Raw genomic sequence first — 144,179 nt, forward strand, 5'->3', positions numbered from 1 at the left:
CATCCTGAACGCATATTGGAAGAAGTTGATATAAATGAAGTAACAATTATAGAAAATGAGGACGAAGAATCAACTGATGAAGCTCAAATAAGTGAGGACGAAGAATTCTCGGACGAGGAACAATACGTCGATGAGGATTAAAAAGTTAGTTTTTTAAAGCACTCTCATTTTATAGCTAGTTTCTTATATGTTTCAATCTAAATGTGTATTATATTATGCAGATGGCAGGCAAGGGTCAAGGTAACAATGACCCTACTAGTTCTCGGGGTCGAGAAAAGGGTAGGAAGGGAAAGAGGAGAGTAGAAAATAATACTCCCTCTTGTTCACCCTTTTCAGAGATGCCTATGTCTTATCCTCCACTACACGGCTATACTGAGCTGCCACAGCATCACGAGCCGTACACCTTCATTCAGACACCCAGTCTTCCATCACAGGGCCACAGGACTATACGTCCGACATACAGTCCAGCTGACTCACAGCCATCTGCATCACATCCATATGGATCACATCCCTACATATCACAGCCACATGGATCACAACCACTCGGGTCACAGCCACTCGGGTCACATCCACTCGGGTCACAGCCATCGGTATCATATCCACTTGGGTGCGAGGCATTAGCTCTGACCCATCTATTGCAGGCCTTCGCCTGCGAGGCATTAGCTCTGACCCGCCTACAACGTCTTCACATGCCTCTGATACACATGCTTCGGATGGTGATGACGAAGTAGTGCATTATGATCGATATGGCAGGATCATCATAGTCCCTGAGGGTGATGGGTAAGTGTTATTCATTATTTTTGCGTCTATTGATTTGTAACATTTTTACTAAAATATTAATGTGTTTTTATTGTTAAATTGCAGGTTCAGGCCGGGTAATAAGACTACGAGGATAATCACCAATGCCATCAGAAAGCTTTATGATGGCCCTTATGCGACTTGGACTGATTGCCCATTCTCACTGAAGGAGCAAATTTTCAATCAATTTAAGGTATAAATGTTCTTTTAAACAGTTTAATAATTTATATTTATGATGTTTCCATCTAATATTTAACTTTTGAAATACAGAGCAAGTGTGTATGGGAAGACCGCTATAGCGCGGAAGTGGCTACAAATTTTCATCATAAAGCTCGCAAGAGATTGGCGGATGCTTTCTCGGATGCTAGAAAGAAGAACAAGAGGCCTGGCTGGTTACTTGAGAATTTGTGGAATGATTTGCAAAGGCAATGGCTTACCGCAGAGTTCTTAGAGAGGAGCGAAAAAGGAAAGAAAGCTCGCGCATCCGAGAAGGGAGGCTCCTTGCACACTGGAGGTGCGATCAGCCTAGGGACAATAAAAAGAAGATTGGTACATAATTGCTTAAATTATTTTACTTTTCTAAGTATATCTATTCTGTTTATTAACTAAATTAATTTGTTTTCAGAAAAAGAAGTATGGGCGTCCAATGAGTCATGATGAGCTATTCAAGGAGACACATATTGTGAAGAAGAAGAAAGAGGGGGATCAAGATAGGTGGGTCGAGGACCGGGCCTCGACTGCATATGTAAGCTTTCAATTTTATTTAAGTATTATAATTTACTTTTATAAAAAACTTGAAATACTGATTTAATTTAAAATAATATAGGGTCGCTACCAAAGTAACGTGGAGGAATTCATCCGTAGTCATCCAGCTGGTGAATCGGGTGAGCCAACCCAACCTTCGGACGAGGATGCTGAAAGAATATGGTTGGAGTCTGTTGGCGGTCCAAAATGGGGGAAGGTATACGGGCTTCCTACTAAAAACTTCCATCGCTATAAGTGTGGAATGCGAGGAATAGGGACTTCCTCGCAAGGCGATCAACTTAATAGGGAGAGCCTCTCCGCTATGCGGGAGACAGTGACAAAGCTCACATCAGAGCTAGAAGCGTCCAAGGAAAGAGAAAGTCTTAGAGATGCTCAATTCCTTGGCATGCAAGCTCAGATCAGAACTCTCCTATCTAGTGGAGCTTTTCCGTTGCCCCGATCTCGTGAGTCATCTCCAGAGGGTCGACCTCCACGTGATCGTTCCTCCCGTCCTGCTCGTGATCGTTCCTCCTGTCCTTCCCGTGATCGTGCTTCCCGTCCTCCATAAGACCGTTCTCTATATCGTCTTGTAAATGAAAGTTCATCAGACGGTGATGATGATCTTGTAGAAAACACCCCTTGACTTTTATATACTTTGAACTAGACAAATAGAACCAGTTTTGAACTAGTTGTAATTAGTTTTAACTTGATTTTGGATTTTTATGTTCAATTGAACTTTAATTTGTTAGTTTTAAAGTATTTATTGAATGATTTGGTTGTTGTTGTTATGCTGCTGCTGTTGTTGTTGTTGTTGTTGTTATTGTTGTTGTGTTTTTGTTGTTGTTGTTGTTGTTGTTGTTGTTGTGTTGTTGTATTGGTATGCTGGCAGGTGGTGTAGCTGCCAAAATAGGCATTTTATGCCAAAATTAAACCCAGAAAAACCGACCAAAGTTGATCGATTTTTAATAAAAAAAATAAATTATTCCAAAATACCGACCAAGTTTGGTCGGTTAATGAACATTGAATTCCCAGAGTTCAACACTACCGTCCAACTTTGGTCGGTATTTTGCTTGCATTGTTGAGATTACCGACCATAGTTGGTCGGTAATGTTTAATTTTAATTATTTTTAAAAAATATATATTTTCAATTACCGACCAAAGTTGGTCGATTTTTTTTAATTTTAATAATTAATAAAAAATATAATTTAGTTAAACCGACCAACTTTGATCGGTAAAATTAAATTAATAAAATATGTTTCCGACCAAAGTTGGTCGGTAAGTAATTAAACTTGTCAGATGGTCGTTTTAATATACCGACCAAAGTTGGTCGGTAAACCATTCCGACCATCAAAATACCGTCCACACCGTAATGATCGCGTTTTGGTCGGTAATTTGCCATAACCGACCAACGTTGGTCGGTTTTTTTGGTCGGTTTTTAGCGAATTTCTAGTAGTGGTAGAAGGCGTCTAACATGCTTGCTCGGCTGGGTTCACTCGGTCAAGCGCCGATCGCGCTCCCCGAGTTCGGGGCGTGACATTTATTTAGGATAAAAAAAGAGAATATATGTATAGAAGGGGTTAAAGGGGTGGGGTGGGGTAGGTAGAGCTGGGAGGTGACTGGAGGGAATGAGAAATAGGGTGGGGAAGGTGGAAAAAGAATTTTGGAAAATATTTTCCTTATCTTGATAGGAAAAACATTGGAGGAAAATGAGTTCATGAAGAAAAATATTTTTCAAAATATTTAAAATAACCAAACATGAAAAAATTATAAAATATTTTTCGAAAAATGTTTTCTTCTTACCAAACACACCCGAAATGGTATTAAATTAGGATAACATGCTTGTTAACAACTTGAAATTTGGATGGTTTTTAATAAAAAAGAATGTTACATGGTTGGTAGTATGTCATTTTCACTCTTAGGAAATTAGAATTAACAAATTTGCCCCTAATGCAAACATATGATTAATGAAAAGAATAAAACGTTTAAGTAACCAATTACTATACGTTGCCATTTTGTGATTTTGACCTTAATCTTTTTTCCTTTTCTATTCAAGTTTTAACCTTAATTCTTAGCCAACAAAGAGAGAAAAAAGTGAAGAAAGAATATTTTAATGTTATAAGCATCAAGCAATCACTTCTAAAAGAAAGAATTCATAGGTAAAAGCAAGCGTGTTAGGTTCTTTTTTTAGGTTTTATTAACAAAAATATATTGTAATGTATTTTTTTTTTAAAGTAGTTGTTTAACGACGTTTATTGAATGGAAAATCTAAATAAATTAAAATTAGAATAAGGAATATAGAGATTGTCTAGATATTCCCATACAATTAGTTTTTTTTTTTTGTGCGGAAACTTAATAATTATTCCATCAATCTGAAAAAACTTTTCTCCTCTTCATTTTGACATCTAATTGAGCAATACTTTACCCTTGTCTTTTCCTTACTCCAGTCTCCATATTGTAATTAACTTTGTATATAGACTTTCAGAAGAAAAGTTAACTACAATTGTATTTTGTTAATTAGTGTTTTTGCCCCACGTTGATCTTGTTTGAAATATCTTTAGTCTTGTCGTCCATGATGCGACTTGTAAAAGCACGGATTATTAGACTAATGCACAATTACGATTAGCTAATTATTCCCTTATTTAATTTGTTATGTTTTCTCCATTATTTTTCTTTTTCCTCGAAAGTGAGAATTTGCCAAGTTCTTTTTACAAAATTGGAAAATTTTCAACAATAACATATCCAGAGCTGTCAAGACCCCAATTTTCCTTCGTAGAATGTCGTGATTGCACCTAATCTCTACGGCTAGATAAGCCTAACTTTAATAATAACTTGACAAAATAATTAACAAAATACTAAAGCAAGTATGATAAACTGATATAATCTACTGAGATAGAATCCCAAAACACACTTCCCAAAATCGATGGTACAAGTCATAAGCTCTACTGAGTTCACTAGAAATTCTTTAAGTACAATTGTTCCAAAAAAGAAATAAACAGTACAAAATAAACTTTAGAAGGTGACTCCTAGGCCTGCGAACGCGACGACAGGTATACCTTGAGTCTCCACAGCAATGCTCGATCAGCTAGCTAATAATCAACAAACTCCGAAGTACCTGTAGCTGCACAAAAATGTGTAGAAAGCGTAGCATGAGTACACCACAGCGGTACCCAGTAAATATCAAGACTAGCCTCGGTGGAGTAGTGAAGAGGGACAGTCAAGACACCTACTAGATGTAATAACTTGTACAATTATGAATATAAAACTAACAGAGAAAAATATAAAAGCTAAACATAAAAAGAATAATGTTACGATACTCGCGTTAAGAACGGAAAACAACAATTAATAATAAGGAACAAACAGATAATAATGCCATAGAGTAAGTTGAACACACTTAAAATATGGTGAAACCAAGTAAGGGATATCAAGTAACAACCCAATAAAACAACTGCTTTCACACGAGATTTATACAAGAATTTTCTCGAGGTGCCACAACTCATAATCACAACACACGGACAACTCACGTGTCAATACTATTAATACCTCATCTCTGCACGGACAACTCACGTGCTAAGGGAGTGACATTATCTCATATCCCCACGGACAACTCATGTGCCAGCAATAATAATAACTCACAACCGCATGGACAACTCACGTGCCAATAGTACAACTCTCATCAAGAAGGCAAGTAAACGAGAATACATGTAAATGATCAATAAACATCAGGGTTCATCTTTTTAAGCCGATATGAGTGAATAATTACGTGTATGCTTGTGCAAGTATTCTATCACAACTCAAGTCAACAAATAAGAGCAGAGACAACGAAATGGCATATAGGAACCACTCAATAAAACGTAAAATGCATAACTCACACAAGGTAGGCACACTACCACACAATTATCATCAATAACAATATCCCCAAGCCATCACAAGTCATCACAAATTATCCCCGATATAGCCCTCCCATCTCGCCACGTGCGCAACAGTTAAATAAATGTCCACTTTGTCTCGCCGCATGCACATAATAATATTCCTATATTGTCTCGCCATATGCGCAAACCCACATATATATAGCCCACCTTGTTATGCTATATATGCAAATATCAATGATACAGACAACTCACGTGCGAACACCCCTAGGATCCTCTCAACAATATTATGTGTGCCAAAACATATCAAGACAATATAACAACTCGTATCACATGTGCCCGTATGTCACAATATATCCTCAAAACAAATTTCAATACCATAACCAGACATAGCCATCAGCTCAACAACACTGAGTACAATCAACAACAACAATAATATAAGAGTGCGACAAGTAAATCAAAACAAGAATTATAAAACACACACAAAAAAAAGAGAAGAACGACTCACAATGAAAGACATGACAAGAAATAATGGTTTTAACAATGATAACTCAGCAATGAGAGAAACAGTGTGCCACAACGATATTAAATAAGAGTAACTCAACAATAGGAGAGATAATAATAACCTCAATTAGCGATGGTTCCAAATAAGTGCAACTCAACGATAAGGGAGTTAACATGTAATAATGATTCCAAACAAGTACAACTCAACGATAAGTAGATAACATGTAACAATAATTCCAATTAAGCACAACTCAACAATAAGAGAGATAACATGTAACAATGACTTCAAAATGAGGATAAGTCAATAATGGAAGAGATAACAATAACTTCAATTAAGGATAATCAACTACGGAAGGGATACAAGAAAATAAAAGAGGTAACAATTTTAATTAAGGCATATAAGAATATAATTGGCAATAAAGGGGTGGAACATGAACTAATCAACTTCAAATAAAATATGTAAGGGTAAATTCAGCAATGGATGATTTAACATGATAAGACAACTTTATTTTTTTTTATGTACATGAGAACCTAAGAGTCTAAGTCTGTCAAATTTTCACATATAAGTCGTGTACACACTCGTTACCTCGTGTACACATCTTTCACGTAGTTCAAATAGTGCAAACAAATCGATTCATACGGGGTAACTCCCCCTCCCCTCCCCTCCCCAAACGTTAGGCAAGATACTTTCCTCAAAAGCCCTCAATCAACACTCTAAAATAGCTTTTCCTTTACAATTCATCTCCACTCGGCTCAAATCTAATCAAAATCGACTCAATAACATCAAATAATGCAAGATAAATCAATTCCAATAATTAAAGCTATGATCTTTACACAAATGCTCAAAAGTCAACCTGGTACCCGTCCGGTCTAAACCTGGGTCTAATGGTAGATTTCGATTACCCATGACCCCACGAGTTCATATATGTGATTGCTTTCAAAATTCGAGTCCAAATCGACTCTCAAAACTCAAATTCTTATTTTTTTAAAAACATGATAAAGTTTTACAAATTTTCACTTTGATTCACATGATTTTGGTGTTAAAATCCATGATATATCGATAGAATATGATTAGAAATAGATTAGAATCACTTACCCAAGATATGAAAATAAGGCCAAAAATCTTGTCCCTCAGCTTTTTGTCCAGCGCAAGTGCCATAATTGCGACCTAAATGTGTGCCCCGCAAATACGAGAAATCTATCACAAATGCGAAGAAACTCACATCCCTGCTATCATCGCAAATGCGACGACTTGTTTGCAAATGCGAACATGGGCACATCGCAAATGCGACCTGTCTGATCGCAAATGCGAAACAACTTACTAGCCCCTACCATCGCAAATACAAACTCTGTGTTCGCAAATACGAACCTAGAAGACTACAACCTACGTCGCAATTGCGATCCAAAACTCACAAATGCGAGACCTGGGGTATCAGATCAAACCAGCAATTTCCAAGGTCTTTCAAACATTCCGAAACGCGTCCGAAATTCACCCGAGCTCTTGGGGCTCCAAACCAAACACCAACACACGTCTAAAAATATAACACGGACTCGTCGCGTGATCAAACAATCAAAATAACATCAGAAATCATGAATCGGATCTCAAAACACATGAATTCAATATGAAACTCAAGAACTTCTAAAAACACAAACGCGTGTCCGATTCATATCAAATCAACTTGGAATGACGCCAAACTTTGCGGACAAGTTCCAAATGACAAAACAGACTTATTTCAAGTCCCAAAATAGAAATCTAAACACGATAGTTATGAAGTCAACTTATGGTCAAACTTATAAAAATTCAAAGCCTTAAAATTGCCAAAGGCCAACGCGTCAAAGTAAAGTCAGGTTCAGCAACTTTCGGCCAAACAACAAAAATCAACCTATGGACCTCCGAAATCGATTCTGGGCATACGTCCAAGTCCAAAACAGCGATACGAATTTATTGGAGCCATCAAAATACCGTTACGGGGTCGTTTCCACAAAAGTTAAACCTCGGTCAACATTTGCAACTTAAGCTTCTAAAGCGAGAATTACTCATCGGAATTCATTGTGAATCATCCGAAAATAAAATCTGACCATCTACACAAGTCATACCCCACAATATGAAGTCATTCAAGACCCCGAACCACTGAATGAATCGCTAAAGCTCAAAATGATCGGTCAGGTCGTTACAAGTACATTCCTACAAGGGGTCTCGAGAAGATAGTATGTAGGCAAACGAAACAATATTTCCTAACGAAAAATATTCGTTTCAAAATATTTGACACCATTCAATTTCCATGCAAGTTTAACAACTTAGAAGAATTAAAATTCTTCAAGCGACTCAAATTTTGAATACTGATGTTTCCTTTTTTTTTTTTGCAAACTACTTCAAAATTGTTATTGCAATGATTTCCTACACTATTATTAATATATGTCAAATTAATATTCTAATATAGAATTAAACACTATCATTAAAATAGAATTAATGAAGACAATTATCATAAATACTAGTATATAAAATATTGAAATTTTATAAAAAAACAGATACAAAATGATATTAATTAAAAAAAATTGATTTGAACCCTGAATACGTATCACATTTGATAGGAAGTGTGTACCCCAAACTAAAACTTCTCGACATGAATCAAGAACAGTGTTTTAAAAGGCGTGGGCGTAAGGCGAGACGTTTTACATATGTCTCGGCGAAGCGTAAGCTCCGAGACACGGGATGTAAGCCCCATAGGTACTTAACTTTTAATATTTTATAATATATATATATATATATATATATATATATATATATATATATATATATATATATATATACACACACACACACACACACACTCCATCCCCACAAAAATCTAGTCAAAACAATCTATTATACGCTACTTAGAAGCACAATAACTTGAGTCGAAAAGAATAAAGTTTTTTACATGGGGGAACAAAAAGGATGACTAACCTATAATTTTAACTTTGAACTTGGTGCTATGAATGAGAATAAAGTTCTCTTTGTATTTGTAAAAATAAAATTGAATATTCGTTGCTTTTTGGGAGATATTAACAGACTAGCGGACAAAATAAAGAATTCAGAAAGACCCTTAATTAGGGTTTCAATCAATAAAAAAGGTCGTGACTTTTAAATTTAATGCATTTTAGTTCCTTTTTAAAACTTTTGAGTAATTACCAAGATGAATTTTGAGAATTTGGGTATTATATGATGTACCTATTCAACAAATTTTGTTTTAATTTGAAATAGTCTCTAGGGGTTACGCCTCACTAAAACAATGCGCCTCGACGCCTGTGCGTAAGCCATGAACGCCCGGGCATACTCCCAGAATTGTTGGGCGTACGTCTCTTTAGACTTTCGGCCCATACCATCACCTCTGAACGTTTTTCGTGCATCTCGCCCCGGGATTCGTCCCGAAAATGCCTTTTAAAATACTGATCAAGAATAATCGAGCTCCGAAGCGAGTAATGCAAAGAAGAAAAGAAAGAAAAAAAAAAGACGTTAGAAGTGGCAGAAACCAAGTGTAAATTTTGCCGGCGGAAAAAATAAAAGTAAATAATTATGGTTGGTTATAATGATATAAAAATTTTAAAAAAATGGGCCACAGTGATTCAGTGAAGGCCTACTTCATTGATTACAAGCATGTGAGAGGCTGTAACTCAAGTACAGTTCAGGACATGCACCATGCTCTGCCCAGAAACTCAGATTCCTATTTTATTATTTAATTATTATTGTATTTACATGAATTTTTAATTCATTTTTCATTTCCCTAATTTTATTGCTCACTTAAATTAATATCCACCGACGCGTTGTAGACTATTTAAATAAAAGGCAACCATTATTTGTAACAATACTGAGACCAAACACAAATTGAATTTCTCCGTGCCTTCCTTAATTTAATCATTAGGTTTGTCGTCTGTCTATAACTGGTCTCGACTAAGAATTAGCCTTAATATAATTGAAGCAATTTGAACAATAAAAAGCTACTATAATTTTCTCAACTTTATACCTTAAATAATCAAATCGTATACAAACTTATATAGAGTAATGGAGTGAGGAATTCATATAAAGAAATTCAAAAAACAGTAGAATGTCGCACGTAAGAATTGAACTTGTGATTTAAAGTAAATTTTGAACCGGCTTCCCTTATATCAAGGGAATTCAGCAGTTTATATTTAATAAAAAATTTATATTTTGCTCCATTTGTAAAGTTTAGTTTTTACGAAAGGGATTCAATTAAACTTTCTTACGTGAACTTAGCTCCGCCGCTCTGTATATACACACATAGAAAGGTAGCAAAAATAGAAAAAAATAACCTACTGAATTTATAAGGAGATGTTAAATTGTAGAACTATTACCCCAATTCTATAAGCTTAAAAGGTTAAGGGAAATGCCTTTCTGCATTATGAATCTAAACAACTAAACATATACTCCTTTTGGATTGGGAAATGTTTTATATATTTTGATTACAATGGTAGGTGTCAATGCACCAAGTCAACAGTCGTGATCTTTTCGTATTTTATGGCAAGTGCAATGATGTTTCATTTTAAACCTTTTTAACGATGTCCGCACTAATTTTATATTGGCGGATTATTTATTTCTTCAACGACACTATTACACACTCTGATATATTGAAGCAAAATAATTGCTCTAAGTCTCGCCACATTAACATATGAGGAATTTTGAAACTAGAAGAGAATCAAAGACTTTAGAAATGAACAATTAAGGTATAGTTCCTTTTTAAATCGCCTAAGGATCAATCTTTAAACACGCTAATTAATTTTTAATTATTCATTACTTTTTTTTTCCACAATTTTTTTTATTCATTACTCCGTCTTGAAGTTTGATGTAATGCTGTATATTGTGTCTTTAATATGCTTTATAAACATTCCCATGGTCCATCAGATAAGAAAGTTGGTCTAGATTACATGTAAAGCAATGGGAATTTCTATCTAGGGAATAAGTTTTAACATTTATCACTAGCAAGTAATGTACAACAACAACTTACTGTTGTTGAGGAGGGTGAAATTCCACGAGTGAGGTATGAGAACGGTAAAATGTACACATATCTTAATTACCCCTACCTTGTGAGAGGTAGAGATAATATTTCTGATGAACCTTCGGCTTTAGAAAAGCATTTTTAAAAACCAATTTGGAAAAAACACGAATAAAAATTATGCTGAAAATAATGTAGAAAGGAAAAAAAAGTACTGCTAGTAAAAATAAGAACTAACAAGTAATGTACAAGAACCAAAACTGTGTCACAAGCACAAGAATGCCCTTGTTTGGTACGCATAATATTTACGTAAAGTGAAAAGGAATATAGCAATTGTTCGTAATATTAACTTTGCCAAAATAAGGTACAGCAGGCTAAAAAATTTGCTTAAATTTTCAGCAAGACCTTGAAGAAGCTTATTGTAATATACCTAAGGCAATTAATTAAATATCATAACCACAAAAAATAATTGCTACTTAGCTCTATCTTTCAAGCGTTAGCTTGCTGAATATTAAATAAATAATGGATTAAAATATCTTGAGAGTCTCATTAATTTCATAATTCTCTTGCCAAATATTATTATTTATTGCGTAAAAGTGAAACACAAATAAAACACTTGTGGAGTTTTTGTAATATAAACCAAACAAGTTATTTAGCTTAACAAATTATAAATTAAACTGAGTTTATATATATCACGTCTTAATGATGGTAAACAAAAAGTAGCAAAAGAATATTTTCCATGTACCAAAAAAAAGGATATTTTCCATCTAGTTGCTTAAACAAGTCCGAGAAGCCACTTGCATGAAAGTCAAAGGCTTCTTTGGTACCGCAATAATGAAAATTTAGAATTTACCAATATTGTAATTTATTTGAATCTATTTATACTGAAAAATAACAGTGATTTAAATGAGACATAGCAATACTGCTAGCGCTACCACAAGCGAAAATTAGTAAGTTTAACTTTTACGATTAGGTGCAAAAAAATATTCTAACAATTAACTACATGCAAATGACTAAATTAAACTGTAAACATGAGTCGCTATCTATAAAATATATTACTAAGTAATATGTTATATCAGTTAAATTACACAAACGATAAATTTACCGTGGAATTATACTCTAGCTACTTTTAAATCCCGGAAATGTCTTTGATTCATTTGCTTAGAGCTAAACTACCTGATTAATATACTCAGGGACGGATTTATAACCCCAATCATGGGGCATGTGAACCCATAGTCTTATCGTTAAATTATGTATTTTATATACATATTTTTTTTAATTAGTCTAATATTATCTGTTGACACCCATGTTTCAAAAGGATTGAATGGTACACTTGGTATATTACTTACCCTGAGAAACATCGATTGATTCCCACTTAATACTCTTTTTTCTACTTTTTAGTGGTGCACTCATGTTCAAAAATCCCAGATCCGACTCTAATATAGCACACATATTTTGATTTTTGAAGTTCTAGAAATATCTTCCTTTACTGTATTATATACGGACTTTGAAACTTCTTAACTAAACATTATAGTAATTAATTACTACCAACTCAGAAATCACACGCAACATGGTGGTAAATGGAGGACTCTAGTGGCACTAATGCAGTCAAAATTAGGTAAATTAAATCAAATGACATTTTAAGAAACCCAATCACCATTCTATATGGTGGATATTTGTCAAATAAAATGTTCAGGATATTCAATCGGCTATGTACAAATCTCACAAAATGAATAATCAAGATTGTTGTTTGAAAAAAATATTTATTCACTCGGTATATTTAAAATCAATCAGTGTCACGAACTACAAATTAACTACTAATTAATTATATTCCCTCTATCTCAATTAACTTTTGGAACATGTCGTTCAAAATAAGTTATAGATATTTGAATGACCGTAAATTATTTCGTCAAGAGTAAAATAAGGAGTTCAAATTTAAATTATTTTTAAATATAAAAATATATTATTAACTATAGTAATTAGTGTATACTATGATTTTGTGTAATTTTTCTTTTCTTAGGATTAGAGAGGAGACCAATGAGCAACAGTAAAAGTAAAAGTAAAAGTAAAAGTCCCAGTAAGACTCATCCCCAGACAAACACACAGACGTTAAAACAAGGTTTTTGCCACTGTATTATTTGAGAATCTATCTGCCCGAACAAATATCTGAGTGTTGCCCGTTGTCGGGTTTTGTTTAGACTCGGTCACCTGCCCGCTCGTTTCACCCCACGCACCCTCTCCTTTTCGGGCAGCTCCAAACTTCAACACACACACCTCTCTCTTTCTTCTTCCTCATAAATATGTAAACTCTCACACTTCCCCATTCTTGCCACCACTCACCACCACTTCCTCCGCCCTCCACGGTGGTGCAAAAGAGTAGCCATAAAGTTGCTCTCTTTTTTGCAAAAATGGGTCAGGGGTTGAGTTGTGGATCAGGTGATGAACATGGCTTATTTACTGCTGTTCAGTGTGGTGATGTGGAGACATTAAAAGCTGTTTTAGAGAAAAACCCATCTCTAATTCATCATTCTACAGTGTATGATCGCCAGTCAGCTTTGCATATTGCTGCTGCTAATGGTCAGATCGAGGTGGGGTTCTTGAAAAAGTTTTGATTTTTATGTTTCTTTTGTAACTTTGGTATATTCAGAGGAATCTGATTAATGGGTTTTGATTTATTTTTCAGGTTGTTACTATGCTGTTAAACCAATCTGTCAACCCGGATTTGTTAAATCGCTATAAGCAGGTGCAACTTTTGCATATTTATACTCTTTTCATTTGTTTTGTTGATTAGCCAATTTGTGGCAAATGGGTGTTAATTGAAAGTCTAATGATGTTTTCTTCTTTTTTTTTCAAGAGCTGTTCTTTACCATTTTAATGTTTTTTGGTTTATTTAGACTCCATTGATGCTAGCAGCAATGCACGGGAAGATCTCTTGTGTGCAAAAGCTTATTGAAGCAGGAGCTAATGTATGTTTTACTAGTCTTTTATTATTCCCTTATATTTCAAATTTATCATTGGATGATGGCCTATGTGTTATGTTTTAAAACTGATGTGGTCAATTTGGGAAAAAATTGTCAGATTTTGAAGTTTGATTCGCTAAATGGAAGAACATGTTTGCACTATGCTGCTTACTATGGTCACTCTGAGTGCCTTAAAGCAATTCTTTCCGCGGCTCGCACGTCTCATGTTGCAGCATCTTGGTAAGTTTCTTAGGTGATTCACTAATTGATTCTTCTATTTTCAATCTCTTATATGAGCTTATATGGAGCGACATGGACATTAAGGATTCATATAGCCGATCCCAACATGCTTGGGATTGTGGTTTAGTTGTTGTTTTTATATTGAATCGCTTTTGTAGATGTTAATGGTTGTTTGAATCGACTAAATTGAATTCTGCAGGGGATATGCCCGGTTTGTGAATGTTAGAGATGGGAAAGGAGCAACACCTTTGCACTTAGCAGCTCGTCAAAGACGGCCTGAATGTGTTCACATTTTACTGGACAATGGCGCTTTGGTTTGCGCTTCAACTGGTGGATATGGGTAATTTTTTCATCAAGAAATTCTTTTCTGTTGTTTTCCGTTCATGTTCTCTGAATTAACTTAGATTTGATGTGATTTTATAATTAAGAAGTTATGCTAACCCCTTTTTTCTTTTTCCTTATGTCTATTTTTTTTTTTACCTTTACAGATTTCCAGGTAGCACTCCACTTCATTTGGCTGCAAGAGGTGGTTCTCTTGATTGCATCCGCGAATTATTGGCGTGGGGAGCAGATCGACTACACAGAGATGCCTCGGGGTATGTCTTCTTTTATCTCTTTTAATCTTTTCCATATTTATGGCTTATGAATTATAGAGTCATGAATGTTAATGCTTGTAAAATTACCCTGTAGTTAGTTTAAGTTCTTCAACTGGTCATTATGTTGCAGGAGAATACCGTACACGGTTGCTCTAAGGTACCACCACGGTGCATGTGCGGCTTTATTGAATCCTTCATCAGCAGAGCCTCTCGTGTGGCCATCGCCGTTGAAGTTCATCAGTCAGCTCAATGAAGAGGCGAAAGCTCTCCTCGAACATGCCTTAATGGAAGCAAATAAGGAGAGGGAAAAGAATATCCTAAAGGGGACAGATTACTCGCCACCATCCCCTACTCAATCTGATGCAGGGATGGATGATAACATCTCTGAGGTAATACACCACCTACTTTTACCCAATAACATATAACATATTATTGAAATATATGTTACTATACTAATAAATAGTAACGTATTTGAAAATTAAACGATGTCAGCGTGGAAATGATGTGAGGTATAAGATATTTTAGTTCCAAAGATATTTAAGGTTAAAGAGTATAATATCGATTCCAAAAAGCTATCAAGACTGTTTTTTTAACATTGATGATCGAGATATTCCTATGTATAGTTCTCTTGTTATATACAATTTCAATTTGACCATTTGTCAGCGGGTTTCACTTTGGATTATCTAATGCAGGTCAGTGATACAGAAGTATGTTGTATATGTTTCGATCAATTATGCACAATTGAAGTCCAGGACTGTGGGCACCAAATGTGTGCACATTGCGTACTTGCCTTATGCTGCCACAACAAGCCAAATCCGACCACGACTAGCCCTCCGGAACCAGTGTGCCCCTTCTGCAGAAGCAACATTGTACAATTACATGTTATCAAGGTTACAAAGGACGACGGCATAGACCGTGATATCTCCTCAAAGCTTCGAAAGTCTAGGAGATCACGAAACTTCAGCGAGGGCAGTAGTAGTTTTAAGGGCTTATCAGCAGTAAGTTCTTTTGGCATAATGACTGGCCGTGGCTCGGGTAGGATCGCTGCTGAAAACGAATGGATCGATAAGCCATTAAGCGTTGATTGATAGTACAAATTTGGTATCAAAGTTACAAACTTGGCAATTAAGATCAGTCCAGGTTGGGATCTTGCTTCTCAAATGGTATATATAGATAGATCTTTCTCTTCCCTCTGCATTGTAGATTTGGGAAATAAGCAAAGTTAAAATGGTTTGCAGGTTTGGCTAGATGAGTACTATATTATTTGTGTGGGTCACAAAAAAATGAGTATTGCTGTAAATTTCTGTTTACCATAAACCGTGGTCCGGTTTCCCGGATCCCGTGCATAGCGGGACCTTAGTACATCCGCTTTTTTTTCTTGAAAAAGGGTGGTAGTTCTTAGGGGCTAGTAGTAGTCACTTTGGATAGGTAAAATTCTTTGCAGTTACCCCCCCCCCCCCCCTTTTTTTTTTTTACTGGTTCCTTTATTTGGTGAAAACACAACATTATTCCATTGTCTCCCACATTGGTGAAGATTGCAGTATGATGAAAGCATTGGGAAAGAGTCAAAACTCAAAGCAAGTGATGAGAAAAGTAGACCCCACCTTACCCTATCTTTTTCTTTAATTTAAAGCAGCCTCTAGGTGTGAAATGAACTACAGTATTGTTTATGAGAAAAAAAGGGTGTGAAATGAACTATAATTTGTATCAATCATTTTTTATTTTCAGCAGATATTAATGAATATTGTATAATAGCTGGTACAAGTTGCAAGGACATTTATTTTTTGTTGCTGGTCAAATTGATCATGTGAATCCATTGCCTTTTGGTTCAAAATTCAAATAATTTCTGCACTAACATAGAATAAACTTTGAAATTTCAAGTAAGTTGGGGTCTGTTGTGTAAATCTTCACCAGTCTATGTTGATTCGTGTAAGTTTGTTTTAGTCCAATATTCGGTACTAGATATTTTTAATTTTTTTTACTAACATATAAATCTCTATAAACTAAAATATTTTCCAGTAAATATTGGACCTAAAGTAAACATACTAATATGACGGAACTTTAATTTCAATAATTGATATCAGTTATAGATCTTTTTCCTTTCATTATGCACTATTTTTCTCTATCGAGAGATTGTAGATTTTTCAAGATAATTTCCTTTCATGTGAATTTAGGTCTATCTCTTCTTTTTTAACACCTTAACTCGCTATGGTTTCACATACGACCTTTCATTTATTTGTTATGTGTTTATTTATGTCTTTTATTGAATGAAGTTATTTTTAATCTTGACTGATCGCACATTTATCGCAGCATCAGGATTTTTAAGTCACTTATCTTTTGAATATGTTGGACTTTAGAGGCTCAACTCACACTCCCATACATTATTTTTAATCTTCAAACTGTTCTATTGAGCTTGCCTTTCACTTTAGTAATTATCCTTCTACCACACAACACTTGGAGTATCACCTTTTCATTTCATCCATCCTATTATTAACATAAATGGAGAAATAATTCCACTTGTGATGCAAATTTATTCCCACCACATCAATAAGATTATTATCTTATCAAAATATAATTAGACATAATTGAGATAAGGCTAGCTAATATGGAGCCCACAAACTATGATTTACTGTGATGAGGCCATGTGGAGTTGATAATATCAATATTGGGTGGGGTTTGTGGGGAATTAATTGTAAGTATGTGGGGCTAGGTGGAGATGTTACAATGTTTGGTAAAGAAAGGGCACCTAACAAGAAGAAGAAAGAGGGTCCCAAATTTTAGTTAAGCTTCTTGTTGTTGTGTATTTGGAGGAATTGGTTGATTCTTGAAAATAAAATAAAATCACCAACTGTATTTTTTGATTTTTGGGACTTGACTTTTTGCATACTTTCATATGAACGTCCATAAGAATATAAACTGTTATATGACCAAATTGCACATATATTTTGTCAAGGGTGGTTTTATAAGGCCAATTTAAAAAGTCTTATTGCTCTTCTTTTCTTTTTCTCTTTCAAAGGAGCGGAGCTGTTGACTTTGTTACTTTGGTCTGCCGCAGCCAGCACCTGAATTGCTTCGGTGGGAGGGAAGGGAAAACAATTAGGGCAGTTCGATGCACAAAATATCATGCATTTACACAGAGTTTGGCGAAGGGCCGTACGTCAAGGGTATGAATTAGACAACCTACCTTACAACAACAGCATACACAGTGTAGTCTCACAAGTGGGGTCTGGGGAGGGTAGAGTATACATAGACCTTACTCCTACCTTTAAGAATGCAGAGAGACTGTTTCCGATAGACCCTCGGCTCAGGAAAGATAAAGGGAAGCGGCAATAACAAGCAAACCAATCTGACAACCGAAAAAAAAAAACTCACACTAGGTAATGCAAGCATTAATGACAGCTTCCACGGCTCGAATTCGTGATCTATAGGTCAGACGCAGACAACTTTAAATTGCTCCGAGGATCGAAAAGGAAAAACAATTCGCATAACTAATTTGCTAGCAGTTGCAGTAGGTTCACAACTAGTATAGAACTAGTCAATTTAAAATGAATTTTCAAAATATTAAATGGGTTACATTGTGACATGCTTTTCTAGGCATGGGCTAACATGTTCAAATAAGTCGAAATAGATATTAAAGATTCCATAATTGCCAATCAATTTGAATTGGGGCGTCATAAGTAATAATTTTAATTATAGTCTCTGCATAACTTGTTCATGAATCAATAAAACTTTATTATATTAACATAAGCTAATTCGTCTACAAATTAAGGCGGTCTAGAAAGGGCATTTTTTCACTTTTAGCCCGTGCCAAAAATTATTTATATTTGGTAGCCGAAAAAGTATATAAAATTTGCATATTTTTCGTATATATAAATACAAAAAAATATACAAAAATATATATATATTCGGCTATTATTTTGAGAGCGGCTATACAGTGTTGTTGACCCTCAAAATCGGATAACAATTAAATTTGTAAGTGGTTTTAAGGATACGCGGATTAATTTGATACAAAACGATAAATTTGATTAAAACGAACAAATAGAAATACAGTAAATTCAAACCACACGGGGAAGATGTCTCCGGCCTTAATGAACTATTTGCCCTCGATCCGGGCTCACAATGGTCAATATTGATGAATGAAAGAAAAGCATAGAATAACAGTGAAAATAATAGTATATTGCTTTGGAATGCGTGTTACAACGTGCTTAATGAATTATCAAACCCCCCTTTATATAGTAGGGGAATCCTACTCTATGTATAACTCTATAAAAGTTAAAAAATCTTCTGTTTAATTGATTGCCGGTTCTACATCGATATGTGCCGAGATCCACGTCGTGATATCCGGCCGGTCACGGATATTACGGCCTCCTGTTAGCCGTGCTTGATTGTCCAGCGACGCTCTCCGAAGTCTTTTAGGTTTTAGGTCGATCTCAAATCATGACCCCGATATTATCGAGGGTCGATGGTCGGCCTCCCGTACTCTGACTCGAAGATATCCTTGCTTCGATTCCGATCTTTCGCAATCATATTTCGAGCTCGTTTTACCTTATTGAAGACTAGAGTGTATCATGAGCCCGACTTTTACCCGTACACAAGTGTCATTTTCCCCTAGAAATACGTTTCAAAGGCATAGCCCAATGTCCAAAAATGTTACAATATGAACTACAAATTACAAGTTTGAATTCCATAGTGTCATGATCATTGTTGTTAATCGATGTAAAGAAGAATTAGCCCAAGTGCTTAAAAGTGGAACTTTTGAACCTAGGTCGGAAAAAAAAAAAGAGAATTTTGTCGGTCAAAAGTGAAAAACGGGAAAATAAAAGAACTGCAGAAAGTTATTCTTGTGTTTAGCTTTTAAAGTTTTGTAATTTAACCAAGAATGAACTTGAAATATTAGAGGCAATAGTCAAAATGTTGTAATGTAAAACAAGCATATACGACAATAACGAATCATACGTCTAATTTTCCGTGGCGGCCTTTTAGGTTTTCCAATTTTAAACTGATGCGCGTGTCATGTTGTAATGAACAAAATTAATAAATAAATGAGTAAAGATATTTTGTGAAGTTCCAATCCCATTAAAACGGTTGAAAATTCACATGAAATTAATTAATTAAAAAGACGTATGATGTACGACAAGAAATGACCAAGAAAAATAAACGTTACATTCATGACCTAATTAATTACAAAATTTAGGTAAACACATGAATTGTAATATCACTCTTAAGTGTCTCCTTAGTCACATACAAATACAATTCTAGTCACTAACCAATTTTAAGAGACAAAGGAGAAATTGTTAAAAAAAGAAGAGGAGCCCTTAGTTTGAAATGTCCAAGTTGACGATATAACTTCGTTCTCAAAATAGCCATGAATTTCAAATGACAACATCACTTTAAATCATGAAAAGGTGGTTCTTACTATAATTTTATTTTATTTTTGTTTGGCTAGTGTATATTTTGTCCACTTGATAACCCATTACCTTTAATTTATTAACAAATTTTCCATTAAAAAGAAGGAACAATTTGCCCTAGTTGCTACTACTAGATTACTTAGAGAAACAAAAGGGACAATTGGATATTGACATTTTATGAAAACGGGGTGGTCTCACATTAGATGTGTCTATAGGTGTAAAAGAGAAATGTACAATAATAAATGACCTATACATTCTGTTTTAATGTTTCTGAAAGGGCAATTTCATATCAGTATTATGTTTTCCATATATGACTTTTCTTTGCATTATTGCTATAATAATATAGTGAGTAATAATATATATATTTTTTCAGATAGAGAATCTTAGCACAAATTAAGGCTAAGAATATCGACTTATACACGCCAATTTTAATTTACTATGATAGATAATTTTAAAATGTTAGACTTTATATTAACAATAATATGATCATTGTCTCAAAATACTTAGACAAAGATTGTTGCATTATCTTATCCCTTTATTGTAGCCTGACTAATGATGCAATCTCTTGTTAATTGTATATATTTAAAAAAGTGATGTCCAGGTTTACTTGCGCGCACTCTCGTTCGCACTTGCTAGGCAGTAAAACTCCCAGCATACAATGATAACTTAATGAGTTCTATTACTTTGCAATATTGAAGAACTCTGATTAATTCCTATCATTCTCAAATTTGAAAATCATTTCTCTATTTTTGAAAGAAAATACTGCAACTTCATACAATTGATCATTTAATCTGACTTATCTATACATCAATAAGACACTTCTATGAGTAACCATTTTTTAATTTTTTGCGGGGTGTTATATGCTAGCGATTGTATGCTCAGGAACATTTTCTGAGCTGAGTGTCTATCGGAAATAATCTCTCAACCTTCACAAGGTAGGTTTAAAATCTGCATACACACTACCCTCCCCATATCCCGCCAGTGAGATTACACGAGTTTTTGTTGTTGTTGTTGAAGGAACATTTTCTAAGAATACAAGATCAGCCCCATACCAGTAGTTATTTGTGTTTATTAAACCAATAATTACCAAATGAAGATTGTTGTGAAATTTGTAAACAGCAATTTACAACACATTTTCCAGCTTAAGTAGAAACTAAAGAGAGAGAAAAAAAATTATATTCTTGACTTGATGTTTTTAAATGTAACTAGTAGCTTTATCAAGAGGTAAAGAAGAGAGTCAGGAAAATGGACAAGTCTTTTCATAAGGAGAATGAATAACAAAATCCATAGAAATTAGGATCTTGAGCACAAGAAATGAGCAATATAAAATGAACAGATGTATGTAGCAAAGAGAATTAAGCTAATTGCTATTAGTATGTTGGTCTGATCAATCAGCCACACATTGTTTTCTTTTAATCATTTGGTATTTGAAGCACATTGTGTCTGACTAATCTGGATATGCGCGGAGTAGGGATCAAGAGAAGTCTCTCGAGATCAATCTGAAGTGCTACTAACTCTTTTTGACGATCAAGTAAATCACAAAAAAACTCATATCATCCTGCACTCGACAAATACGTTGCTTTAGTCTCAAATCAATGGGAACAAATTAGAATCAAGATTCAGGGGATACAGAGAGTTGTATTATGACACGAACCTAAGATATCATCCACACATGCATGGAAACAAAAGTGGAGCACCTTGGCCATGAACATCATGCTCTAATTCTCTATTAGCCCTCTGTCTATTTTCAACATCAGAACCTGACCATGGACTCAACTGAGGTGGAGCAATTTGTCCATTAGCAAACAATGAATTCTGATCTCTATTAGGCAATGCCATAGCAAATTCATCAGGTCCATATATCAAAGGACTATGGTTATGACTTCTTCTATTTCCATTAGCAGTAGCTCTTCTTTCTACTGCAAGAAAATGACCAAGTGATGGAACATTACTACTGTCATTGTTCCTTATCATCATTACACTCTCAGCATCTGTGCTGTTTCTTGGACATAAAGAGAAACACCATGTTGTTTTTGACCTGTAGTTTTTTTGGACATCTGTGATTACACCATTTGTTCTTGACCTTGTTGATCTTCTTGAGAGATTATTAACTATACTGGAGACACCAATTAGACTTCCAAGTGTGGTGCTCCTATCATGGAAAAATGACCCTGTAGACTGCAAATTCCAAACACATTTTAATAGCATAGTTTAGTTACCAAGTAGCCAGAAATTGGAGATTAACTATTTCCTACTCATAAATATTGTATAATGATTATTTTCAATCAAGTTTGCTTAAGATTTTGACAACAATGGCTCTGGAGCTAGCAGGTTCTGAATAAGTGGCAGAGGCACCTTTAGTAAGGGGTGTCATCTGATACTGCATCGTAAAAGGTTTTACTTATATGTGTGCGTAAATAATATTTTTTTTTCTAAGAAACAATACATATATATAATCGGCGGAAACCACCTAAAATAATATAAGATAAATGATCAATTTGGTTCAAGTAGTAAAGTCTTAAAACCATCAGAGTCTCACACTCAATCTCGTTTACAAGCTTAATTGTGACTATAAAGTATAAACCGACACTGCTTGCAGGGGCGAAGCTATGTATGGTCAAGGTTGATCAACTGAACACCCTTCGCCGAAAAATCATACTATGTATAGTGTAAAATATTAACTTGTTATTAAGTAAAAAAAATAGACTTTGAACACTATTGCATAGCCTACTAGCAAAGGGTGTTCAAAGTTTGAAAACTCTTATTGAATTTTCTGGCTTCGCCGCTGACTGCTCGCTTAATATCTTGCGTATGCCACTGTTTTGGATAAAATTAAAAGATTGTTATAGGGTTATTTAACTAATTAGTCTAGACATAAACTTGGTCTAATGAGTACCAAGATACATATAACTTTAAATTTTCATGTAGTACTGCTGCAACATTAGGGTAGTTTTAGATTCAAATAAGTACAAGTAGAACAATCAAATTGAACTACTGAAGAACCAAGGACAAGAAGAAAATTAAAGTTGAAATATGTTACACAGAACTGATAATTGAGGTTCATAAAAAGCATCCCAAGGATTTCATGTCAATGTACTAAAGGGACACCAGTAACAGCTTTAATAATGTTATGGTCCCAACTTACATTGAACACAGAGTGACATGACATAACTCACAAATATACTTCACAAGATGCATGAAACTATTAATGAAGGTTGAAAATATCCCAGTGCATCATATGATTTGGACAAAAAAACCAAGGACATTTCAATAAATAACAAGTAATCTATGTGTCTCTTTCCTATCTTGTTCAATCTACTTTTGATTCTTATTCTTTTTGATATACGTAAACTTCAACTACTCCAATTTATTATGATCTTGATTGTTTGTATTTACATTCTTTTCACATTTTCACCTGTCCTTTCTTCATTATACCTAACAAACAACACCATATAATACTCATAAATCCACAGGAATGTCACAAAGGTTAAGCAAGACACATGCTGCAGCTTCATTTGACTAGTTAAATTTTTCACTGCAATTGGTAAATGAATTTCACTTATATATCGTGATAATGAAATGAATTTTATATAATCAGTGTACTTTAACTGGTTATATATAACTTATTTGTGTCATTTTTTAAATAATCAAATTAGGCTAACTATAGACAATTATCCTGTAAGGTTATTGTATAAAAAATATTTACACTATCAGCGTACATAAGTTAAACCTTCGGCAAATTGGGATATATTGCCAGTCCGATGCACAAGGCATCCCGCATTCACAAAGGCCCGTGGAAGGGCCGTACCTCAAGGGAGTGATGTAAACAGTCTACCCTAATACAAGCACTAGTGGTTGTTTACACCTCTCGAACGTGTGACCTATAGATCACACCGAGGCAACTTTATCGTTACTCTAAGGCTTCCATTCGTGTGGGAAAGAATGAAAATAAAAGAAAAGAAAAGTAGTGCATGAATAGTATGTTAAGTTAGAAGTATACACTGACCTCAGTGTCCAAATCTGAAGAAGAATCTGTGGAGGAAGTAAGAGACTGACTAAGTGAAGTGTTGAATGAAGCTGAACCAGCAGAAAAATCTCTGCTCCTACCCAAACCTATTCTCATATTCAGTGGTTGCAATCCCAATGGCCACCCTTCTTCCTGCTCCATCAAATCAATCAACAATTCAAAATGAAAAAGAAAATAAGAATAAGTACAATAAAGAAAACTAGCTAAAATAGTAGTGGGGTTTAATTTCCATCTATCAATTCAAGAATCTGACCAAGAACCAAAGGACAATTTTACAATGTAATGAATGGACTAGTCTCACTTCAAATTATAAGGAAAAAACACAACCCCTCTTCACAAAATAGAAACCCCATGTGGTAAATTGCAAAAACAACAACAATAAACCCACTGGAATCCTACAAGTTTAGCTTGTGGAGGTTAGTATCTACGCAGAACTTAAGGCAGAACTTAAGATAGAGAGATTGTTTGTGACAGACCATTAAACAATAGAAACGAGCAATATCAACTAACAATTGTAAAATAGTGACAATGGGACAAAACAAATACCTGTTGAGCCATGGCCAAAATAACACTGTTATATTTGATAAAGATTTGAGTTTTTACTACTCCTCTTGAGGTTAAAAAAAAAAAAAGAAACCAATGAGGGTCACCTTAAAACCATTGGATTAACCTGAAATAACAGACAAAAGAAAGAATGAAAGAAGCTGTCATTTCAAACAAATAGCTGTTTCATTACACAAACAGAAACTGCAGTAAAGAAGAAGAAGAAGGACAAACTCACAAACATGGTAAGTGGTAACTTCATATACACATAGGAAACACACTTAACATAAAGTGTAAGAACATTGTTTCCTATTTCTAGCTAGAATAAGAACAAGTAGAATGGAGTCAAAAGAATAGCTAATGAACAGAGTAAAAGTTGGTTTCTTTAAATTTTTTATTTTTCTTGGTTTGCTTTTTTATTTTGTTGATGGAGAATAAGAAACATAGAATAATTGTAATATGTCGATAAAGGTGAAAAAGCAAACAAACAAAAAGACCGGAAACTGCTGCAGAGGTTGTCCTTTTTAGAATTGGAGCTAGCAACTATGACATTTGCCTTTCCTCAAAGTAGCTAAAGCTTTCATTAACTTACACTGTCATTGTCAGATGACCCCATTTTATTTTATTTTCTTTTCGTTAGCTGAACCCTTGAATTAACAATTCATATAGAGAGAGATGCTTTGCTTTGTATTATCCTTTCTCCATTTAATTTATACTACGTGTAAAAAAAAATTTTTATCTTCAATGTATTTTAACATCTTATAATATGTTATATGCTTTATTTTTTAGTAGATGTTGAGCTATGATTTGAAATTTAAGGATTCGCGATTCTAGTTCTTTTAATTTACTAGGTTCAAATTTTTTTTTTTTTACATATTCCATGAATTTCACAAAACAAATACATAGTCTGCACAAAAACTATTCGGTTCGGCCGAACCCGTAAGCGGAGGACTAGCTCCGCCCTTGTTTTTTAGGTTTTTCGTAAAACTTGGTATGATAGTTGTTACATATAGTTATTGTTTAATGACCTTAGAGGTCGTTTGGTACGTGGGATAAGAGATAATAATCTCATGATTAAATGCAGAATTATTTTATCCTGCGTTTGGTTGAATTTTTGAATTCTGAAACTAATTAATCCCACAATTGGGTATTATTCTATCCCATGGTGGGAAAGTAATCCCCGGATAAATGGTAAAATTACAAAGATGTCCATCTTCAAGGTTCTTTCCCAAAATCTTTTAAACAATTCAATGTTAAAATTAAAAATAAAAGCTTATCCCAACTCATCTAGTATACATCAATCTTTTTGTTGTTACTACTTGTTGTCGTTACTTCTTATTTTATTTTATTTTTAGCAATTTATCGGAAAAACCTTTCTAGCCTTCTAGGGTAGGGGTAAGGTTGCGTACATCTTACCCTACTCAGACCCCACTTGTGGGAATTCAATGGGGTTATTGTTGTTGTTTGTTGTTGTTGTTGTATCTAGTATATACTACACATATATTTATATTAACATTGTATATCTCATTTTTAGTCCAATGAACCAAACATCTTCTAATACAAAAATATTGACTAAATAATTCCGTCATTATTTAATTCTCGTATTATAATCTCGGGATAGCTTGTAATCCTGACAAACGACCCCTTAGTATATAGAAGTGATTTTTTTTTTAAATTATGTCTTTTCATGCTTAGGCTTCGGCCATGACCCCTCCTTGTATCACTGTGTTTGACAATTTATTCTTATGTCACTTCATTTCTTCTTACTCTATGTTCTTTTCCATTGTCAAGTTTTAATTATTGTACAGCTTATTTTCTTAAGTTAATACACTATTAGGCTAAGCATTTGCAGTTGGCACACCCAATGAATTGAAAATAAATAGAGAAACAAAGAAAAGGTAAAGGGCTTTTTTCACTTTTAGCCCGCGCCATAAACTATTTACATTGTGTAGCCGAAAAAATATATAAAATTTGTATAAGTTTTGTATATAACCTGCAGAATGTATACATATACAAAAAATATACATTTTTCGACTATTATTTTGAGAGCTACTATACAATTTTATTTTTCCAAAAATAAATGTGTAGGGCAATCTTCTTAATAGCTTAAGATGGTACCATGGGATCCATTGATGGTGATTATAGAGAATCCAATAAAGGGTAAGAAATGATTTCAATTTTTTTTGCTTAGGTGTATACCAATTGCAACAGGGGAAGAACCAAAAAAAGTCTTCAACTTTCATAAGGGCCTTTGGTCCTTTTTGGGCCCATTTCATTTGAGGGCCCACATTATACGGTCCTTACTTTAACTGTTCCCCCAACTTAAACAAATAGACAAGAAGGTTTCGACATTGAAAATGGGGTCCGTTGGCCCATTGCTCCATCACCCTGATTGGTCAAAGTAATTGATTACCTCAAAAAGTAAGAGTTAAACGGGTAAATAGTCACTTTTTGAGTTGGCTATTAGAGTTTGGTGTCTGTATAGCAATGTAGCCACTTAAAAATAGGAAATCTTATATAAATGTGCTAAATAAGTTCCAACTTACCAACCTCTAACCATTAATCATATACCTATCAAAACTAGTCAAATACATCTAAAATTGAAAATTCAAATAAATAAGTTTCTTTCTCTCCAAGAATTACATGCAAGGATCTCCTTCCATATTTTTAAGCGTGATTAGCAACATTAGATGCAAGACGGAAAAAAATATCATGAATAAGGTAGCAAATAAGGTGATGAAATACAATATATATAGATATTGTATCCAAAAATCTAAGCAAAAAAGAACCTTTTCAATGGGTTTGGTTAAAATTCATTGAAAACATATAGATGAGTCAATATACAAAATTTGAGAAAGATTGGAGGTGATTTGAACTGATTTGGTATCAAAATTCGTAGTGAAATTCAAGTTAAAAAAAATTCTTCTGCGACACATATATCAAACATGTACCTCGCATGTATCTCTCACACAGGTATACATGAATATAAATGTGATACACGTTTGATACAAATATGATACATATGTGATACACAAATGATACACAGTGAGATACACATATTATTTTTTCATGTTCATCTTCTACTTCGAATTTTCAATTCAAAACTCCAACAAATAATCTCAAAACTGGGATTCAAGCTCCTTAAGATGTACCCAATCTATTCTAATAATATCCACTCAAAAGAAAGCACAATTTTGATATTTTTTTGGCTACAAATAGCTAATTGGCTAATATTGGTAATAGTTGGCTAATATTTTATGAATTGATCAATTTTTATAATGAGCTACTTAAATGGGTAAAAATAGTACGGGCTAGCCAGTTTTCGGACTGGTAATTAAAAAATAACCAATGTTTGCAAAGTCATTGAAAAATAGCCACCATTTTGTTGCAACACGGAAAGTTCTAGCCTAATAGACTAGATATTGATGCACCTGTATATGAAATTCCAGCATATTATGCTCGAACTCCAGCACACGAAAAGTTTCAGCATAATATACTGAAGATTGGAGCATCTATGTATGAACTTCCAGCATATTATACTAGACCAGTATATTATGCTGGAACTCCAGTATATTATGCTGGAAATTCACATGTAAAAAATTCGAACTCCAGTATATTATGGTGGAATATTTTTTGGATTTTGAATAGTATTTTCGTTCAGATTTATCTTTACATGAAAAGTGACTAAATTTCGATTACTTTTGAAACTGTGGCTATTTTTCAACAATCACTTGTAAATCTGGCTATTTTTGAATTTCACCCCTTAAATGGACATAGCCGGTAGTTTTCCTTAAAAATACTCCTATCTGAAATACGAAAGAACTCCAGCAATCGGTGTAGATTTCAAACATTCTACGGGTAAAACTCTAGCATAATATACTAGTGTTCCAAAAACTCTCAACATGTAAAATCCCAAATATACAGTATTAGACTTTAGAGCTTTTAAAGGTAAACTTTCAGCACATTATACTGGAGTTCGAACCTTCATAAGTTCAAACCCCAACAACAATTAATGGAGTTCAAACCTTTATAGGTTCATAGCCCATCAACAATTACTGGGATTTGAATCTTTTTCACATTGTTTTATTTTTAATTCCTTGACACAATCATGGAGTTCTAACTATCACAAGCAGAAATTACAGAATATTATCGTCGAGTCCAAAAGAGGTACCATAGGTGAAACAATCCTTTTAGGTTCAACCAAGAGCAGTGATTACTAGGCTTTGAATCCTTTTTATATTGTTTCATCCATGAAGGTTTGAACACAGTTATTTTGAACTACATGTATTATTACTGGATTTTACAATATAGTAAAGACTCAAAAACTAGGAAACATTCTTGGGACTTAAAACATTTTGTGTTTTTTTTAGAACGAAAACATAAATTTAATCAAACTCATAGCTACTTTGCCATTAAAATTTAAAATATAGTTTAACGCTAATAAATAGCCCAAAAAGTGATCAAACCCAGCTAATTTTTCCAAAAAGTAATTAGACCATTTCCAAGTATTCTCATGTTTTGTTTCTTTTTTTTCTTTCAAAAAAACGAGAGAAATAGTAACTTCCTTCTCAAAGTTAAATGGGAAGAATAATAAATTATCTCTTATATATATATAAGTTCAAGAATAACTGTCACACCCCGAACTTGGGCATGGACATAACACGGCACTCGGTGCCTGACTACATACGACCGAGCGAACCAACTGCTGACTGAATCAAAATATAGTATCATAACATATTGAATGCGGAAGATAAGCTAACACATGCTGACATACTGAAAGTCTGAATGATATAAATCAAAGTGCAGAAATACTAATACAATTCAGAAACATATTTGTAGCCAACATAGCTTGACATGAAAAGCCTGCGACTCTGTCTAATTGTTACTCTAGTCTATGAAGCCTCTAATGAAGTACTAAAAATACTGACTGTCTGAAAATACTGAAGACTGTAAGGTAATGATAATGCCCCGAAAGAACTGGGGATCACCAAATAGCTGGTACGAGAATCCTAACGCTCTGAATAGTCAACCTGTAAATCATTACCTGCATCGTGAGATACAAGTCCCAAGAAAAACGGGACGTCAATATATTTGAATTGCACTGGTATGTAAAGAAACTAAAAGATAGAACTGTAAATGCTGAAACTGGAACTGAGCTGATAATAGAGAACAGATAACTAACTGAAATGATAACTATTGAAACTGAAACTGCATTGATAACTCATAACTTAAATGATAATTGATAACTCATAACTGAACAAAGAAAGTAAGGATATGAATACTCCATCTTCTGAATGATGAACAACATGTTTATCTGAATAAATAAATTGCGGTCTCAGGCCCAATATATATGTGCACAAACTGCGTCCTCAGGCCCAAGTATACGTATACATAACTGCGGCCCCATACCCAAAAATGCATAAAGCATTAACTGCGGCCTCAGGCCCAAATATGCATAACACATAAATTGTGGCCTCAGGCCCAAACATGCATAAAGCATATACTGCAGCCTCGAGCCCAAATATAGGTGTTCAACATCCAGGGATTTAAAACAGGAACTCATAATCGTACTGTAATACATGATACTGAAATACTGAACCATATTGAGTTACATGATACTTGAATGCTGAATAGAACTGAACTGAGACATATATTCATGAACTGATTATTATAATTTATGCTTCAACTATTTATGACATGCTAGTAATCTAGACTGAGACTCATGGGAATTAAACACAAGTCTATATTGATTACGCGCGGAGCTCACAACATTCGGAATGAAAGTCATGAACGAATTATGAAGCTAGAGAATAGAAGTTCTGCAACTATTCAGGGAACTAGGCTTAACGATATTTCTGAGGCAATTAATAACGTCGTAAAAGAAACGTAGTATAGGAAGAATCATTAACATTCCCAAATATAGAGAGTTAGCCTCACATACTTTAACTTCTTGCTTTTGAGCGTAATACCACATACGCCAACCCTTTCAACTTTAGTCTACATCAATACAAGTCAAAGAGATTCCATATTAGCAATAATCCTCATGTTTTAGCCACTTAGGCCTTTTATCAAATATTTGGTAGGCATAAAGCTTAATAATCCTCATTAATGGTGTTTCTACACCCAACAACCCATTCTCTTGCTCCTAGATAAATTCTAAAATCTCAAATTGTTATAATCAATATCATTGTTCATCACCTATAAGATAAACAACACCCTTAATCAATAATCAACAACAAATAACCCAAATCCATATCCGTTCATGTTTTCTATCAAACCCATCAATTCATATCTCATGAACTTATAGTCTATAATCATTTAGCCAATGTTATAATCAATTAGAGGGTAAAGGTATTACCTTTTTGACGTTCAATCCTCTTGAATACAAGTTCTACGGTTTCTTCTCTCAACAATGATGTCTCAATCCAATATCTAATGATTTGAAGGGTTTATAGATGTTAATAATGTATTGAAGAATTGAAGTTAATTTAGAATCACTATTAGAACTCACCTTGGATGGTGGAGGGACCTTGGGGGAGTTAGGTTCGTGAGAGCTTCCCTTTCTAAAGCATGTTTTTGTGTTTTGGGGGTGTGGGGGATGAAGTGGGGCTTTAAAAAAGACCCCCCGGGCGCGCTCTAGCGCAACTAACGCGCAGAAAGGCAGTAGCATTGCCACAAGTGCACGGACGTGCACGGGACCATCCGGGCACGCACCTGGCATGCATACTGCATATTGCTCAGTACAACACACATAACATTTTGCACAGAGATCCGTTCGGGCTCCACAATATATCATTGGAAAGTTATTGCAAAGGGATACAAGTTTCATGTTCGGAGTTTTCTCAAATTCCTTACACATTTTTCACTACATCCTGTTGCAAGACTGGCCTTTTGTAAATTAGTCGATTTTATCGAGTCTTATACACCTCACTCTCCATCTTTATTCTAAAATAACTATTTTCACTTATACTCATGCCGATAGAACTTCACATGTACAAAATATAACATTACTACTCACTTAACACATTCATACCTAAGTCGAATTTACGGGATGTTACAATACCAATATCATTTAGTTAAATTCCCCCCCTACACTCTTACTAACAATGGTAAAAGAGTTGGGGATTATTTTTAGCTCGTGACAGAAACTATTTATATTTCGTATTCGCAAAAGTATATAAAATTTGTATATAGCATAATCAATGTATATATATACAAAATATATCCAAAAATATATATTTTCGGCTATTGTTCTAAGAACGGCTATACAATGACATTTTTCCAAAAGGATTTAAGCTTGATCCACTATTAACATAATTAATGTTTAAAGAATTATATCACTATAAACTGATTACAAGCAAATTTTTATGATAGAAATAATAGAAAACTGATAAGAATGTAAGTAATCTGTTGTAACGAATTAATCTATATTAATCGTATATAAAAAATATTTATACTATCAACTTAAATTCATGTTAAAATTTAAACCACTAATAATTGAAGAAACAAGGGCTTTGCTAAAAATATTTTAAATATCTATCCAGAAATTTCATAAATATCCATAATTAGAGTAGTACTATTTTGGCACCATTTACGAAAAATATTATTTTTCATAACCCTACCCCTAAAAGTACCGGATAAAATTCACAAATAGCCAAGTTTCATCCCCCTGTAATTGAAAAATATTCGATATCGTAAAGTTTTACGTGTAGTTTCAAACTCTATGACAGTGATTTATCCCTTTTTTAGGAATTTACATAGAATACTATATTTTTAACACTTATTTAAATTTCCTACAACTACTATCACAAAATTACATACAATACAATTTGTTTTAAAATTTATAACTTTTCATATCCTTAATATATTTCTCTTGAGATTCTCTCACCTATACTATATCCTAATATATCTCTATTAAGATTCTCTCTCACCTAATAGTACATATCATACCAGTTTTTCCCCAATTTCGTCATTAGTGTATCGTATACTATATAGTTCTTATATCAACTATATGTTATATAATCAATATTTGCATACTGTGTATATGATACATTATATACTAGATATACTATTCGTAATATATATATCTCGTATAGTATATAATGTATAATTGTGTATTTTTATATTTATATAATATAAATTGTACAAATACGAATGTGTATCCTGATAGAATGATAATTATTGTATATTGTAACAATATACAATATATTATATACACATCTAAAATAAATTAACCTTTTTTTATACTACTTATGACATTACGAAGTATACTTTTTGTATTAAATGCGTTGTCTGAAAAAGTTTGATGGCTATCTAGATTTAGAATACACAAGTATTTTTTTTCTCTACGCAAAAATGGTGTAATTACTCGACGGGCACCTACTGAATAAGGAGATTGTAAATATTAGCTAAAAGGAAAAATTAATTATATATATAAACTATATATCGAATGACAACCTAAACTTGGTTTCTGATGGAAAAACAATGAAAATGAATTAGAATGCTAGCCAATTGTGTTCAAGTTTTTTTAGGTCAGTAATTATTTTGTTTTGATATGCATTTAATTATGTTATCAGCAATATAAGGAATCTCCTTATTTTTAGCCTTTTATTCGCAGCAGTAATCTTGATTTTAGTATTGTAGATAATAAAATATTAGCAGATCAAGATAAATCCTAAATTCAAGACGACTCTTGAAATATTAGGAGTCTATTAGGGTTACTTGGTGGCTACTCCACTCAAACCCTAATTCATGGCTATAAATAAGGCTACATATGTCGTTCAAAGAGGATCTCAGAAATTTCATAAACTCCCGAAATATGCACAATAAAATCAAATATACAATCTCCGAAATTCCATTAAAATCTTGAAATATTCATTAAGAGATCAAAGGCATGTCAAATATGTCTTGCTTAAAGCTCTAGCAACATTCAAGATCCAAATGGAGTGTTGCTACATGCTTCTTGATCATCAAATACATCAAGGAGATGCATATCATCATACGTTTGAGAAATACGCCCTTAAGGCCCTCGAATTACGGATAACAAATGGGAGGGAAGAATCAAGGGATAAATAAAGTTGTAACCCACAATGTTTATCAAAAAAATCCTTTTTTTCTTTATAGTTATTTGTAATTGCAATTTTCTTTTCCTACGAAAATTCGTTGCAAACAAATTGGCACGGACAGTGGGACCAGTTCTGCCCTTCATCTTTTCTTCCTGCAAATCAAAAACTACAAGTTTCAAGATTATCTGATGTGATGGTCAGGTACTTCAAGTCTTGTCTTCAAGTTTCAGAAAGTCTACACCTCGACAAACCTTGAAGTAGGGGCATTTGTAGACACTGAAATTTTAGCAGATCAAGATAAATCCTAATTTCAAGACGACTCTTGAAATATTATGAGTCTATTGGAGTTACTTGGTGGCTACTCCACTCAGACCCTAATTCATGCCTATAAATAAGGCGACATATGTCCTTCAAAGAGGATCTCACAAATTCCATAAACTCCCAAAATATGCACAATGAGATCAAATATACACTCTCCGAAATTTCATTAAAATCTTGGAATATTCATTAAGAGATCAAATGCATGTCAAATATGTCTTGCTTAAATTTCTAGCAACATTCAAGATCCAAATGGAGTGTTGCTACATGCTTCTTGATCATCAAATGCATCAAGGTGATGCATATCATCATACGTTCGAGAAATACACCGTTAAGGCCCTCGAATTACGAATAATAAATGGGAGGGAAGAATCAAGGGATAAATAGAGTTGTAACCCGCAATGTTTATCAATAAAATTCTTTTTTTTCTTTATAGTTGTTTGTAATTGCAGTTTTCTTTTCCAACGAAAATTTGTTGTAAATAAATTGTCACGCCCAGTGGGACCAGTTCTGCCCTTCATCTCTTCTTCCTGCAAATCGAAAACTACAAGTTTCAAGATTATATGTTGTGATAGTCAGGTACTTCAAAGTCTTGTCTTCAAGTTTCAGAAAGCCTACACCTCGACAAACCTTGAAGTAGGGGCATTTGTAGACACTGAAATTTTAGCAGATCAAGATAAATCCTAAATTCAAGACGACTCTTGAAATATTAGGAGTTTATTAGGGTTATTTGGTGGCTACTCCACTCAAACCTTAATTTATGCCTATAAATAAGGCTACATATGTCATTCAAAGATGATCTCAGAAATTATATAAACTCCCGAAATATGCACAATGAGATCAAATATACAATCTTCGAAATTCCATTAAAATCTTGGAATATTCATTAAGAGATCAAAGGCATGTCAAATATGTCTTGCTTAAAGTTCTAGCAACATTCAAGATACAAATGGAGTGTTGCTACATGCTTCTTGATCATCAAATACATCAAGGAGATGCATATTATCATACGTTCGAGAAATACGCCGTTAAGGCCCTCAAATTACGGATAATAAATGGGAGGGAAGAATCAAGGGATAAATAGAGTTGTAACCCGCAATGTTTATCAATAAAATCCTTTTTTTTCTTTATAGTTGTTTGTAATTGCAGTTTTATTTTCCTACGAAAATTCGTTGCAAACAAGTATAACTAGAATAACATGTAAAACTTGAAGTTGCACAATTTGTAATATCTAAAGTAGTAGTAGTTTATATAATTAACTTTTATAGATCTTGTATTTATGAAAGTTTCCCTTTATTTTTCAATAATAGGGGCTGAAAAGTGGCTAGCCCACATTACTAATAAAAAGTGGCTAGTCCGCGTTACTAATGAAAAGTGGCTAGCCCACATTTGTCATTTTGTACATTGGATTCATGGACCGGTACCACTTGAAATTTCAAGAGTGATATATAAAGTTGGGCTAGAAATTGACTCAACAAGAAAAAAGCAAAGACCTAATATTGGGTTAGACCAAACAGCACGATCCGAAATGTTAATCAAACCCTTTCCACTTCTGTTGCAAAGGTGGGCAAAAATCAGTTAAATGAAAAAAATGAAGATTTTTTTTTCAGTTGTAAAATAATAAAAGAGCTCTAACATGAGAAAATAAGGATGTATGTTGTGGAAATTTAAATGATTTATTGAAAAACAAAAGAAAAACAAACAAAAATTCACCAAAAGCAGCAAGAAAATCAAAGTCTTTTGACTTTTTCTAAGTTCAATAAAATATACAATATTATTTTTCCAACTTAATAATTGTGTTTTCTTTATTAGTTTTTTATGGATATTTTCGAATCTAACGTGTAAATTTTATAAATATACCGCTTTGAAAAGGAAAAAAAAAAGAGAAAACAAAACTTCCTGTTTTTGTGCTTCTACAATAGTCCATTTAATGAAAGCGTGAAAATAGTATGGACTAGCCAGTTTTTGGACTAATAATTGAAAAATAGTTATAATTTATAAAGTCATTGAAAAATAGCCACTATTTTGCTGCAACACGGAAAGTTCCAGCATAATATACTGGAGATTGGAGCACCTGTATATGAATTTCCAGCGTATCATGCTGGACCAGTATATTATGCTGGAAATTTACATGTAAAAAATTCGAACTCCAGTATATTATGCTGAAAATTCACATGTAAAAAATTTGAACTCCAGTATATTATGCTGAAATATTTTTTGGAATTTGAACAGTGTTTTCGTTCATATTTATCTTTACATGAACAGTGGCTAAATTTCGATTACTTTTGAAATTGTGACTATTTTTCAATTATCAATTGTAAATCTGGCTATTTTTTAATTTCACCCAATGACAACTTTTGGATAGAAATGACACCAAATAGCCACTCTAAATTGCTGATATCTAAGAATTAGTCAATAATAACAACATACTCAGTGTGGTCTTACAAGTGGGGTCTGAGGAGGGTAGAGTGTACGCAGACCTTATCCCTGCCTTTAAGACGGCAGAGAGACTGTTTCCGGTAGACCATCGGCTCAAGACAAGGAGAGGGGAAGGGTAATAACAAGCAAACCGATCTAACAATCATTGACGGATCCAGGATTCCGAACAAGGGGGTTCAATATTATAAAGAAGTGAACAGTAAAAATTTCATCAAATGGGTTCATCGAAATTTGTTGAATCCAAATGTAATATTGTCAAATGGATGCATAAAAAAATTAAATCTAAATAGAAACTAAACTATCGTCGAAACTCATGCTAACGATATGTTGAAATGCACACGTACTAGCGATTTATGTTTTATTCTATTTTATTTGGATAGTAACATATTTGAGATTCTCGAAACAGCAGAAAGAAGACAATTAGTCTGTGCCCAGCAAGGGCACAAGCTTGTCGAGGGTAACAGATGCTTGCCATTTGGGCATTTATTACAAGTTTAGTCAAAATCTTATTACTTATCATTTAATTAATTTGGACGTGTTTACTCCATACTTATCATTATTTATAAACATTCTTTAATATTAATTACCTATCCGTTTCGCTTTACAATACTACCATGGCCGGCTGCAACTTATGGATTTTCATGTCAAAGCTTCCAACAAAAAGATACTACAGTTCATCGCATTAAGTTTTCGCTAAGCGTAACATCTGGTAAACAGTCAAATCACATTGAATCTCATATATACGCAGCCTTATTTTATATTTTTATAAAAAGTTGTTTTTGCCGCTTAAACATGTGATGTTCATACGACAACATCATTTTACTATTGCGTCAAAGCTCCCTTCCGTCAAAGCTTTCAACACATCCAATCAAAAACAATATATTCGTATTAAACAAAATTATCATTTAGGATCTTTTTCTTTCTTTTGTTCTTCAAGTAGTTTTTTCCATAAGCTTGGTCAATCATAATTGATTTTACATTAAAAATCAGTCATGGAGTTGGTAGCCGCATATTACGTACGTGCCTCAAGAAAGCGAAAAAAAAAATACAATACTAATAAATTAATTTCTTAACAATTACTTATTCAAGTAATTATGGTTACATATACGTGATTAATGATGACACAAGGACAAAAAAACTACTTGGTTAGTGTTTAATAATTAAGATATATATCAAAAGATAAATTTTAATAAAAGAATGAGGACTGGCAAATAAGCTGCAACGTATCATAATAAGACCGTTTGGAGTTTGGACTATCGCTTATTAGACTCTCACTAATAGCCTATTTGGTCAAGCTCGAGAAATCAAACTTATTTTGAGAAGTATTTTTTTTAAAAGTATTTTTGAAAAAAGTACTTTTGGAGAAAAGCAATTTGTGTTTGGTTAATCACTCTGAAAAGCACTTTTAAGCAATAATTTGTGTTTGGCCAAACTTTTTAGAAGTGTTTTAAATATCAAATTACGAATAAGGACATGAATAAATTTACTTAATAGTTAATATTATAAGTAAATAAATAATCTTAAAAATTTGTTATTACATGCAATAATTAAATCTTTTCATTTATTTAAGTAAAATATGAACAAAAAAAATTAAAAGTACTTAATTCTTTTAGTATAAGTTAAATATATTAAAAATCATTCAACAAATATAAAAGCATTCACCCCTAAAGTCACTATATATTAGAAAGTTATCCTAAAAATAATAAAAAAAATATTTATACATTAATATCCTAAGTATTAAGTTTAACGGTTATTTTGGTATATCCTATATTTTTTTAAGGCTATTTTTGGTAAGAAGAAAAGTCAAAACTGTTTCTGCTTCTGCTTTTGGGAAGAAGCTATTTTCTTCTGCTTCTTAGAAACTGTTTCTGTTTCTTCCCAAAAGTACTTTTTCCCCAAAAAAGTTTTGCCAAACACCTCAAGTTAGGAAAAAAAAAAGTGATTTTGAGAAACCTAATTTATAAGAGAGAGTTGGAGACTTTACCGGGAGTTGGTTGTACACTTATTTTTGAAGTTTTCTCTAGAACATGATCCATATTGAAACCTAATTTAGTTTCTTAATTTAAGCGCAAAAGAATTATATAGATTAAGAGATAGTGTAGAAGTCTTACATTATTTGTGTATTTTAACTTATTGTGTCAAGTAATCACCTTGCATTTTCTAGTTTGCAATAATCGACTGCGGAGATTTTTACAATTAATTGGGTAAGTCTCTAGTATAGTTCCGTTGTCACGGTTAGTCGGTTATGCTATTTATTGGAGTAATCAATTAATCTCCTTGATGGTTAGATTGTAAGGAAGAGAGAACGATTATACTTTTTGAGTTAAAACGTTAGGAATCTTAAATCCCAAGAAAGCATCTAAAATAGTAGAGAAGTTCAGACATAGATTTAACGAAAAAATTAGCTCATTTTCAGGTTACTAAAGCTACTTAATATAAATGATTATATGTAATTATGTGTTAAGTTATCTTATCGGAGTAATATTTTTTATATTATTAATATGTAATAGTTAAACTCGAAGTTTAATTGGTGAAGTATATTTTCCATTTTCTTTTGCATGTGAAGACTTGCAAAGGAACTATTAGTACTAGTACATTTTAAAGTCACATGGCGTGGGTTATTGCAATAGTACTTTGCACCAAAATAAGAGGTTGTCTCATGTGATAAAAAGTGAAAAGAGTCTGAAAAGTTAATGATGAGTGCATGGGAAGTGAGGCCAACCATAAAACAACACTTAAAAACTTCCCTTTTTCCAATTAAACTATACTCTAAGATCTAAATTAAAAGCAATAAGTATTATTGTAACCTTGAAGTTAGGGAAAAAATATACTCCCTCCGATCCATAATAATTGATTATTTTATCTTTTTATTTTGGTCCAAAATAAGTGTCCATTTACTTAATCAAGAAGAAAAAAATTTTATTTTTCTAAAATTTGCCCTTATTTACATATTCAAATGTGTCAAGATAACAACTAATTAAGGTTAATTTAGTGAATATAACTTTTTTTCTCTAAAAATTTGTATTCTTTTTAATGGATATGCTAAAAGTAAAATGATCACGTAATGTGGACGAGTACAGTAGTATTTGGTTAAATTTCTGGCATAGAGAATATACTCTTTCACGGTTTTCTTTACTTCTATTGGCATTTGATGAAAACTATGCAGTAAAGGCATATTTGCGTCTTGGTGAAGTCAATGCTGTCTTTTGTGTTCCTCCATATCTTGGTAAAAGTCATATGCCAAAAATATATCTTTCATTTTTCTATTTTGTGAAACATTAAAAAAAAGAAGTAGGAAAAAAAGCAAATAAGATGCACCCTAATCAACCCTAAATACCCTTTCCGTTTCATTTTATGTTACAATATTTGATTGGATACAGAGTTTAGCAAAAACAAAATTTTAAAATTTAGGGTATTAAACATGGTGTGATATTTCTATACATTGCTATAGATATATGTGATTAACATTAAATCAAATTAGAGAATTTAAAGTTGGATTGTTTTCATATATAAAAATATGCAGAGAAGTATTTCGTATCCTATATTGTCTTCTTTAGCATGCACAATTGTAGAGATTTGTACAGTGCAAATTCAAAATATAGAATCAGCGGTTCACAATATAAAGTGATCTCATTATATGAATATATTTTAATTTTCTTACATAGCATACATAATTCGCGTTAAAGATTGAGTTCAGTTGAATTCATAGAACTCGCGTCCTAGATCTGCATCAGCTTGTGCAGATCCAGTTTTAGGGTTGCAAAGATTGACCATTCATGAACATATTAATGAAAAAATGAAAGTGAAAAGGAATATATTACTAGATTGGATGATAGAAATGAAGTAAATGGAATATACATGAGTAACAACATAACATCAATTGTTGTCAACACGGTTAATATATATGGAATCAAATTAAACAAAGTTACAGAAACCTGAGAATTTCCTTTTTCTTAATTAGTAGGGTTGAGTACACAGTAAAGATCTATCATATGTAAGAAACTAAAATAAAAACTTATAAAATGGAACTTTCTCTCCTAACTTTCTTGATTTTGTTACCAAGATCTGCTAATAAAGCTGGAGGAAACATTGATTTTACTTCATCATAAACATCAAGAAACACTCTTTGTTTTCTCTTTGTAATTTGAATTGACTTTGGCTTCTTTGGAGCTGGTGGACAAATCATATGTTTAGTATTACATTTTGGTGATGTTGGAATTTTCACTTCATCTTCTTTAACTTTCAAACAAGAATCCTTAACATCTTCCAATTCTTCTACTTCTTCTTTCTTGTCAACTTCTTGTTGTGTATGTTCTTGTCTTTGATCTTCTTGATTTTGAGTCACTTTTGTGTCTTCTAAATGTGAATTTTGACACCCATTTTGAAAATCTAAAATGGGTCTTGACAAGAAATTGCAATCGGTACTCGAGTTCGAGAGAAACATAAGGGAAGATGAATTGAATTGTGAGCACATGAATATGTTTTTGAGTGTAAAGTACAAGTCAATGAGGCAATTGAGGGGGAGAGGAATAAAGATATGGAAACAGAAAATAGATGACAAGAAGAAGTAAACTCAAAAAGATATTGAGTGATACTAGAGAGAGACTTTGATAGTGATGTCTAACTTAGAGAAATATAGCACCTTAGAAGAATGCAGGTACATATAGATATATAATATGAAAAGGGAGAAGGTGGAGAGGGAAGCAAAAGAGAATATAATGATGGGATTTAATCTGTATAAGCTAAGAATAACAATAACTAAGCTTTCATGCCAAACAAGCTGGGATCGGGACCGATAATATAAACAAGCTTACACAAGCAAAGTTATAACAGATAATCTATCTTATTTTTTAGATTATAATTAATTCTACATATTCTGAATGCTTATCTGTAATTATTTTTAAAAATAATTATAGCATAATTATGTTAATAGTGTGAAGTGGATACTTGGATAAACAGTAAAGTTATCTTCGTATGACCTGTAGGTTATAGGTTCGAATTGTGAAAACATCCCCTAATACTTGCTTTAGGGTAGACTGTTTACATCACACTCTTTAGGGTGCGATCCTCCGGATGTGGGAACACAAAATATTTTAAGACAGTGTTAAAATATTTAAAATGGAGCAATACTAGTGAATTCTTTTTACTGGACTTTGTTGGAATTTAGCTTTTCCAACATTTTGGATGTGTGTGACCACCAAAAGGATGCGGTGGAACGAATGAGACTGTTCTTTCCTTAACTATCAGTCTCGAGTTCGAGTCTTGGGTATGGAAAAATCTTTGGTAGGCCCCCGAATAGGATCCTACTCGGTGCGAATTCGGATATAATCACGCTCCAATACGGGTACCGGACACCGGTGGAAAACTAAAAAACCAAAAAAAAAAACATTTTTGATGTGTGTGTGTGATAGGGAAATGCTAGAAGTTGTTCCTTGCATAATAGTCCTACTTCGGCGAAGGATCCAATGCAAATTTGCATCTTCATCTCTCTCTATCTTTATCTTTTTCTTTTCATTTTTAATTGCAATACAACTAAGTTCTTTTTTTTAATATTATAGGGACGGATTAGTCAGACATTAAGTAACTAATAAAATCTCAATTGCATCGCTTTTGTGATTTTTACGAAGTTCGATGCATCTAAGCACGTGCTTGCCTCACGCTGAAGCCATCTCATGTCAACTTAATTTTTCTTGGTATTATTATTTACGCAATTATGGATTTAAGTTATATATATATTATTAAAAAAACAAATTATTAGTGAATTTAATATGTTATAATATGTTATTATTTTATTTTTCAAGTTACTATATTGATCTTGCTATCATGTAATTTATCTGTTGTTATGAGTTAACTTATAAAGGGCAGCTCAGTGCACAACGTATCTCGCGTTCACGCAGGGTCCGAAAAAGGATAACATCCTATGAGGGTGTGATGTAGGCAACTTACTCTGATGCAAACATCAATTACTGATTTCATTGCTCGAACCTGTGATCTATAGATCTGAGACAACTTTACTTTCGATTCAATGATCCCCTTCTAATTAACTTAACTTAATAATATGGAAAATTTATACGCGATTAGTGCACGGAACTTGAACCGTATTTATTCTCTTGCATTGGACAAGTACAAACATGTCTCTTATTTCCCCAACCTCTTGCAGCATGATGGAAATTAAACCAAAATTCATGGAATCTAAGAATTTTTCCAAAATTTATGGTACTTTAGGATCCATCAGAATATTGAGCCAACCTGTTCATCATCATTACTAATCCATAAAATAATGTTAATAATATTTTTAAGGTCTGATCATAGTACGTTAAAGGGATATATAGATGAATACTATTCTAACAAAGTTAGCAAATTGGATACATCATATATCCTCTTGCCTATAATCTTTTCTATTCAATTATTTTCACAAAATCTTAACATGACACCACGTTATGAAAAAGACCCCTCAAAGTAAAAGTTCAAGATTAAGGAAATAAGAAGAGATCGACCCTTTTCTTACTTCATTTTTGTGTCTAATGTTGTTAGTTTAGGGGCTGGTGAAAATTCTTTATAATCGAATTCAAGATGAAATCGCAACTGCTCAAACTAAAAATAGCAACCGATATATAATTTATGTATAATATTTGTATAATATGTATAGAACCGTATATAATGAGTGAGTAATCTATGCATACCGGCTAAAAATAGTAAATAAATTTAATCAGCTGTTTATATAAAAAAATCCAATAACTAATGTGTTCAAGTTCAACTGAAAATCACCGATTAATAAACACCCGATTTAAATTAATTCCACCCTCACCACCTTCACTTAGATCTTCTTCACAGATACCCTAAAAAACTTCCAATTTTACTGATAATAATAAAAAGATTTACTTAATAAAATATTTGATGACTATCTAACGATATTATTAGTGTTATTATATATATCCAACAGACATGCATCCATAACTGTAAACAACTTAAGATTGTCTAGTACTTTAGACTACCATTCTAAACTAATTGAATTGGATGCTCTAATGACTGATTAATCTCATCAAATCTAATTAAGTCATTAATTTTCTGCCACGCTCCTTACTCACATGGCCCGCCGCTAGCGACACACAGCATGTCTATGTCGCATTTTGTTATGTAGAATGGGCAACACTAACATTCAACCACTCTTTCTTTGTTTGCGGGTTCGGCCGAACCAAGTAGTTTTTGTTCAAATTCTGTATTTATATTAAAAAATTCAGTGAATATGTACAAAATATTAATTTAGAATTCAATAACTTAAAAGGTTTATAATCTCGCACCCATAAGGTTCAAATCCTAGCTCATCCTCTGCTCTTCCCATCACTCCTAAGAGTATTGTGATAAGATTTTTAACTTTCTGTGCAGTGACAATGTATAATTTTTCACAACTTAAGTAAGACAAAGTCAAGATTTAAACTTGATGGATTAACTGGCCTTTAAGGTTCTTAGACTAATAAAATTATTGTGCTATTAAAATTATGGGTTCAGATATTACTATTTTTGTGATTTTTCATATACATATTTATATTTCACATATAAAAAATACTAAGTTCAGTCTATCCCCATCGTCCAAAGGTTATATCCACCTCTACCATTTAGGTTAAGCTCAGTGATTTTTGACATTGAAATATAGATATATGTAGGTGAAAACTCACTAATTTTCAAAAAAATTAAATTTTGAACCCATAATTTCAAAAGTCCAATGCTTTATTTTTAAAGAAAAAGGTTATGTTGAACTCGTCAAAGATAAAGCCTGAATCCACAAAGATTACTTACATTTCAATTTTAAAACATAAAAAATGTAGTAATAATCTGCTACTATATATATATGGGTGTACAAAGAAAATCGATAAACCGCACCAAACTGATAATTCGAGTCAAACCGTGAAAAACAAATCCGATGTGGTTTAGTTTGATTTGGTTTGGTATTGGAAAATAAAACCTGATCATAATTGGTTTGGTTTGGTTTTAACTAAAAAAGTCAAACCGAAACCAAATCAACCTGATAGTACATTTATATGATTTTTAAAAATATTTTATACATATAAATATTTATTGTAATATAATTTATAAATATTTCTTAAACTTTTTTACAGTTATATCTTTTAGCGTATTATTTCAAGTTTAGACTTAACATTCTTGAATGGTAAATAAATTTTATAGCTCATAAATATAGTAACTCAAACAAAGTTCAAATCAATACTAATGCTAACAAAAGAAATTCAATTCAATACCAGGAATGACGATAGTGTTGGATAATTATTTTAGTTTTACATTGGTTTATAATGAAAATGCATTACTTAGTTTATCTTTTTCTTTAGTGCTTAGTTATGTAATTAATATTAGTACTTATTAGCTATATCTATTTTAGCATGACCTATATATTATTTTTAGATTATGTTAATTTTTATTATGGCCTATTAATTAGCAATATTTATTTATGTAATTTAATTATTTTATCTTTGTTATTGAATATTTTAGTATAATACTATGACTTATCTCATATTATTGTGTTAGTTTCTTGAAAAATAATTATATTGTTGTATTTTACTCGGACTTAAGAAATATTTGGAGTACAAATTACATATTTTATGCTATGACGACTTTACCAGAAAAAAATCCGAAAACCCGAAAATCTCGAGAAAAATCGAGATTGAAAAATCCGACTTTGTTGGTTTGGCTTGGTTTATAAATTTAAAAATCCGACACCATTAGTTTGGTTTGTTAATTGAAAAATTCGAACCAACCCCTAACCTATATACACCTATATATATATATATATATATATATATATATATATATATATATATATATATATATATATATATATATTAGATTCTGCGATTTGCATGCATAGGATACTTGTCTTGCTAGCTATATGTTATATGCACGCTTAGGATTCTTGCCTTTATGCTTAGGCTTTTGACTTTTGTGACTTGGTTTTGGGAGAATTTTCTTGAATTTTGGTTACTCAAATAGTTGTTTTCCCATGATTATTGTCATCATCTCAAGAGACGAAAAAAATAATCATGGGGTTGTATGACTTTAAGTGTTTTTTTGTGAAAAGAGAGAAGAAAGTGGAGGGACCCTAATTTATAGTTGAGGGTTAGATATTGGATTGCTTGGATTTCAACATCATGAACGTTTGAGCCATGAGAGTCTGCAAAAAAGTAAGTACGTTTGGTAGTTTATACTCGAGCATTTTTGTGCCTTTTTTGCTCTTTCCGGATTTTGCATCATTTCTTTTTTCACTTGTGTTGGGGCGAATTTATAGAGTAGTTTACTAGACACGTGAACTTTTATATTATCAAGTCACTTAAAAGATAATAATTATAAGTAATTACTCAATAAAAAGCTAAATTAGTAATTCTGAGAAATAAAATAGACAATCTGTTACAATCAGTTAAGTAACATTGTCAGTGTAAAATTTTAATTAGTGTGATAATGTAATGCAATGTGAAAGTATGGCTCTTCCTCACCCAAGGAAAAAAAAAAGGAAATGAAAAGAGGTGTTCCTCTTTTAGAAAATTGTACTACTAAGTAAAGAAACTAAGGCCACGGTCATAACCACATAATAAGGAAAATTAATTGGAATCGAAGTTCCTAATCTTTTAGAAAATGTTACAAACTAGTCTCAGAGCAAATATATTTTTTAAGAAAAAAGAGGAAGTTAAGATTAAAATAATTGAACATACACAACCATATGAAGTGTAAAAAAAAAAAGATTAAAAAGAGGATGTACGAGTACGACGCAAGCTCAAAGCTAGAAACTAAATAGTCCACCTTTGGCAAATTCTTTTTAGTTATTTAATTATGTGGAGTTGAATTTATGATAACTGAGTAATAATTAATGCGTAAAAGGTACACTAATATTTGTTTGATAACGTGGGGTATAATATATATATGATGGGGTTACATAGCAAAAAAGTGAGGAACATTTATACAAACTTACAGAGTGATATATTATAAGATGGAGACATAAATAATTGCATATGAAGGTCATGCTTAATTATATTGTTTCCTCTCTAATGATCAGTGTCCCTACCCCTCCCATCCTTAACAATCATATCACTCTCCCTATATTTCAACACCCCCTTTCCCTTTGCATTTTTTTTTTTCCGGTCGGTGTACGTTATCTGTATTGAGCCGCGATTTAATTCTGATTCGTTGGACAATCTCACATTTGGAGGATAACGTAAGGTCTCGAATACGAGACCTCTGATTAAGGATAAAGAAGTACTTACCACTCCACCACAACCTTTGTCGGTCCTTTTTTCTTTGTTGATCCTTTTCCTTGCTTTTCTAAAATGTACATTTTGAAAAGAAAAAAATTTATACCATATTTGTAGATTATTCTATTTCACATTTGGTTGGATTTTTTATTCCAATATAAGCAATCTAAAAAATAAGGCAGTTAACTAGGAGTCTAGGACTACAACATGTTTACATCATGTTAAGATTGTTTCCACTGTCAAAATTGTGTAAGTTAAATCTTTTGAAAACTAGTTAACATATATAGACCTCTTCTCAGCATTTAGATCGATATCATCGGATGTGAAGCAAGGATTTTCAGTTTATTAGTTCAGGATTCTAATCGTTTTAAGCTTGGATTTTAAATAATTAGTAATTTATATATATTCAATAATTTTTTTAAAATAAATACAGGGTTCGAACCAAAACTACTGGATTCGACTAAACCCGCTCCCAATATTCTAGTTCCGTCCCGAATATTATGCACTTAAAATATTTTAGAAGGAATGATCAAATGAGCAGCTAAAGGTCATCAGGTCACAAATATAAAAATGGATCCTGTAGCATTAATTAAAAGTTTAGCATCATCAAGTATTTTGCTTTTCCTTAAAAATACCGAATAAATAACATAGACACGGTACCAATATTTTTATGTTTTTAAATACCTAATTCCCATGGTTCTTTCTTGAATGAAGCAGATGGCTAAAAAGAAGGAAAATAGTAGAATTTTTTTCCCTAATGAAAGTCAACTACACTTTCCTATAAAGAGATACTATTTCATTCTTTGTTTTGTAGAATAGAAGTGTATTTTGAGTTATCATGTTCCATCTAAAATCAGTTAAAGCAAATTCAAATTAATTTCAATTCATAAATAATTCACGTCACTTATTATTTTTTAGTGGTGAGAAAGGAGGTAGTCCCAGGGTAAGGGTAAGACTACGTACACATTATCTTTATCAATCTCCACTTGTGAAAATTATACTGAGTATATTGTTATTGTTATTGAAAGTTTGGAGGGAGCCTAAATATTATTTAACTAGATAGATTTTTTTTTCCTTCTCTTAACCCGTAAATAAAATAGTTTTAATATATAAAGCATCATCGGATAGTCGGCATCTTTCAAATTGTGAAAACTTTATGACTTTATCTATGTTCTATCTTCGAAATAATTGCTAATTGGCCTCATTTCTGACTTGTTACTTGAGTTACTTCTCTCAGCTGGTTGAAATTGGAGGAAAATAGAACTCGCAGGAATAAAAGTAAAATATTTCTAATGGAATCTTCTTTATCTATGTTTCCATCTTTGAAATGATTGCTAATTGGCCTTATTTCTGACACATGACTTATTTACCTCTCAAGTTGGATATGTAAAATACAAAGAACAAATGTACAAACACATACTACCATTGCTAGGGTGTACATGGACAGATTTAATTCGATTTCAAAATCGAACTAAACCAATTATATCGGTTTGGATTGATTTGGTTTTGTCGAGTTTTTCGGATTTTTTTGTTATATGAATATTATTTCAATGTTACTTCGTTAAATTTTTTATAAGTAAATATATGTTTAGTAAAAATTTAAAAAAATAACATATATATGATCTATTAAAATATTCTTATGGAAGAATTTTTATGGTAACACATGATGGTTATTTTTTAGTCGTCTCAGAATAATTTTACTTTGATGTACACTTTCAAGGTTAACCGAATTTAATAATTTAACATAAAAATAAATATGAACCTATAAAATGATGTGTTCTTTTTAATTTTAAATTATCGAAATCTCATTTCAAATTCGAAAAAGATATAAGAATTTAATAGAGCTTGACATATGAATATGGAAGAACAAATAGATTGACACATTTTACTAACACTTGATAAGAAAGTGATCATACAACCCATTATTTAAAGTTAAAAAATATGGAGCACTTCATATTTAACTAAATATTACATTCCATAAGAGAATCACAAATATTTCTGTCACGACCCAAACCGATGGGCCGCGACGGGCACCCGGTACCTTACTCAACCGAGTACCAACATAACGTATCTTTCGTATCATACTATCATAGGTAAATGAGCCGGAGAGGCTGTCGTGAGATAAGTAGAATAAAACATGAGGAAATACTCAAAATAGGGTGACCCAACTTGATATACCGACTTATACATATGACGCACTGGCCTATAAGGCCATACCAGTATCCGTATACATGACATATGTCTACAAGCCTTTAAGAGTACATAAATATCATAAAGGTCGGGACAGAGCCCCGCCATACCAAACAATACATATTCAAATCATACTGACCAAATAGGCAACTTCGGAGCAAGTGCAGTTCACAAACACCTTCTGTTGAGCTGATAGCCTACTAGGAGAACTCTCAACCTGTCTATCGGGACCTGCGGACATGAAACGCAGCGTCTCCAGGCAAAAGGGACGTCAGTACAAATAAAGTACCAAGCATGTAAGGCATGGCAGTAGTATATAAAAGATATGAAAGAAACATGGAGTAAAGAACTCAACCTGAAATTCTGAATAGCTCTGTGAATCATGAAAATTTATAATGTCATGCATGTGCGTATAAATTCCATACCATGCATAGGTATATGCGTACATAACATCATCAAGCCTCTGAGGGCATCCCATCATATCATCTTAGCTACAATGGGCAAAATCATCAACGTATACCAACTGATCAGGTGGTGGTGCGTATATAAAGTCATACCCTTTTTTCATATACCATATACATATAATATACGCGTATATAACACCTTCTGGTCGTGGGTCAATGTACATGTATAAATGCATGAAATGCATAAGAAATACGTTAATAAGATTTCTCGAATATCATAAAATCAATATGCCTTTCGGATAAACTTTATCAAATATGTATTTTTCTGAGACCCATGAACAAAGGATATAATAATAATTCATATGGGGAATCAAGAATATAGACACCCCTAGTATTTTTATGAATAGAGCCATTTATAAAAGTTGCGTATTTTGCTCGTTTCGTTTGTATCATTTGGATCATGCCGAAAAGAAAGAAGGGATAGCCTTAACATACCTTAACTCCGTTCAGTCCTTAATACCTTCCAAGAAATTCTTCAAACAACTCAATTCAATCTACCACATCATAAGGAGATTCAAAATTAGTGTTGAGTAAAGGCTAAGTCTGCAACTTAAACTAGTAGCTCGTTTACGTAAATTTGGGCAGCATCTCCCCTATAACTAGGTCCTCTTCCAATACCATATATCAACAACAACAAGAACACAACAATAATAACATGTAAGCATCATTTTTCAAACTTATCTCTATCACAATATACCACAAAACAGCCCACGCACCCTAATCACTTCATACATAAAACGACAACCAAAATAGTGTCAAACAACTTAAAAAAATATAACTTAATCGGTTTTTCCGTAACTTAAATCCGATTTTTTCCAAACTTCATATTTTCTATCCAAACATCATATATAGCCATATTATGACTTTAAAATTATTTAAATAATGATTAACAAGTCTCATATTCATTACGTCACATTGGGACACACAAGGTGTAACAATCTTACCCCCTTAGAAACATTCGTCCTTGAATGTTAAACTCCCAAATCTATAAAAATTTTGGCAGAGTCTCATCTGTAACGGTACTACTACCAACTTGTCACACAGCAAACCCAACAATACAAAGCCACATAGAGCCACAATCATCAATAACATCAATGGCCTCACACGACTAATAACAGTAACTAACATAAGAATCAAGTACCATATACGTACCTAAAGGCTGTGATGTCTCAGTCTGATCCTCCTCCGGAAGTTGAAACAAGTGAGGATACCTAGTCTTCATTTCTTATTCAGCTTCTCGAGTCATCTCCTCCACATTATTGTTAATCCAAAGTACTTTAACCAAAACTACATCCTTAGTTCTTAATCTCTGAACTTGTCTATCTAGTATAACAATGGGAGCTTACTTATATGATAGTTGCTCTGTAACCTGAACATCGTCAACTGGAATTACTTTAAAGGGATCTCTAATATACCTACGGAGCATAGACACATGAAATACTAGATGTACAGACTCCAATTTGGAAGGCAAGTCTAATTCATATGCTACTTGGCCTACTCTGCGTATAATCTTATAAGGTCCAATGTACTGAGGGCTAAGCTTTCCGTTCTTACCAAATCTCATAATGCCTTTCATCGGTAATACCTTTAGGAATACCCTTTCATCTACCTGAAACTCCAAGTCTCGTCGTCGATTATCTGCATAAGACTTCTGACGACTCTGTACTGCTAATAGCCTTTCCCTTATAAGCTTAATCTTCTCAACTGCCTGTTGTACCAACTCTGGTCCTACTAACTTAGTTTCCTCAATCTTGAACCATCCTATAGGAGACCTACACTTTCGTCCGTAAAGAGCTTCGTATGGAGCCATCTGAATACTGAAATGAAAACTATTATTATATGCAAACTCAATAGGTGGAAGATGATCATCACAACTACTCCTGAAGTCCATCACACAAGACCATAGCATATCCTCTAGTGTCTGAATAGTACGTTCAGGCTGACTGTCTGTCTGGGGATGAAATATTGTACTAAGACTTACCTGAGTCCCCAATCCTTTTTGGAAGGACCTCCAGAAATTAGTTGTAAACTGAGCACCTCTATATGAGATGATAGATATATGGACACCATGAAGTCGTACTATCTCCCTAATGTAAAGCCTTGCATAATCCTCTACTGAGTAAGTAGTCCCGACAAACAGAAAATAGCTAATTTTGTAAGTCTAGCGACAATAACCCATATAGAATCGAACTTACGCTGGGTACGAGGTAAGCCTATGATGAAATCCATATTAATCACTTCCCATTTCCAAGTCGGAATATCTATAGCCTATAATAATCCACCGAATTTCTGATGCTCAATCTTAACTTGCTGACAATTTGGGCACTGAGCAACAAACTCTGTTATATCCTTCTTCATTCCGTCCCATCAGTATATTCCCCTGATATCATGATACATCTTAGTCGCTCCTGGATGAATAGAATAACGAGAATAGTGAGCTTCTCCCATAACCTGCTGGCGCAACCCTGCCACATTAGGAACACATAATCGACCTCGATATTTGAGGACTCCATCTCCTGTAATTTCAAATGGTGTATTCTCCTTTTGAGGGGATGTATCTCTGTAATGAGTTAGCACAAGATCCTCATACTGGCATTCCTTCACTTCAGTTACTAAAGAGGATGTTGCCGTGTCCTAAATAGTAACTCCGGTATCACCCGAGTTCAGTAATCGAACTCTAAGACTAGCTAGCTGATGAATCTCATGGGCTATTCCACACTTCTCTGGCTGTAAATATGACAGGCTACCCATAGATCTACGGCTGAGGGTGTCGACTACTACATTCGCCTTCCTCAGATGGTATAAAATATCAACGTCATAGTCTTTCAGTAGCTCCAACCATATCCTTTGGCGTAAATTCAATTTTTTTTGATTGAAGATATATTAAAGGCTCTTATGACCGTATAGATATCAACATGAATGCCATACAAATAGCGCGTCCATATCTTTAGTACATGAATCACCGCTAACTCTAAATCGTGGGTCGAATAATTCTTCCTGTGCTTTCTTAGTTCTCTTTAAACATAAGCAATTATTTTTCATAGTCGTTCTGCCACTTGTTGCATGAATACATGGCTTATCTCATTGCCCACAAATACTGGAATTTCCTGTAACTCATATGATCTCAAATATTATCTTTTGATTTTTTTTTTCCCGTTCATTAGCCACGATAGGTGCCATTTTCTTATGGAGTACATACAATGTTGTTGTGAGACTGTTGTTACAATACTATTTCTTCATTATGTCATTATGCTTAAGTTGAAGCCTTCTTCCCTATTCCCTCAGCTAGTCTTTCTTTGTAGTACTTAAGAGAGACCCTTTGACTTCTGTAAAGCTGCGAGCTTATTACATCGTATACCCGAAAGAATTTTTGATGTTCTTACTCACCAATAATTATCTTTAATTACTTACCTCCGCACCCTTGTGCTCGTAAGGTTGATTCTGAACTGAAATTTTTTGACTGTCTTCTCAGTGGCACCATTTTCTTTTCGTAACATTTATGCGGTACCTTTAACAACCCCAACTCCTATCTGAATATTTTTCAAGGATTACGATGTCATCATATTTGCGAGACCGAATTCCCTATGTTGGGTTTCGCTATGTTTATCTTGCACAACCTGCTGATTTGTCGGTACCCTCTTATTTAGCAATGGCTAGGCTCTTCCTGAATCAACTACTAACTATACGTTAGTCCATTGTCATATCTATATTCTGTGTAATCTCTCGTGGGTTATATCCTTTGTCTTAACTTACCCCGCACACTTGCTCCTTACGTATCCAATGTTCATTTGCACTTATTTATCAATAATATCTAGTGATGGAACCCTTACTGCCTCTCCCCGTCGTCATGCTTACATAATGTTCTGGAGTCGTATCATATCCGTAGGATCTGAATAAATGCAATCTCATTCCTTTCGCCTTTCTACCACCTTCTTCCTTTAATATTCCATAGTTACCTTAACCACATAACTCCGACTTAATACCATATCACACCATTTTCCCCCTTTAGGGGAGTACTAATATTTATTGCTATGAAGATTTACCTATAAATATTTTACCTCTTCATATTTGGCATCTTTTCACATCTTCACGGACTCTTACTTGCCTTACGGTAACCCTTCTGTAGCAGGGATAATTTAATTTCTTACACATAAAGGTGACACCTAATGTAACTGTCACACTTAGTCCTTTAGCTTAACTCTGCTCACAACTCTTATTTTAGGGAAGCGTCTTCCTGAATGACCTTTAAAGGTTATTCTTCTGTTGTCCATTCAATTATCGTCAGAATGTGACCTATAAAATTCTCACGATGTCAACTATTATCAAATCCTTCGGTCCCGAATTCATGTTAAGTTTATCGTATTCACTATCCCCTACTAATTTCTATTACTCCGGGGTCTAACTTTTCCTTCTCGTAATCATATATGAGTCACCAACTCATTTCTCGAAATGGGGACATGAATTTATGACTTATACTCTTTTATTGTCTTAAGGCTTGTAGCTTCTTGTCTTTTCCTTCACTTGACAATAGAATCTGTAGTCTTGTCATGTTTTAACTTACCGTTATCACCCATATAACACATCTTACTCATGATGCTTCATTTACTCTCTCTTCTTATTCTCCAGATAATATTTCTGTCTATTGCCTTATTATGAAAACTTCTTAAACATTCTTTCATTTTTAGCCCCCTTGATTTAACTCACTAGCTCTTCGGGTTACCTAACACTCTCTCTTTACTAGGGACGAGAGCCATACAAAGGTAAATATTTATCCTTTCTAGGATTCCAATGCCAATCTTCTCAAATTTTTGAACATTTTAGTAGTCATATCTGATTGTACTATTCTAGAGTGCACCATCTGGGTGTCTCACAAGGAGAACCATTACCACGTTTACAATATCCCTCAGAAATGCGAGCTAATGATAACAATCCATCCACAATTTTGGGTTACTCAAACCCAAGATGGATGCTAATACCCCATCCTTCTCTTAAATTATATTTGTTAGCTCCCACAGGGCATAACTGAAATGGGTGTTGTCAAGTGAATATATCTTTGTTATTGTTGAAAGTAACTCAGAATGCTTATATTTCTCTGCCTGAATTGTAAATACAGATAATCTCACTAACTGCGTACCTCGTATCCTTCTTCACCTAGCTTCTTTTACTTGTTAAAACTTGTATCTCCCTTATAATTCTCTCGTTGCTTTTTACCATAGGGGTAGATAGATATTCATGACTTAGGGCTCCTTATCAAGAGGCTCACATGTCGTAGTACACACATATCTATTGAAAGCCTTATATTTACTCATCATAAGCATGACGCAAAATCGAGTTCCTCTGACTCAACTCTTCCACAACCATATTCAATCTCTTACCAACTGTCTTTCTGGATGTAGATGTCATTGTATAACTAATAAAATAGAATTTAGGAATTTGAATTTCTTACAACTGAGCTCTACCACACGATCTAGAGTAAGAACAAAAATTGATAGTCCTTAATGCCATGCAGCCTCCTGCTTATAAGTATGGTGTACAACACACCCATTAGCAAGACTCTACTAGACACGGCTTGTAGACTCCCTAGGCTAAGACTGCTCTAATACCACTTTTGTCACGACCCAAACCGATGGACCGCGACGGGCACTCGGTAATTTACTCAACCGAGTACTAACGTAACGTATCTTTCGTATTATACTATCATAGGTAAATGAGCCGGAGAGGCTGTCGTGAGATAAGTAGAATAAAATATGAGAAAATACTCAATAGAGGGTGACCCAACTTGATATACCGACTTATACATATGACGTACTGGCCTATAAGGCCATACTAGTATCCGTATACATGACATTTGTCTACAAGTCTCTAAGAGTACATAATTATCATAAAGGTCGAGACAGAGCCCCACCATATCAAACAATACATAATCAAATCATACTGACCAAATAGGCAACTCCGCAGTAAGTGGAGTGCACAAACACCTTCTGCTGAGCTGATAGCCTACTAGGAGAACTCTCAACCTGTATATTGGGACCTGCGGACATGAAACGCAGCGTCCCCAGGCAAAAAGGACGTCAGTACAAATAAAGTACCGAGTATGTAAGGCATGACAGTAGTATATAAAAGACATAAAAGAAACATGGAGTAAAGAACTCAACCTGAAATTCTGAATAGCTCTGTGAATCATGAAAATTTATAATGTTATGCATGTGCATATAAATGTCATACCATGCATAAATACATGCGCACATAACATTATCAAGCCTCTGCGGGCATCCCATCATATCATCTTAGCCACCGTGGGCAAAATCATCAACGTATACCAGCTGATCAGGTGGTGGTGCGTATATAACGCCATAACTTTTTTCCATATCCCATATACATATAATATATGCGTATATAACGCCTTCTGGTCATGGGTCAATGTACATGTATAAATGCATGAAATGCATAAGAAATATGTTAATAAGATTTTTCGAACGTCATAAAATCAATATGCCTTTCGGACAAACTTTATCAAATGCGTATTTTTTCTGAGACCCATAAACAGAGAATATAATAATAATTCACATGGGGATTCAAGAATACAGACACCCGTAGTATTTCTATGATAGAGCCATTTATGAAAATTGCGTATTTTGCTCGTTTTGTTTGTATCAGTTGGATCATGTCAAAAAGAAATAAGGGATAGCCTTAACATACCTTAACTCCGTTGAGTCCTTAATACCTTTCAATAAATTCTTCAAATAACTCAATTCAATCTACCACATCATAAGGAGATTCAAAATCAGTGCCGAGTAAAGACTAAGTCCGCAACTTAAACTAGTAGCTCGTTTACGTAGATTTTGGCAGCATCTCCCCTCTAACTAAGCCCTCCTCCAATACCATATACCAACAAAAATAAGAATACAACAATAACAATATGTAAGCATCATTTTCCAATCTTATCTCCATCACAATATACCACAAAACAGCCCACGCACACCCTAATCACTTCATATATAAAATAACAACCAAAGTATGTCAAATAACTTAAAAAAATATAACGACGAACGACCAGCCCACCATTCCGTCATTATGTGGTATTTCTCCACACAATTTTTCCTCCAAAACTTTATTAAATAGTAGAAAAATATACAGCCCAAAGGCAACATAAAATAGCCCACAAAATAGTCCACTACAAGTCAAATAACTCGAACTCACGACTTCCGATCACCGTCCCGTGAGTTCTAACTATAAGAAAACGAATTTATCAACATCCCTTGATATTTAAACACTTAAATACAGAAAGTACACGTTTTATTAACAATGAAATACCTTCCAAAATTCAAACTACAAAGAAAAAAAGAGACGATATAGCGATACTTACGTCGTAGGGATCGTTTTAATGTTATTGCTTCTTGATTCCGTGCCAGGGATGATAATCTTATTTGAAGCTCTTGCAGAGAGCTTAAGAGTAAAGTTAGGGGTGTTATTTGGGTGTGTTCTCTGGAAAAATGGAGAAAGAGACGAGATGGGATGTAAATATCCCATTTTTTAAAAAAAGTATAAAAAAGGTGCTACTTGGCACACTATGATTGACCCTTTTTCCAACGCTTATAACTTTTTATCCGGGTGTCGTATGAATGAACGGTTAAGAGAGTTGGAAACTACATTCCAAGGCCTTCAATATGATATATAATATGTCTCAAAAAGACCTCATATAGCACACAAAATTTATTTCTCAAAAAACTTTATTACAAGGCAAATCCTTAGTCGGTTTTTTCGCAAATTAAATCCGATTTTTCCAAACTTCATATTTTCTATCCAAACATCATATATAGCCATATTATGACTTTAGAATTATTTAAATTATGATTAACAAGTCTCATATTCATTACGTTACCTTATGACGCACATGGTGTAACAATCTTCCCCCCTTAGTAGGATTTTCCGATTCATTTACCGAATACCAAATCAAACCAAACCTAATCGGGTTTTTAATCAGTTTGACTTTTTGGTTTGGTTCGGTTTGACTTTTCGGTTTGGTACGATTTTTCGATTGGGTTTGTACACCCCTAACCATAGCTATACTCAGAGGCGCGAAGTAAGAATTTGAATTTGATGGGTTCAGAATTATAATTTTTTTAAGTTACTGAATTTTAAATTAATAATTTATACATATTCAATAGATTTTTTAAGACAAATATAAAGTTTGAACAATAACTAATGAGTTCGGCTGAACCCACATCCCATATTCTGGCTCCGCGCTCAGCTATGATCCATGCCTTGTAGAAAGCTCTACACATACAATGAGAGTTCTTTTGTCAAGAAAGCGTTCAACTTTCATGAACTGATAATGTAAAAAGTTATTATACTAAGTCACTTAGAAAATACTTGTAAATACTTCGTAATAAGTGAGAATAGTAACCTGAAAAATAAAACGTATAAGTTAAAATCAATATATAAGTTAAATCGGCTGTCAAAAACTTAAACATTGCATTTAGAGTGACTAAAATGGTTTTGTAAAAATTGCACGGTGCACCCTATTTGGTCGCCCCCATTTAACCTATACCCACTTTTTAAAATTTTTTTAACTTGTACCCACTGTTTAAATAACTTCAGGCCTCTTTCTCCTCCTCCTTCTCCTCCTCCTTCTCCTCCTTCGTTAATAGTTGTACCCACTATCTTATTCATCTCGTTTCTTTCTTTCCTCTTTTATTTTCTCTTTCTTTATTTATTTCCATTAATTTTGGCTTTTTTGAAACTTAAGATCGCCGATTTTCCAAATATCTTACATGGAGCGTAGTTATATATTTCTACAGCGTGAATGTTCTATCATATTTATTTAACCTACGGGTTAAGTCAAATTACTATTTTTCTCTCAAAAATAAAACTTCAGGCCTCTTCATGTCGAAAATATTTTTCAGTCTTTAATCTTTGAAATGAACAGCATCAATCGCTGCTAATCATGATCTATTAAATTCATTGTTGTTTAGAACTTCATCTCTAAGAATGCTGAAGTTCAGCAAATATAAACAAAAATTTCAGCTCTTAGAATGCTGAAATTTAGCAAATAAAAAATAAATTTCAGTCCTGAAGTTCATCACAAACAGAACAAAGCTCCAGGTAAAACATGCTGAAATTCAGCAAATACAGAACAAAGCTTCAACTAAAACATGCTGAAGTTCAGCAAATACAGAACAAAGCTTCAGCTACTAGAATGCCGAAGTGCAATAATTACAAACAAAAACTTCAGCCAAAACATGTTGTTGTTTTATTGAACTGAAGTTTGCCATTTGCACTAGAATGCTAAAGTGCAGCAACTACAAACAAAAACTTCAGCCAAAACATAATGTTGTTTTATTGAATTGAAGTTTGCCATTTGCACTATGAACTGAAGTTTGCGTGATTGCCTTTGCAAGTCAGGCCAAATTTCATACAAAAATATCTGAAGTTTTGCTACACTTCAGGCAAAATATTCTGAAGCTCAAACTTTAGACATAAATTTTTGCTACTTCAGGCCCGTATGTTTGAAGTTACGCGAAAAGTGGGTATGCTTGCAATTTTTTTCGCAAAGCGGATATAAGTTAAAAGGTGACCCAAAAAGCGGGTATAGATGCAAAACACACCAATGGTTTTTCCTATCTGAATTTAAAGTTGATGTACTTATACCAGTTTAAGAAAACAATATTTATGCAACAATACTTCATTAAGGTCCAGATTAATATTTCATATATTATGCATCCTCTAGACCACTCCTATTTGCTTCCTACTTCCATAATTAATGATCCCATTTATTGTTTTCTTTGTATAATTTTTGTCAAATATCTCACGGATCATCATAATCTCACTTTAATAAGAAAATATCCGAAGATTTGACTAAACCAAGAATTGTTTGGGTACAGATTTTAGATTAGTAGAAGCCGTTTTGAATTTAAACTGATTTCATTTAAACAAATAAATCTTGGATAATCAATTTTATTGGAAAAAATAATATATATATATATATATATATGGTATGAAAATATCCAAACTTGACAGGCCCTAGAATCTGATCCTAGCTTCCATAATAACCTTTAAATAAACGGGTCAAGATCTGAGGCTGCTGGAGAATTGGAGGCAAAGGCAGGTGCATGATGTAAATTTAATGGGTTCAACTTTTTAAATTTTTAGTATTAAACTCATTATATTGTTAGAATTCGGGTTCAAATCTAATAAGTATTGAGATTTTAATAGATTTTTACGTATAAATCGATACTCCGTATTATAGTTATAGATTCAAATGAACTCATAGCTGAAAAGCTACATCCGCCCGTGATGGGAGGTCATGATCAAGGCACTAAGAAAATGATGGATACAACACATCTCTTCATATAAATGTACTAAGACCAGGCATAAGGCATTGTTATCATACTTATGAGGAGACAAAAATTTTTTTAAAAAAAAGAAAAAAAAAGATTTGTCTTTTTGAGATCACATGCATGAAACTAAAAGATGAATAAAAATCAGATCAGAGAAATAAGGACAATGTAACAAGTAGACTGATAGGTTTATTATTAATATTAATTGTGATGCGAATATTTTTGCAGTGGGATTCCCACAGATCTTCCCCACGTTAAGGTCAAGTGCATCTTATGATGTTTATCTCAACGTAAGATCTACTAAATTCTAAAAAACAATTTCTAGGCATCTATCTCATCATTGCCTATATAAACATACTATATAAGTACAGCTAATGAAGAATATTCCAAGTTCGTAACTATTCTACTTTTTTATACCCCTTTATTTAAGAGGAGTAATATCTTTACTAATTTATTTTTCCTTTTCTTTTAGGTTGAAAATAGTACTTTAACCTAAATTAATTAAGAGCGTGTGTCGGTTTATTCATGACTCATTGGAGCTAAGACTGATTTTGTGTACCTCGTATTTTAATGGGAAAATGACACAATATAGCCCTCTCAAAATAATAACTGAAAAAATATATATATTTTTTCGGTTACGAAATATAAATAATTTCTGGCATATGCTAAAAGTAATTTTTTTTAATTTTAAGTCTTTTCAATAGTACCATGGCACATAGGTAAACTTGGGATTATGTGTTTCTTCAGCTAATAGTAAAAAAGAAAAAAGAAAAAAAAAAAAAAATTTCAACTTTTTTAGTAAGTATGCCGTTTCAAATTAAGTCTATTCTGAATATCGAGAAATTGGGAGAAAGAGATGAATATTTCTAATTACTAATTACAGTTTAGAGTATGAAAACAAGAGAGAAAACTATGTATTATAGTCGCTCCAAAAAATAATAACCGGCAATATATATATATATATATATTATACATAAACATAATCAGTATATATTTTTTTTATATATTTGACTAACAGATATAATTAATTTGTCGATCGGCCAAATGCATAACTTGCCCAAAAAAATCAAAATTTAGAGGAGCAGGCCATGCGGTTTAAATGGGCCAAAAGAAAGGGGAAGCCCAAACAAGAAAGCAGTTAGCAGTTACTAACGACCACTGATGAATATGTGACACGTGGCAACAATGGACAAAAGCAAAAACCAAAACCAAAACCAACGAATAACTAACGGACAGCCAGGTTTTGAGATAGCAAAAATTGCGGGTTTTTTTAGCATTTAAAGAGAATACCATATGATTGTTTTTTAGCGTTGGGTTTCATTTGAATTTTTCTTGTTTTTGCATTTGGAACTCATAGCCAACCGTGGGCACCACTAACTAATTCCTCCTACGACCTCTTCCTAAAGCTCCCTGTTTTATACACAAAGGTAATTTAAATGAATTTAGAATTTAAACTTAGTAGGTACTATGCATCGATTGCCTCTGTTGTGTCAATGTTTATTTTTCTGTGCGTTCATTATAGACAAACATCGCTATTAATGTGAGTTGAAGCTGTATTTTTTGATTTCTTGGGTTATACTTCGAACTTGATTCTTGATTGTTCATAACAATCACATTATGGTGGACAATTGGATAAACTTATTAGGTCTGTTTTTTATTGGTTTCAAATGTAGGAATGTAGTTGGATTGAAGATAGATTCTTGGATCCTTATCCAATGGATTTGATAATTTATTTAGCAATACTATCAATGTTAGTGGGAAGATGAATCTTGTTCTTTGTGTGTTACTGCTTGATTTGGACTGCCAATTCCACTTGCTCTTGGTTGATTAATGGTGTTTTGGCTGTTATCTATTATCTGTTTGTTTCCGTTTGATGATCTTTCTAATTTGAGGCTGTCAATTTTGTTCACGGCAGTAGATAAAAATGGCAGACGGTGAGGATATTCAGCCACTCGTCTGTGATAATGGGACTGGAATGGTCAAGGTATGTACAACAGAATTGAAAGTATCCAAAAATTTAAATGTTCGCTATTATTAAAAGGGTAGCCCACCGTACTAAGCTACCACTGTCCACGAGGTCCGGAGAAGGTCTGACCACATTGGTCTATTGTACTCTATATTGCTCGGATCTTCTAAAAATACTGTCGCAGCCGTGCAAGATCCGACATGGGTGCGGCAGCATTTCTAGAGAGGATCTAAGCAACATAAATTGTACTAAACCCCCACTATACACGAGGTTCGAGTAAAGTCGGACCACGTTGGTCTATTGTATGTTACATTGGTCGGATCTTCCAAAAATATCGTTGCACCGGCGTAAGATCCAACATGGGTGTTCAACACTTCTAGCAAGGATCTGAGTGGTATAAATTAGTATATGAAACCTTACCTTTAAGAAGTTATTTTCACAGCTTGAACTCGTGACTTCTTGGTGTGAGAAATTTTACCTTTGCGCCATGCTCCCCTTCAATTGTTATGCTATTATAAAGCATAAAAAAATTACCACTGCTTTGGTAGTTATTTATTCGTCTTTTGTATTACGTGCCCATTTTATAGGCAGGGTTTGCTGGAGATGATGCTCCAAGAGCAGTATTTCCGAGTATTGTTGGTCGCCCACGCCACACAGGTGTGATGGTTGGCATGGGGCAAAAAGATGCATATGTTGGTGATGAAGCTCAATCCAAACGTGGTATTCTAACTTTGAAATATCCAATTGAACATGGTATTGTTAGCAACTGGGATGATATGGAGAAAATCTGGCATCATACATTTTACAACGAACTTCGTGTTGCGCCAGAGGAACACCCTGTACTACTCACTGAAGCACCTCTTAACCCGAAGGCTAATCGCGAAAAGATGACTCAAATCATGTTTGAGACATTTAATACTCCTGCTATGTATGTCGCCATTCAAGCCGTTCTATCCCTTTATGCCAGTGGCCGTACAACAGGTGAACACTTTCTCCTGTATCCAAACTCAAGGTTGTTGTAGGAACCCATAAAGTTTAAATTCTGGATTCGCCTCTGCTCCTGTTTAATTTTTTCCTTGAAATTATCTAGAGCTTGGACGATTCTGCTTTAACATCAGATGTTTTAATGTTACGTAGGTATTGTCCTGGATTCTGGTGATGGTGTTAGCCACACTGTCCCAATTTATGAGGGATATGCTTTGCCACATGCTATCCTCCGTCTTGATTTAGCTGGTCGTGACTTGACTGATCATCTAATGAAAATCTTAACAGAGCGAGGCTACTCGTTCACCACTACTGCTGAACGAGAAATCGTGAGGGATGTGAAGGAAAAACTCTCCTACATTGCTCTTGACTTTGAGCAGGAAATGGAAACGTCGAAAACTAGCTCTTCTGTTGAGAAGAGCTACGAATTGCCCGATGGTCAAGTGATTACCATCGGTGCTGAACGTTTCCGATGCCCTGAAGTCCTTTTCCAACCTTCAATGATTGGAATGGAAGCTGCAGGCATTCACGAAACGACTTATAACTCGATCATGAAGTGCGACGTGGATATCAGAAAGGATCTGTATGGAAATATTGTACTCAGTGGCGGTTCGACTATGTTTCCTGGAATTGCTGATAGGATGAGTAAGGAAATTACTGCCTTAGCTCCAAGCAGTATGAAAATTAAGGTGGTAGCTCCACCTGAGAGGAAGTATAGTGTTTGGATTGGAGGTTCTATTTTGGCTTCTTTAAGTACTTTCCAACAGGTGAGTGAAAATTTGGAATTTGACATTAACATTAACATTTACATCTATTGACAATATTCTGTGTTTATAGTTGTTAGAATAGTCTCATATCGGCCGTAGATAAGGTAATTGGTCTCCTTATACGATCTTGGCTATCCTCATGAACTAATTTTTGAGATGAGGATTGCCCGAAACCATATAAGGAGACCAATTACCCCATCTATACAGCCGATGGGGGACTATTTCGTATCGTAACTTGTTATATAATGATTAAACTACACTGACTATAATTCTATGTTGTTTTTTGAAATGCAGATGTGGATTGCAAAGGCAGAATATGATGAATCTGGACCATCCATTGTGCACAGAAAATGCTTCTAATTCTTTAGACATGTGATATTTTTATTATGTCTCTTTATCGCTGTAACAATGGCAAACAAAATTTTCAGAATTGACAGTAAAACCAGATACTTCAATGTAGATTTTCTTTTGTTGTGAACTTTTGTCCTTCAATGCTAACTCCAATTGTTTTCCATTATGTCCGTATGTAAGTACGTAACATATTACATAGAGAAGTAACTATTTTTCATAATCATGGTGTTCGGGTCAACTTGCGCGCATCTCGACTAATTCCACGGTATCTTATAAATCGGATCCATCAAGATTTGGTGGATGGGAAAAGATCACTTAATGTGTTTTGTATCTGCTGAGATTTGAACTTAAAATCTCATAATTTTCACACTCACTCTATTAACTACTATGTCATATCCGTATGGCCGTATATCTTCGTGTTAATATAGCACTCTAGTGTTGTAAGCTCTTAAAAATAAATGGTGTTATATAGAATAATGAATAAATTAATCAAAAGAAAAAGAGTATATCCATATTAAGAACTAAAGTATCGACTATAGATACCAGGTTACGATCTTTCAATAAAGACGTTCGCCTTTCTTTCGAATAAGGATGAAAAACAAACTTAGTTCTTTGGTGATGTTTCGAATAAAATAAAAGTTGAAACAATTCAAAAGAAAGTTTTCGAAAATAGCACATAAATGTTTTCCAAAAATATTTTCTCAATAACTAATTTAAACACACACTCAAACTTTTCTCCCACATAATCTTTCAAAACTCAAAGTCTTTCAAGAACAAAACTTTTCAAAAATTAAACCAAATTCAAATACTGAAATATATTTTTCTTACCAATGCAACCATCTCATTCAAATGTATAGCCAAGAAAAAAAAAATACTTACGCCACTTTCTACTTTTTGAAAAAATCTGGCATTTTCTATATACCCCAAAACAAAAACAAAAAAAAAAAAAAAACGACAACAACAACCCAGACTTCATCGGTCTTGATTATCCAAGATTTATTGCTTTCATCACTGCTTTTTGACAAATCAAAAATTAATAACTTTTCATAACCAATTCCCTTTTGGTTGCATTATGCCACTTTTCGTTATATGATATGATAGAAATATTAAAATTTGGTGCTTCCGAGGATCATGGTCCACAAAAGTTCATTAACTTTTTTCATAGATAATTAATTTTGATTGGATTGATGTATAGCACACTGTTGGAAATTGACTTTTGTATTTTAGCTTTGTGGCAACAGGTGCAAACATATTCACCGTATTTAACTCGAAATAGTTAATTTTAAAAAACAATAATAGTATATATTTATTCTAAATAAATTTAGACTTATCATCAAGAAAATAACACGAGCAAATATATTTTATATTCAATAGCTTAAATTGTGAAGGAAAAACTACAGAGTATAACCGCTCTAAAAAACAGTATCTGATTTTTTTATTTCTTTTTGTAGCGAATGTAATTATTTTTGGCTAACTGACCAAATGATTAACTTGCCCAATCGCAAATCCGTCTATAATTAAAACTAGTTAGACTTGATAATATGTAAAAAGTAGAATAGCAATATGACATGAATGTCCCGAAGGGACGGCCCAGTTGGTTTGGAAGGTGTTATCCACACGAGTGACGCGGGTTTGATCCCACCCTCAATGTTCTCTGGGTCTAAATCTGTCACACGGGGCTTGCCTAGTGCGGTTTACATCCCTTGTGTGGTTTGCAGGCTATTACACAGTGGAGGTTTACCCAGTGCACACATAGTGTTCACCCGAAGGACAGAGGCCGTAGCATCTGCGGGTTTTTCTGGGGTTCCAAAAAAAAAAAAAACATGAATCGTCACAATTCAAAGCAGGTAAGAAAAAGAAAACTCTTCGTCATTAGTAGTTTAGTATTAGTACTATTACATTTCGGACTTTTTTTATTAAAAACCTCACAAGCTCTTGGGGGAGAAGAAGAGGTCGAAAACAAAAGATAACTTCCTAAAGTCAACAAACCATACCTAATCTCAATTAATTAAGTACAAATTAAATTAGCAAGAGCTTAGTAGTTCAAATAAATTTAAAAGTAGGTAGACGGATTCAAGATTTAAGCACGATGAATAACCTTTAAATTACTATTTAATACTAAATTTATTGTACTTTTAATATTATGATTTCAGAATATTATATTTGTTAATCTTTTTAGTTATTTTCACATATACAAGGGCGGATGTACGCAGAACGGAGTGGTGTCACGTGACACCAATTCGTCGAATTTTTTTATGAAATATATGTAGTAATACTATACAGATACAATAAGATAAAGAAAATGACATCACTTGATGCATATTGCAACTTGGCATGCTGATTAAATTTCTAGTTTTTCCCAAGGAGGTGAGAACTTGATCATATTTTTGTCAAATATTTGAGAGAACTTCTATGTTAAAAATTGTAGTTTGGCATAATTGAATTCGCGATCTCTTCTAACTCAATAAAACAAATTGACTAAGGTTATTTCTTGTCATGTAATATGATAATTAATATTTTTTATTCTCCGTTCTTCTATAAATATTGACATCGCTTACGTAAAATCCTACGTACGTACCTGCACATATATACTTATGTTCAATATTAAAATATTAAGTTCAGTTGAATATGCATCTAATAAGCTACATTGTTTTACCAAATGTCATACTTAAAACCAAACAACTAGCTGGCCGTCACATATCTTACTAATCTAGAGTATCTCGCTTTAAATGCTAAACTACTAAATAATAGTTATAGATTTGGCTCTTCGTGGAGTAGTTAGTGTTAGCTCATTCATTCTTTATTAGGTGGAACTTTATAATATTTTTTAATTTAATAAAAAGTGAAGTATTATTATAAAGTACTAAACTGCGACACTCAACTTTCCTATTCTTTTTTCCCGTTTGCTCTAATATCATCTTCAATTTGTTACAGTTTTCTGATTAATTTCTTTTTAAGGCAAAAATATTTGAAGAAAAGCTGTATGTTTGAACTAATTGTTAAGCATGGCACTTTCTTAAAAAAAATTATTATAGAGAAATCTCTGTTAGCTTTGAAAACCTAGGTTGGATTAATTTTCTTTCTATAAGATTACGATTTAATATTTGAATATATCCTTTAATCTAGACATCATTGTATCTAATAATTTTAAGGATATTTTTCTTACAATAACTTTTAAGGTGAGCGAACTTGCGATAAATAGGACCTCTAAACCGCTTTCCCTCATGGATCGCGAGGCGGGAAAAAAGCTCATTCTTCTATTTTGAGATGTTTAAATTCATAAAATTATACTAATAAAGTTCATTTATCTTTTAGAAACTATTATATTAGTCCAGCACTAACCGCCAACTTCAAAACTTACCTAATAGAAATTAAGAGCTTTATCTAAAAAGCAGAAAGATTACGACTTAAAAGTTGTTGCTTGGTGCTTGTTATCTATTTTATTTTATTATCTTATTACGGTAGTGTCCAGAATAACTTGTATGCATTATATTATTTGTTGTCTATTTTACGAGCATTCATTATTATGTAAAGTGAGGTTCAAACCATTAAGCTGCAACTCTGATCTAAGAACATACCAGTATTATTTTGATGGATTTATAAGTTAAGATTAAGAAATCAATCTAAGAACATATTATTTTGATTGATTTTATAAGTTAAGATTAAGAAATCATCATTAGTTTTGGCTTTTTAAAAGTTGAAAACCTTTTCTAGATTTTCTCATTATTTAAGGATATTTTCATTTAAGTCGTGTGATGCAGACACGAGCCAAAAAGACTAAAAAGTCCTCAAATTACACAAAAAACGTCAAAAACGAACAAAATAAACAACTCAACAAGTCTTAAATGTGTCTCTCTGTAATGTAATATCCCAGTTCGTTCTTGATATTCAATAACAATGGAGTTGTTAACCCCTTCTACTCCTCCTCTTACCCCTACTTCAAATTCTATTTCTGGGTTTTCTTCTATGGCCACTTATCGACATGGGTTTTACAGAACTTGCCAAATCATCACTCCTCAAACGAGAGAAATCGTAGAAGAACAAAATGAACCTAAAGTGTATATAGCAGTTGGAAAATCTGTGAATAAAAATGTTGCTTTGGTTCAATGGGCTTGTAAAACATTTGGGAACTCAGAAATTTGTATTTTTCATGTTCTTGAACCTTCTCCTTATATACCCACTTTGTGTAAGTCTCTATTTATATATACATTTATCATCTTTTGCTAAATTTTGTTACATAAATTGATAAAGTTTTGATCTTTAAGGTGCATTTGTTACAAAATAAAAAATGTTTATACTTTCTATGAAAAATGTTCTAGCTTAAAAGATTGTTTTTTGCATCATTTCTAGTGTTTTCTAGGGTATACAAGTTGATGATATATCATGTAATTCATGTTCTTTTACAAAAATGTTAATCAGTAAATTGATAAAGTTTTGGTCTTTCAGAATGTTTCGTGATTATAAATCCATCTTTTTTTTTTTTTTTTTAAACTAAAATGTTGTTTAATAATTGATAAAGTTTTGGTCCGTAAGGAATGTTTGATTACCTTAAAGGCCAGCCCGGTACACAAAGCATCCCGCACTTACGCAGGGTCTGGGGAAGGGCCGCATCCAAAGGGTGTATTGTAGACGGCCTACCCTAATGCAAGCATTAATGACTGCTTCCACGGCTTGAACCCGTAACCATAGGTCACAAAGAGACAACTTTACCGTTGCTCCAAGGCTCCCCTTCGAATGTTTGATTACCTTGAATAATGAAAATGTGTTGTCCAGGAAAAATATTTTCTACCAGAAAGGAATGAGCAAAAGTTTCCTTTATAACTATCCTAATTTTAAGTCCATATCATTTGCTTCAGTCAACATTAGTCACTGTTTCAAATACTCATAAACATCACTAAAAATATATCCTTGTACCAAATATTGTTCCTTGTACAATTACCACATGTCATATATTTTGGTAAACCTAAATGTAGAAAATGATCTAGATTATGATTTCTTGGAGTATGATAAACGTTTTCCCTCCCGCCAAATGCACACTTGAAAACATTTTCCGCCATACCTAACACATTTTAATTCAGAGTAGAAAATTCTGGAGGAATTAATGATTCTTTCTACATACATTCATGTGTAATTGTCCATACTTGTAATATTTATGCAGTAGGAAGATTGCCGGCTACTCAAGCTAATGCGGAAGTGGTATCTGCATTTCGAAATGTGGAGAGAGAAGAGGCTAGGAAACTTCTATCTCGTTATTTGAGCATATGCTGCAAATCAAAGGTATAGTGTCTGATTGGTGTGGAGTGTTGTGGACTGTTACTACGATGTCTGAAATGTCATTTTGTACGTTATATATCGTTCTTCCACTGTTTCCTTCTCAACGTGTAGAATGATTGTTCTGTCTAGGTCGTGCATTATTACTTTGCTTATCTAATTTGCTTTGAAAGTATGGTCTATTCTAACAAAAGGTCATTTTATTACTCGCAATTGTCGTTGATGAACTCAAATTAAGGGCATCTGCAATATTTTCTACTGAACTTAATTCAGTAATGTTATTCTAGTGAACATACTTATTTTGGTGTGATTTGCATAGAACTGTTAAGACTGTTACAGAGGCAAGTGTCTGAATGCGACATCTCTAAACAAGTCTGAGTACGATGAACTAGATTGGACCATTTCCTTTTATGATTCTTATGTGGTATTAATGATCATCGAGATCACTTTAAAACTTCATATCTTAAATGGTAAGAATTCTTATCCTATATCATTAAAAGCTGCTAGAGGATTTTGTACATTTTGTTTCAAAATGACTTCTGAGCCAGATGTCGACAACTCATTTTTGTTCAAAAACTTTGGGCTGGGGTTATTTCAGGGCTCAGGTTCAGGTCTGGATTGTGTATTTGTGAGATTTTCGTTGAGAAATTTTACTTAATAGAATGGTTGTGTCGGTTGCTCAAATTGGGACCACAATCAGTTATCTTAACTTTTAACTTGTTGTCTTAATGCATCATTACAATCTTTTCCACAAGCATTAACTCAAATTTGCCGATTAATGTTGAGGATGAGCAAAACGTTAAAACAGCATTCGCGAGAGGATACGTTTCCGTGCTTTCTGCCGAAAATTCTGGCTCTTATGGCACCAATATATGAATACCATCTTTGAGTCCTTCCATGTACAGTTTCTCTTATTGTCCAGTCCCCCCCCCCCCCTCCCCTTGGGTTCATGTGAACTTTGGAATTTCCGTCCTTCTATCTTACTGAATGTCACCTTTAACAAAAATGAAATAATTTCAATGTATTTGCCTGCCCCTCTTCACCAAAATTCCTTGTCCATCCTAACTTTTACTATCCCTTTAGTAATTATAGAAGCTTGAGCACCATTGTAAATTTTCACCATATTCCGTCGAGGTGTCGTTCACAACTGTGTCACATCTTTATCCTGATTTGAATTTTCAATCATGGCGAAGTATTGATGGACTAACGGGAATGCTATCAGAAGAGAAAGGTTCAGTCATGAATGCTGTTTGGCTTTTCTCTCCTATTTTACTTTTTTTCCTTCTGAAGAACACATGTCGAATTTTCAATTAAAAAACACTGAATGTGGATATGAAAATGAACAGACTTATGGGTAAAAGTTATCGAACAATTTAGAGGAATTAAGATAGAAATAGTTTTTCTACTGATCCGAAAGAAAAAGAAAGAAATAAATTTTCTTCTGATGATTGGAATTATACCATATGTCTGGATCAGAGGACGTGCTGAACGAAACGAAAGGCAATTCTAAAAAATTTATTCTCTTTTTTTGGATGTCAAGAAAATCCCGAGGAAGTGAAAGCATCAGTAAAAAGTGATGCGGTTGTGAAAAAATTTCGAAGAAAAGAGGTGAGGATATGAAAAAAGTTGAAAACTGTTGGGCTCCTGGATCTCGACTCTCCATCTCAAGCACCTCATGTCTGAATGCTTGTCTCTCAAGATTGCTCCCCTCTTTTTTTTTTTTTTTTGGGTGGGGGTGGTGTCCAGGCCAGCTTATGTGTGCCTAGACTATTCCACCGAGTACCTGTTACCTTCCACCAGCATAGGTATCTCAACTATGCCTTTAGGCAGATAGGAAGAAATCACCTAGTTTTTTTTTTCTTCGTATTCGCTGGGATTGAACCTGAGACCTCATGATTCTCCACCACTTCATTGATCACTAGGCCACGCCCTTGGGTGCTCGAGATCGCTCCTCTCTTCTCTAAGTATTCTTCATCTGCTGTCTCTCCACCCTCCTATCCCTTTAAAAGTCAACTCCTTTTATTCTTCCCCACCCCTCTTTTTCATCTTTGTAATAGCGCATTATTTAAGCTATCAATGCGTGGAAAAGAGTCAACACGACAAAAGCATTGGTTCATTCCATTTCACTGCTTGAAAGCTTGAATTGGTTAAACCCCAAAACGTATTCTTTTCTTTTCTCCCTTTTCTACTTTTTAATGTCTTCTGTTACATCCAAAACAAAGAATAGAAGTCCCTTGTATTAAATTATTTTTCTAATACTTTCACGTTGTCCTTCCTTGCTACACTTTAACCAATGTTTGTCTTATAATTTTGTTAGTCTCTGTTGTGATGGTATGTCCCTAGATTTGACATTCTATTGCTGCTATACTACATTCAGGAACATGTCTAGGTATTTGTTACCTCTGTGACACTAGTGTTTTCACAATATCATGATCAATGTACTGTAAAATCCCGCTTATCATTTCAAAATTAATGATGCATATGTAATGCCAATGATTTGAATATTTACCTTGTATCATGCTACCTATGCAGTCACTTACCGAAGAAATCTTTAATCTTTTTCAGGTTAAAGCAAGTGTTGCTATAGTTGAAGCACATTTTGTCCTTAAAGGAATTCTTGATTTTGTGAACAAACATAACATCAGGAAGCTTATAATTGGGGCTATACCAGAGTAGGTCTTCAGCTTTTCTTCATTTAATTTACTTTCAAGTGCGAGTTAACTGTTTTAACTGGTGTAGATTATGATTGCACTTGTGAATTCTGAATTATGTTATATGATTCAAATTTTAGGAGCTTTGTCTTTTCGAAAAAGACTTCTGGACACTAAGTCTCAATTCACGTGGTTGTGTTTGTGTGCCTAGGATCTTAATGGAAAGTTGTAAATTCTTTTGGTAAACTTGATATCATTTTTCCTGAGCGACCCAATTAGCGAAAGAAAATAATTTTTTTTTTTATTATAAAAATAACGGCAATGTCCGGGCCAGTTTGCGTGCGTCTCAACTAATCCATTGGGTACCTCTACCTCCCACCCATATATGTATTGTACCGGGAACTTTGTCCAATGAGAACAGATCATGTACTAAGATTTCTCACAGAAAGCACTAGTAGGCTGGTCATTTTTTTCACTATAGGAGAACTGGGAATAGAGGTCGAATTAATAGGTCTAGAAATCTGGAGTGGTTGTCGTTGCCTGTAGAACTGGGGAAGTTCACGATAGAAGCTATATCCAAAAAAATTGCTTCACCTGTTTTATAACGATGACGACGATAGCAACGCGTCAACCTTGAACTAGTAGGGTCGGTTATATGAATCCTCAATTTCCATCTGCTCTGTTCAGGACCACTTCAAGTTCATTCCAACAACAACAACCCAGTATAATCCCACTAGTGGGGTCTGGGGAGGGTAATGTGTACGCAGACCTTACCCCTACCATGAGGTAGAGAGGCTGTTTCCCATAGACCCTCGGCATCCTTCCCTCCAAGAACTCCCCACCTTGCTCTTGGGGTGACTCGAACTCACAACCTCTTGGTTGGAAGTGGAGGTTGCTTACCATCAGAGCAACCCCTCTTGTCAAGTTCATTCCAACATATAACAATATGTCTTTTAGTACAAATCAATTGTTCTCTAAACTAAGGTTCTCTCAATCTGTCTTCTTTTTATAGTAACATACAAATCTTTAAACAAAGATGAAAAAATTCTTGCTAAAAACTGAACTTAATGTAAGGGTTTAACATGAAAGAGCCTTATGCCATCTAGTTGGTATTGTCTGTGTGGATCTTTTCTTTCACCTTTTCTTTTTTGCTTCACCAGTATTTACTGGAATAGAATGTATAACAGTTTCTGCAGTTTGCATCTTTCTGAATTTTGCATCATATGGATCTTGTCCATTATACCCGAGCTTACCAGTTATATACAGTTGTGTGAAGGTCAAGAAAAGCTCCCAGAAAGCAAGTTATGCTGCTGCAAATTTCCCTTCATTCTGTGAAATATTCTTTGTCTACAAAGGGAAACTAGTCTGGACTAGACAGCCTCCTGATTGCTCAAGCTTCATTGGACCTATTTCTGCTAATACTCGAGCAGTGATAGCTGATGCATGCGGTTTAAGATCTCGGTCTCTAAAGTCCTGCAAGAGGGAGGTTATCCTCTCGCCAGAACGTGCTCGGTCAAGCTCGTCTAGGGACCTACTGTCATCTGGAATCAAAAGTTTAATATTTGAGGAGGGTATTTCATCAGATACTAGTTTATGGCCCAAGAACTTTTCTTCTACTAGCAGAAACAATCCAACCAGTTTCCCTAGTTTATCTATTTCAACAAGCCCTAGCACTGATAGCAGTTGTGCTTCTTCTGCTGAACAAATGGAGTCCCCTGATGTCGAGATGGAAAGTTTATACAAACAGCTTGAAGAAGTCAGCATAGAATATGAATCATCAAGGAATGTAGCTATTGCAGAGATGCTTAAGCGCAAAAAACTGGAAGCGGAAGCTGTGGAAGCCATGAGAAAGGTAACTGCAAGTCTTTGTATTCCAATTAAGGAGCTCGTATTCTTATTGCTCTAGAGATCAATCCATTACTTAATCTTTTGAAGAAGAACTATATTGATGCATGCTAAATTTGGTTGCTGCTAGATATCACAAACATGCTACCTATAGAGCGCTATGAAGCTAATTACAGTTATTAGCTTTTCTTATATTCTGGCTTCACATTCACTTGTGGACCAAAGTGATCATGTCTAATTTACCCGTAGACCCACTATGCGCTTACCCAAGCTTAAAATTTTGAAGTTGCATTCTGTCCATTACTGCATCACTTATAGAACTACTATACTCTACGTTTGCGACCAACTAATTTGCTACTACAAGTACATTTGTATTACAAGAGTAGTCACTCCTAGAGCCAGTATGTAATTTTATTTAGAGCACAAAGTATCAGTGTAAGAGGAATTGTATGTGGCTAGTAATGTCATTTCTCCTTTTTGTAACATAATGGACTGAAAGCACTTCTTAGGCTGCTAATGTCAGAATGTTTGCTTTGTTATAGGTAAAAGCATTTGAATCTGCTCGTGCGCATGAAGTTAAACTGAGGAAGGAAGCTGAGGATGCTTTGAAAAATTTATTGCTGGAAAAAGAAAAACTCTTGAAGGAGAGAGAGGAGAAAACTAGTGAGCTGCGCAAGGCCATGAGAAATATAGCCCTCCTAGATAGTCGTGCACAGGAGGCCAATCAGCGGTGTGAAGAGATTGCTGAAGAATTGACGTTTATTCATTCCTCCATAGCAACTCTCCGGCAGGAGAAGCGCAAACTTATGCAGCAAAATACTGAAGCCATGAACTGGATTAATCGGTGGAAGAATCGCAGAAAAGATGGAGGACTAAGTGCAAGTGGCGAGTGCTCTGCATCACCTGAGTTGTTGGAATTTTCACTGTCCGATTTGCAGACAGCAACATGCAACTTTTCTGAGAGCTTTAGGATTGGTCAAGGAGGATATGCTGATGTGTTCAAAGGAGAACTGTCAGATAAAACAGTTGTTATTAAGCAATTGCATCCACATAATATGCAACAGCAGTCACAGTTTTTTGAACAGGTCAAAAATCTCCTTTATATTCACAAACTGCATTTAGATAGGATCTGGAATTCCACTCTAAATTTCTTTATTTCAGAGTTCCCTTTTAGCTATATAAATCAATTGGTCTCATAATGTCTAGCATGTGATTTTCCTTAATATCATCCAACTAAAGTGCATGGACATTTCCTTGAATCGAGTTTGGTCACTCATCATAAGCTAAAATGGAACCTCATAATTTTCTCTGCCAACAAATTCTATGATTTTTATGTGCTTGCTCATATAATTATCTTTTCCATATGCAGGTGGAAATTCTAGCTAAGTTACGGCATCCTCAACTGGTCACTTTACTTGGTGTATGTCCAGAAGCCTGGTGCCTTGTTTATGAATATATACCTGGTCGGAGCGTCCAAGACCGCCTATTTTGCAAAAATAACGTTAGTCCCATGAATTGGAAGATGCGAGCACGAATTATTGCTGAAATTGCAAGTGCTCTTCTGTTTTTGCACTCTTCCTACCCTGAACAGATTGTACATGGGGATCTGAGGCCTGAGAATATGCTCCTTGATTCAACAGACAGCTGTAAAATATGTGATACCGGGATATCTAGCCTGATTCCTCAGCAAACCCTGCGTTGCCCAAGTTTTGGTCGTCAGAGTGAACCAAAGGGTCTCTTTTCCTACACTGATCCTGAATTTCATATAACCGGAGCACTGACAACTAAGTCGGACATTTACTCATTTGGACTAATTATCCTTCAAATACTCACTGGAAGAACTCTAGCAGGATTACTGAGTGAAGTACGCAGGGCAGTCTCGTGTGCAGAATTAGAGTCTCTTTTGGATTCATCTGCTGGAGAATGGTCTACATTTGTGTCAAGGAGATTAGCAGAACTGGCTTTGCAATGCTGTGAAGTTAACAGTAGGGATAGGCCTGAGCTGACACCGACTCTTGTGATGGAGCTAGAGAACTTGCATGCACTGGAAGAGCAATCAGTGCCATCTTTTTTCTTATGTCCAATTCGCCAGGTAAGTTATGCTTTCCGCACTATTCAATCATATGAACTATTTTGGTCCTCTAGGGAGCAGGATAGCAAGACATAATGATAAGTTAACTTAGTTTTCTATATTTGGATATAATCGTATATGTATAATAAAAAAAGAATTGAACAGGAGCAAACTGATAATGCTGCTCTCATTCTGCATCTTAGAGGTCCAAGGTTCAACATCCAGCTCTATCGTTTCTCTTCACCCTACAAGGCCACCCCTTCCAATAAAAGACAGAATTAAAAAACTTACTCGTAGGCAGTGAGGTTAATGCATTGAGCTGTTCCACTTGCATGACTTCGTAGGTCTGTCGACGTTAATTTATGCCCAAATTTAGTCACTAGTTAAATTGAAGATGATCAAGCTAGTGTGGTATGTTTATTGCTATTGCCTGTCAGCCTCTATGGTGTACTTGTTTTTATATATTCATCTCTGATTTGTTGGTAAAAACAATTTCTTTGGTTTAATGTTTGCTGCAAAACGCTCAAATCATTGTGAATTTTCTTTCAGGACATAATGCTTGACCCTCAGATCGCTGCAGACGGGTTCACATATGAAGGAGAGGCCATTCAAGGATGGCTGGAAAGTGGTCATGATACTTCTCCAATGACCAATTTGAAACTAAGCCATTTGGAGCTAACTCCTAATCATTCCTTGCGACTTGCTATCCAGGATTGGCTATGCAACCTAGAATTCCTCACATAGTAATAACATAGACTATTGTAAATCCAAATGTATGTATTCTAGGAGCCTAGGATACAAAGGTAACATAGAAGAATAGACAGTGACCGCATATCGTAGATCTCTAATGCAACAAAATGGAAAGACATATTGTTGACAACAGTCTAGAGAACATTGAAATTGTCTCAGAAGCACTGTAGTAGTTATTATTGAAATATATATAGACTGATATTATGTACTCTATAACTTAAGAGTTGTTTCATTTGCCATTTTCCTGAGATGCTAAATGTTGCTGAAGGTAGAAGCAACAGGAATGCAATTTCTTAAAGGTGCTATTGGGATAATATAATTTCTTAAATCGTTGATTTTGCAATTGAAGGGTATCTCCAAGAGAGTAAAACCCAGTTGGCCAATATTAAGAGGACGTAATGAAAATATCAGACGCCTTATTCTTTTCCTTTTCCTGTCGTGCGATGGATAATTAAAATAGCCAGATTTACAATTGAACAAAATAGCCACAGTTTCAAAAGTAATTAAAATTTAGCTATTTTTCATGTAAGATAAAATCTGAACAAAAATACTCTTAAAAATTCGGAAAAATTCCAGCATATTGTGCAGGAATTCGGACTTTTTACAAATGAGATTCCAGCATAATGTGCTGGAACTTTCCGTGTTTCACCTAAAATATCGGCTATTTCTCATTGACTTTGCAAACGATGACTAACTAAGCTCTTTCAAGAAAGTTGCAATTATTTCATGAACATGAAATAGCAGTACAGTTGCATTTCTGCATTGTTGTACCCTGTAGGTTACAAAATGAAGCTCAAAACATCTAGTAGTAGTGGTATAAGGGAACAGCCAACGGCATGTTCTTAGCTCTATATATCAGTCACACGACTGCTCCTGATAGATAGATGTACGCATAAAACAACTATTTAGCATATGCATTAGAGCGATTAAAACAAGAGCGTCCCTATTGACATTCTTGGAGGACATGATCTCCAGAAGAAAGTAGGGAGGCTGATGTTAATCGGTCGGTTTCAGTAAAAGGGTGATCCTTTTCTGAGGAAAAACCTATTCTTGGATCTGTTTTTTGTTCATCCAAAAGTGATTTTGATTCTCCTTTGAAGTTCCACTTATGCATGTCTTCACTTGGAGCCATATTTTCTTTAAAACTAATACTAGAAATCCCAGAAACTAAGTACTTATCACTAGTGTCAAGATTCCAAGAAACTGCAGCATCCTCCACTTTCTCCATTTTTGTGCTGATCAAATCTTGAGTATTGAAGTTTGAATTTTCATCTTCCTCATTTCCATGATCATTAAACTGAGAATTAGACCTTCCATAAGGTTTGATTACTGATTCCTCCAAAATTCCTTCCCCTGACTTAATCCTAATGTTGAAGCTCCCAAAACCTTCAATTCCTCTTGATATTTTCCTGGCTGTGTTTCTCTCATCTTTAAGAAGTTGTCCATTTTCTAGCAGCTTCAATATCCTCTCTGATTTGTTTCTAACATTTAGTCCCCAGTTGAATCTGCAGAATCATTCAAAATACCTTAACTTGTATTACCAAATATAGATTATTAAAAAAAAAAAAAAAAGCAGCCCGGTGTACTAAGCTCGCGCTATGCGTGGGGTCTGTAGAAGAGCCAGACCACAAGGGTTTATCATACGCAGTTTTACTTTGCATTTCTGCAAGAGATTGTTTCCACGGTTCGAACCCGTAATCTCCTGGTCACATGGCAGCAACTTTACCAGTTACGTCAAGAAAAAGAACCACAAAGAATAGGTAAAATGGTAAAAAGCACCCCTTTATTGTACGAAGTATCTTAATTTTATCGCATGTTATGTTTAGGAAACATTCATACCTTTGCCGTTAGCATTATCTGGTACTTGACCTTGACCCTAATGGAACTTCAAAGTGGATCCTAGCCATGTAACGGAGGAAAATTTTAAAGCATAGTCAAAAGTAGCTAGAGGAGTAAATTCCGACCTTTTTTCCCGAAGTATTTTGACACATGGAATCCACACAGTCTATGCTGTAGCTTCACAAGGTCAAGGATAAATACGAAACGATTTGCTAATGATAGGGGTATGAATAACCCTAAAGTATAACGAAAAGTAAAATTTAGATATTTCGTATGGTTTTCTAGTAAATTTGAACCTTTTCCAAAAGAATAAATTACCCTTTCTCATCAATGAGTTGAAAGTGTCCCATTTCCTTGATAACATCTTTGTCAATTTGGAATTCCTCAGCAACACTTTCAGGTCCATGAGTCAACAAATGTTCTAGCACAATCACAGCCTTATATGACACCCTCCAATTCTTTCTATCAAAACTTGACAATCTATATCATAAATAAAAATAACAATCAAAACATCATCAAGCCTGAAAATATTATTCAAGAAACTGCAAAAAGAAAAAAATTAAATTTTTTATATATATAAGAAGGCGAGCCTTGACATAACTGGTATAGTTACTGTCATGTGACCAAAAGGTCACGGGTTCGAGCCGCGGGAACAACCTCTTGCAGAAATACATGGTATAAGGCAGCATAAAATAGACCGTTGTGGTACGGCCCTTCCGCGGACCACACGCATAGCGGGAGCTTAGTGCACCGGACTGCCCTTATATAAATAAATAAATAAATAAAAAATAAAAGGAATAAATAAACAGACTTTTTGTGAAGGATCCCAACAATTCTCCAGTAATCATCAACTTCAAAAGCTGCCTTTGATATCATTTTCAGTGTTCTTGTGTCTGGTGCACCTGGATTTCCATTTGTAGCTTCTTCTGCCAATCTTCAAACAACATCATCAGTTATTCAACTTAGTATCTAACTTTATCCACTAACAGTAAAGTCGCAAAAACTATTTTTTGTCTCGCTAAAGTAACTGAACTATGCATGATTTACTCAAAAATTACAAATGATCAGAAAGTCAAAATTTTAAAATCATAGTACAAAGTAGAGAACTTACAGTTGAGCTGGTGTAACATCAGTCAAGGCTAATCTAGCTGTCTTGATCTTCTCCTTGAGGAAGAAGGATGCTTGTTTCTTGAATTCATAGAGATATGGTTGAGACATTTTGCTACTGTTTTCCCTGCCGCCTAGGATTGACATATTCTTGCTACAAGAAAAATAATGAAGGATTGTGGACTTTTTGGTAAGAAGTAGAAGAGGCTTAATAACTTAAATGATGCAACAGTACACACCTACCCTTTGTCTTTTTTAAATGATGGGTATCTGCGTTAGGAAGGATACTTACGTAAATGGTAAAGTTATTGTCATGTGATCAGGAGGTTACGAATTTAAGTCGTGGAAATAGTTTCTTGTAGAAATACAAGATAAAACTACATACAATAGACTCGTGTGATCCGACCTTTCTCCGAATCCCGCACATAGCGATAGTTTAGTGCACTGGACTGCCGGCCATATCCGTATCAACTTGTACGCAACTAAACTATATTACTAATAAATATTATTTTCTATATTCTATCCAAGTCCTCAACACAGATATCAAACAATTCTACTGGTGGAGTCTTGTGGGATTTAAATATAATTTTCTACGATTTTTAACTAATTTATTGATCACTAAACCAACCATAGAGATTAGGACTCAATACTCGGTAGAGATGAAAAATATCAAGTTGTTTTTTTAAAATTTGTTTATGTTTTGATGGATAAAATTATCTTGAAAGATAATAGTAATTCGATAAAGTTAATCGAGATATACAATATGATTTTTATGTATGCAACAAACAATGGACAGCTATTTCTCATCTAATATTAGTGGCCACTGCCTACGTAATGAGAAGGACACAGGAGGGGACACTTGTTGAAAGATATCAGCAAAGGGATGAAAAAGTCAAAGGAGGAGATGTATAATATTAGATGGTAATGGATTTGTTGACCCTTTGTTTATGTCTTGTTCAAAGGTTGAATTTTCATAAGATGGCTAGTGGAGTGGTTCTTCAATATATCATATATAATATACTATCTAGTAATTATCATATTATAATAAAAATGGGAAGCTTCTATCTTTAAAGTTAGATTACAGTTTTACCTCTAATATAACTTAAAATGTATTAAAACATCTAATATAATAAATATTAATAGTAAAACCTTTTATTAAATGCAGTTTATCCTTCATAAAAATCTTTTATTAAATATTAATTTCAAGTGCATTGAATTGATTAATAAAGAGGGTATTTCAACTGCCAGAAATTATTAAAAGATGTAGCAATTGTAAAAGTTTTCTTAATTACATTATTTACACCATAGTCTTTTCACATTTCAACCTCATACGTTTTATCCTTTGAGCTTCCATATGTAATTAGTAGTACGGGGTAGTATTTACATATAATCTTTTATATCTTTCTTGTACTATATATATAAAGGTGCACAACAAAAGTGGTAAATCACTAATTCTTTTCTTCCGGTAAAGGTTTACTGTTATGGATTTTGCTCAATACTACCTGGACAGGTATTTTTTTTTCCTGTCTAAGAGCTTATATTTATAAAGTAACATGTACTATGATATCAATTTCTGTTAAACTATTGGTGATAGAATTTATACTTTTTATTTAAATTGTTAAATGAGTTCTTATCTAGAGTACATGGTACAACACATAATAGTAAATTTGAAATTTTATATGCAGATTATATTTTTTCATTTGCGAATTGATGTTGATATACATATGAAGAACTATTTTTTAAAAAAAACTGTTCAACCATGCTTATGCTTCACCAGAAAAAGCAACTCGGGATTAAAAAATAGTTATACCTACTTCTCATTTGAAAATCTAAAAAATAATATCTTGACATGTCATGCTCTTAACCTGGTTAGACGGATTGACATTTAGTGCCTTAACTTGACTGAGTGAACTAACATGTAACATTCTAAATGACTATCACATAATTCTAAGATATGTGATACTGGTATAAGTTTATATATATGGTTGATTCACTCAGTCAGGTTAAAACATCGGGTGTCGATCAGGCTCACTGAGGTTTGGAGCATGACATGACACTTGCGTTATGCTTATTAAACTTTAAACAATTCATAATTTGACTCTCTTCTAATAGTTATGAAAAGCTGAACTGATAAATTTAATCTCAGTCAATAAGAGTAATTTTTTATCATTATATTAAAGATGATATAATGATTTTTGTTTTTATGAGCCTATTATGTCATTCCTTCTACGTATAGAGACGAATCCAGAATTTGAAGTTCGTGGATTTCCACCTATCTCAAACGATAAAATAAAAAGAAGTCTTCATGGTGGCTGATGGAACTTAAACTCAACCAAGAGGGCAGCAAAGCCTTACAAGTCCTTTTTTTACCACTGGACCAAAAACAAACTTTGTTAGTGGATTCCCAACTCATAATTTTTATATATTTACTGAATTTCTCGATATAAATATAGAATTCATACAAAACTTAGGGACAACCTAACAGCCTAAATCCATCCCTCCTACACACATATGTGAAAACAAGAAAATTACACGAAGAAGCTAAGTTGGAGAAGAGATTATTTCTGCGATTTAGTTTAATTTATTAAGGAATTATTTCATGTTAGTGCTTTTCTTCAATTTCAAAAGTTTGATTTGTTTTAATATTTCTTCAAGTTTATATTAACGAGAAAATTATTAAATCATAGTATATGATGCTCAAATACATATTTGTCAATTAACAGGAAAGAACTTTTAAAGTTGCACATGCCATATTATGGAAGATTTTCTTTTAGAAGAAAATTTAGCAATCAATTGCATATATTAACATAAGAAAAACTAAACAGTAAAAAATGATAAATAAAAAAAGAGGCAACGAAGAAAAGTCATTTTTCTAAGTTTAGAATCAATCTGAATATATGTTATATTAGAAGAATTGTTACTCATTAGTTATATGTTTTAATATTATTTATACTATTTTAAAAATATGTATAAATCAATATGGGACACACATGTAACGCATGTGTCTAGAAACTAGTTTTATTATAAATTTGACGTAATAGAATGTGTGCCTAAATTAAAATACTATCTAGTAATTTTATTAATTGTTTCCAACTATATCCTTAATATTAAAGAAGTAGTAACTCTTTTTAATACTATACTCAATTATCAAAAAGCATTTAATATAGGAATTTAGTAAACTATATATATTTTGTATTTATTATTTTTCTTAACGGACATAAAAAGAGTTAAAGCAGCAATTAAAATGGAACCGAGGGAGTAATAAACAAAAAAAATCTACACTGAAATCCATGGATAAAGGAACCACATTTGGAAAAACTAGTAATCCAAATGCTCTTTACTTTTGTTGAAAGTCTTGAGACCAAATATTGATTGTGTTTTTCTATGAATCTTTTCCCTTTTCCTTTCCCTTTCCCACAACACACTTTTTGCATTATGTAACAGACAAACAAAAAAGATAGAATCTTTCCATTCTTCACTTTATTTCTTCTACTTGATCTTTCACTATTGTTAGTATTTACCCGAAAAATCGGATAAAGTAGAATTTATATATGGTTCTAAGGGCAAGTAGATTCTTCTGATATAAGAATAATAATGCACGTATTTATGTTGCGAAAATAGGCGATGATGAACAAAGATATTAGGTGAACTTAGAAAGATAAACACAAAGAATTCTTAATCTCCTCTCCAAAAATGTCTTCTATTACAAACTCCTCCCTCTTTATAGCCAAGGTTACTACTTTATCTATAGCAACATAATGGAATAAATATTACTAGTGGAGGACCCATGATGGTATGTCTTCTCCTTAATTCCCGCAGAGATTCCCTCCTTTGGTGCGGTTGTAACAGCTTTTGTCTGTGAGCTCGATACCGAATCGGAACCTCGGTCTTGATTTCGAGCTAGGTGGTCACTTTCGGGCATCGATGCTCGGGACCTGTATCGACCGATATTACCTCGTTCGAATCGAGCGCCCGGGCTCGACGCCCCAATCTCGGAATATGCTCGGGGTTTCCATGAAGGCACCCCTCGATTGAAATGCCATCCTCGATCGACCTTCACGACCGAGGATCGGTTTTAACCGTATACAGATAGCCCCTTGTTTCTCGGAACGGAGATGACGAGGAACGATGTGATTTCCTTAAGGTTCGATCGAATCGACAATGACATTTCTATCGGCTTTGACTATGACGTGGGTGATAACTGTCCCATCAAGAGAATGTTTTTGTTAAGAGATTTTTCATTCTTAAAATTTGAATCCTAAAAACAAAATGCTTCCAAGGAAAACAAAATTGAGAAAAAGAATTTTTTTAAGAAAAAAAAATTAGTTTATCATATCACGTGCAGCCCACGCGATTACACCATTTAGTTTGGAGAAATAGTTGCGAATCAAATCTGAATCTACTTCTAATAATCGGTGTTTTAAAAAGCGTGAGCGTAAGACGGAGCGTTTTACATATGCCTCAGAGGGATGTAAACCCCGAAGTGCGGGGCGTAAGTCCCAAATGTATTTAATTTTTAATATTTTATAAAATAATATAATGACAGTTAATATTTATAAACAGGTAAAATTTCATAAAAAATGAATAAAACTATATATATGTGTGCTCCATCCCTACAAAAAACTAATCAAAACAATCTATTATACGTTACTTACAAGTACAAGTAATTTGAGTCTAAAATAATAAAGTTTTCTATATGAAGGAACAAAAAGGATGATTAACCTGCAATTTGAACTTTGAATTTGCTGCTATGAAGAAAAATGTAGTTCTCTTTGTATTTGTAAAAAAAAATAAAATATTCGTTATTTTTGGGAGATATTAGCATATTAACGAACAAGATAAAAAATTGAAAAAACCATGAATTATGGCTTAAATCAATAAAAAATGTCTTTACTTTTAAATTTAATACTTTTGAGTTCCTTTTTAAACCTTTTGAGTAATTACCAAACTGACTTTTGAGAATTTGGGGTATTATATGAATGACTACTTCAACAAATTTTGTTTTAATTTGAAAAAGTCTCTAGGGCTTACTTTTTATTAAAAAAACGTGCCCCGAACGCCTGGGCGTGGGCGTACGCCTCTTGAGATTTTCGCCCTACACCATCGCCCCGGGGCTCGCCCCAAAAACGCCTTTTAAAACAGAGCTAATAATACAAGCCCATATTTCCCCTATACATCAATCATAAAAAACTTTATCTATTCTCAGTCCATTATCTTCTTTCCTTTTCCTCTTTCATAATTTCTTATATTAACAGTTAGTGCATGAACAATAATAACAAGATGGTTATGAACACGATGAAAAATGTAATTATTGGACCGTAATTAGTTGTCTTTTTGGCTTTTAACATATTTGACCGGCCAACTAAAAATAATTACTTCGCTAGTAAATAAATAAAAAATACATTAATTATATACAAAAAAATATATGTTATATGTATAATCATATATTAACATAAAAAAATTATATTCACCAACTATTATTTTGAAAACGATTACATTGTATTATTTTTTCTTGTCTTTGTGATAAATTATCTTTCTTATCCCATAAATTTAAAATTCTAACTCCATTTTTTACATTTCCTGTTAGTACTTTTTTACCTTCGTCGTTAATAAAATCATACTCATAACTCGAGCTCGGATGTTTGATTTACGCCTCTAAAAATCATAACCATCCCATCACTAAGTGTTAATTAATTGTAGTATCGTAGCAAAATTGGTCAGCTCGTTTCTATCTAGTGGACCAACCGACTATGATTCCAATAAAATCCCATGTATCTTACGTGACCCTTTTTAAAATCTTTTTTTTTTCCCAATGATATAAAAGTTTTTCTCTCCTTTAATCGTTAAAGCTAAGCAAATTTTCAATTTCATTTTCATTGCTGAAAAAAAAGATCAAATCTTGGAAAAATGGGCTCATTGATGAATGAGAGTGAAATGGAAAGGATAGGAGATGAGTCAAAGGAAGCAATTTTATACGTTAATGGAGTTCGTAGAGTTTTGCCTAATGGGTTAGCTCATTTGACTCTTCTTGAGTATCTTAGAGGTCAGTTAGTTATTTGAGCTTTAAATTTCTCAGAGTATAGTTTCTCTGATTTACTACTTTTTTTTTTCTTGATAATTGTGAACAGTTTAGTTTTTTGGGGTTCTCTTTTTTCTTGTCAGTAACTTATAGAAAGAAATGGATAATCAAGTTCATAATCAGATTAAATAGTAGGAGTATCTTGTTAACCCAAAAAAGAAAGAAAAAAGATTGAATCTTGAGCATTACTAATAGTTTAGTTTTGTGGGGTTCTCTTTCTTCTTGTCAGAAACTTAGAGAGAAATGGATAATTCAAGTTCATAATCAGATTAAGTAGTAGCTATTAACTCAAACAAAGGAAAAGATTGAATTTTGAGCATAATTTGTGGTCACCCTCTTGCAAATGACGGCGATTCTGAGGAGTTCTTTTTTTTTTTTTTTGTTGTTGTTGGTTAGGAGAGGAAAAACCTGCTGTGATTCCCATTTTTCAAATAAAATTGACATCTTGACAGGAAACCATGAGGTTGTAGCTCAAATTAATAATATACATACATAAATTTAAAAAAGGAGGATATGCTACCTTTTCAAAAGTTAAATGGGTAAGATATAAGTTTAGTAGGTAATGAGTCATTGTGTATGCAATTGATCATTATCACTGGTTCACTTTTGTCACTGACCTGTGATTCAAAATTGTTGGACTTTGTTGTAAAATTTTGAGATATTAGTGGGATAGCTGTTTTAACCTACCGGGAGGACTTCCAACTGTTCAATGGCAATTGGCATACAAGCGAATTAATTAAGTTTTCTATAGTTGTAACTTCTGTTGGTGTTTGACCTTGTAAATTGCTTCAGGTTGAACTTATGACCTTCTTTATTGTTTTACTTATATTCAAAAATTTCAACATTGAATTACCATTTACTTCCTTTTCTCGCTTTTCTTTCCATTAGACTTGGACATTATCTGTCTTCTTCTATCTCCATATTCATAAATGTTTGGGGCTTGCTGGCTTGGCAATCAATGTGTTTGTACTTCCCCTTTAGAAACGCAGTCGTATTCAATATGGTGTTAAAAGTTTAGTGAGTTCATTTTTGAGTTGCTGCCAAAGTTGTAGCATTATGTGGTCGTTGGTACTTGTTAAATGAATATGTTTTGTGCATTGTGTTAAGAACTCACTACACCTCTTAGCCTCTATGTTTCGCCCAATTCTTCAGGAATTTGTAGTATATATTTCTGTTCAGATAATTGATCTGGATTTCTATGCTCTCTCTCTTAATTTGTTTTGGTGGTTTCTCTGAAGTTGCGCTTTCTCTTTGGCGGTACAGAGATAGGCCTGACAGGCACCAAGCTAGGCTGTGGTGAAGGTGGGTGTGGGGCGTGCACTGTTATGGTCTCTTATTTTGATCAGAATTTGAAGAAATGTGTGTGAGTTCCATCTCTTTATCTATTGGATGTTTTTCTTCTGAACAGTTGCGTGATTACTCTACGAGCTGAGGCAGTACAATTTTAATAGATTTTTTTTCTTCTCAATTGATTTTGTATCCTTCAAGGAATGAGCCAAGCTTTCTTGTAGAACTAGAGAGGTGGAAAGTACATACACTTTAGCATTCTGTATTTGTTCAAGGAGACTAAAGTGTTATAAATTGTGGACTCCCTGGCTTCGAACTCACCTAATACTAGGTTAACCTAGAAATCAGTGTGCAGGTACATGAGAAATGAATAAAATGTTCTTGTTTCTCATGATTACTATGCAAGGCTTTGGCTTGTACATACCCCCTGCCCAAAAGAAAACACACACCACCAAAAAAGAGAGGCCGCTATTACCAAAACTTGAAGTGACCAATTATGTACTTTTAGTGCCTTGGACTTTGGTACCATTTCTTTGTCTGCTATAAGTTCTTTGGGGAGTGGAATGCGAGCGAATGTGTTGACTTAGAGAGTAAAGAGAAACTAGTGGAGAATATGGATAGTTAAAGAGATAAAAAAAACATAATGATGATACTATTATTAGCAATAATTTGGTTAACATGAAGTCAGCTTGATTTGATTGGCCTCCGGTGCAACCATTCAATTGAGGTAGTATATGACGATAATAAAATTTTCCATAAATCATGTCCGGTTTCTCATTAAATATCTTCTCTATAGGCACCATGCAATTAATGCGTGCTTGGCTCCTCTCCCTTCTGTGGAAGGGATGCATGTCATCACAGTGGAGGGAATTGGGAACCGCAAAGCTGGTTTGCATCCAATTCAGGTGTGTTAATTGGCTTCACATGTCTGTTTTTCATCGCATGGTTTTCCAACATAGTTTGTGAATGCAAATATTACCTTTTTATGGATGATGGATGTATGCAATCTTCTTTTCAACTCCTCTGCTTTGTCCATTACATTCTAAAGGAATCATTGGTTCGCACGCATGGCTCACAATGTGGATTCTGCACTCCTGGTTTCGTGATGTCCATGTATGCATTACTACGATCATCTAAAGAACCGCCTTCAGAAGAGCAAATTGAAGAAAGCCTTGCAGGAAATTTATGTCGATGTACTGGTTATAGGCCAATTATTGATGCATTTCGAGTATTCGCAAAAACTAATAATGCTTTATATACCAACACATCTTTACAAGGCATTAGTAGTGGTGAGTTTATCTGTCCTTCAACGGGTAAGCCCTGTTCATGTGGGCCAAAGGCTGGAAGTAGTGAAGAAACTATTGAACAAAATTTGAGCAACGACTGTGGCTGGCGGCCATTTTCTTACAACGAGACTGATGGAACCACCTACACCAGCAAAGAACTTATTTTTCCTCCCGAACTTCTATTAAGGAAATTGACTTATTTAAGTTTGAGCGGATCAAATGGACTGAAGTGGTATAGGCCCTTAAAACTTCAACATTTGTTGGATTTAAAAGCAAGATATCCAGATGCCAGGTTAGTTGTTGGAAATTCAGAGGTGGGAATTGAAGTCAGGCTTAAAAGAATTCACCATCCTATATTAATATCTGTTGCACATGTTCCTGAACTTAACCATATGAGAGTTGAGGATGACGGCTTAGAAATAGGTGCTGCAGTGAAATTATCACAGCTTGTGGATATATTAAAGAAGGTAAAAAACGAGCGTCCTGAGTATGAAACATCATCATGTCGAGCTCTCATTGAGCAGATAAAGTGGTTTGCTGGAACACAAATACGGAACGTTGCATCAGTTGGTGGGAATATCTGCACTGCAAGTCCAATATCAGACTTGAACCCTCTTTGGATGGCAGCAGGAGCAAAGTTTCGAATAATTGACTGCAAAGGAAATGTTAGAACATGTTTGGCTAAGAATTTCTTCCAGGGCTATCGTAAAGTGGATCTCGCAAGTAGTGAAATTTTACTGTCAGTATCATTGCCTTGGAATAAGCCATTCGAGTTTGTGAGAGAGTTTAAGCAATCTCATAGGAGAGATGATGATATTGCCATTGTCAATGCCGGGATGCGTGTTTGCCTTGAAAAGAAAGACCAGAAATGGATTGTTTCAGATGCTTTGATTGTATATGGTGGGGTTGCTCCTCTTTCGTTTGCTGCATCGAAAACTAGTGACTTTTTAATCGGGAAAAAATGGAATAAAGAGCTGTTATATGGTGCTTTGAAAATTTTAGGGGATGAAATTGTGCTGAAGGAAGATGCACCTGGCGGGATGGTTGAATTTCGAAAATCATTAACGTTTAGTTTCTTCTTCAAATTTTTCTTGTGGGTTTGTCATCAAATGGATGGACAACCATCGTTTCTTGAGAAAGTTCCAGCTTCGCATGTTTCAGCTGTAGATTCATCTCTTCGACCATCCATTAGTTCAATTCAGGATTTTGAGATCAGGAAGCACGGCACTTCGGTGGGTTCCCCTGAGGTTCATATTTCATCAAATCTTCAGGTGACAACATTTATAGCATGAAAATTATACGTACTTTTTATGTCTATTCGAGTACCGTTTAGATTTTGGAAGACAATGATTAAAGTGTGAATTGAATAAAATTCTAGATTGCGCGTGGACAGATAAGAAGAAAAAAGCTGTAAATGTTTAAAAGAGTTCTTGATCTCCTAGCATGGCTCTAATTCTTACGCCATAATAGACATAATGGCTGGGATGACCTTTGTACTAATGAGATTCCTGACGTCTCTATTATTATGCTTCTGATGAAGAACAAGCACACATTCATCTCTTATTGGTTCATAACAGAAGTGAATTTTGGGTTTTTAGGTCCTTCCTGCTGCTCCTCTCCTGTTGTATATATTGGGATTGAATCTGTACTAACAGCATAGGAAACATGGTGTCACTTTTGAACTTTTTTTTAATAAGATAAATCAGCTTTATCATTCAGAAATTGTGTTTTGGGTAGTGGTGTCACGTTTTACTTTTTCCTCTTTATTTGTTTTGTGGCTTGTGTAGGAGCATATTTCTAGTGATAAACGACGTTTCCTTTAGGATTCTTGGATCCCATAAGCAAATGGATCACTGTATTGCTTTATTAATAATTACTAACAACATTGGGTCCCTTTATTGCTTCTGATTTTGCTTTGATATAGCTCTTTCTTCTGAGAAAAAAACTTTTTCTATAATCATGACGTCTATAGTGTACGAGCTGCGTCTACACATAGGTGTTGGTATTTTTAATTTTGGCTATTTTGAACTGGCACAATGATGAAATAGTTATCCTTTATCAGATCTGTTTGGCCAAAATTGCCACTTATATTTTGGCTGGATAACTTGACCATTTTCAGGTTTCAGGAGAGGCAGAATATACTGATGATGTGCCAACTCCACCCAATAGTTTGCACGCTGCTCTGGTATTGAGTAAAAAACCTCATGCTCGTATACTTTCAATAGATGATTTGGGAGCCAGGTCCTCTCCTGGATTTGCGGGTATTTTTCTTGCCAAAGATGTACCTTGTAAGAATATGATCGGACCAGTTATTGCTGATGAGGAACTTTTTGCCACGGAGTTTGTCACTTGTGTGGGTCAGGTATGATGCTATGCTCTGAGATTTTCTTTCTACCTTCTTTTGCAAATGTTAAGTGGATGAATACTATTCTTTTGTAGGTTATTGGAGTGGTCGTAGCTGACACACATGAAAATGCAAAACTTGCTGCTAGAAAGGTTCATGTTGAGTATGAAGATCTACCTGCAGTTTTATCAATAGAGGATGCTATACAGGCCAACAGTTATCATCCTAATACGGCAAGGTGTCTGACAAAGGGAGACGTCGAACAGTGTTTCCAATCAGGTCAATGTGACAATATTATAGAAGGAGAAGTTAGGGTAGGTGGTCAGGAACATTTTTATTTGGAGCCTCATGGGACTTTAATATGGACAGTGGATAGTGGCAACGAGGTGCACATGATCTCGTCCACCCAGGTACTTCAAGTTAACTCTAGTAATTCTCTCTTAGTTTCTCAAATATATCTAGGTTTATAGGACATTTGTTGTGGTGTTGGGCTCTTTATTTTTTCTCCCCCATAACACCTGTAGTTTGCTGGTTTAGATGTAAGTGTTAATAATCCTTTCAAAAAAGGTGGTAATAAAGGAAAATGCTAGTTATCGGCCATTGAGTTGACAAAGTATGTCTCCGTAAAGCCTCGATCCTAAGTTAATTTCAGTTAATAAGTTGCTAATATACCCAAAGAGCAGTAGTTGTTAATATATGTATAAAAAAACCACCAGCGTACCCTGCATGTGTTTGCCACACTTGAAAGTCTCAGATGACACATATTTGGGTATTTGACCATTATATGCATTTTAACATGCGTATTCTATGACTACTATTACTTTTTGACACAGAGTCAAAAATGTTTCAAAAGCTATCTTTAACTAGAAAAGGCATAGTTACCCTACTAAAGTTCTTGATTTTGCTCTACAGACTCTTTCTTTTCAGACTCACATGATATATGAATAGTCAACCATAATCATCTTAGTTTGGCATTGTCAGTTTAGATATATTATCTTTGACTTCGGTTTTAGATAGTTCCTTAAAGCTGGTTAAGATTTCTTCCAGATCATTATTATGCTGTGAGCCAAGTTTGGTTTGCCATGTGGATTAGGTTAAATCTAGCTTAAAAGGCTGCACAATGTGATTTACTTGTTAGGGAAGGGGGAATGTCTTTGCTGCAAATTCAGTGACGGAATCATTGTTTATCTTGCAGGCTCCTCAGAAGCACCAGAAGTATGTTTCTCAGGTTCTTGGTCTTCCAATGTCAAAGGTGGTTTGCAAGACTAAAAGGATAGGTGGTGGATTTGGAGGCAAGGAAACAAGGTCTGCTTTCCTTGCGGCTGTAACTGCTGTTCCATCATATCTGTTGGATCGTCCAGTGAAACTCATTCTGGATAGGGATATAGACATGATGATAAGTGGGCAACGACATAGCTTTCTTGGAAAGTACAAGGTGAATAGTTTGTGATCATGTTATACACAGCTAAACTCGTCCTAACTGACATTTTGTGGCACGGAAAAGTTTGTGTAACTCATTCACTTCAGTGGTATTAATTGCTCAAATGTTTACGCGAAACACATGATTTAAATTTGAATCATTGTGACTAGTATCTGGTGAACAGTTTTTTGTTATTTGAGTGTGTCAAACCTTTTGGGATGTTTTAAAATAGTAAGTGTATCATATATATTGGGATAGACGAATGTGTATACCTACCAATTTACTGAAAGACATTGTTGGGCTGCATAAACAGATAAGAGTTAGGGTTTTGCGGTGCACAAAATAACAATCGGAAAGAGAATTGATTAGACATTGCTGTTTGTTTTTGTTACATGAGCCCAATCAGTGTAATACTTGACAGATACAGATAAGTAAACTTTATAAACCTCCTCAACGAAGGGTGATAGAAAGGGCATGATCTAGTTTTGTTCTTTTCCCAATATGTCTTTGATAGACATTGCTTTGCTGTCATTTTCTATTTTGTTTTTTATTAGCATTTTCTTTTGGATTTGTGGAGAAACAATTTTAATGTCCTCTATTAATTTTAGGTTGGGTTTACAAATGATGGGAAAGTGCTTGCCTTGGATCTTTGTATCTACAGTAATGCTGGAAATTCATTGGATTTATCACTTGCTGTACTTGAACGTGCTATGTTCCATTCGCACAATGTCTATGAAATACCAAATATGAGGGTTAACGGAAATGTCTGCTTCACTAATTTTCCTAGTAATACAGCTTTTAGAGGATTTGGAGGCCCACAGGGTATGCTAATTGCTGAGAATTGGATAGAGAGGATTGCCGTGGAAGTTAACAAAAGCCCAGAAGAAATAAGGGTATGCCTTGTGCTTTTGATGATTGTCTCGATATCCTTTCATCAGGATGCATATCAGCAGCTCCTCCATTCCATGTTTTCCTTAGTATTTTAGGTAATGATGTATTCATATTGTTTCTCTTTTTCTTTTTTCGACCAGGAAATGAATTTTATTGGCGAAGGATCAGTCTTGCATTATGGTCAAAGAATTGAAGACTGCACCTTGGGACGTCTCTGGAATGAATTGAAATCTTCTCGTGACTTCATTAGTGCTCAAAATGAAGTTGAAAATTTCAATCACCAGAATCGGTGGAAGAAGCGAGGTATTGCCATGGTGCCGACCAAATTTGGGATATCTTTCACTACAAAGTTTATGAACCAGGTGAGTTGGTGTCTTTGTTGTACATCCTAGAGTTCCTAACCAACTCAAGCGGCTGGATATATTTTTAAGCTGTTTCTTTTAGTACCCATGCTGTTGACTGACTGCTGTAATTGGTTAGGTTCCACTTTCCTATAGAAAAAATCACAAAAATGCACTTTGATTTGCTCATGGAAAATTTCATACCCTTAAGTCCCATCTGTTTATTTTCCAACCATTTTCCAACTAGATGATTCATACCATTTTCCTTAAGTTCCGATTTCCAATAGTGAGCTGCTTAAATTAAAAATTTGTTTCTGTGCAGAAATTGTTTTTTTCTTCCCTAGGTTAATGGGACCGATGGAGGTGAAGTGCACCTGAATAAGACGAGTAGTAGATGAGAAGAGTTCCTTAGGGAATATATGTTCCGTTTCTTTGTAAAGAGCACTTTGTTGGATGTTGAGTGTTTCATATTTTCGTTTCTTATGAAAAAATTAATAATCCCAAAGATCTGTGCTGGTTATTCACTGACTGATCGACTACAGGCTGGTGCTCTTGTTCAAGTTTACACTGATGGAACTGTGTTGGTCACTCATGGGGGTGTCGAGATGGGCCAAGGTTTGCATACAAAAGTTGCCCAGATTGCTGCATCTTCCTTTAATATTCCTCTAAGTGCAGTATTCATTTCTGAGACAAGCACTGACAAGGTATGGTGTGACAAGAATATCAATAAATCATTGCTTGAAGGTTCTAATTTCTTCTTGGTGAATAAGCCGAAATGATACATGGGAATAATGTGGCGTAAATGTTGTTCTATTTCTATATTAGGGTGCGACGAGGGACAGAGCTAGGCATGTACGAGATGACAATGAGAGAAAATGAACTAACCAAATGTGAATATCCAATATAAGAAACTTGAAAATATTCTGTATTTTATTCAGCTTCAGAAGGGGAGCCTTGGCGTAACCGGTAAAGTTGCCTCCATGTGACCAAGAAGTCACGGGTTTGAGCCGTGGAAACAACCTCTTGCTAAAATGCAGGGTAAGGCTATGTACAATAGACCCTTGTGGTCCGGCCTTTCCCCGGACCCCGCGCATAGCGGGAGCTTAGTGCACCGGGCTGCCCTTTTCTAATGTTGAGCTTTACAATTGCTACCTAAAAATTTGAAGTATATAGTAAATAATTGGAGTCTGGAGAAGGCAAAATTGATCTTCCTCAGCCATGCGGTGGTTTTGTTCCTTGGTTTGGGGGTGGGGAGTTTTCTAGCACGTCATGTTGTTTCATTCAAGTTCCTTGTGTTGCATGTCAATTTTTGTTTTGCAGTTTATGAAAATTATGAGTGCGTCTCTCATCTGCTTTTTCGCCAATTTTAGGTTCCTAATGCTTCGCCAACAGCTGCTTCTGCAAGTTCTGACATGTATGGAGCTGCAGTACTGGATGCATGCGAGCAAATAAAAGCACGAATGGAGCCTATTGCATCCAAGAATAACTTTAGCTCATTTGCAGAGGTATCTCTTCTTGTCCTGTCTTTTAAATAATCTTTTTCTATTTTGTATGTGTTTTATTTCATTCCTCATCCCGTTGACTTCCTTGCCTATCATTTGAAATGTGATGGTGACTTATACAAGAACAAGGACAAAATAAGGCATGAGGACGAAATAATAAATATGCCCTACTGGTAAATTTCTTTCATTTAGTGGCTTAGTGGGTACAGTAAGCGATACTAAATTGAAGAGCAAACATACTAGGCTGTTGTCAAATCAGTTGTGGCTTGTGATCAACTTTATCATATTGTCTGTTTAGTTTCTTTTCCTCTTCTTTTCTCCATTTTTCTTGATCTTTGAAATCTGACCTCATCTTTCAGATAGGGAAGGGTATATGTGTATGTCCTGATACACCTTCCTTTCCCACCTTCAAATTAATTTAATCATGGCCACCAAACAATTGTTTCCTCCCAGTCTCTGACACGAATAGAGTGAACTCCTTATGTGCTAGTCATACTTCTTCAGGGTTAAGAACCAATTGTGCATAAGATGGCATGGCATTTTATTATTTGAAGGAGACAATTTATCTTTATCACCGTAAAATATATTAGAGTATTGAAAACCTTAAATTTGTATTACCTTTTGCTTTTACCTAACTACTTGAGTTTGAAAAGTCCAAGGAACTGAAACAAACGACCAATACATATGCATTTACATCCCTTATCTTCAGTCAAGATGCATATGTATTTTGTAAAAACAAAATACATATGCATTACAAAATACATATGCATCTTGACTGAAGATAAGGGATGTAAATGCTGTAGTTAGCTAAGTGAGGAGGTACCAAGTTCTAGGCATTATTAGTCGATGCATTTATCCACTATCTCTTCAAGCATAGCCTTGTGTGGGCTAGTCTTTGACCAGGCTTCTTTGGTTAATTCCATATAATTAATTGGGTTCTTAGGTTGCCGAGGAACCAAATGTGAAAACAACAGAATTCTGCAGTGGCCTAAGATGAAGTGTGTTAGATATCCTAGATTGGAAGAGAACGAGACGCTAGATAATAACAGTGCATGGAAAGATATGCGTGCGCGAAAACCAAATAGATGTTGACTGCGCAAACTATATTGCTTTCAAGTTCTTAAATAGCTCAACCTCCTGCATTTAAAGTCAAAGGATCTAATTTTCCACACCTTGTGTCAGTTGAACTAGGGACTAGGCATGCAAAAATTTATGAAGGGACAAGGGGAGGCACTTAAAAGAACAGATGGATAAGTGATTTGTTCATCTAAGAGGGCAGATTTTATTTTGTATTAGATGCAGTGAGTATGGCAACAGACGGAGGACTTAGTGACATGGATATGTAGCAAAAGAGAGTGGTAAAACCGTAAAAAGATACTTTAGGTGAAATGCTATTAGGCTGTTAACTTCAGAAATAATATATTGATGGATCATGACATTCCTAGTCATGAGATTATAGAAAGGCGGGATTAATGAGAGATTTTTTCAAAACTTGACTTTTAAAGAAAGAGCTTTTTCACCTTAATCACCTGCTTTATTCCTTGGCTCAGTAACAAGGCTGACATTTTAGCCTTGGTAATTCTGTACATAGTGATCAACACAATATACTTTATTTATCTGTCTTAAATTTTATTTCTGCCTCAAAACTGGACTCTGAGATATTGTACTTTGTCTTTTTCTACTGATTGTGATGATGATGCTAAAGGAGATTGACCATTAATCCACATGTCTTGTTCTTTGATTTACTATCAGCTTGTCAGTGCATGTTACATGGAGAGAATAGACCTTTCTGCTCATGGGTTCTACATTACACCTGATATTGGCTTTGACTGGAAATCTGGAAAAGGCACTGCATTTAGGTACTTCACCTATGGTGCTGCATTTGCCGAAGTTGAAATTGACACATTGACAGGCGATTTCCATACTAGGAGAGCAGACATTATCCTAGACCTTGGATTCTCTCTCAATCCAGCAATTGATGTTGGACAGGTCATTAATGCTCTCTCCGTACTGTTACGTGTAAATTCTGAATTTTTCATTGCTTAACTGGCCTGCTTATCGACATAGTTTGATTTATATGAATTTTCAAAGGTGACTATTGATTAGTAAATGCTGAAGTATTTGATGATTGAAGGTCTGCAAGTTGTGGCTTTTGTCAGATCTATCTATGAATACATAATGTTTCTGTTTCATTGTTTTGAATAGTAAGCCAGAAATAAGAATAGAATTAACTTTAATGTGTAGATAATGTTTCCGTTTCATTTTTTGTACTGCACTCAATTGGGAAATTTCCAGATCTTCTTTTTGTTTCCTTTTTTCCTAATGTTCATATATTTACAAAGATGACCTGCAAATATTATGTCTAGTGCCATTAGATCCCAGTTGTAGACTTGAAGCTAATTGTCTATATTTGGAAAGAAATAGAACCACTACCTCACTGGATCTTGTATCTTTCAATCTGAAATGGCGCTTGCTAAAGTTCGTGCATACTCCTTGTACTTGATGCAGATTGAAGGAGCATTTGTACAGGGTCTTGGATGGGTAGCATTAGAAGAGCTGAAATGGGGCGATAAAGCGCACAAGTGGATTCCACCTGGATGCTTATTCACATGCGGACCTGGAAATTACAAGCTTCCATCATTGAACGATGTGCCTTTCAAATTTAATGTCTCTCTTCTGAAAGTAAGTTGCACCACCATCTCTTTCTTGACGTTAGGTGTCTAGATTTTCTTATTCAGTGGCTAAAAACTTCTCTGTCATTTTCTTATTTGTTACTTTTTTTGCCCTTTGTGTTTCACAAGACTTGGTTAAGCATAATACATCATTGGTGAGCTGATATTCACTGTTTCTTGAAATTGCTTATAATTTAGGTAGATTGTTGTTGGTTCTAGCTGCTGTTTGTTTTTCTTGAATAATTGTCGACATAGTACTCCCTATTTTATTTGGAAGTCGATATGCTTTTGCACATGAAGTCGTGACTTTGCAGTTAACAAATTTCTGGACATTTGCCAACAGGATGCGCCAAACACCAAGGCAATCCATTCATCTAAAGCAGTAGGGGAACCACCTTTCTTTCTTGGCTCAGCTGTCTTATTCGCAATCAAGAACGCCATCAGATCTGCAAGGGCGGAAGCTGGTTACAGTGACTGGTTTCCTCTTGATAATCCAGCCACTCCAGAGCGTATTCGAATGGCTTGCACTGATGAATTTACAAAGTTATTAGTGGAGTCTGATTTTCGGCCAAAGCTAAGTATTTGATGGTTGAACTATACTGCCAAGGTGGAAGAAGGCTTGGAGCTTCTTGTATGCCCTCTGTACATTTTCCTGTAACATTATGTAAACTTTAACTTTATAGTAACATGTCAAATGAGAATGTAACTTTGATATGGATAACGCGTGCATCCTCTGTATTACCGCGGCTGCTGGCACTGAGTTAGCCGATGCTTATTCCCCATATACCGTCATTGCTTCTTCTCCAAGAAAAGAAGTCCACGACCTATGGGCCTTCTACCTCCACGCGACATAGCTCCATCAGGCTTTTGCCCATTGCGAAAAATTCCCCACTCCTGCCTCCCGTAGGAGTCTGGGCCGTGTCTCAGTCCCAGTGTGGCTCACCATCCTCTCAGACCATCGCCTTGGTAAGCTATTGCCTCACCAACTAGCTAATCAGATGCGAGGCCGTCCTCGGGCGGATTCTTCAATTTCTTGTGCAGCGCGAATCTGAATTTATTGGTCCAATGAATCTCGAGTTAAAACAAAAAAATTTCAGATCAATCATTGGAAGCTGTCCCATGCCATCCAACCTAAGTCTTGAAGAAAACAACATAAGAATAGGGCAAAGCCTATAAGCCTCCTGGAGATAATTGTCAATGCAAATAATGTGGACTCAACAAAACAGCTAATTTATCTTGTATTTTTTTTATTATTTTGGTTGAGGGTTCGTCCTTGTTACCGAAAGAATAGCTCATTTTCTTTTTCTTATTTCTATTTCTTAAGACAAAGCAAGGTGGAGTTTATAAATTCATCCTTCTTTAAGCGGAATGAATATACAAAATAACTTAGTGGGTGTTTGGACATAAGAATTGTAAAATTCCGAAAAAGTGAAATTTTTCTTTCAAATGAAAATGACATTTGAAAATTAGAGTTGTGTTTGGACATGAATATAATTTTGGGTTGTTTTTGAATTTTTGTGAGTGTTTAGAGTGAATTTTGAAAAACAGTTTATTGGAGTTTTTCAAATTTGCGAAAAATTTCAAAATTCATCTTCAATTTCCAAAAAAAGGAAAAAAAATTCGAAAAGAGTGATAACGGGCTCTTAATATTAATAAGTAACCTTAGAACCTGTAACGAAGGTAGGATTTTGATATATATATATATATATATATATATATATATATATATATATATATATATATATATATATTATTATTATTTTTTTTCGGCAGATGCCTTCTGCCCCTCTAGATCCGCCCTGCTTCCACAACTTACAAATTTTGCTGAACTAATTTAAAACCTAGACAAATTTAATAAGATATTTGCATAGAGCATGAATATTAATGAAGTGTTTTTTTGAACTTTTAAAGCCGTCCTTGGAAGTTCTTCATAGATATATAAACAACAAAGAATCAAATTAAAAGGTTTATATGGTCATGACATGTTCAATAAATTAAATTTATAGTTGGTCCTTTTCTCTTTTCATGCCGAATGCACATTTGGCTAGCTCCATTTGCCCTTTACATATATGTCAATTGACTTGGTCTCACTTTAGACCTTGTCACTATTGAAGAACAAGTCTATTAATTAGAGGCTTTAAGCTTCATAATTCACTAAAATATTGTACCAAAACTTGATGAGAAGACTATTATATAAAGGGACTTAATTTCGCCTCTTTATCATCAAATTCAGCTTATTCTCTTCATACCTCTTAGAAATATGGCTTGTCTTTGGCCGAATGTTATATGGTTTATGGCAATACTTTTCATATCCAAGAATGTAGAAGCAAGTCATAAACCCTATGACTATTCATGGAAAAAATATTATAGTTACAAGTCATCTCCAAAGTCAGCACCAGTATATGCGCCTTCTAACTCTAATCAGTCACCACGTCAACCATCTCCATCACCACAACCACCAACCCAAAAGTATTATACTTCGCCACCATCACCTTCAGAATGGTTCTCTCCTCAGCCTTCCCCGGTGCCTTCGCCTACTTACAATGAGAAGAATACTGCAAGTTCACCAACCATATCGCCATTATCGCCATCTCCATACAAGTATAGTTCCCCGTCCTCACCTTCAGGATGGGCTCCATCCCCATATCACTATTCATGGGCATCATCTCCTCAATCATTGCCCGTACTTGCGCCTTTTTACCCTAATCAGTCCCCACCATCACCTTCAGAATGGTTGTCTCCTCAGCCTTCCTTGGTGCCTTCACCCACTCACAATGACAAGAGTACTGCAAGTTCACCAACCACATTACCATTATCGTCATCTCCATACAAGTATAATTCCCCGCCCTCGCCTTCACGATGGGCTCCATCCCCTTATCACTATTCATGGGCATCATCTCCTCAATCATCGCCTGTACTTGCACCTTCTTACCCTAATCAATCCCCACCATCACCTTCAGAATGGTCCTCTCCTCATCCTTCCCATGTGTCTTCACCCACTTACAATAACAAGAATACTGAAAGTTCACCAACCACATCACCTTTATCTCCATCTCCATACAAGTCTAGTTCCCCGTTTTCACCTTCAGGGTGGGCTCCATCCCCATATCACTATTCATGGGCATTATCTCCTCAATCATCGCCTGTACTTGCGCCTTTTTACCCTAACCAATCCCCACCATCGCCTTCAGAATGGTTCTCTCCTCAGCCTTCCCCAGCACCGTCGCCTTCTTACTATGACAAGACTCAAAGTCCACCAACCCCATCACCACTTCCAAATTACTATTATAAATCGTCACCTTCTCCATATGTTTACAACTCTCCACCACCGCCATCACCATCCCCGCCTCCTCCTTATTACTATAAATCTCCTCCCCCACCGTCCCCTTCTCCACCACCTCCTTATTACTATAAATCTCCTCCCCCACCCTCACCTTCTCCACCTCCTCCATATGTTTACAACTCTCCACCACCGCCATCACCATCACCGCCTCCTCCTTATTACTATAAATCTCCTCCCCCACCATCACCTTCTCCACCTCCTCCATACATTTACAAATCGCCACCTCCACCGTCTCTTTCCCCACCTCCTCCATATTATTATGTGTTACCACCCCCACTATACCCTTCGCCTCCTCTCGTTTACTATTATAACTACCCACCTCCACCTCCATCGTACTAAAATTTTTACATTTTCTCTGTTCCTAAAACATAGCAGTGTACTATTGCAAATCAGCCTCCTTTTGAAGTTTTATTCTATCTACTTATGATGAATTTTGTCACAAGCAATATAGATCATATTTATCTGCAGTTCGGCTCTAAATTATTAGCCGTGTGCAATACGAGGAATTAGCTCGAGAACAAGACCAACTTCAGCAATTTCCTTTTATTTGTCTAACAGATCAATTATCATTTGCATGTACTTTTTTTGATCTTTATTTTTTTCAATTTATGTATTGGCCTCCATTTACTTTTGTTAGTATGAGATAAAAAGTTGTTCTGAAATGATGATCTTTTAGTTCTTCTAATTTTTGGGTTTGCTCAATCACAACAGTAATAAACAAGAAAATGAGCTGACATAAAATAATTAAATAAATTCAAGAAACCTAACTAAATGAAAATTATTCTAGCAAGCACATTATATTTGCCTGGCTACAAAAGCTTGTTATTAGGATAAAATGAGAAATTTAAATTGAATTTGTTTACCCGTGAAACGGTACAATTGAATTTGTTACATGGTTTATAGACAAACGAACTGATTTAATCCAAAAATAATTAATTAATTAAATAAAATGCATGACTTAACGTTGAAATCGAGATAAATAGCAGATAGCCTAGTTCTGGGAGAAAGGCTTCCGAAGGCAGCAATAAGAACAATGTTAGACAGAAAGTAAAGTATTATTTAGCTTGGGAATAACGTATAGCATAATGATGTTAGGCTAAAAATTCATATTTTCGCATGTAATTTGCCTTGAATTATACCTCAATCTTGTTAACTTTGGTGTAAATATTTGTGACTCAAGCGTAATAATGGGGTTTATATGTGTAGGAGTCAATTTGAAGTGATTTGGCAAGCTTGCATGCAAATTGAAGTAAAAATAAAAGAATTTGGAGGGAGTATGAATTTGGTGCCCAGGTTGGTGCCAGGCACCAACCAAAATGCCAAAGGCAGAATGTAAAAAATTTCGGTGTCCTGGTTGGCGCTAGGCGCCAAGCGAGACGGTTAGGGACGGGTTTCACCCTACATGCCTCAACATGTATAAAAGGGGTTCTAAACCTATTTTTTAGGGGGAAAATGATTAGAGAGGCAAATGGAGCTGCCACTCTTGAGGGAGAGCGACCACTCTTGAGATAGAGAACACTTTAGGGAGGCAAGAACACCATAGGATCAAGGAAAAGGATTCAACTTCAAGTTTTTTTCCTCTTTTTTCCTCTATTTCCATTATTGGTTATGAATTCTAGTATTGTAGTTATGCATACTATTATGAATAGCTAATTTGTTATCTAAGGTTTGATGGAACCTATTGGAGGATAATATTCTACTGCATTTAATATAGATTTATTTTTGATTTTTCTCTACTTGTTCAACTATATTTTCATTGTTGTTAATTGAAGAGCTCTCAATTAACTGGGCCTATTTAGTGTATATATTGCTCGAGAGAGAGTATACATTTAGGTAATTGTTGAACAACACCACTCCTAACGTAGTTGAGAGATCGATACAGAGGGTTTAAAGGCGGGATTAGAGATAACAAAGCCTTGGTGCGATCGAAGTGAGCGGTAAATTAGTATCAGCTAGCATAGTTCGAGAGAATACATTTAGTAAATTATAGTAGTTGCTCGAGAGAGAGAAACAACAATTAAAGTACTCACGATTGGTAGAGAATATTTAGGCAAATTCATAGAAAACGTAGTGGGAAAGATTCCGACAATAGGGGAAATCATAACCTTAGACTTTACCAAATCTTGTCTACAATATTTGCTTTGTTAGCTATAAATTGCTGCATTTTTAATTACTTTGATCTTAGTTAGTAAACTCTAAAATTGTTATGTAATATTTCTGAAGGTTGATTACTTGAATTCGTGCAAAACTATTGGTTGTAATTAGTATGTTATTTCCCTGTGAGATTCGACTCCGGACTTGTAAACCGGATTATATTTGCAACGACCGCTAGACCTCTTAGGAGGCATAGTTAGGCATGATCAAATTTTGGCATCGTTTCCGAGAAGCAATAATATTATTAATTACAGCTAGAAGAATTTCTAGGATTCTTAGTTTAGTCAATTTTCTTCATTTTAAATTTATTGTATTGAAATTCTAACATTTGTAGTCTTGTGTGTATAGGTGCATACGTAGAAACTCCTCAAGAACTGGTGAATTATTTAAAGCATTACCGGATCCTGAGAAAGCTTTCAAGGCATTAAATCGTGCAAACAGGAAGGACAAACGACAACAGCACCCAAGTGAACAAATTGAATTTGACATGGGTGACGTTTTGGATAATCAAAACAATCGAAACAATGTGAATAACCCAAATAATCAGGGTGTGACACCTCTTGTGCCAGAAGCAGCTTTGTATGATTGGGCACAATCCACCGCTGAAAATTTGGCAACTACAATTATAGTTCCTCAGATATAAATGGAGTCATTTCAAATCACAAACAATATGCTACACCTGTTGTAAAACAAGGGGTTATTCTCCAGGTCCTACATTGAAGATCCACAACAGCATCTGAAAAATTTCTGTCAATTTGCGTCACGCAAAGGCAACCGAATGTGATACCGGAAGCAATAAAACTGTTGTTGTTTCCATTCTCAGTGACAGGAGAAGCCCAGACTTGGCTTAATCCCATAAATTCCATCACCACTTGGGAGGAATTAGTCAAGCAGTTTTTGAATAAGTTCTACCCACCCAATAAGACCGCCAAGGAAGTTGATAAAATATTGAGCTTTAGGCAGAAACCAACTAAAATATTGCAAGAAGTGTGGGAGAGATTCAAAGGTATGCTGGTTAAGTGTCCACATCATGGCATTCCAGATCAGATGTTGGGACAACAGTTTTACATGGGATTGGCGGATAACTTGAAGGCTAATGTTGATGCTTCAGTAAGTGGAGCATTTTTGAGCAAGTCATTCAGAGAATATAAGGTCCTGCTAGATAAAATGGCTCAAAACTCAGGCTGGATGATAAGAGATACTACAATCACCCATATAGTTCACTCAGTAGCATTGGACCCTAACAACTCCAAAGCTGAGAATATGGCTACTCTGATGACGCAATTGAGTATCCTCACCAAGAAGATTGATGAATCATGCCAGAAGCAGGTACACATAATTGACACGACTAATGGGGGATTATGTACACCATGTATTAACCAACCATACATGTGCTCATGGAGTGGTGAAAATGACAACCAAAACTATTAGGAGAATATGAACTATGTGGGCAACTATGGAGGCCAGAGGCAAGGTGGTCAGAATTAAGGGCAGCAGAATCAACAGTATAGACCAGTACAACAACAATACAATAATACCAACAATCCTGGAGCTATGCGACCACAGGGTCAAGTAGTGCCTTACCAAAGGCAACAGGGATATAGTCAGCAAAATTAGTAGCTAGCTTATCAACAGCCTCAACAATAACAGCTAGTGAGACAAGATGATGGGTTGTCTGAAATTAAATAAATGTTGCAACAACTGATTGGGTCTAATGGAAAAATGCGAGAGAAGGTGGAAGAACACGAGTCAGCGATAAAAGGCATTGAGATTCAATTAGGGCAGATATCTATGGCTCTGAATAATCGTCCCCAAGGGACTTTACCTGCAGACGCACATGTCAATCCGAAGGAGCAGGGCCCGAATCAGCTTATGGTAGTGAGTTTGAGAAATGGTAGAGATCTTGATTTAGAGAAATAAATCGCTCATGAGAACCGATCAATTGAAACACTTGTGTAGTGCCAATTGAGGTAGATTAGTCAACTGAGCTAACAAAAGTGAAAGTGAAGCCAGCTCAGGAGGAAATAAACAAGGAAAAATAGGTTGCGGGGGAGATTGAGAAAGTGCAAGAGAAGGCATTAGAAAAAGTGCTTGAGCAAGATCTAACTCAAGCCACATGAAAGAAGCGAGCTCCAGCACCTTTCCCGCAAAGATTGGCCAAATATCATAAGGATGGGCAGTACAAAAAATTGATGGAAATGCTGAAGCAAATTCAGGTAAACATTCCTCTAATTGATGCTTTGAGGGAGATGCCCGGTTATGCAAAAATGATGAAGGACTTGGTAAGTTCGACTTTCAAGACTTGGCAACTGTCATATTGACACAAACATGTAGTGTTGTTATGACAAGACCTAAAGCTGAGAAGCTATTCGACCCTGGAAGCTTCACAATTCTATGCACCACAGGTAGCTATGCATTCGCCAAAGCATTATGTGATTTGGGGGCAAGCATAAATCTGATGCCATTGTCTATCTATAAAAAGTTAGGCATTAAAAGAGCAAGGCCCACATCCATGTTACTATTGTTAGCTGACCGAACGGTGAAAAGGCCATTAGGTATACTTGACGATGTACTTGCACAAGTTGGAAAATTTGTGTTTCCAACATATTTTGTCATTTTGGACTGGCAGATTGATGAGGAGATTCCCATAATTTTGGGAAGGCCGTTCTTGGCCACAGGAAGAGCTCTGATTCATTGTGAAATGGGGGAGCAAAAAATGAGACTGAATAATGAAGAAATACCATTTAATGTGCAAAGGTCTATGCGGTCACCCAGTGAGTTTGCAAATTGCACTTTGATAGACGCAATGGATATGATCATGGAGGAAGATGATGAGGTACTTAATGCAAAAGATCCTCTAACAGCCTGCATCATGAACTTATAAGAAGCAAATGGTGAGGACTTAACGAAATGGGTGTTAGCTCTTCAAGGGCAGGGGTACTGGAAAAGAGAGCTCGAATTCGGGCCTTTATACTCGGAAGAAAGAAAGATTCCTCCATCCAAGCCATCGATCAAAGTGTCACCATAATTGGAGCTAAAACCGCTACCATCGCACCTCAGGTATGCTTTATTGGGACCTAACTCGAATTTACTTGTTATTATCTCATCTAGTTTGTTAGATGTGCAGGTAGAACAACTTTTGCAGGTGTTGAAAGAGTGCAAGACTGGAATCGGTTGGACTATCACAAACATTAAGGGTATCAGCCCGGCCTTCTGTATGCATAAGATTCTACTGGAATATGGGCACAAACCTTCTAGAGAACATCAAAGAAGGTTGAACCCAAACATGAAAGAGGTTATAAAAAGGAAGTGATCAAGTGGTTAGATGCGAGAATTATGTTTCCCATCTCTAATAGCAGGTTATCCCAGTTCAGTGTGTGCTAAAGAAAGGTGGGATAATTGTTGTGAAAAACGAGAACAACGAGTTGATATCAACTAGAATAGTCACGTGATGGACAATTTGTATGGATTACAGAAGATTGAACAAGGTCACCCGAAAAGACCATTTTCCTTTGCCGTTCATTGATCAGATGCTAGATAGATTGGCAGGGAGGTCTCATTTTTTGCTTCTTGAATGGATATTTGGGGTATAATCAGATATCTATTACCCCAGAGGATTGAGAGAAAACGTCATTCACCTATCTATACGGAATTTACACTTTTCGAAGAATGTCGTTTGGCTTATGCAATGCACCCGTCACATTCTAAAGGTGCATGATGACCATCTTCACAAATATGGTAGAGGACATAATTGAGGTTTTCATGGATGATTTCTCAGTGGTGGGAAACTCTTTCGATGATTGCCTTAGAAATCTGAAAAGAGTGCTTCAGAGATGTATGGAGACTAATCTGGTGCTAAACTAGGAAAAATGCCATTTTATGGTATAGGAATGTATAGTCTTGGGACACCTAGTGTCAAGAAAGGGCATTGAGGTGGACCGTGCTAAGATTGATGTAATAGAGAAGCTTCCACCACCCACTTCCGTCAAGGCAATAAGAAGTTTCGTTGGTCATGCCGATTTTTACAGGCGGTTTTTTCCAAGATTGTTAACCCTTTGTGTAAATTGCTTGAAAAACATCGCCCTTTTGTATTTTCTGATGACTGCATGGTAGCTTTTAAGGGATTGAAGAAGAGGCTAGTGTCTGCACCTATCATAGTTGCACCCGACTGGAGCAACCATTTGAGCTGATGTGTGATGCAACTGACCATGCTGTGGGAGCAGTACTTGGACAGAGAAAAGATAAAATTATGCATCCAATCTACTATGCAAGTATAATATTGAATGGCACTCAACTGAATTACATAGTGACAGAAAAAGAGATGCTATCAGTGGTGTTCGCATTTGACAAATTCTGGTACTACTTGATAGGCTCAAAATTAATTGTTTATACTGACCATGCTGCTCTCAGGTACCTAATTGATAAGAAGAAGGCAAATTCGCGCCTGATTTGATGGGTTCTACTGCTGCAAGAGTTTGACTTGGAAATCCGTGACCGAAAAGGAACGAAAAACCAAGTTGTCGACCACTTGTCCAGGCTTGAAGGAGCTGAAAAGAAGGTTGAGGTGGAAGATATCATGGAGACTTTCCCAGATGAACAACTTTTGGCCACGAGCCTTGAGGTAGCGCCATGGTATGCAGACATTGCAAACTACCTAGCAAGCAGTATTGTTCCCTATGACTTGTTTTCTGTGCAGAAGAAAAAGTTTTTTCGTGATTGTCGCATGTATTTATGGGATGAACCATATTTGTTTAGGATTTGTATTGATAACATGATCCGGAAAATTCCCAAGATAGACCAAGCTTCTGTTTTGCAGGCATGTCATGCTTCATCTTATGGAGGCCATTTTGGTGGAGTCGGGATAACTGCAAAAGTGCTGGAGTAGGGCTTTTATTGGCCGACGTTGTTTAAAGATGCACACTTTTGGGTAAAGAGCTGTGCGGAGTGCCAACGGACGGGGGATATTTCCCGTCGACATGAGATGCCCATGAACCCAATTCAAGAAGTAGAAGTATTTGATGTATGGGGAATCAATTTTATGGGACCATTTGTCAGCTCATATGGCAACAAGTACATACTAGTAGTTGTAGACTATGTCTCGAAATAGGTTGAAGCCATGACACTCCCAACAAATGATGCAAAGGGAGTTATTGATTTTCTAAGAAAAAATATCTTCACCCGATTTGACACTCCAAGAGCGATCATCAGTGATGGAGGCACCCACTTCTGCAACTGAGCCCTTGCAAAGTTGTTGGAGAAATATGGCATTCTCCATAAGGTTGCCACTCCTTATCACCCCCCCCCCCCCAAACAAGTGGGCGAGTGGAGGTGTCGAACATAGAAATCAAGAGTGTAGGTGTTTCTTTGATTGTCCATTGAGCTATTATGCCACCATATATAAAATTATCCGTAGATAGCCCATTTGAGCCTATAAGCCTTTTCTTTGGTAACTACATTACAAGATGATTCCCGTTTTGTTCTTAATTAAATCTTTTCGAATCTTTACCTCCATAAGTACTTAAGTCGCTAGAAGAGTAAGGTGAGAGTTGGGGTAGCTTTTGAGTGGAACCATAGAAAGGCCAAAGGTGCATGTATGTTTTGGAAGATCATTAGCTGGGCAACCTAAATTTATGGAGAGTGTTGAAGGGAAAAAAAAAAAAAAATGGGCAACCTAAATCTATGGAGAGTGTTCAAGAAAGAAAAAAAAAATATATATAGAAAATACACCTCCTATTCATCGTGATCCGGGCTAGTGAATGCATAGTTGTGCTTAAAGAAAAAGGGCCAAGTTGTATATGATTTTGTGGCATTGCTTGAATTGGTTATGAAAAGTATGTATTGTACTGTATTAAAGTGCTTAGGAGGGTTAGTCATTATACCCAAAATATATCCAACCCGTCCCTTAGCCTACATTACAACCCGTAAAAACCTAATTGATCTTAGACTTTGCGAGCTTAGATTAGTGGAGATATACACTATGGGCAAGCCTATGGTACAGCCATGGAGTGCACATGATTTTCTTTATGAGAGTGAGTGGTTATTTGTTCATATATGTGATGTCCTTAAATTATATTTGAATGCATATTTGAATGTATGGACGAAATACCCGCTTATTCTTTGGTGAGGCACATGAGTCCATGACGGATATGTGACGTTATTAAACATATCTTGTTGGGTGAGTGCACGTGTTGAGAGTGCTTATTGGCGATGAGTCGGTCTTTGAGGTTGGGTAGTTATGGGCAGGTTGTTTGAGTGTTTTTAATTGGTCACTAATATTCCGACATGTGAAAGTTGGGAAAGGTATGAATACGTATGCAAGGTCTCAATTGTTGGTATCAACCATGGTCATAGGTGTAGTGTGTTGAATTGCCAAATGTTCCCCCATTGGGGCAGAGCCAGTATACATGTTACGGGTTCGGCCAAACACAGTAACTTTGGTACAAACTTTGTATTTGTCTTAAGAAATCGATTGAATATGTACAAATTCTTAATTTAGAACCCAGTACTTTAAAAGAACTAGAATTTCGAATCCAGTAACTTTAAATCCTAGCTCCACCTATGTTCCCCCATTGTATGATGTCTTGTGTGCATTGTTTGGTTAGCAAGGTTTTAGGTTGATCGAGGACGAGCAAGAGCTTAAGTGTAGGGTGATGATGTTAGGCTAAAAATTCATATTTTCGCATGTAATTTGCCTTGCATTATACCTCAATCTTGTTAACTTTGGTGTAAATATTTGTGACTCAAGCGTAATAATGGGGTTTATATGTGTAGGAGTCAATTTGAAGTGATTTGGCAAGCTTGCATGCAAATTGAAGTAAAAATAAAAGAATTTGGAGGGAGTATGAGTTTGGTGCCCAGGTTGGTGCCAGGCACCAACCAAAATGCCAAAGGCAGGATGTGGAAAATTTTGGTGTCCTGGTTGGCGCTAGGCACCAAGCGAGACGGCTAAGGACGAGTTTCACCCTACACGCCTCCATCATGTATAAAAGGGGTTTTAAACCTATTTTTTAGGGGGGAGACGATTAGAGAGGCAAAGAGAGCCGCCACTCTTGAGGGAGAGCCACCATTATTGAGGTATAGAATACTTTGGGGAGGCAAGAACACCATAGGAGCAAGGAAAATGATTCAACTTCAAGTTTTTTCCCTCTTTCTTCCTCTATTTCCATTATCGGTTATGAATTCTAGTATTGTAGTTATGCATACTATTATGAATAGCTAATTTTTTATCTAAGGTTTGATGGAACCTATTGGAAGATGATTTTCTACTGTGTTTAATATAGATTTGCCTTTGATTTTTATCTACTTGTTCAACTATATTTTCATTGTTGTTAATTGAAGAGCTCTCAATTAACTGGGCCTATTTAGTGTGTATATTGCTCGAGAGAGAGTACACATTTAGGTAGTTGTTTAACAACACCACTCCTAACGTAGTTGAGAGATCGGCACAGAGGGTTTAAAGGTGGGATTAGAAATAACAAAGCCTTGGTGCGATCGTAGTGAGCGGTAAATTAGTGCCATCTAGCGTAGTTCGAGAGAATACATTTAGTAAATTGTGGTAGTTGCTCGAGAGAGAGCTACGACAATTAACGTACTCACGATTGGTAGAGAATATTTAGGCAAATTCATAGAAAACGTAGTGGGAAAGATTCCGACAATAGGGGAAATCATAACCTTAGACTTTTCCAAATCTTGTCTACAATATTTGCTTTGTTAGTTATAAATTATTGCATTTTTAATTACTTTGACCTTAGTTAGTAAACTCTCAAATCGTTATATAATATTTCTGAAGGTTGATTACTTGAATTCATGCTAAACTATTTTTTGTAATTAGTACGTTATTTCCCTGTGGGATTCGACTCCGAACTTGTAAACTGGATTATATTTGTAACGACCGCTAGACCTCTTAGCAGGCATAGTTGGGCGTGATCATATAGGTTTGTCACAGATTTTCGTGTGTTAAATGATTGTTGAAGCCACTATTTATAGTTATACCTAGGGAACAAGGTCCTAGGATCAAGCCTCTCTTAAATGACATTAATGGGGCCATTCATGAATATGTAACGGCAGACCATGAATGCTAAAATTCTCTGTAACGGCTGCATATTTAATACTGAGGAATACTTTTCATTGAATGTCATCTGGTGACAAATATTCATTTGCTCCCGTTGATTATGTTCCCTTCGGGATCTACCTGGTGTCAACCGAAGCTGTTGTCCTCAGTCTTGATTTTCATTCGCTTCGTCTTCCGTTTGCCTTCGGTTCCACGTGCCACGTTGTCATTCGAGCATTTAATATGAACCAATTTTATCCTATACAGAATTGCTTCTAAATTTAGAAAGATATTATTCTATTTTGGAATAGACTAAAAAGAAAATAGAAACACATCGAATCGAGGAATGAAGTATTAGTCTTTACTTCTCATATGAAAAAAGAAAATAAGAGGAGTCCATTACTTAAATGGTCACTCAATTATCCTAAATTATCTAGTAAAGTCATCTTTGTTTCATTTGTAACATACTAACAAAAAAGTCACTTAACTATACCTATAACACTCAGAATGTCACTCAACTAGATTTCTCAAACTTTTGATTGTCAAATACATATTTTACCCTCTAAATCATCAACTTTTATCTCCTTTTTTTTTTCTCTTTTAATATTATGATTTTTTCTCGTTTTAATCTATATTATAGATTTACCTATAGAACAAATAAAATTTATTTAAACAATAAGCAATAAAAATTAGTTTTCTAGCATATATAATGTAATTGGAAATGACTGTCGATTCAAGTTTAATCTACATGCAAATTTAAGTACAATCACTAAAATACATGGTGCAAAATTGTGAAACTTATAAGACTACAATGTGAAAATTTCTACCAAACAAATTTTATAAATGTTATATAGCTTAATATAAGTGTTTACCCAAAAAATCAGATAACGTTAAATTTAGATATGGTTCTAAGGGTATGCAAATTTCTTTGATACAAAATGACGATACAGGTATTTTTTGCTATGAAATGGGAAATGATGGACGGAAAGACTGAAAAATATTAGAAGAACAAGCACAATGAAATCTTAATGTTCGCCCCCTCTATTGCAGTCTATCTCCCTTTTTATAGTAGATGGTCACTACTTTATTTGTAACAACATAAAATAATATATATAGTGGAGAACCCATGATGGTTTGTCTCTCCCTTGATTCTCGCCAAGATTCTCTCCCTTGGTGCGGTTGTAACGACTCTTGTCTGCGAGCTTGGCACTTACTCGAGCTTGGTGCTAGATCGAATCCCCAGTTTTAGTTCGAGCTCGGTTCTGCCTTGGAACATCGATATTCGGGGCCTGTGTCGGTCGTCGTTACCCCGTAGTCCGATTCGAATACGGGCTCGATAATGATATCGAGTTTTGCGGTTGATTGGTCTTATAGCTCGAAGCTCGACGTCGCTACTTCGGAATTCGTCTGAGCTCGCCATGCGGATACCCTTCGATTGAAACGTCATTGTCTCGACCGGTCTTTATGGCTGAGAATCGGTTTTAACCGTACACAGATAGTCCCCTCGTTTCTCGTAAAGGATGTGGTGAGGAACGATATGATTTCCCTGCGGCTCGCTCAAATTTATGCCGACATTTCTATCGAACCCGATCTCGACGTATGTGATAGCTGTCCCATCGACTTGGTTTTACCGAGATATTTAATGTGTGTCAGACGGTGGTCGGCCACCGCTGATACCGTACCGTCAGGCCTTAGTCTATAAATGATCTTTCCACACAACTTTTACCATTTTTGCGCCTTCTCTTCTTCCAGACTTTCCTATTTATCCTCTCTACTTTGCTGTTATGGGGCCGTCCATACCAGAATTTTGGTGCTGTCTATTTCCTCCTTTGCACTCTTTCCTTTCATATCCATGGCGAAAACTTCCAAAACCGTACCTCAGAAGGAAAAAGCCTCTTCCTCACGACCGTCTGATGATAAGGCGTCGGCGGAGCCGTCAGTTCATGACTATGTTCCTGGCCCGTGCATTTTGAAAACTGATTTTAAGGTGGAGAACCCTTCCTCCATTCCGGGTCGATGCTCTATAACGGAGGATCACCTCGAGGCCGTCCGAAAAGACTGCAACTGGGGTTCCGAGGTCGTGTTGTAAATTCCGTCTTTCGATGAGGATGTTACCACTTACGTGGAGGGGTTTTTAAGTGTTTACACTTATCCCTTCACACTAGGATCTGTCGACCCGGTGATTATTGATTTCTGCAAAAGGTATCAAGTCACCTTTGGCCAAATCCATCCCTCTTTATGGCGTATAGTGATCTTATTGCGCTTCTTCTCCATCAAAGCCAGGGGGTTGGATTTTTCTCTAAACCACCTCAAACGACTGTATCGACCTCAGATCTTTCGAGGGCTAATCAGACTTCATCGTCAGGCATCGAAGGCGTTGATGTCGAGCATCGATGAAGACAAGGATCGAGGTTGGATGGGTCGTTATATCCGAGTGAGGACCCGTGATCTCATTACGGAGGAGAAGATGTCGTTCCCTGAAGAAGGGAATTTTGACCGTAAGTGATTTTTGTTCACTTTTCAGGTGCTTTTCCGATTTTTTCTGATGTCCTTCCCTGATGTTTATCTGCCTCTTGGATGCCACAAGCGGTGCCCGACCTCGAGGACTGGGTTCGGAAGCTGGCCTCGACCTCCTCTTATGCCGAGCGCGCTTGGCGTGATTTGGCAAAAGGCAGATGGGAGGCCAAGAACTATGGTGAGGTTTGCTTCTTGTTTCCTTCGAAGTAGTCTTTGCATTCTATTCGTTACCGATTTCCTCTTGTGCAGGCATAACCAGGGATGTCGCTTGGAGGCCTTCGAGCGGCGAAGAAGGAAACAAGTCACATATCCCTAAACATGGGGAAGATAAGAAGCAAAAGGCTTCCTCTCGGTCGAGGGACTCCAAGCCCAAAACTCGTAGGGTGAAGAGAAAAACAATTCCCCTTTCGATCGACTCGGTCCAACGACTGAGAGAAGAAGAAGAAGAAGAAGAAGAAAATAGCTCCTCGGCTTTGGTAGTCCGATCTACGGAGGGCATCGAGGTTGCCAGAGCTCCTGAGCTGATGGCGGCTGTACCTGTCGGGGTTGTTCCCGAAGACTAAAATCTCGACTGGAGTACTCTGAGCGATTTGCTCGGGGCTATGACAATGGGTGATTCGCCTTCTCTTCCATCTTTTTCTGAGGAGGTGCTGAAGGAAGCTCGAGAATTGAAGACTCCCGATATTGGCGCAGGCTCTGGTGCAGGGGATCCTTTCAGTGATTGTTTTACTGGAGTCGACGATGGTTCCGATATCGGTGACGCTTCTCTTTTATTGGAGGAGGCTCAACGTTTCATTACTCGGGTAATGATTCTTCCATACTTCGTTTATTTTTTCTTTTCCATACTTGACTCGTGTTTCTTACTGTGCAGGCCATTAGTAGGTTTCGAGTCGATCTTAGCCAGAGTGAGGCCGAGCTCCGAAAGGTCTCAGGTGAGAGAGATGCCCTGCGGCTTCTTTGCAGCCAAAAGGGCAAGGCTATAAAGGACCTCCAAGCGGATTTGGCTAAGGTCCGTGAAGAAGGGGTCGAGCTCGATAAGTAGGTGAGCCTCATTCTGTTAAAGTATGGTTCTGACTCAACCGTGGAAGTTAACCCTTTGTTATCTCAATTGCAGCAGAATATCGAAAAGATCGGGTTACTTCGAGAAGAAGTCGATCAAATTCGAGCTGAATGCAATCGGTGGAAGGAGACCCTCGACCGCCTGGCAGCGGAAAAAGAGACCATTTTGACAAAATTATTATCGGCCGACGTTCAACTTCGAAGTGTCAAGCAAAAGGGGTCGGTTCAAGCTAAGAAGATTGAGGATCTTGAAACGTGACTTGCTGAGGCTAAGGCGGAGGTTGAGTCGTCGAAAGTCTTGGCGGATAAGTCCATTGCTGTATATCGGGCTGATGTTGAGGATGCTCAGATGGAGGCCCGGGCAGCGGCGAAGGTCGCCGATACTCGAGCTCATTGGGTTGCCGAACTTGCTAAGTGTAGGTCTCGGAGGGAGACCCTCGAGGAGATACACGCTCGAGGTTTCGACCTTACCGAAGAGGTGAAAAGGGCAAAACAGCTCAAAGCGGAAGCTGAAGCCTTTGCTTATGATGATGATGATGATGATGATGATTATGGTAGCGAAAGCGGATCCGAGGACGGGGAAGAGCTCGACTAGGAAGCTTAGTTTCAAATTCTTCATGTTTGTACATTAATCTCGTAGGCAATTTTCATATATATATATGTATAATCAGGTCGACTTGTTTATGTTCTGTGAAGGCTTTTAATTGAATTTTGACCTTGTAGTCTCTCTGATCGATCAGGTTTATAGCCCCTGAGTTTGCTATAGGTATAGCGTGCTTGCTCGAACTTGAGATAAAGGTAGCCCATAGGCTTAATATTCGAGTGATTATTTCGAACTCGGAATGTAAGTAGCCCGTAGGCTTAATAGTCGAGTGAATGTTTCGAACTCGAAATTTAAGTAGCCCGTAGGCTTAAATGGTAGATTGAGTGCTTTGCTCGAACTCAGAATAACAGTAGCCCGTAGGCTTAATAGTCGAGTGAATGTTTCTAACTCGAAATTTAAGTAGCCCGTAGGCTTAAATGGTAGAGTGAGTGCTTTGCTCGAACTCAGAATAACAGTAGCCCGTAGGCTTAATAGTCGAGTGAATGTTTCGAACTCGAAATGTAAGTAGCCCGTAGGCTTAAATGGTAGAGTGAGTGCTTTGCTCGAACTCAGAATAACAGTAGCCCGTAGGCTTAATAGTCGAGTGAATGTTTCGAACTCGAAATGTAAGTAGCCCGTAGGCTTAAATGGTAGAGTGAGTGCTTTTCTCGAACTCAGAATAATAGTAGCCCGTAGGCTTAATAGACGAGTAAATGTTTCGAACTCGAAATATAAGTAGCCCGTAGGCTTAAATGGTAGAGTGAGTGCTTTTCTCGAACTCAGAAAAACAGTAGCTTGTAGGCTTAATAGTCGAGTGAATCTTAATTCTGGTTCCACAATAAATCTCAAGTCATTGCACATGTGTTTATGTTTGGGCCGATCTATATGAGCATTGTTCATTTTGACCATTTGGCTCTTATAAATTTTCCTGTTGGAACCTTGTTGTGATATGACTATCTTGCATCTGAACTCGATGTATTTGATGGACCTGATGCTCCCTCGGTATTCGAGGTATGTCGGAAAGAGGCCTCGGATATTGTTGAAAGTGCAGCACGATCGATGGTTGCCTCATTAAAAACCTTGCCGAAAAAACCATTTGGGAGAAAACTGGTCTAAGGGAAAAAGAGTGCAACGCGTGCTCTTGATCAAAAGATCTTCTTCAGCTCTTGTTCGGACTTCTACATGGGTTAGTTAGATGAATATGGAAAGGTCGTGCCTTAGCAGTAGTATCATTTTAGATGTGATACATTCCAACTGCTTGATAGTTGTTTGCCGTTTATGATGTCGAGCCTGTATGATCCTTTTCCAACGTTCTCGAGCACCTGGTATGGTCCTTCCCAATTTGGTCCTAATTTTCCTTCGTTCGAATTCCGAGTATTGATGGTGACCTTTCTTAACACTAAGTCCCCGGGCTTGAAATGGCGGAGTTTAGTTCTTCGATTATAGTACCTTTCGATTCGTTGCTTTTGGGCGGCCAGTCGGATGAGGGCAGCTTCTCGTTCTTCGTCCGATAATTCAAGGCTGGTGTTCATAGCCTCGTTATTTGATTATTTTGTCATGAATCGAAATCTGGGACTAGGTTCACCGACTTCTACTGGTATCAATGCTTCAAAACCATATACTAAGGAGAACGGGGTCGCCCCCGTACTGGATTTTAACGTTGTTCGGTATGCCCAAAGGACTTCGGGCAGGATTTCTCTCCATTTTCCCTTCGCATCATTCAATCTCTTCTTCAGGTTTTGAAGAATAGTCTTGTTCGTTGATTCGGCTTGACCGTTCCCACTGGGGTGGTATGGTGTTGATAATATCCTTCTTTTTTTGTGATCTTCGAGGAATTTTGTGATTTTGCTGCCAACGAATTGCTTCCCATTATCGCATACTATTTCGGCGGGTATCCCGAATCGGCATATGATATGATCCCAAATAAAGTCTGTGACTTCTTTCTCTCTTATTTTCTCGAACGCCTGCGCTTCAACCCACTTAGAAAAATAATCAGTCATAAATAAAATAAATTTGGCTTTACCTGGGGTCGAAGGCAGAGGGCCAACGATGTCTATCCCCCATTTCATGAATGGACACGGGGATAATACCGAGTGAAGTTGCTCCCCGGCTTGATGGATCATTGGCACAAACCTCTGACATTTATCACATTTACGAACAAATTCTTTCGCATCTTTGCCCATATCGATCCAATAATACCCCGCTCTGATCACTTTTCGGACTAATGTGTCGGCGCCGGAGTGATTGCCACAAGTGCCCTCGTGTACTTCCCGGAGGATATAATTGGTATCTCCCGGACCCACACATACCGCCATCGGTCCATCGAATGTTCTTCGATATAGTGTTCCGTCCGCAGCCAACGTAAATCGAGCAGCTTTAGTCCGTAAGGCCCTGGAATCTTTAGGGTCTGAAGGGAGCTTTCCATTTTTTAAGTACTCAATATACTTGTTTCTCCAATCCCAGGTTAAGCTAGTAGAATTTATTTCAGCATGCCCATCTTCGATTACCGATCTTGAAAGTTGGACGACAGTCCCCGAGCTCAAATCACCTACCTCGATCGACGATCCCAAATTTACTAGAGCATCGGCCTCATTATTCCGTTCTCGTGGGACATGCCGTAGGGTCCATTGTTTGAAATGGTGTAAGGTGATAAGCAGTTTGTCCAGATACCTTTGCATCCTACCTTCTCGGACTTCGAAGGTTTTGTTTACTTGACTCACCACCACCAAAGAGTAACAATGCGCCTCAATGGCTTCTGCTCCCAAGTTTCTAGCTAGTTCGAGACCTGCAATCATGGCTTCATACTCGGCATCATTGTTAGTTAACCTGATAGTTTTAATAGCTTGCCTAATAATGCTACCCGTGGGGTTTTTTAAAACTATGCCTAACCCGGACCCCTTTATATTCGAAGCATCGTCCGTAAAAAGGGTCCATACCCCGGGCGATATACCTGATTTCAAAAGGACTTCCCTTTTGACTTCGGGTATGAGGGTTGGCGTGAAGTCGTCCACGAAGTCTGCCAAAATTTGAGACTTGATAGTCGTGCGGGGTTGATATTCGATATCGTACCCACTGAGTTCGATGGCCCATTTGGCCAATCGGCCTGATAGTTCGGGCCTATATAAAATATTTTGTAGTGGGCAGGTGGTTAATACGCTTATGGGGTGACATTGGAAATACAGCCTTAACTTTCTAGATGCGCTTACCACGGCAAGTGCCAATTTTTCTAAGTGCGGATACCTAGTTTCCGCTTCTCCTAAGGTCTGATTCACGTAATAAACGGGAAATTACGTACCTTGCTCTTCTCGAACTAGGACGCTGCTTACGCCGACTTCCGATAATGCCAAGTACAGGTAGAGTTGCTCGTCCGCTTTCGGAGTATAAAGCAGTAGCGGGCTCGAGAGGTATCGTTTCAATTCCTGTAACGCTTGTTGGCATTCCGGCGTCCAGGCGAAGTCGTTCTTCTTTTTGAGTAGGAAGAAAAATTTGTGACTTCGATCCGACGATCTTTAAATGAACAGGCCTAAGGCTGCAATTTTTCCCGTTAACCTTTTTACAGCTGTCACGTTGTCCACGATGGTGATGTCTTCAATGGCCTTGATTTTGTTGGGGTTGATCTCAATTCCCCGATTTGAGACCATGAAGCCGAGGAACTTGCCCGAATCGACCCCGAAAGCATATTTTTCGGGGTTGAGCTTCATGTTGAATTTCCTCAGAATCTTGAACGTTTCCTGCAAATGGGCCAAATGGTCCTCTGCGCGCAGGGACTTAACTAGCATGTCATCAATATAGACTTCCATCGTTTTACCTATTTGTTCTTCGAACATTCTATTTACTAGGCGTTGATAAGTAGCTCCTGCATTTTTTAGCCCGAAGGGCATTACGTTATAACAATATGTTCCATATCGGGTCACAAATAAAGTCTTTTCCCGATCGTCCGGGTTCATCTGAATTTGATTATACCCGGAATAGGCATTGAGAAAGATGAGAATCTCGTGGCCGGCAGTGGAAAGGAATCTTTGGGGCATGCTTTGTTCAAATCCTTATAGTCCACATACATTCTAAGTTTATTTCCTTTTTTAGATACAACAACCACATTGGCTAACTATTCGGGGTATTTTACTTCCCGAATGGACCCTATCTTAAGAAGTTTGGTTACCTCGTCTTTTATGAATGCATGCTTTTCCTCGAACTGGGCCTTCTTTTTTGCTTCACCGTTCTGAACAATGGGTTCAAGCTTAACTGGTGCGCCGTTATGTCCGGCGGGATCCCTGTTATATCTAGATGGGACCAGGCAAAACAATCGATGTTATTGATAAGAAATTGAATGAGTTTCTTCCTGAGTTCGGGGCACAAACCCGTTACCAGGTATACCTTTAGTTCGGGCCGGTGTTCGATCAGTACAATTTGCTCCAGTTCCTCAGTTGTTGATTTGGTGGCATCGAAATCATCGAGGGTTACGAAGGATCGAGGGATCCATCGATCATCATCGTCCTCTTCAACATTTTACTTACCTGGCCGGGTCGAAGCCGATGTCTGTGATTGCTATTTGGCGCTCTGCTTTGAACCTGATCCTTTTATTGGTGAAGGTGAGGATATTGATTTTGCTTCTTCGACGGAGAACATTTCCTTTACGGCCGGTTGTTCCTCGTGCACTATTTTGACACCTCCCGATGTTGGGAATTTGAGGACCTGGTGTAGGGTCGAGGGTACGGCTCTCATGTTGTGGATCCACGGCCTTTCGAAGAGGGCGTTATATCTCATATCACCTTCGATCACGTGAAACTTTATTTGCGGATGGTTCTGGCCACGTTTATCGGTAGGGTAATCTCGCCTTTAGTGGTTTCACATGCCATATTAAATCCGTTTAGAACCAGAGTTGCGGGTACGACCTAATCCTGCAGGCCGAGCTGTTCTACGACCCTCGATCTGATGATATTGGCCGAGCTACCTGGATCAATTAACACACGCTTAATCTTAGTTTTATTCATGAGTACAGATATTACCAGCGCGTCGTTATGGGGTTGGATGATTCCCTCTGTATCTTCATCACTGAAGGATAAAGTCCATGTGGGTGTATAATCTTGAGTTTGAGATCGCTTCACAATCGACGTTTTAGCGTGTTTAAGCATCGGTCCCTGGGGGGCATCGACGCCGCCGACGATCATGTGAATGACGTGTTGCGGTTCTTCTAGCTCGTTTCGCTTACCGAATTCCTTATCTCTAAAATGGTTCTTCCCCTTATCGCTCAGAAATTCCCGAAGGTGCCCTTTGTTAAATAAGCGAGCCACTTCCTCTCTTAGTTGCCTGCAATCTTCCATTTTGTGACCATGGGTACCATGATATTCGCACATTTGATTGGGATTCCTTTGGGTAGGATCGATTTGCATGGGTCGAGGCCATCTAGTGTCTTTGATGCGTCCGATGGCCGATACGATGGCGGATGTACCAATGTTGAAGTTATACTCCGATAGTCGAGGGATTTCTATAGGATCTGTATATTTATCAAAGCCGCACTTGCTCATAAGTCCCCAAGAATTTTTCCCCCGATCAATCCTTCGGTTGTTCCGAACCGTGTCACGTGCTGAACCGTTGTTCATCCGATTTGTGTCGTACGGTTGGTATCGATCTCTGTTCGACCTTTGTTCTCTGTTGGTTTCCCTTTGACTTTTAATGGTTGTGTGGTTCTGACATACGGGCCCATACGGAGCTCCCAATTGATCATCTTCGACCCTGATTTTTGATTGGTACCGGTTGTGTACATCTGCCCAAGTTATTGCTGGGTACTCGATCAAATTTTGTTTCAACCGATGTGACGCTGTCGAGCTTAGCCCGTTTAGTCCTTGGGTGAAAGCTTGTACGGCCCAATCGTCTGTGACCGGTGGCAAGTCCATACGCTCTATTTGAAATCGGGATACGAATTCCCTCAGCATCTCGTTACCCATTTGCTTTACTTTGAAGAGGTCTGATTTCCTTGTTGCAACCTTTATGGCACCGGCATGTGCTTTTACGAACGAGTCTGCTAACATGGCAAAAGAATCAATGGAATTCGGTGGTAAGTTGTGATACCATATCATCGCTCCTTTTGCGAGGGTCTCTCCGAACTTTTTCAACAACACGGATTCGATTTCATCATCCTCCAAATTGTTGCCTTTGATGGCGCATGTGTAGGAGGTGACGTATTCGTTAGGATCGGTCGTACCGTTATATTTGGGAATTTAGGGAATACGAAATTTTTTGGGGATTGGTTTTGGGGCCGCGCTCGAGGGAAAAGGCTTTTGTATGAATTTTTTTGAATCGAGCCCTTTTATCATTGGCGGAGCCCCCGGAATTTGATCGACCCTAGCGTTATACGTTTCCATTTTTTGTCGTTGGCTTCGACTCGCTTTGTGAGTTCCTCGAGCAATTTAGCAATTTCAGAAGCAGTCCCCGATTCCTGCTCGTTTGATTTCATTACGGCGGGTTCCGTTCTGGGGGTGACTTCTCAAAGAAGTGGATTGGAGTTCGGCCCGCTTTGCGTACGAGTTAGGCTTTGCAACTGAGCTATCGCTGCTTGTTGGGCTTGCAACATTTTGAAAATCATGTGCAAGCTGACCCTGATTTCCCCCGTGCTGTAGGTGTCTCGGGCTATGGATCGAGCACCGCCCTAAACGCTCCTCTCCGGTTCAGAACGCTGATTCGCTTCTAGAGCTATTTGCGAATTGATATCCAGTGGTACTTCGGCTCGAATTTTGGGTTCTTAGATTTGAGCCTCGTTGCCGTTGTCAGGTAGCCTTCCGGCCCCGGGCACCAAGTTGTTGGTTTCATCTTGAAGGCCGGCTTCGAGATCGATAGGTAGAGCCATGGTTGATTCGAAGTTGTAAGCTGGAGTGTACTGTAGATTTATATCAAACAATCACTGTTACCCTTTGCCCCACGGTGGGCGCCAAACTATTTACCCGAAAAATTAGATAACATTAAATTTAGATTTGGTTCTAAGGGTATGCAAATTTCTTTGATACAAAATGACGATACAGGTATTTTTTGCTATGAAATGGGAAATGATGGACGGGAAGACTGAAAAATATTAGAAGAACAAGTACAATGAAATCTTAATGTTCGCCCCCTCTATTGCAGTCTATCTCCCTTTTTATAGTAGATGGTCACTACTTTATTTGTAACAACATAAAATAATACATATAGTGGAGAACCCATGATGGTTTGTCTCTCCCTTGATTCTCGCCAAGATTCTCTCCTTTGGTGCGGTTGTAACGGCTCTTGTCTGCGAACTTGGCACTGACTCGAGCTTGGTACTAGATCGAATCTCTAGTCTTAGTTCGAGCTCGGTTCTGCCTTGGAGCATCGATATTCGGGGCCTGTGTCGGTCGTCGTTACCCCGTAGTCCGATTCGAACGCGGGCTCGATAATGATATCGAGTTTTGCGGTTGCTTGGTCTTATAGCTCGAAGCTCGACGTCGCTACTTCGGAATTCGTCCGAGCTCGCCATGCGGATACTCTTCGATTGAAACGTCATTGTCTCGACCCGTCTTTATGACTAAGAATTGGTTATGACCGTACACAATAAGAAAAATGTATAATTGGTTTTGTAATTTTAGGTTTCAAGAATTCTATGTACGCAATCACGACCTTCTTCAACTTACAAATTTGGCTGAACTATTTTTAAATCTGAGCAAAATAATAAGATATTTGCATTAGGTATGCAATATTAATGAAATGTTCCTTTTTAACTTCGGAAGTCGTCCTTGGAAGTTCTTCACAGATATACAGTAAACTACAAATAGGTAAAAAATGGTTTTTTGGTTGCTGATGTTTTCAATAAACTAATTTTATACTCCGTCCCAATTTATTGATGCAGTTACTATTTGGAGAATTAAAGAAGTTTTTTATATCACGATTTTTATGTCTTTTAAATATTGTAATTGTTACTTATTATGACTTATAGTATTTTTTATGTAGTTGCTAAATATGTAAATGTTATTTCAAAAAACATCAAAATTCTATGTTTGAAACTTTGAATCTGTATACGGTCAAAATAGATTTCGGCTTTCCTACGTTCGATCGAGATCGAGTGGCGAGAAACCGGAGTAGGATTTTGGGAATAAGCTCCGAAGAAGGTACAAACGAGCCTCGAGTCCGAAGGCTGCTCGAGGACTCAGCTCGATAATCCTATCGAGCTCATGACCGAGCTTTGAGGTCGGAAGTGCATAACGCCCACCCCGAAGGTCGAACTCAAGCCAAGACCGGAGGGCCGACCCAGTGACGGGTTCGAGCCAGTATCGAGTTCGAGCCAGTATCGAGCTCACAGACAAAAGCCGTTACAACCGCACCAAAAGAGAGAATCTTGGCGGGAATCGAGGAAGAGACAAATCATCGTGGGTTCTCCACTATATGCTTTATTTTATTATTTTATTATAAATAATGTAATGACCCTCTATTATAAAAGGGGGGATCCTTGCAAACACGGGGGAGATGGAATAGAATGAAAAATAATAGACTTTTTCTTATAGACAAAGATATCTCCTTGTGCTTGTCTTACTTCGTCCTATTCATTTTTTCTGTTCATCATTCTCATTCTCATAGTCAAAATACTTGTATTGTTATCTTTGTATCAAAGGATATTACATATCCTTAGAACCATACATAAATTTAACATTATCCGATTTTTCGGGTAAACAGTTTGGCACCCACCATGGAGCTAAGGATAACAGTGATTGTTTGATATAAACCTACAGTACACACCAGCTTACAACTTCAAATTAGCAATGGCTTTACCTATCGACCACGAAGTCGGCCATCAAGATGAAACCCACAACTTGGCACCTGGGGCCGGAAGGCCACTCGATAATGGCATTGAGGCTCGAATCGAAGCACCTGAAATTCGAGCCGAAGTACCATTGGATGTCAATTCACAAATAGCTCTAGAGGCGCATCAGCGTTCCGAACCGGAAAGAAGCATTCAGGGCGGTACTCGATCCGTAGCCCGAGACACCCATAACGCGGGGGAAATCGGGGCTAGCTTACGTATGATCTTTGAGATGCTACAAGCCCAACAAGTAGCGATAGCTCAGTTACAGAGCCAAACTCATATACAGAGCAGGCCGGATTCCAATCCGCTTCGAGAAATCACCCCAGAACGGAGCCCGCCGTAGTAAAATCAAACGAGCAAGGATCAGGGACCACTCCCGAAATTACTAAATTGCTCGAGGAACTCACAAAACGAGTCGAAGTCAACGACAAGAGAGTGGAAACATACAATGCCAGGGTCGATCAAATCCCGGGGGAACCACCAATGATAAAAGGGCTTGATTCGAAAAAAATCATACAAAAGCCTTTTCCCTCGAGTGCGGCCCCAAAGCCAATCCCCAAGAAATTTTGTATGCCCGAAATTTCCAAATATAATGTTACGACCAATCCTAACAAACATGTCACCTCTTAAACATGTGCCATCAAAGGTAACGACTTGGAGGACGATGAGATCGAATCCGTGTTATTGAAAAAGTTCGGGGAGACCCTCTCAAATGGAGCAATGATCTGGTATCACAATTTACCACCAAATTCCATCAATTCTTTTGCCATGTTAGCAGATTCATTCATAAAGGCACATGTTGGTGCCATAAAGGTTGCAACAAGGAAATCAGACATCTTCAAAGTAAAGCAAAGGGGTAATGAAATGCTGAGGGAATTTGTATCCCGATTTCAAATGAAACGCATGGAATTGCCACCAGTCAGAGACGATTGGGCCGTACAAGCTTTCATCCAAGGGTTGAACGAACTAAGTTCGACAACATCACGTCGGCTGAAACAAAATTTGATCGAGTATCCAGCAATAACTTGGGCAGATATACACAACCGATATCAATCGAAAATTAGGGTCGAGGATGATCAGTTGGGAGCTCTGTATGAACCCGTGCATCAGAGCAGGACATCTACTAAAAGCCGAAGGGAGATCGACAGAGAACAAAGGTCGAACAGAGACCGATACTAACCGTATGTCGCAGACCGGATGAACAACGGTTCGGCATGTAATACAGTTCGGACAAATCAAAGGATTGATCGAGGGCAAAATTCTTGGGGACTTATGAGAAAGATAGGCTTTAATAAATATTCTGATCCTATAGAAGCACCTCGATTATTAGAGTATAACTTTAGCGTTGATGCATCCGCCATTGTGTCGGCTATCGGCCGTATCAAAGACACTAAATGGCCTCGACCCATGCAGACCGATCCTGCCCAAAGGAATCCCAATCAAATGTGCGAATATCATGGCACCCATGGCCACAGAACGGAAGATTGCAGGAAATTAAGAAAGGAAGTAGCCCGCTTATTTAACAAAGGGCACTTTCGGGAATTTATGAGTGATAGGGTGAAGATTCATTTTAAAAATAGGGATTTCGGCAAGCAAAATGAGCAAGAGGAACCGCAGCACGTCATTCACATGATCATCGGTGGTGTCGATACCCCTCAGGGACCGGCGCTAAAATGCACTAAAACATCGATTATGAGGGAAAAGCGATCTCGGACTCAAGATTACGCACCCGTAGGGACTTTGTCCTTCGACGATGAAGATTCAGAAGAAGTCATCCAACCTCATAACGATGCATTGGTAATATATGTACTCATGAATAAAACTAAAATTAAGCGTGTGTTAATCGACCCAGGTAGCTCGGCCAACATCATCAGATTGAAGGTCGTGGAACAGCTTGGTCTGTAGGACCAGATCGTATCCGCGACTCTGGTTCTAAATGGATTCAATATGGCATGTGAAACCACCAAAGGCGAGATAATCCTACTAATAAACGTGGCCAGAACCATCCAGGAAACAAAGTTTTACGTGATAGAAGGCGATATGAAATACAACGCCCTTTTTGGAAGGCCATGGATCCACAACATGAGAGTTGTACCTTCGACCCTACACCAGGTCCTCAAATTTCCAACATCGAGAGGTGTCAAAACAGTATACGGAGAACAACCGACCGCAAAAGAAATGTTCACCGTCGAGGAAGTGAAATCAATATCCTCGCCTTCGTCGATAAAGGGATCGGGCTCAGAAGGAGAACGGAACACCAAATAGCAATCACAGATGTCAGTTTTGACCCAGCCAGATAACCAGAAGATCGGAGAAGATGATGATCAGTGGATCCCTCGATCCTTCGTGATCCCCGATAATTCTGACGCCACCAAATCAACAATTGAGGAACTGGAGCAAATCATACTAATCGAGCATTAGCCCGAACGAAAGGTATACCTAGGAACGGGGTTGAGCCCCGAACTCAGGAAGAAACTTGTTCGATTTCTTATCGTTAACATTGATTGTTTTGCCTGGTCCCATTTAGATATAAAAGGGATCCCATAGGAAATAACGATGCATCGGTTAAGCTTGGACCCTAGGTTCAGACCGATGAAGCAAAAAAGAAGACCCCAGTCCGAGGAAAAGATGCATTCATAAAGGATGAGGTAACCAAACTTCTTAAGATAGGGTCCATTCGGGAGGTGAAATATCCCGAATGGTTAGCCAATGTAGTTTTAGTGCCTAAAAAGGGAGCAAACTTAGAATGTGTGTGGACTATAAGGATTTGAACAAAGCATGCCTCAAAGATTCCTTTCCGCTGCCCAATATCGATCGCATGATCGATGCCACGACCGGCCACGAGATCCTCACTTTTCTCGATGCCTATTCCGGGTATAATCAAATCCAAATGAACCCGGAGGACCAGGAAAAGACTTCGTTTGTCACCAAATATAGAACATATTGCTATAATGTGATGCCCTTCGGACTAAAAAATGCAGAGGCTACTTACCAATGCCTAGTAAATAAAATGTTCGAAGAACAAATAGGTAAATCAATGGAAGTTTATATTGATGACATGCTAGTTAAATCCTTGCGCGCAGAGGACCATTTGACCCATTTGCAGGAAACGTTCGAGATTTTGAGGAAATACAACATGAAGCTCAACCCCAAAAAATGTGCTTTCGGGGTCGGCTCGGGCAAGTTCCTCGGCTTCATGGTGTCAAATCGGGGAATTGAGATTAACCCCGAAAAAATCAAGGCCATCGAAGACATCGCCATCGTGGACAGCGTGAAATCTGTACAAAAGCTAACTGGACGGATTGCAGCCTTAGGACGATTCATTTCGAGATCATCAGATCGACGTCACAAATTTTTCTCTCTACTCAAAAAGAAGAACGATTTTGCTTGGACACCGGAATGCCAACAAGCATTAGAGGAACTAAAACGATATCTATCGAGCCTCCCACTACTTCACACTCCAAAAATAAACGAAAACATTTGCTTGTACTTGGTAGTATCGGAAGTCGTCGTAAGCAGTGTCCTAGTTCAAGAAGAGCAATGTACGTAATTTCCAGTTTATTATATAAGTCGGACCTTAGGAGAAATAGACAGGTATCCATACCTAGAAAAATTGGCGCTTGCACTGATAAGTGCCTCTAGAAAGTTAAGACCGTACTTTCAATGTCACCCCATATGCGTATTAACCACCTACCCACTTCGTAATATTTTGCACAAGCCCGAACTATCAGGCTGATTGGCCAAATGGGCTGTCAAACTCAGTGGGTACGATATCGAATATCAACCTCGTACGGCCATCAAGTCTCAAATTTTAGCAGACTTCGTGGCCGATTTCACGCCAACCCTCGTACCCGAAGTCGAAAAAGAACTCCTGTTGAAATCGGGTACATCATCGGGGGTATGGACCCTTTTAATGGACGGAGCTTCGAACGTAAAAGGGTCCGGACTAGGCATAGTTTTGAAATCACCCATGGGTAACACTATTAGGCAATCTATTAAAACTATCAGGTTGACTAACAACGAGGTCGAGTATGAAGCCATGATTGCAGGTCTCGAGCTAGCTAGAAACTTGGGAGCAGAAGTCATTGAAGCCAATTGTGACTCTTTGCTGGTGGTGAGTCAAGTAAACAAAACCTTCGAACTCCGAGAAGGTAGAATGCAAAGGTATTTAGACAAACTGTTTTTCACTTTGCACCATTTCAAACAATGGACTATACTGCATGTTCCACGAGAACAGAATAATGAGGCCGATGCGCTTGCGAATTTGGGATCGTCGGTCGAAGTAGATGACTTGAGCTCGGGGACTATCGTTCAACTTTCGAGATCGGTAATCAAAGACGGTCACGCCAAGATAAATTCTACAAGCTTAACCTGGGATTGGAGAAACAAGTATATTGAATACTTAAAGAGCGGAAAACTCCCATCGGACCCTAAAGATTCCAGGGCCCTACGGACTAGAGCAACTCGATTCACGTTGGCTTCGGACGGAATGCTATATCGAATGACATTCGATAGACCATTGGAAGTATGCTTGGGCCCGGGAGATACCGATTACATCCTACGGGAAGTGCACGAGGGCACTTGTGAGAATCACTCCGGTGCCGATACATTAGTTCAAAAAATAATTAGGGCAAGGTATTATTGGATCAATATGGACAAAGATTCGAAGGAATTTGTTCGAAAATGTGACAAATGTCAAAGGTTTGCGCCAATGATCCATCAACCTAGAGAACAACTTCACTCAGTCCTATCCCTATGGCCGTTCATGAAATGGGGAATGGATATCGTCGGCCCTCTGTCATCGACCTCAGGTAAAGTCAAATTCATTTTATTTATGACTGACTATTTTTCTAAATGGGTTGAAGCGCAGACGTTCGAGAAAATAAGAGAGAAAGAAGTTATAGACTTTATTTGGGATCATATCGTATGCCGATTTGGGATACCCGCCGAAATAGTATGCGACAATGGAAAATAATTCGTTGGCAGCAAAGTAACAAAATTCTTCAAAAATCACAAAATAAGAAGGATACTATCAACGCCATACCACCCAGTGGGAACGGACATGCCGAATCAACGAACAAAACTATCATTCAAAACCTAAAGAAGAGGTTGAACGACGCTAAAGAAAAATAGAGGGAAATCCTGCCCGAAGTCCTTTGGGCATATCGGACGACGTCAAAATCCAGTACAGGGGCGACCCCATTCTCCTTAGTATATGGGTCTGAAGTGTTGATACCAGTCGAAGTCGGTGAACCCAGTACCAGATTTCGATTCACGATAGAAGAATCAAATAACGAGGCTATGAATACCAGCCTCGAATTATCGGACGAAAGACGAGAAGCTGCTCTCGTCCAATTGGCCGCCCAAAAGCAGCAGAAGTCCGAACAAGATCTAAGATGGATCTTTCACTTGAAAGCACGCGTTGCACTCTTTTCCCCTTAGACCGGTTTTATCCCAAGTGGGTTTTTCGGCAAGGTTTTTAATGAGGCAACCATTGATCATGTTGCACTTACAACAATATCCGAGGCTTCTTTACAATCGACCTCGAATACTGGGGAGGCATTAGGCCCTCAAATACATCGAGTTCAGATGCAAGAAAGTTATTTCGCAACAACAGGGTTCCCATAGGAAATATTATAAGAGCCAATTGGTCGAAACGAACCATGCTCATGTAGATTGGCCCGAACCCAGGCGCAAAACGTGAACACATGTATAATGACTTGCAAAGAAAGTCCTCCCTATTTACCGACGTCCAAGAAAATTCCTCTATTTTTGAGATTTATTGCACAATCAGAATCAAGACAAATTCGACAACTAATAAGCCTACGGGCTACATTACTTCGAGTTCGAAACATTCACTCGACTAATAAGCCTACGAGCTACTTTGATTTCGAGTTCGAGCAAGCACTCACTCGACCATTACGCCTACGAGCTACATCACTTCGAGTTCGAAATATTCACTCGACTAATAAGCCTACGGGCTACTTCTATTTTCGAGTTCAAGCAAGCACTCACTCGACCATTATGCCTACGGGCTACGTTACTTCGAGTTCGAAACATTCACTCGACTAATAAGCCTACAGACTACTTTCATTTTGAGTTCAAGCAAGCACTCACTCGACATTACGCCTACTGGCTACATTACTTAGAGTTCGAAACATTCACTCGACTAATAAGCCTACGGGTTACTTTGATTTCGAGTTCGAGCAAGCACTCACTCGACCATTATGCCTATGGGCTACATTACTTTAAACTAGAAACATTCGCTCAACCATTACGCCTACGGGCTATATTACGTTGAGTTCGAATCATTCACTTGACGGCCAATAAGCCTATAAGCTGCTTTTATTTTAAGTTTGAGCGAGCATTCACTCGACCATCACGCCTACAAGCTATATTTGTTCAAGTTCGAATCATTGAATCAACTAGAAAGCCTAAGGGCTACATCACTTCAAGTCTGAAAAAACAATCGATCGATCATAGAGACTACGAAGTCAAAACTTGATTAAAGTCTTCACAAAAACAAGTCGACCAAGTTGTATATATACAAAATTGTCTACATGATTGATTGGCGTGATATATACAAAATTGTCTACATGATATACAAAAAAATTAATTAAGAACTAAGCTTCTTGGTCATCCTCAGGGGCGTTCGCTTCTCTGTCGGGCTCTTCCTCGTCCTCGGATCCGCTCTTGCTACCGCCACCATCATCATCATCAGAAGCCAAGGCTTCAGCTTCAGCTTCGAGCTCTTTAGCCTTTTTTATCTCTTCGGTAAGATCGAAACCTCGAGCGTGTATCTCCTCGAGGATCTCCCTCTGAGACCTACATTTAGCAAGTTTGGCAACCCAATGAGCTCGAGCGTCGGCAGTATCCGCCGCCTCCCGTGCCTCCATCTGAGCAGCCTCGGCATCGGCCCAATACACAGCAATGGACTTATCAGCCATGACTTTCGACGACTCAACCTTCGCCTTGGCCTTAGCAAGACGTGTTTCAAGCTCCTCGATCCTCTTATCCTGAGCCGACCCCTTTTTCTTGACGCTTCGAAGCTGAACATCGGCCGATAGTAATTTGGTCAAAATGGTTTCCTTTTTCGCAGCCAGGCGGTCGATAGTCTCCTTCCACCGATTACATTCAGCTTTGATTTGATCAAATTCTTCCCGAAGTAACCCGATTTTTTCAACCTTTTGTTGCAGTTGAGACAACGAAGGGTTAACTTCCATAGTTGAGTCAGACCCATACTTTAACAGAACGAGGCTCACCTGCTTATAGAGTTCGGCCTCTTCTTCACGAACCTTAGCCAAATCCGCTTGGAGGTCCTTTATAGTCTCGTCCTTTTGGCTGCAAAGAAGCCGCAGGGTGTCTCTCTCACCTGAGACCTTTTGAAGCTTGGCCTCACACTGACTAAGATCGACTCGAAACCTACTAATAGCCTGCACAGTGGGGAAAAAACACATGTCAAGTATGGAAAAGAACAAAGAAACCAAGTGTAAAAAAATCATTACCCGAGTAATGAAACGTTGGGCTTCCTCTAGAAGAAGAGAAGCGTCACCAATATCGTAAGCATCATCGACTCCAGTGAAGCAATCCCGAAAAGGGTCCCCTACATTAGAGCCCTCGCCCATATCTGGGGTCTTCAATTCTCGAGCTTCCTTTAATGCCTCCTGGAAAAGGTTGGAAGAAAAGGCGAATGACCTACTGTCATAGTCCCGAGCAAATCACTCGGGGTGCTCCGATCAAGACTCAGGATTTCAGGACCGACCCCGACCGGTACAACCGCCATCGGCTCAGGAGCTCTAGCAACCTCGATAGCTTTCGCATATAGGATCACCAAAGCCGAGGCGTTATCTTCTTGTTGTTGTTCTCTCAGTCGTTGGACCGAGTCAATCGGAAGGGCAATTTCCTTCCTCCTCACCCTCCGAGTTTTGGGCTTGGGGTCCTATGACCGAGAGGCAGCACTTCGCTTCTTATCTTTTCCCGGTTTCAGGACCGGGGACTTGGTTTCTTCTTCACCGCTCGAAGGCCTCAAAGTGGCATCCTTGGTTACACCTGTGTGAAAGGAAATCAGTAACAAATAGAACACAAAGAATACTTCGAAGGAAACAAGAAGCAAAACCTTACCATAGTTCTTGGCCTCCCATCTACCTTTAGCCAAATCACGCCAAGCGCGTTCGGCATAAGAGAAAGTCGAGGCTAACTTCTGAATCCAATCCTCGAGGTCAGGTACAGCTTGTGGCATCCAAGGGGCAGCTAAATATCGGAGAAAGACATCAGAAAAAATAGGGAAGAGACACGAAAAACAAACAAGAAACACTTACGATCGAAATTCCATTCCTCGGGGAACGGCATCTTCTCTTCCGGAATAAGGTCACGGGTCCTCACCCAAATATAACAACCCATCCAACCCCGATCTTTGTCTTCGTCGATGCTCGACATCAAAGCCTTCGATGCCCAGCGATGAAGTCTGATTAGTCCTCGAAAGATTTGAGGCCGATACAATCGTATGAGGTGATTCAGAGAAAAATCTAGCCCCCGGCTTTGATAGAGAAGAAGCAAAATAAGATCACTATACGCCATAGAGAGGGATGAATTTGACCGAGGGTGACCTGATATCTTTTGCAAAAATCAATGATCACCGGGTCGACGGGTCCCAACGTGAAGGGATAAGTGTAAACACTTAAAAAACCCTCCACATGAGTGATGACGTTCTCTTCGGGGGATGGAATCTGCAACACAACCTCGGGACCCCAGTTGCAGTCTTTTCTGACGGCCTCGAGATGACCCTCCGTTATAAAGCACATGTACATCGACACGTGCTCGCATCGACCCGGAACGGATGAAGGATTCTCAACCTTAAAATCGATCTTCAGAGTGCACGGGCCGGGAACATAGTCGTGAATGGACGGCTCCACCGGCGCCTTGTCGCCGGACGGCCGTGAAGAAGAAGCTTTCTCCTTCTGTCCTACAATTTTTGAAGTTTTAGCCATTGATATGAGAGGAAGAAAGGCAAAGAAAAGTGAAAAATTGACGTCACCTAAAACTCTGGTGTAGATGGCTCTAAGGCAACGAAACGGAGGGAAAAGATAAGAGAATTTGGAAGAGTGAAGGCGTAAAAGTGGTAAAAGTTAGATGGAAAGGTTATTTATAGGCTCGCATCACGCCGATTCAATATCAGAAATGGCCGACCATCATCTGACAAGCATTAAATACCTTGACTAAATCGATGGGACAGCTATCACATACGTCATAATCGGTCCCTGATAAAATGTCAGCTTGTTGTTCAATCGAACCATCGAAGATCATGTCGATTCTCACCATATCCTTTATGAGAATCGAGGGGAGTATCTGTATACGGTCAAAATAGATTTCGGCTTTCCTACGTTCGATCGAGATCGAGTGACAAGAAATCGGAGTAGAATTTTGGGAATAAGCTCCGAAGACGGTACAAACGAACCTCGAGTCTGAAGGTTGCTCGAGGAGTCGGCTCGATAATCTTATCAAGCCCGTGACCAAGCTTCGAGGTCGGAAGTGCATCACGCCTACCCCGAAGGTCGAACTCAAGCCAAGACCGGAGGGCCGACCCAGTGACGGGTTCGAGCCAGTATCGAGTTCGAGCCAGTATCGAGCTCACAGACAAAAGCCGTTACAACCGCACCAAGAGAGAAAATCTTGGCGGGAATCGAGGAAGAGACAAATCATCATGGGTTCTCCACTATATGCTTTATTTTATTATTTTATTATAAATAATGTAATGACCCTCTATTATAAAAGGGGGGATCCTTGCAAATACGGGGGAGATGGAATAGATCGAAAAACAATAGACATTTTCTTATAGACAAAGATATCTCCTTGTGCTTGTCTTACTTCGTCCTATTCATTTTTTTCTGTTCATCATTCTCATAGTCAAAATACTTGTATTGTTATCTTTGTATCAAAGGATATTACATATCCTTAGAACAATACATAAATTTAATATTATCCGATTTTTCGGATAAACAGAATCAAACAAAAAAAATAGATTGTTTAACCCTTGTAGCGTATTTAGTTATTTACTATTTGTGGCGACTTATATAAAGGAACTTAATTTCTCCCTCTTTTTCCACCAAAATTTTTCACTAACAAGACTTAATACTTATTGTTCATTCATTTGACTAACACATGAAATGTCCCGTCTTTTGGACATTTGCGTGAAAAGCCCCTCAAAAGACACATATGACTAGCACATGAGATGTAACATTCATTTTGGTATATCAAATAAACCATTAAAATTTTACCCACCAATATTAATCAACATCAAAAAATATAAAGTAGTGTATTTTATTGTTAATTATGACAGTTATCCGTGGTATAAAAATAAAATGTCTATATGTATTTTGTGGGGCAATTTTGTTGTCTATATAAATTGAAGTGCTACTCATAACTACAAATTATTCAACTAATTTCGTGTCCTTTAACATTTTGTGAAGTATTTTTATACAATGTGTGGTCTAACCAGCTTCTTGACGAAATATAAAGTAAGGTTGCATATAATAATTCCAATATTTCGAACTCCATAAAGCGGGAGATTAGTGTATCGGACTGTCTTTTTATTGTATGCTCTACACAATTTATAATGTTAAGTTAGTATCATTTGCCTAACTTGTTGAGATGATATATCACTATATAAATATCTACTATAGTAGCATTTTATTCTCAGTATCACTTCACAATTATGGTCAGCTTTTGCCTTCAACTAGTATTTTCAATAGCAGTAAATCTCATATTTGTTGTAACAGCTCGCAATCACCCTACTACTAGCCTGTCTCCATCGTTTCCCCTACCACCCAATATACCACCTCCGCCATCGCCATCGCCATCACCACCGCCTCGTATTCGTAAGCTACGGTCTCTGACACCATTATTATTATTATTATCTTCCTCGTCACCACCTCTATATCCGCTATATCCGTCATCACAACTTCCACACGTGCCCGAATCTTCATCATTGCGACCATTGATTATTCGTCTACCTTCCTCGCATCTCTTGAAACTACCTTCATATGATTTTGAAATTTCTTTTTTGCAATACTTGATGGTAAAGTTGTTTCTTGTCAAAATTTTGTTACTTTTTGTAGCCATAATTGATGTATGTGATGGATTTGAGTAGGACGCTACTTTTTTCTCTTCATTAAGTTAATTATAGGATTTTTATTTTTGGGAAAATGACACTTGTGTAGCCGCTCTCCAAATCATAGCCGAAAAATAAATATTTTTGTATATATATATATATATATATATATATATATATATATATATATTTTTATTTTTTTTATTTTTGTATGTTATAATATACAAAAAAAATATGCAAATTATATACTTTTACGGCTACTGAATGTAAATAATTTTGGCCGCGGGTTAAAAGTGATCTTTGCCCTCTTCTTTTTGGTGTTCCTTCGAAAGGATTGAAGTGCAAAGTTTAATTAAAGGCCCAAACTATGAAATTCCTCAAAGTCTATAACCTTTCATGGTGGAAATGACACTAGGTAGTCACTTTTAAGCAAGTTGTTTAAAATATATTCACAATTTACTATATATCTAAAGATTAGCCAATTCACTCAAAGTTCAGGACATGGCGTGAGGTTTAAACTTCAGGATACCGTATCCTAAAGTTCGAAAATTGTGCCCACAAGTTCGAATCTTATGTCCTGAATTTTAAATTAGCAGTTTTAAAATTTAGGACACTTAGTCTTGAATTTCAAATTAGCCCCTCAAAAACTCAGGACACCAAGTCTTGAATTCCAAATTCAGGATACTTAATCCTGATATTTGGGTGAATTGGTTAATCTTTAAATACATTGTAAATTATGGATATATTTTAAATAGCGGGTTTAAAAGTGGCTAATGGTGCACTCCGCCCCCCTTTCATGGCTCCTCATGCATGAACACTTGCACAGTTCTAGCTATATGTGTAGAATTATTAAAACACATTTAAAAATTAAAATAGGATTAATCATAAAGAAAAGAAGAATTTTTTTTTTACAATCTCCTTCCTGCTAAAGCAACACATAACAGTGGTATCACAACTTCAGCTAATATTTTTCGAGTTTTTGGCTAATATTGTCCATTATCTTTGAGGATAGGTCTATTTTGGTCCCTCAAATATAGCCCTGAGCATATTTAGTTCCTTAACTATGTTAAAGTGGAGCGCCTTTAGTCTCACTGACACAATGTGTTCAAAAACTAACGATGTTACCCAACTCTGATTCATGAAGCAAATCTTCTGCTATGAAGCAAAACGTTTCCTCTCCTTTTATTGGATAACACAAATTATCAGTTTAAATTTTAGAAGACATTATCTAAAAATGAGGAATTAAAGTGATAATTTGCGTTATCCAATAAAAAGAGAGGAAATGTTTTGATTCAGAGCAGAAGATTTGCTTCATGAATCAGAGTTGGGTAACACCGTTAGTTTTTGAACATATTGTGTCAGTGAGACTAAAGGTGCTCCACTTTAGCATACTTAAGGGACTAAATATGCTCAGGGTTATATTTGAGGGACCAAAATAGACCTACCCTCAAAGATAAGGTACAATATTGGTCAAAAACTCATATTTTTCTGTCCCATAATTTTTTTTTTTTTTGATAAAATAAGCGAAATTTTATGTATGGCATCCAGAAGATGCAAGGTGTACAAAAGAGAGTACTTAAAAAAAACAGTCACCTATGAACAAAAAGGAGCTAAGCAAGAGCTAAACAATAATAACAACAACCTAGTATAATAACACTAGTGGGGTATGGGGAGGTTAGTGTGTACGCAGACCTTACCCCTACCCTAGGGTAGAGAGGCTGTTTCCGATGGACCATCGGCTTCCTCCCTCCAAGAACTCCCCACCTTACTCTTGGGGTGACTCGAAATCAAAATACTTCGTATGACAGTCATTAGAAACTAAATTTTTCTGTAACATAAATTATACAACTGCAGAAACTTTTCAAATACATGGAACACAAATTAAGATACATTTGGATATTTTATAAACTACTAATCTAAACATATTGCTGATATTTTCATAAGAGCCAAATCATGAATAACACATCAAAAGAAGAAAAAATGAGAAAGTTAGAGCCACCAAAGAATCAATTGAATCTTGATCTTCAAACATTTCTTGTAAAAACCAGCCCTCCTTAGTCTCTCCTCTAATTTGGATGTTCAAATTACCCCTATATAAACCAGTTGAACCATCTTAAATTGCAACGTATCGTCATGCTGGAAGTAGGTTTTCCTCCAATGTATTTGGAGAAGGTACTTTAGGAGCAATAGATTTTTCTGACTTGGAAAAGACAATGAGAATCTGCATCAAAACTAGGACCAAAACCAAGAAAACTGCACAGAATACAACTCCTCCCCAAGAGAATGGACACCACTCGAAAAACTTTATAGCGCTGAAGAAAAGGAAACATGACCAACAGATAACAACCTGCATATCAACAACATAATGTAATTGTTGTTAGACAGAAGAACAGAATGGAAGCGACAAGCTGTGGCTTAAATTAGCTCTTTCCTCACCAATAAGGACTTTTTTGGTCTTCCAATATCTTGACATTCTTGATCACCAAATGTACCCGTAACTAGATGTCGGTCCAACAAAGTATCCTATCGTCAGTGAAAAAAAGCATCAATGGGTATATAATAATTAACATGAGTAAGTGAAAGCTAAGAAGGGGGCCTTGGTAAAGTTATTGCCATCTGACCAGGAGGTCACGGGTTCGAGTCGTGGAAATAGCCTCTTGCAGAAATGCAGGGTAAGGCTGCGTACAATAGACCCTTGTGGTCCGGTCCTTCCCCGAAAACCGCGCATAGCGAGAGTTTAGTGCACCGGGCTGCCCTTTTCTAAGCGAAAGCTAAGTACTTTTTGACTAATTTACATGCCATACAAGTTCCATAGATTAGCTTGACATTGTTTTCTGTAGAAAGTTTATCTTGTTTGTAATCAGATTCTACAATCAATAAACTAGGTGGCATTGTATCGCATTCTACCTTTACAACAAAAACATCTTTGCACCATTGTGCAATGCCACTTTCATCTTCTGGTAATTCATGCATCAAACGACGTTCAACACGCACATGGACCTACAAAGAAACAAATGTCAAAATCGTCATGAGCAGGAACTCAGTCATATGTCCACAAACTGCAATGTATAGAAAATTTGTTATTGTCAGAAACAACAGCATAACTGCAGCCTCAGTTTTATTCAAGCACCACTTGCCTCAAGTGCGAACAAGAAACATTGAGCATGAAAAGAGGGAATGTTATCCAGATCTTAAGGAGTGAAGAGAGACACAGCAAGGTAGGTGGACAATATAAATGATATCCTAATCAATCTAGGCCCAAAAATTACTGATGAGAGGAGCAATTCCAAACTAATTAGTAAATTTTAAACACGACTTGGACAGCTGCCAAATGTGCAGATTGATGCACAAAATGTGCATCTTTGCAGTCTCAAGCATATACTGGAGAAATCTTATTTCTCAATAGAGTATACTATACTATACAGTATCGTGTATACTAAAGATATCAGTTTCGGAAAGTAAACAAGTATGTAGGTATTAGCTTACCACAGAAGAACAGCCTCTAAGCATTCTTAGCAATGTCGGTCGAGGCTTATCTTTAGGAATTGCAAGTGTTATATTATAAATTGCTGGAACAAAGGAACGCAAATGGCTTACTGCTGCAACAAAACCCTGAAGAAGAGAATGCGAGCAGATGAATATCGATGGAAAACTTTCTCTTGATCATATATATATAAAAAAGATGCCATAGTTAACTAGGCTACATGTAAACAATGTTGTCAGTGTTACGACTCATTCCTCTGAAGTTTCAATCTAGGATGAAAGAATGTTAATGTCACCACATTCAAATCAGAAAGATGTTACAAAAGATTATGTCACCTTGGTTCGAGGAATCAAAACATTCCTTGGGATAGGTAATCCTGCAGAAGTAGCATATTCTTGGGCTGCTAAAAGCTTTGTGTGCGTAAAGCGAGTTCCTTCTACAAAAACAGCCAACCAAAAAGGTTGGTGGAAATCATTTAGCTGTTGGAAGCCTGACTGCAGTGGAAGACCGAAAGAAGAAATAAATGCAACAAACAAAAGTAGAAGATTACAATACGAACTGATAAAGGTTTGATAATAGTACCTTCAAGGTGTTTTCATCCTTGGCCCAGCTTCTCTCGAGACTGATATAACCAGAAAACCACATTGACCATCCCAAAACCTGAAAAGTAAATATTTCCTTTACCATTATATTGAGCTTATGAAGATGGATAAAACGCATTCTTCTGCCAACTAGCAGCATTTTTCCCCTACTGCTATAGCACAACGATGAGTTGACTGTATATCAACTCACGAGGTCATTTTACTAGAGATCTGTTAAAATTTTGCCCCAAATATGTCTCTTTGATATCATAACACTTACAACTAAAAATTTGACTGCTATACTTACTGAAATTAAATGTTCGAAAAATGACAAAAAATGGTCTAATATTTCTGTGTCTTTGTAAAGCAATATCTGATGTTGCACTCTTTAACCGAACACTATAAACTTTAAAATTAAAAAAATATAACTTGCATTCAGTTGCAAAATCCAACTTAACAACAACTAGCACCAGGGAACATAACGTAGTGAATAATTCTGAAGGTGTCAGAAGCTTACGGGAAGATATGATAAAGATTTCTTTGCCAAAGCAATTGTGCTACCGAGGCAACCTACTCTCTGTAAATAACCATAAAAGGAAAATATCAAAAAAGCATATCCTTCTGCAATTCTGCTTCAAGAGGGAATAAGAATAGGTTGTCTTCCCGAAAGAGCACATGAGAATAAAATCAAGAGATTATAGTGCTACAATCGTACCGATGCTTAGATCGAAAACCCAGTCTCCCAATCTATAAAATAATCATTTACAAATATATCCATCACAGTTCTCCATCTTTACTATTTTGTTTTATTAATTTTTCAACTTTTTATTCTATAGGAACGCTATTCTAAAAGATGAATGAATTGTTCTTGAGCAATGACAACAGCATGAGTAATCATCCCACCACATTGTCCAAGAAGCAAGCAAACCAGAAGAATGATATGCTATGATACGATGTTTCCTAATAAGCAATCCTTGCCATATTATCATTTATCTCACATATGTTTCTTTTCCTTCAATGGAAATTCTCAAAATTAAAGAGAAAAGAAAAAAGAACCATTTATGCTTATCAATAGAAAATGGAATATCTTTATCTTTAAAACGCTTCTGAGTTATGTCTCTGTTAACGTGTATATGCTTAAGCAAAGATCATCATTTTATAAATGCTTAAGCAAAGATCATCATTTTATAACATTCTTTTTTATAAGTTGAAATCATTTCATTAATTCCCCAAGATGTATCCCAACATTTTTTAAGCAAATTATCAGAATGATACCTAAAGAAACCTCTTCCATCAATCTACTATGCCGCCAACCTGGCCGGCTGGCCCTTCTTGAGTTCTTACTCAAATAACTATGGGGATGATTCAAAGTTTTCTAAGGCAAAGAGAGAAAATGACATGTCAAGGTTTTCTTAAATTAAGAAACGGATGCCTCTAGAAAGAGAGAATTTCGATGCTTCAAGAAAGAAATTTTTTTAAGTTGAAGTAGACAAGCACCTGAGCTATAACCCATCCGACAAGCCAGTCAATGTCACTTCTATGGTTGGAGATTACTAGTGCATGTTCTTTTCCTGAAATCGGTTATTATCAAAGAATCAATAAAGGTTACACATGAAAAAAGAAGATACGGACAACCTTATCTCGCAAAAGAATTCAGGTAACAAAACTGACAGTTTTCTTACCCATCAAGCCATAAGTTTCTTGATCTGTGTATAGCTCAACCTAGCAGGAACCACAAAATACTACATAGTTAGTCTTAAAACACAATAGAAATCAATATGATGGAATGTTTCCAATGCAACCTTTTTCTCGCCTAATCAAGAAATTCTTCTAGAAAACAAAATACTTTTACATGCATAAATAAAAGGAGACAACAATCTCCGTATCACTTTATCACCTATCTCGTTGTTGTCCCAATTGTTATTTCTGCATCTTTTTCTTTTTTCTTTGGGCCGCGGGTTTATCGGAAATAGTCTCTCTACCTTCACAAGGTAGAGGTAAGGTATGCGTACGCTCTACCCTCCCCAAACCCTACTATGTAAGATTATACTGAGTTTGTTGTTGTTGTAAATAAAAGGAGACAACACCTGCTGCAAAATGGGATGAACTTCTCCTTTTCTTCCTACTACAGACCAGCATATAGTCCTTTTTATCTAATGGAAAAGATTGTATCATATTTTTCTTGAGCTCTTAAAGAAAGCAATAGTGAATGCTCAAAATCGATACCTATGGATATGTTACTTCAAATGTGGAATCTAAGTTATCACATTTATCTAGAAGCACATTTAAGTTATCACCAGGAGCATTGTGATTCTCAATTCCAGTAACTTATTTGGAAAAAAAGAAAAGCAGTAACTCAAATTATGAAATCTAGCACAAAATGCAAACAGTAAGAAATGCATATAAGTAAACAATCATATTTAGTACTAATAGTCTTCAAACACCTTAACATTTGCCCACCAGTCGAAAAGCCATATGAGTTCCAACCATAACAATTCTGTAACTTCTTTATTGATCCTTCTGTACATGTTTTTCGAACAGGGTCGAACTAGAATGAAGAGAAGTGCCTGAAAATAAAAACAAGTTGAAGATTGTAATGGATGAAAGATGTATCGTCACCAAATTACATTAACATGCTATAGCGCCCGATATCAAGGATTCTCTTCATAAGTATACGCCTATATTTTTAGTTAATTACATTTGTTGGTTCACTGATTTTCTGGAAACTACATAAATAGCATAGCAAACTGCAAAGCCACTTTGCAAACTTAAATCAATTTAAATAAAACTCTAAGAAACAGGTTGTCAAATAACCAAAGAAAAAGTTATAATTATATATACAGATAGTAACTAATATTTTTGACAAAAAATGAGCAACTAATCATAACATTGAACAATGATAACCATAAGGTCTCAAATTCAAATCTCAGCGTGAACAAAAAATCATCACTAGGTTATTCTTCCCATATGCCTAAGCCTTGGTGGGTAGAGTTATCATGTACCAGTGCTGGTGGGAGGTCGCAGGTACGCGGTGGAATAGTTGAGGTACACGCAAGTTGCCTCGCACACCACCGTCATAAAAAGATTCATTGAACAATGTGGACATGAAAGGGACAATTCTTTAAAGAAATAAATCAAGAATGTTGAAGCCATAACATGCATAAAACAGCCCAAAACTGCATAAAACAACGTGGGATCTAATCCAAAAACTAATTACATTCCAAAAAAAAAAATTGTTACAATAATAAGGATAAAATGGGTAATACCTGAATGAAGTTGATAATGAGGCCGGATAAAAGGAAGAGAAGACCAATAGGAAGAATAATGGCGGCTGCGATTGCCATTTCTGAGATATTAACCACATCAATTAAAGAATATTGGATATAGAGATTCAAGAAATGGGAGAGAAGTTGGGGGTGGTGGAACAGAAATGTGTACAGTTGGCAATCTGACCGTTTGTACGAATGAATGATTAGTTAAATGGGATTAATTCCCAACTGAATATGATTAAAACTGCGACTGGCGCACGTTGCACTGCTAGCTTTTAAGAATTTAAAACTTTAATATATACACTCCTTAACAGGGGCGGCTAAAACGTGAAGCAACTTCCTCCAAATTTGAGGGGCCCCATTTTTAGAAATAGTAGGCTTATATGATTTTTTGTATGGAAATTTAAATTACTACTTAGAAGAAAATATTGAGTACTATTTGTAATAAATGCGTAATATATAAAGAAATAATTTGATGTAAATATTGATAATAAAACCACAAAGTCTCTTGAAAAATCTTTTAGAGTTGATTAGGTATTATACATAGTAGATCAAGCCATTTTTTCACTTCAATATAGATTTGAATAATTTGAAGCGTATGAAAGTATTTTTGATTTTCTATTTTGTGGTTAAAAATTGAGTCAAGTTGAAGATAATACTCCAGTTGATATATATTCAATCAGATAAAAAAACTTAATTCTTTTTCAAATACTTATATTGCTTATAGAAGAATGTTCATAGTTCATGTAAAAGTTGCCCCACCGATAGAATTTTTTTCAAAACTAAAATTAATAAAATCTTGGCCAAGAACAAGATAAACAATGTCTCAAGAAAGATTAAAAAGATTAGCTATATTATCGTTTGGTAGAGAATTATTAGAAGAAATCGATTATAAAAAATTATTAATAATTTTGCATCTAAAAAAACTAGAAAAATAGATTTCAAATAAAAATTAAAAGTTTTTGTTTAAGTGTAAGGCCTCCAAATAAACTTTGGCTTCAGGCCACAAATATTGTTAAGCCGCCCCTGCACTCTTAGCCAGTACTTTGTTTTAACAACAATATCATGAACTTGGCTCCATTTATTCAATAAGCATTTAAAGGTAAAAATAGCACGGGCTAGCCAGTTTTCGGACTGGTCATTCAAAAATAGCCAGTGTTTGCCAAGTCATTGAAAAATAATCACTATTTTACTGCAACAGAGACCGATCCAGCATAATATACTGGATTTCGGTGCACTTGTGTATGAACTTCCAGCATATTATGCTGTAACTCCAACACGTGAAAAGTTCCAGCATAATATACTGGAGATTTGAGCACCTGTGTATGAACTTCCAGTATATTATACTGGACCGGTATACTTTGCTGGAACGCCAGTTGTCACGACCCCAAATTCCCTCTTTAGGAGGTCGTGATGGCACCTAGTCTCTAAGACTAGGTAAGTCTATCAATGCGGAATAATAATAGATATCTGAAATAAATAAACTACAATTCAAATAATTACAACTCCCAAAATTCGGTAGAAATAAGTCACAAGCTTCTAAAAATTTATCTTCAATGTCTCTATATATATCAAGGTCTAAAGAAAATAAGGAAGCAACATGATAATGATAGAAGGGGATTCCGGAGTCTGCGAACGCTGGCAGATATACCTCGAAGTCTCCGTACACCGATAACTCATTGATGTCTGGGCTGGTAAGATGTACCTGGATCTGCACAAAAAGATGTGCAGAAGTGTAATATGAGTACACCACAGCGGTACCAGTAAGTGCCAAGCCTAACCTCGGTAGAGTAGTGACGAGGTCAGGTCAGGCCCTACTGGAAAAATAAATAATGGCATGGTAAAATATTTAACAATATAATAAGATAAAATGACAATGGAAATGAGTCAAGTAGTATGTCATCATTTAATTACACCAAATAATGTCAATTAATACTTCGCGGAAACAAAATAGAATTCTTTTCAACTTTAAGAAAAATCACAATAATAATCAAAGGCAACTCTTCCATAAATCAATATCAACAAGGATACTCCCGAGGTACCGCCTCGTAGTCCC

At 36.2% G+C, this 144,179-nt stretch overlaps 8 protein-coding genes across 12 annotated transcripts; 5 read left to right on the plus strand and 3 right to left on the minus strand.

The window, feature by feature from the left end:
- The first annotated feature begins 13,191 nt into the window (after positions 1-13,191).
- Positions 13,192-16,473, plus strand: LOC104111009 (putative E3 ubiquitin-protein ligase XBAT31). The gene is made up of 8 exons (XM_009620603.4): positions 13,192-13,491; positions 13,587-13,646; positions 13,798-13,869; positions 13,982-14,103; positions 14,303-14,443; positions 14,592-14,699; positions 14,830-15,088; positions 15,392-16,473. Exons 1-8 carry the CDS (start codon positions 13,312-13,314, stop codon positions 15,785-15,787), a joined length of 1,338 nt encoding a protein of 445 aa, XP_009618898.1. The 5' UTR covers positions 13,192-13,311; the 3' UTR covers positions 15,788-16,473.
- A 4,871-nt stretch (positions 16,474-21,344) lies between these two features.
- Positions 21,345-25,053, minus strand: LOC104111010 (uncharacterized protein At3g17950-like). The gene is made up of 5 exons (XM_009620605.4): positions 24,916-25,053; positions 24,681-24,804; positions 24,114-24,266; positions 21,762-22,285; positions 21,345-21,665 (listed from the first exon to the last, which is right to left on the minus strand). Exons 2-4 carry the CDS (start codon positions 24,690-24,692, stop codon positions 21,770-21,772), a joined length of 681 nt encoding a protein of 226 aa, XP_009618900.1. The 5' UTR covers positions 24,693-24,804; positions 24,916-25,053; the 3' UTR covers positions 21,345-21,665; positions 21,762-21,769.
- Positions 25,054-61,043: 35,990 nt separating this feature from the next.
- Positions 61,044-63,980, plus strand: LOC104111011 (actin). Of its 2 annotated transcripts, none has more exons than XM_009620607.4 (5): positions 61,044-61,173; positions 61,665-61,730; positions 62,300-62,693; positions 62,850-63,463; positions 63,758-63,980. In XM_009620607.4, the coding sequence occupies exons 2-5, from the start codon at positions 61,671-61,673 to the stop codon at positions 63,821-63,823; spliced, it is 1,134 nt and encodes a 377-aa protein (XP_009618902.1). In that variant the 5' UTR covers positions 61,044-61,173; positions 61,665-61,670; the 3' UTR covers positions 63,824-63,980. The 2 variants fall into 2 exon arrangements, with proteins under 2 accessions (XP_009618902.1, XP_009618901.1); XM_009620606.4 differs by having other exon boundaries at positions 61,045-61,173; positions 61,662-61,730.
- A 3,670-nt stretch (positions 63,981-67,650) lies between these two features.
- LOC104111012 (U-box domain-containing protein 33-like) lies at positions 67,651-76,618 on the plus strand. Its single transcript, XM_009620608.4, has 7 exons — positions 67,651-68,000; positions 68,973-69,091; positions 71,651-71,757; positions 73,003-73,588; positions 74,124-74,666; positions 74,951-75,673; positions 76,202-76,618. Exons 1-7 carry the CDS (start codon positions 67,712-67,714, stop codon positions 76,394-76,396), a joined length of 2,562 nt encoding a protein of 853 aa, XP_009618903.1. The 5' UTR covers positions 67,651-67,711; the 3' UTR covers positions 76,397-76,618.
- Positions 76,619-77,104: 486 nt separating this feature from the next.
- Positions 77,105-79,553, minus strand: LOC104111013 (epsin-3). Of its 2 annotated transcripts, XM_009620609.4 has the most exons (4): positions 79,353-79,551; positions 79,053-79,175; positions 78,560-78,721; positions 77,105-77,907 (listed from the first exon to the last, which is right to left on the minus strand). In XM_009620609.4, the coding sequence occupies exons 1-4, from the start codon at positions 79,493-79,495 to the stop codon at positions 77,346-77,348; spliced, it is 990 nt and encodes a 329-aa protein (XP_009618904.1). In that variant the 5' UTR covers positions 79,496-79,551; the 3' UTR covers positions 77,105-77,345. The 2 variants fall into 2 exon arrangements, with proteins under 2 accessions (XP_009618904.1, XP_009618905.1); XM_009620610.4 differs by lacking the exon at positions 78,560-78,721 and having other exon boundaries at positions 79,353-79,553.
- Positions 79,554-85,047: 5,494 nt separating this feature from the next.
- LOC104111014 (xanthine dehydrogenase 1-like) lies at positions 85,048-97,884 on the plus strand. Of its 3 annotated transcripts, none has more exons than XM_009620612.4 (14): positions 85,048-85,391; positions 86,691-86,790; positions 87,511-87,619; positions 87,763-89,271; positions 90,120-90,362; positions 90,440-90,754; positions 91,540-91,779; positions 92,373-92,657; positions 92,796-93,017; positions 93,539-93,700; positions 94,367-94,501; positions 96,251-96,487; positions 97,007-97,180; positions 97,485-97,694. In XM_009620612.4, the coding sequence occupies exons 1-14, from the start codon at positions 85,256-85,258 to the stop codon at positions 97,554-97,556; spliced, it is 3,939 nt and encodes a 1,312-aa protein (XP_009618907.1). In that variant the 5' UTR covers positions 85,048-85,255; the 3' UTR covers positions 97,557-97,694. The 3 variants fall into 3 exon arrangements, with proteins under 3 accessions (XP_009618907.1, XP_009618906.1, XP_018631405.1); XM_009620611.4 differs by having other exon boundaries at positions 85,050-85,391; positions 97,514-97,884; XM_018775889.3 differs by having other exon boundaries at positions 85,253-85,391; positions 86,666-86,790; positions 97,514-97,884.
- Positions 97,885-99,401: 1,517 nt separating this feature from the next.
- LOC104098179 (extensin-like) lies at positions 99,402-101,136 on the plus strand. The gene has a single exon (XM_009604850.4). The coding sequence runs from the start codon at positions 99,431-99,433 to the stop codon at positions 100,850-100,852; it is 1,422 nt and encodes a 473-aa protein (XP_009603145.3). The 5' UTR covers positions 99,402-99,430; the 3' UTR covers positions 100,853-101,136.
- A 35,464-nt stretch (positions 101,137-136,600) lies between these two features.
- On the minus strand, positions 136,601-142,414 carry LOC104108582 (1-acyl-sn-glycerol-3-phosphate acyltransferase PLS1). Its single transcript, XM_009617654.4, has 11 exons — positions 142,121-142,414; positions 141,299-141,421; positions 140,537-140,576; positions 140,352-140,425; positions 139,372-139,431; positions 138,856-138,933; positions 138,609-138,767; positions 138,276-138,401; positions 137,697-137,789; positions 137,226-137,312; positions 136,601-137,136 (listed from the first exon to the last, which is right to left on the minus strand). The coding sequence occupies exons 1-11, from the start codon at positions 142,196-142,198 to the stop codon at positions 136,921-136,923; spliced, it is 1,134 nt and encodes a 377-aa protein (XP_009615949.1). The 5' UTR covers positions 142,199-142,414; the 3' UTR covers positions 136,601-136,920.
- Positions 142,415-144,179: the final 1,765 nt, after the last annotated feature.

The sequence above is a fragment of the Nicotiana tomentosiformis genome, chromosome 11 (assembly GCF_000390325.3).
Source record: "Nicotiana tomentosiformis chromosome 11, ASM39032v3, whole genome shotgun sequence".
Classification (NCBI taxonomy): domain Eukaryota; kingdom Viridiplantae; phylum Streptophyta; class Magnoliopsida; order Solanales; family Solanaceae; genus Nicotiana; species Nicotiana tomentosiformis.

What these genes read in the sequence shown, in the direction of transcription:
- LOC104098179 (XM_009604850.4), top strand. Translation starts at nt 99,431, where the DNA reads ATGGCTTGTCTTTGGCCGAATGTTATATGGTTTATGGCAATACTTTTC.
- LOC104111011 (XM_009620607.4), top strand. Translation starts at nt 61,671, where the DNA reads ATGGCAGACGGTGAGGATATTCAGCCACTCGTCTGTGATAATGGGACT. An exon ending in TGCCAGTGGCCGTACAACAG is followed by an intron (nt 62,694 to 62,849) that starts GTGAACACTTTC and finishes AATGTTACGTAG; the next exon opens with GTATTGTCCTGGATTCTGGT. An exon ending in CTTTAAGTACTTTCCAACAG is followed by an intron (nt 63,464 to 63,757) that starts GTGAGTGAAAAT and finishes TTTGAAATGCAG; the next exon opens with ATGTGGATTGCAAAGGCAGA.
- LOC104111009 (XM_009620603.4), top strand. Translation starts at nt 13,312, where the DNA reads ATGGGTCAGGGGTTGAGTTGTGGATCAGGTGATGAACATGGCTTATTT. An exon ending in TGTTAAATCGCTATAAGCAG is followed by an intron (nt 13,647 to 13,797) that starts GTGCAACTTTTG and finishes TGGTTTATTTAG; the next exon opens with ACTCCATTGATGCTAGCAGC. An exon ending in TCTCATGTTGCAGCATCTTG is followed by an intron (nt 14,104 to 14,302) that starts GTAAGTTTCTTA and finishes TGAATTCTGCAG; the next exon opens with GGGATATGCCCGGTTTGTGA.
- LOC104111012 (XM_009620608.4), top strand. Translation starts at nt 67,712, where the DNA reads ATGGAGTTGTTAACCCCTTCTACTCCTCCTCTTACCCCTACTTCAAAT. An exon ending in ATAATTGGGGCTATACCAGA is followed by an intron (nt 71,758 to 73,002) that starts GTAGGTCTTCAG and finishes AGTTATATACAG; the next exon opens with TTGTGTGAAGGTCAAGAAAA. An exon ending in TCTTATGTCCAATTCGCCAG is followed by an intron (nt 75,674 to 76,201) that starts GTAAGTTATGCT and finishes ATTTTCTTTCAG; the next exon opens with GACATAATGCTTGACCCTCA.
- LOC104108582 (XM_009617654.4), bottom strand. Translation starts at nt 142,198, where the DNA reads ATGGCAATCGCAGCCGCCATTATTCTTCCTATTGGTCTTCTCTTCCTT. An exon ending in ACTGGTGGGCAAATGTTAAG is followed by an intron (nt 140,577 to 141,298) that starts GTGTTTGAAGAC and finishes GGTTCCTGCTAG; the next exon opens with GTTGAGCTATACACAGATCA. An exon ending in TTAGAGGCTGTTCTTCTGTG is followed by an intron (nt 137,790 to 138,275) that starts GTAAGCTAATAC and finishes GTTTCTTTGTAG; the next exon opens with GTCCATGTGCGTGTTGAACG.
- LOC104111014 (XM_009620611.4), top strand. Translation starts at nt 85,256, where the DNA reads ATGGGCTCATTGATGAATGAGAGTGAAATGGAAAGGATAGGAGATGAG. An exon ending in GCTTTCTTGGAAAGTACAAG is followed by an intron (nt 91,780 to 92,372) that starts GTGAATAGTTTG and finishes TATTAATTTTAG; the next exon opens with GTTGGGTTTACAAATGATGG. An exon ending in TTAATGTCTCTCTTCTGAAA is followed by an intron (nt 97,181 to 97,513) that starts GTAAGTTGCACC and finishes ATTTGCCAACAG; the next exon opens with GATGCGCCAAACACCAAGGC.
- LOC104111010 (XM_009620605.4), bottom strand. An exon ending in CTTCAGATTTGGACACTGAG is followed by an intron (nt 22,286 to 24,113) that starts GTCAGTGTATAC and finishes TGGAATTTGCAG; the next exon opens with TCTACAGGGTCATTTTTCCA.
- LOC104111013 (XM_009620609.4), bottom strand. Translation starts at nt 79,495, where the DNA reads ATGTCAATCCTAGGCGGCAGGGAAAACAGTAGCAAAATGTCTCAACCA. An exon ending in GATGTTACACCAGCTCAACT is followed by an intron (nt 79,176 to 79,352) that starts GTAAGTTCTCTA and finishes TGTTGTTTGAAG; the next exon opens with ATTGGCAGAAGAAGCTACAA. An exon ending in CAACTCATTGATGAGAAAGG is followed by an intron (nt 77,908 to 78,559) that starts GTAATTTATTCT and finishes ATGATTCTGCAG; the next exon opens with ATTCAACTGGGGACTAAATG.